The 144,179-nt window shown below is 39.7% G+C and overlaps 3 protein-coding genes across 4 annotated transcripts in view; 2 read left to right on the top strand and 1 right to left on the bottom strand.

The window, feature by feature from the left end:
* LOC134537109 (fibronectin-like) overlaps nt 1–44,178 on the top strand; it is a 44,784-nt gene extending 606 nt beyond the window's left edge. The window contains exons 2-21 of one of the 2 annotated variants that reach the window (XM_063377400.1): nt 2,238–2,311; nt 5,732–5,983; nt 7,197–7,469; nt 10,846–11,130; nt 13,585–13,854; nt 15,491–15,784; nt 17,029–17,301; nt 18,133–18,390; nt 19,029–19,307; nt 19,946–20,215; nt 21,147–21,446; nt 25,564–25,842; nt 29,168–29,452; nt 33,008–33,286; nt 33,806–34,072; nt 34,792–35,106; nt 37,453–37,740; nt 38,423–38,707; nt 40,581–40,844; nt 43,942–44,178. In XM_063377400.1, coding sequence (XP_063233470.1) covers nt 2,238–2,311; nt 5,732–5,983; nt 7,197–7,469; nt 10,846–11,130; nt 13,585–13,854; nt 15,491–15,784; nt 17,029–17,301; nt 18,133–18,390; nt 19,029–19,307; nt 19,946–20,215; nt 21,147–21,446; nt 25,564–25,842; nt 29,168–29,452; nt 33,008–33,286; nt 33,806–34,072; nt 34,792–35,106; nt 37,453–37,740; nt 38,423–38,707; nt 40,581–40,844; nt 43,942–44,045 — 5,194 coding nt within the window. In that variant the 3' untranslated portion in view covers nt 44,046–44,178. Of the gene's footprint in view, nt 1–2,237; nt 2,312–5,731; nt 5,984–7,196; nt 7,470–10,845; nt 11,131–13,584; nt 13,855–15,490; nt 15,785–17,028; nt 17,302–18,132; nt 18,391–19,028; nt 19,308–19,945; nt 20,216–21,146; nt 21,447–25,563; nt 25,843–29,167; nt 29,453–33,007; nt 33,287–33,805; nt 34,073–34,791; nt 35,107–37,452; nt 37,741–38,422; nt 38,708–40,580; nt 40,845–43,938 lie in introns of both variants that reach the window. The other variant, XM_063377399.1, reaches the window with a different exon arrangement.
* A 4,087-nt stretch (nt 44,179–48,265) lies between these two features.
* On the top strand, nt 48,266–63,181 carry LOC134537108 (receptor-type tyrosine-protein phosphatase H-like). The gene is made up of 7 exons (XM_063377397.1): nt 48,266–48,768; nt 49,654–49,733; nt 51,934–52,209; nt 56,247–56,522; nt 58,601–58,870; nt 60,266–60,547; nt 61,849–63,181. The coding sequence occupies exons 1-7, from the start codon at nt 48,647–48,649 to the stop codon at nt 62,115–62,117; spliced, it is 1,575 nt and encodes a 524-aa protein (XP_063233467.1). The 5' UTR covers nt 48,266–48,646; the 3' UTR covers nt 62,118–63,181.
* A 196-nt stretch (nt 63,182–63,377) lies between these two features.
* LOC134537107 (MFS-type efflux pump MSMEG_3705) lies at nt 63,378–114,490 on the bottom strand. The gene is made up of 11 exons (XM_063377396.1): nt 114,381–114,490; nt 84,355–84,463; nt 82,407–82,530; nt 80,814–80,966; nt 79,596–79,706; nt 78,954–79,116; nt 76,780–77,002; nt 74,320–74,513; nt 73,459–73,543; nt 72,370–72,567; nt 63,378–70,614 (listed from the first exon to the last, which is right to left on the bottom strand). Exons 2-11 carry the CDS (start codon nt 84,455–84,457, stop codon nt 70,466–70,468), a joined length of 1,503 nt encoding a protein of 500 aa, XP_063233466.1. The 5' UTR covers nt 84,458–84,463; nt 114,381–114,490; the 3' UTR covers nt 63,378–70,465.
* Nucleotides 114,491–144,179: the final 29,689 nt, after the last annotated feature.

The raw sequence follows: 144,179 nt of genomic DNA, 5'->3' as shown, positions 1-144,179 counted from the left end.
TTACTTCCTCCCTCCCACGCTCCTACCTTCTCTTCCACAGCGAGATCGCAAGGTGGTAGAGGGCAGGGTGACTAGCCTTCACACAGCGAGGGTCCATTACTACATTACTAAATATGACTTAAACGTGTGTTTTCACAGTAATCTTTAGGCATGAAACATCCTGTAGGTATTCTTATAATCACTTAAGAGAATAGCAATACACCCTCATCTTCATTTCTAAAGTGTTAGTTAATTATTGTCCTGTTACTTTTTGTCAGTACACTATACGTTTAAGCACACACTTATGCGGTCGTAAAACTGCAAATTATTTGTCAGAAGTTATAACAACCAAGGAGCTGCAAAACAAAAACAATGTAATTTGAAATTTATACCGACAAAATTTCACTTAATTTACATGTGGTTATGAAAGTGGTATAGCTAATAGTTATACATTTTTTAGTGTGCACGATTAACAGGAGATTATGACGATAGATTCGATATTTACTCCGCTAAGTCACGAGGATTGTTAAAAGTTATTATTTAAATAATTAAATTGATAAAATTAAAATAGCTCCGAATTACACATTTTTAATTAACAGCTATAAGATAAAAATAAATATAATGTATATTTAGAAGTGGTACAATATTGTCGTGTTCGTTGTAAATTTACATGCAGTAAAATTAACTTACTGTTGTGGTAAATATACAATGCATGTGTAAATTTATATATTAAAGAAAAATACACCAAAAACTATGACATATTGTACGTTTACAATTGTTATAGTGTTTTAACTCGAACACGAGAGTATAAATACATCAACATATGTATGTGTAAAATTACACTAACTTAGGTTAAGATACTGTTGCCACATATATTTTGTGTTCAATTACGTAATACATTTTAAAGTGTAAACGTTAGCCATGAAATAGCAACCTGTTAAATTTCTACAGGTATGTGAAATTAGCAGTAGTATCATGATTAGAGATACCGAACATAAGAGTTATTGTGAAACAACGCAATAAAACTGCGGTTTTCCCTCTCATATCTATTATCTATGTCGTGAAATAGCAAGTATCAGTATGTCGTTAACAGTTATTTAGTGCCAATTTCTCGTTATCGTGTGAGTAACCTAAAAGTTCTTTATTACCTATAGTAATGTCGACCATACAGTAGTTGTAACTGGTAGCCTGCCAATGGAATTAACAGTGATTTTCTTTTTAAATTTCATTGATAGGCTCAGAAATCTGAGTCAAAACCAGGTATACATTTATAATACGAGCAATTCGTTAACTAGTAGCCTAAATTCCTTCTTGAACACAGTACAAACGATTTTATTAAAACTACAGGATTGCCAAATTCGGGCTTGAAAAATATATCTACATAGTTTCTAAAAACAAAGGTACATTTTTCTGTCCATTATTTAATCCAATAATAAATGATTTGATAATATTTTTTTTATGAAAAATATATTACAACACTCATTAGCACCTGTTCCCTTATTCCACCACAGTCATTATCGTTAGTTCTGCACATAGCCTTTCGAGCGCTGATAACAGGGTATATCAGCAGGCACCGATAGAAAATAGATGCGCAAAGCATCTAGATACATACTCGAAGATTTAAATTTAATTGCGTCCCTTCCACAGTTGTAACTCTTACAGAGGTACCTAATATAAAACGGACATAACAAACACCGTACATTTATGTTCAAGGTTTTTGTAAATAACAGCCTAAGATTATATTTAAGAGTTATTTAAGACTAAACAAGTATTTTCTGAAGTATAACCTAAAACATGGTAGACATTTTTTAAGGTGTTCATTTTGGAGGCATTAAAAATTAACTTAGTATGTTTTCTCCTAAATCATTTTTCTGAAATTTAAGTAGCAATTTAGTGTATTTTCTTCCGTGTTACAAAGTTGCCTAAATGCTAGGCATTATCCCCGATTTACGCATCATGTTATATGCTGTACCACTTTTACCAATCCAGATGTTCAGCATTATCAATTCTCCTACTTTGTCACGATGGATCATTTTAGATATTTAGTAACATAAATTTTTGATACACGTGTTTGATGCAGTAGGTAGTTATTGGAAAAGTATAAATTCTACAGAAAATATGTTACAACAAGAAGTTACATATCAAATCTATTCGGATAAAATTAATTTATGAACTACCGTACATTTTTGTAGACAATTCAAGTTGTATACTGGGATTAAAAGTTATAGTAATCAGTGTCGTTTTGTTTTATTTTGCAGGTTAATAACAGTCTGGGCCCTACTGCTGTTACAAATTTATGGAGTCACGTGTACTGCAGATGAAGTTACTCCAGGTTTGTTGCTAACAAATTAATTGATTGGTGTCTGACCTAAAATATATTTAATAGTTATTGGCTGTCGGTTTCAAAAGGTGCTAAATTTGATACAACTTACCCATAATTTGCTAACATTTCAATATGTACTGTGGGTACTTAATTTAAACAAATCTACAGGTATACGTTTATGTCAACCTCGATTAAAGGACAGCTTACGGAGTTAGTATTTCTTTCGGATTTTCTGAAAACACATGTTTTTGGAAATAACGGCATGTAAAGTAATGACTTAAAAGATTATCATACCCCGCTATATTGGAATATCAATAAAGTTTATAATTTATACTTCAGTTGCTGTTTTAACTCTTCATTTTTTAAACTATTCGAATGAAAAATAATAAATAAAAACTTTATAGTATAGTTTTCATTTAGTCTGACATAAATCAACATGCAGCATCAAGTAACTGCCGACGCACCGGTAGGAAATATATTAATAATCTATGTAGGCGTTTGTACCATACGTAATAGTTATAGTGCAGGCTAAAGGTTTTGCGAGTCGCACTTACCCCTCTCGCTTCTCGTCTCCGCGGTGACGACTAGCAAGACTTTTGGCCCGCACTATACACTATGCCATGAATGTTCGCATTAAAATATGACCAACCCAAGGTTCTGCGAATTGTCTGGATAAAAGAATCATGAAACAAAATCGTTTCTACTGCAAATTGCGGCTAGTTTATTAAGAGGTCCACCTAGTCAGAGGTGTATTTGTGTTTGTGAGGTGGTAACTTGTGCTTCTAGTGCGGTATCGCCTCTTTTAACGGCGTACTGCAAGTCTCTCGAATACTTCCAAGAATCTGCGCAGGGAGTTTGAAACCTAAACATTATTCTGAAAACACACGGTTTGACCATTTTCACTCTTATAAAAATAGTTTATAAACGAAAAAAAAAAAAAAACTCAACCGCCCTCAGAGTATTCGTAGACGCTTTTCGTAAACAGACCCCACTCTGATATCTTGAGGTTTCTTCTGAAGCTCTGCACACCGTACGTGCGAGCCTTACGATGTAGTTGTTGAGTTTCCACTAATAGCTGTTCGTCTACATGTGAATAAAATAGTTTTTCTAATCCATATGCCACATGTATCCATATGTTTTCCAATGTTTTGATGAAAAACATGACCTTAAGTCGACATATATAAAAAAGAGAGCGAAGGATGAAGGTCAAAATCTTGGATGGCGGTTACCTGGAGATAAGCCACACCGCGGAGCTATTGTTTCATTGTCTTATAACGGGACGGGCGAAGGTTTAACAATTCTGCCAGAAATACCAATTTTATTTTCACAAATAATTTTTTGAACTCCTAGACACATTTTAATTAATTTATAACATAAATACACACGTTATTTTAAGTACATTTTTTTACAAATAAGCTTTTAAATTCAGAAACAACTTTTTAGTTTATAATAATAGAAATACACACATTATCTAATTACCCACTCTCTAATGTTTAGTTACTGGCACCATCTTGAAAATTTTAAAGTAGAAATTATTTTTTTTTCTTCACTATTTTTAAATCTGTCCACAGTCTTGAAAAATACCATAATTTTTATGTTAAAAATAGAAAATAATTTTTATAAAATTTTAATAAAAAATGCCTGTGTCACGGAGACCTCGGTTCGAACCCGGCGAGGGCCAAAAAATTAAACCCCCACCTGTAGTGACAAATGACAGACTGACCCCCCCCCCCCCCTTTTACCACTAATGCCAAGGCAGATATTACATCAGCCAGTATGTCATGGCGACCATCTTGTTTTCGTCTGCTAGAGGGCGCTGCCATCATATTGGTTTAATTTTTACCCGCTAGAGTCTAATAACCAGAAAGTAAATTGACATGATATCCACCATCATGTCGGCCGTCTCTGCCACCATCTTGGAAATCTGTAATTATGTACCTAGAAATTCAAAAAATATAATAATAATTAAAAAAAATTACTTCTTAATATATTGATTGACTCGATCTTTTATAGTCCTTGGTTCGATTTTTAACTAATGCAAAAAAAGTTAATTTTATGTAAACGTTTATTATTTAATTAAAATCGTCGTAAAAGTGACAGGTTCAAGAAATAAAAAAAAAAAATGTATGTCAGAATTTCTACTCTACTGGTGTTCATCGATTTCTACAGTCATCTTAGAAGACAAAGCGAATCATTTAGATGTCTTAACATGTATTTTCATGGCTGTTCCGAATGGCAGTTGATTACCATATATTTCACGCAGCACAGCATTTTCAAATTTGCTAAAAAGAGCAGTGATATATTTCATGATGCACAATTTAATTATGATGGATGCGCAACCAGTCAATCACAATTCCTGATGTGTGTGTGTGTGTTTTTTTTTTAATCTTCCATAGTGTATAAACTGTTATGGGAAAGTCGGAGCACAAAACAGACATGTAGACGACAAGTAACTTTCACCAAGACTGCGTTTAATGCAACATCACTTCTTCTCAGGTAATACACAAATCAGTTCCACCAACTGAGCATTAAACATAAAGACAAATTCCCATACATGCCACAATTGACTAATACCAACATAAACTGCCTACAACACCTGTTGCACCGATATTTAATACATTCAGAGTTATTATAACAATCGTGTATTACATATTCACGAAAATTTTCAGTTTTTGATGTCACAGTACATACAGTTGGATGATGGAACACCGTTAGTTGCTGCATCCTTTATCGATGTCACTGGCACTGTTGACACCCATTGTCCTGCTGCTGAAGACATTGCACATGTAAACATCTCCGAGGTTTCTGTCAACACCGGAGGAACTTCAACCATGGAAGTGTCCAAGGCCTGCTCTGCTGGCACAGTGGGTGCAGCAGTTGCCAACAGGATCGGTGGCCATCGGGATCTAGGGAGCTGTGAGAATTGAGAAATGTTGGCAGGCCTTCCATCCAGGTCAACGTTAACGATTATAATGATGCCAGATACCACACTAACATGTGTGATGACTCAAACTGGCCGATCCGCATTGCACCACAGCCAGAGGTGCACTTAGACTCGCGTTGTCCAGTCCTCACTTAATACTCGCGGCGACTGGCACTAGACAAAACAGTACCCAGTTTAATTCTTACAAACTGGTTCTTGCTTGCACCTAACTGTCCCAGTCAATATTTCATAATGTCGATTTAGACTAGTCGTGAAATTAGTTTACTACATTTGATGCACTGAAACAGTATTCTTTGTTAATTATTCCGGTATCAGCCTCTTATATGCCTGAGAGTGTTTTAATTGGAAGTGAATGACGTAACACAGTCTTTGCACTGATGCGATGAGGTTTAGTCTTTCACTGAAGTCTCCGGGGTTGCTGACGGATGGAACAGCAGCTGCTGGTTTATCCTGTGCAGTACAGTGTGACCTTGTTGGTGCGACAGACGCCGGCCTGAGGGTAAGCAACTACACCGCACACACGGTGACGGTGGCCTGGGCCCGCCCCGGCGCCGTGCAGCTGTGCTGGCAGCGCCTGCCTCCGGGGGACTCGGCCCCCGTGTGCGAGCGCCCAGCCCCGGGAGCCACCAGCCACGAGCTGCGACTGGGCGATGCCTGCCTCGACTACAACATCACCCTCGCCGCGGCTGGCGGACCCACTCTGTCCCTCGAGTTCTCCGCAGCGCGCGGCGGTAAAGGTATCCGCGCAACATCAGTGTTCCAGACTCATGCCAATGTTGTGTTGCAGAAACATTATATTGTTTACATTTTCAAATGCACCTAAAACATTGTGTGCGGGACACTTGATCTGCTTCTGCCTTTAGATAGCAGGGATGATCAGAGGCAGGGGTTTTATCATGAATAGTTTTAGGCTGGATAGTTTCAAGCTAAGTAATTTTAAATGGAATATTTTATGCTAAACATTGTTGGCACTGATATATATATATATATATATATATATATATATATATTAGTCTGAGTGATTGGTTATCTGAGTTTAGTGAGTTCCTTTTTAATTTTGTGGCTACAGTTGTGGACATAACAGTAAAACACAGCTAAGAAATAATAACAATACAATTTTTTGAAATACATTACACGCCTTTCTAAATAGCTATGATTCAAAGCATCTGACACAATAGGTTGTATAATGTTTTGTGTTAGATCCTGGGAATTATCAAATTATTCACTAGATCAGTTTTATAGAAGCCTCTACACACATACATACCCTGCCTACAGTAATGTGTGCAGTTTTTCCATACCGAAACACACCCATGAAAACTACTTAAGTACCTACCTGTTTTAACATTTTTGTGATTCAAACCATATATTTTAGAAACGAAACCCCAAAACCAAATTACCATAGGAAATTGCAATGACATGTAAATGCATTAGACAATTTTTAAGAATCTTGAATGGTCAGTTTATTGTACATTACTAACCAGAGCTCAGCATTACACTTTGCAGGAACATAGGTACTTTTTAGGTTAGAGAATTATTAAATAGTGCAAAGTAGTTTTAGTAAGTGTAGTTTAAATATATGTTCAGATGACTTCTTCAATGTAGTAAATATTGCAGATGCATTCTATTAGAAATTTAACTTGAAACATTTGCATTCTTCATTTTGTAGCAACTTTAGGAAGGTCTTCTGTTACTCTGTCAACAGCAAACACAAAGGGGAAACGTGGCCTCCACTTGTAAGTCATGCAGTAACTAAGCTGTGTCATGTGTATTTACAAGAGTGCGTATGTCTCGGAGAGATGGCACTGTGTCCCAGAAGAGTGTGGGGGGTGGGAGGGCAGCGGGAGCTAAATCTCCGGCATCCTGGTTAAGTTTCCAAGTATTTTTTTAAAGCTTGGGTTTACAAGTCTATTGTTAATAACCTTGAAAGCGGATCTGGGCGTGGGTCCACAGGTCCCGGCATGCCGCGCGCCCTCGAGGGCCGCTGGTCGTCTGGCGGCGTGGCGGCGGTCCAGTGGGCCCCGGGCAGCCTCTGCGTGGCGCTATACTCGCTGCGGCTCTCCGGCGGCGAGGTGGTGGTCGAGGACCGGGTGCTCGGCTCAATGAGAAGCTACGAGAAGTCTGGGCTGCCGGCCTGCGCTGGGCTCAACGTGTCCGTGAGGGCGCTCGACGCCACTGGCCGCGCCTCGCTCCCTGCCAGCATAGCCCTGCTGCCGCTGGAAACAGGTACCACCCTCACAGCCCTTTACACAGTGGGACCTCCGCCTCACAGAAATACTGAGCTATAATACAAAAATATCATCCCCACCAGGAAAAAGAAAGACCGAAAACAAATACCAGGCAAAAAAGGTTGCAAAAAATGTGAGCGAGTCGTTCAGTACTCGCCAGTGATGTGTAAACATCTACTAACCTCGGTAACGAACAAATTCATGTGTCCTCATGTTGCAAATAATCCTATAATACAAAACTCGGACACAACATTTAATGTGGAATTCTTTAAAATAATGCCGGGAGTGATTAATTTAAGAAAAGTATTTTTTTTTTTTAGGGACAAAAGGGACATTTTTCTGTCTTTAAAAACCTAACTATAGTTCTGTTTAGCAAGATGGTAACAAAACCAAACCAAACCCAACCTAGGTAGGTTAGCATTAAGTTTTAATTATTTCCTACAATTTTTCTCAAAGTCAGTGCATTTGATACACTTCGGGTAGTTTCGGATCAGTTATGATGAAATTTGTGCACTGGTGTAGGCATGGGGGCTTAAAAGAACATAAAGTAAATTAAATGCTCTTGATGCATTCCAGGATGTTTCGGAACAGCTATGGTGCTTTGGTACACATGTTGTGGACAAGTTGGTAAACACAGTTGGCTTTACTCTCTTATTCCATGCCATGCACAACTGTCTTCAATCATGTCCTATTGGTCAGCAAAAAAAAAAAAAAAGGATGATATTGCTGTCGCTCGGGTTCTCGCGTTCGAGATCCGGTGGGGTTCCTAGCGGGAAGGCTTTTTTAATACGTGAAACGTGTCCGGGAGGGCACCAGGCTAACTCGGTGGTTAACCACGAGGTGGGTCGTTGGGTACGAATGCCCCTGCGTGGCACACTAGGAACGGCGGCGGTGGTCGTGATGTTAGGGATCCCGACTTACTGCTGCACTACTGGCCCTACACAGCATAGCACGCTGATCCATAACTGGGTTGGGGAGGTTCCACAAATAACGTACACTGTTTTGCACTGTTGTATACACGTCGCGCACAGAGTGTGTAGAGTGGACGTTTAATTAACGTTGGCAATTACACTTGTGGTTACAGTTACACTATTTCCCTATACAAAGTACACTATGATTACACTGGCGCTCTGACGCGCCGTCACTAAAATTAAGCCCTCACACCAGTCGTGGATGAGGGGGGGGGGGGGGAGTTTGATTGGAGTCGGCCAATCCCGTAATTGGCGAACGGTGACGCGCGGGCCCACCTGTATGGACCGCGGCTCGCTATTAAATTAATCAAAGTCTTCGATTAGATGTGGCCAGTGCCTGTGCACTTCGGCAGTTAACTGAAAGTCTGTTATTGCGGGAGTCGGCCCGTGCCGTATATTGCACTGCCCCGTGTAATACGTTGTGCGGGGAGTGTTATGTTTACGCGGCTGGGATAGGCCCTACACCGTAAAAGGACCGGGCGCACACGGGGAGTTGATTAAAAAAGGTTTTGGTGCGTGACTATATTTACCAGAATGAATTCAGTGTCGACTGTGGTTGATGGCTCCCCGTGGGACGCACGTCCGTCCCGGTCCGCGAGTCGCTCGGTACTGGCGTCTGGCCCTGGCGCGAGGGGAGGGCTCCGCGTCCTCTCGCACCAAGGTTTCTAAAGTTCTGTTATTCGTAAAATATTATATTAATAACAAAATGTAAGTGGCTCTAAATTCACACATTAAAAATTAGCAATTAACCTAATACATATATATGTTTTGGAAATTAGATTTAACAAGTTTATATGAAATAAGTTTGAATAATCTGAGTCACACTGGAGACTGTTCGTCGCTTGATGACTGCTCCAGTGGCGAATGATACACGGAAATTTGGGGCGGTTTTAATTAAGTTACACACTAAGTTATTGAAATTAGGCTGAAGGCCGCAAGGGGAGCACTCACAGCTGTATTACTAAAAAACCACACGTGAGTGACCCGGGCACTCCTACATCGCACTTCCCTTGCACGGGGTTGTTAATTAAAAGTGATGTGATCATTAATTTGTGTTGAATTTACAATGTACGAGACTCGGGTTGTCTGGTCGATTAGGTCATGGGCGTTGATTCTACCTTTGTTCCGCGGCGCTCGCCTGACTCGGGTGGGCCATGGCTAGGGGCGCGTTCTGTTAGCGGGGCAGGATACTGGCGGTTGCAGGTCGGGCTTTAGGGTGGCCTTCGGTCGAATGACGTCAATATAATATTTTTATAGCGAAAATGATGAAAGCAGAGTTATTTACATGAAAATAATTGTGAAGCAAGTATGAAATAATAAATTTAAAACATGCAAATGATTGTCCGAGTGGAAAAGAAGAAATACAATTGACTTGTGACATAAAATAAAATAAAGGAAGGATGTATTTGAAATCAGGTTAGGCCTGCCTAGTATATCTTGGTATACACATAAAACAGTATTGTTACAGACAATACCATGTTATTGGCCGGTATTGGCTATGGGGGCTGGGTGAGGTACTAGTGCCGATGTCCGCCATCTTGGATTGTGACTTCACAATGACCATCTTGGATGACCTTGACATTTGACTTCGAACTTTTACCTTTCCCTTGAATTCTACATTTTACTTTGACCTTGACCTTTCACCTCATTCACCATCTTGGATTATGCCTGATGATCATCCCGCTCTCATAATATTGCAATTTTCGTTATGGTCTCCATAACGATTCTAATAACTTTCTAATAACGATTCTAATAACGCCATAACGATTCTAATAACATTATAACAACATGTCCGCCATCTTGGATCTGATGTCTCAGCCAATTTTTTAGATTATGCTAATTAAATTAAAAATAAAATGTAACATTTTATTTCTATAAAGACCACGAAAAAATTGGCAGGTAATAGAATATTGATCTTATGTGCATAAGACAGTTTGATGCTGGTGCTCTCTAGGAACAAGCACCAAAAACAAAGAATACTGAATCCAAGATGGCGGCCTCCAGTAGAAAAGAAAAACCAAGATGGCCACTGTAACATCATCCAAGATGATGGTCTCCTTTTGACAACAAGATGGCGGCTATGTCGTCAGAATTTTAAAAAGTGGCTGAGATATCAGATCCAAGATGGTGGATAAGTTATTAGAATTCAAGATGGTGACTATAAAGAAAATTGCAACGTTTGGAGAGTGGGAGATTTTATTTAGATGTGGTGGAATTCAATATGGCGACTGAGGTCAATTATCAAGGTCAAGTTCAAAGTTGAAGGACAAAGTACAAGGTCAAAGTTCAGAGTCAAGGTCATCCATGATGGCCGGCTGGACGTTACATCGGCATCAGTACCTCACCGAGCACCCATAGCCAATATGGTATTGTCATAGTATTGTCTGGATGTATTGCTCGCAGCGCCCGGGGCGGTGAGCGACCTGGCGGTGGTGGGGTCGCGGACCCGCCGTGTGGACCTCGCCTGGACACGGCCGCAGAGACCTGACTGCCTGCGCGGGTACTCGGTGTGCTGGCGGCCGAGCGAGCACCACAACGAGAATTGCACAAAACTTGCCGAAACGCATCGCAGTCACTTGTGGCACCGCATCGAGCCCCTGCAAGCTAGCGCCGAGTACATGGTGCACGTGGCCTCGTTGGGCGCCGGTGACCTGCAAGCCATCAGCCCCCCACTGGAGCTCCACACAGGTTCGCCGTCACACACAGCTTATACGTTCTCAGCTATAGAGAGCCCCTGTAAGCTATCACTGAGTACATGGTTCAAATGGCCTCTCTAGGCGTTGGCGACCTGCAAGCCATCAGCCCCCCACTGGAGCTCCACACAGGTTTGTGCATCACACACAGCTTATATGTTCTTATCTATAGCGAGTCAACGAGGAGTAAGGGAAACAGAAATACGCCAACTTGGATTCAACCATCTTTTTAAGTTAGAATTTTTATAGTTCAATTTAAAAAAAATGGTTTCGTTAAGGCATTATGCATAAATTAACAGGTTTTGTGTGGTTGTTAAATGCATGGCTATTAAAAAATATAATAAAATTGCATTCCTTCTTCAACAGGACCAATTTTCTCACAGAGGAAAATATTTTATTTAGTTTACCATATTATTTCTCAGTTTGCATTATACCAATGCAGCAAAAAAAATAATATGCCATTAATAATTCATAGGATATGCTTTGGCCAAAAAGTAATTTATTGCGATGGTTTTATTCGGTTTCAGTCTCAGTTACAGAAAGAGCATGAACAAAAGGATTGTTAACAACTGGACATTCAGGAGGGCAAGAACCTTTGTAATTTAAAAATAAAATTAAAAAGGCCCCAATTGTTATTTATAAATAATAAATAAAATTCTACTATTTGTCATTTCGGCTCTGTACATGTGTCATTCTGAGGGTTCATTTAGTTAACTCCATTAAATGGGCTAAAGGTTAATGGCTATGATAGATCCAGATTTATTACACGGTTAGTAAGATTTTTAGATCGTTATAATTTCCCAAACTATAAAGTTTTTCACTGCTTACTTTGTAATTTTTTTTGTAAAGTTTAGAGTTTGTATAGTTGATTTCTAGCCACCTTGCCGAGATGATGTGGTGATAATGAGGGCACCGGCTAGCACTGCTTGGAGACTCTGGGCTCTCGGGCGTCATGTCACCTGTAGATGCAAGGCATTTAGTGGAGACAGTAGTAAAATTACCTCAGGGTGTTTAAGCCCCCCAGGATGATATTTTAATATAAAAAAACACAATAAAATATCTCTTCCACTGAATGCAACTTTAATATCTCGACTCACACAAACACGTCCAGTCCCAGCGATGGGGACAAGGGCACTGCTGTGACTCGGAGCGGTTTCGGCCACCAGGGCCCCTTCCTGAGAAGAGACCCACGCACGCGCGGGCGACAATCGACTCTGTGGTGGCGTCCATCCGCTCGCCGCACTTCGTTGCACTCTCGCGCACTATGTTCGTGGTTCGCTCATAAGTGCACACGTTTCGGGAGGCAACGACCGACCATAACGGCCTGTGCGAGCAGAGGGAGCACCAAAGAGTGTTGCCATAGGAAGTGTAAATTAATATTTAATATAAGTTGGTACTAGCTCTTAGTTACGACTTTATCAACTTTATATTTGTTTACTTAACATCTTCATTTTTTTCGACATGCCGTTGGTTTGAGAACGAGGTAGTACTTGTGTAATTTTGAGTAATTGGTAAAGTTTAATTTGGATTTGAAACACTTACTGATGCTTCCAGTGGGGTGTCGATGTTATGGTTTCTGACTTGTGAAGCGAGTGTTTTCTACACCTTGAGCCCCTACGATTAGTCTACACCTTGACTGGACAACATCCTGGGACACGTAACAATTTCCGTTTAATTCTGAATTAATTTTTGGGAATTACCTACACTTGTAATAATACTGTCAATCGACACTTTGTAATGACATTTGAAAATCTGTTAATGTGTTTTTGACCTCAAAGAAAACAATTTTTCAATATTAAATGTTAAAAACTTATAATGGCATTAAAAACTGTTGAAACTAATGTTGCATCTTTCGGTTCCCATCTCTACCCTTTAGGGGTGTACTAGGCCTCGCAACAGAGAGAAAACCACACTCTAGGGGAATTGAGTCTTACTATCTTGGATCTCTATTACATAATGTGGCTGTACATATCACAGACGCTAGCATTGGATACTGTTGGAATCCATATTAGGGCCTAGTGTTTCTATTACATCATATAAAGTTGGCAATGTTAGATAATCAGTTATTATTCAGGCACTGGAGACTGTTAAAGATATAACATTTTTCGTAAGATTTTTTAAAAAAATTATCATGGATTGTTAGTATTTCCATGGCCTGCGACATGATCAGGCCTTCTTGGAATCAAGCAACATGCTGAAATATAGAGAATTTGAAAGGACAGGATTTTGAATCCTGATTTATTGAGCCCGATTTCAGTTTCCCAGTGTTTCCCAAAATCACTCGAGGCAAATGCCGTGCTGCTTCTGTACTGTTTTATGAAGTCGATTACTTCTCCTACATTTACTCGCAGTGTGTTGAGCGTACACGTTCATCTCTAGTTCCTTGTAAGAAATAATAAAAAACGACTCCCTGGTGATTGTTGGCCAATGAGGTATTATTTCTGTGCAGGTCCTGAGCCGGTAGCGAACTTGACTGTGAACGACCTTGGCACCCACGAGGCCAGCGTGAGTTGGAAGGCCCCTGCACGCGCCAAGCTGTACTCGGTGTGCTGGGGCCCGTGGTCCGGCCGGGGGCGCCACTACTGCCTCAACACCTCTGAGACAGCCGCCACCTTGACGGACCTGCGCGGAGTCGGTGGTGGCGAGAACTACACGGTGTTGGTGTGGGCGGTCGGTCCTGGCGGCGGTGCCTCCGACACGACAGTCCTCACCCTGCGGAGTGAGCACTCACACAGTCATAGCCCTGGGGAGTTCTTCTTCCTTAGATCGTACTAGGGGAGTCGTTTGTAGCTATACTATGTATAATATTGACAGACAAACTTTGTGTGCAGGTTCATCACGACTAAATAAGTTTAAACCAAGGCTGACAGATGTCTTTGGTTGGATATGAACATCATTTTTATTGTAAATAATAAAGAAAATATTTGAGGTGGAATACTGAGCGTAGGGATTATGTTTCATTCGATGAAGTTCTACAACCCAGCGAATTTTGTTACTGTCGTCAAATGATTTAATTAAAATAATTGAGAGTAGTAACACATCACAATAATACGTGGAAATCAATTCGAATTTTCTCCAGGCCTCAATACTTCTCTCTCCTCTCAGCTACCACAGGTGTCAACTCGTGCAACCTTGGACACACGCACGGAGAGCCCGCACCAGAATTCCTCGCATAACGTTGGCCCGGGCATTTCACCTTATCGCATTGTGCTCTGCACGGCCGCTAGGACCAGCGCGTCTAACAGTGCCGTCTCGTCTTGCGTTGAGAGATGGCGTATTGTCGATTCCTGCGGTGACAGAATGCCTCTCTGCATTCTCTTACCCTCCCACCTAGACATAAGTCACGAATAAGGGTTTCCCCCCCTTTTCTTTGATAACCCAGCGCTCTTAGCCATCAGCCCTACCGCCCTGGGGGCCCAAACGGGCGTGGATGCGGATACGCCGCATACGCAACCGGGAAGAACGTTAGAGCTTTTGGCTATGCAAAGGGACTGAGGCTACCCATCTCAGTTTATGCACCACCTCCGGCCCCCTACTCCACTCAGCTCACCTAGACAGTGTCATGTTTCCCCTCTTCTCCCTGGGTGCCCTAACTTGGTCCACCTCTGCATGCGAGATCTGCAGCCCAGTTGTATTCTTCCGCTGGCCAGTATTCATCCCCCACCCAACACACTCAGCTCTTGAAGCCACTAGACTCCTGCTGATGGAGCCCCCAATGACCTCTTGTGGCATGTGCTAAGAACTAACCCCCCCCCCCTCATACTTGATCCCTTCCCGGCAAGTTTAACTATGCATTGTTTCCGCAGGAGAGAGCCAATCGTTCTCCGGCCGGTCTCCACTACATTTCGTTGGTGTACGAGTTAAGTTTTTCGTGAACGGTGAATTTTTTTTCAGGATGTAGTTCTGAAAAGAATGGGAGAGAATTCCCAGACTTTAAAGGACAAGGTCAAAGGTCAACTAATGGCCTGCAGTATTTTCAACCATAGATAAGGATACATCTTCTTGAGCAGGAACAAAGGTCAAGGTCAAAGATAATCCAAGATGGCTGCCATGATGTCACAATTTCAAAAATACACACTAATACTGATAATTATTTCCTTTACTTTTTAATAAATAATGATTTATTTAAAAACCTTTCTGCTTTCTTGCAAAATAAATAAAATGTAAATTTTGTAAAATTTTTAATGTAGTTAACTCTTTAAGAGTTAGCTGTCTTTTAGAAAGGTTATCACAGTCCATGATGGCAGACTTTGGCACCACCACAGCCTGAAGACCGTTCCAAAATACCCATTCACATACTACTAAAAATATTTCCTTTTAATCAGCAATGCAACAGTTCTGTTAAAATGCCACAGAGCCCAGGCCCTTGGAGAGCTTGGCGCTCGCCGGTGACACGCACGACTCCATGAGCGCGAGCTGGAGCCGCCCCCTGGCTGGCCTGGAGGCCGTGGAGGTGTGCTGGGCTCGGCTGGGCAGCAACAGCAGCGGCGAGGAGTGTGCCAGGGTGTCCCCCCGCGCGGCACCACACAACATCACCGGTCTCTGGCCGTGCCACTGGTACAACGTGACAGCGCGCGGCGTGCTGTCAGACGGGACCAGGTCCGAGCCAGTCAGCGCCCAGCACTACACCGCTCCCGACGGTTACATGCGTGAGTCGAATCACAGCTCCACACTATTCCCACACTATCCTCTTCAGGTGAATCACTGTTCAAGATTCTTATTGGTTGAGAGAACTGGCGCACGAAGCTTCGATTTGTTTCGAAAGCGGTGGGTGGGATAATCTAAAGTTAATTGGTTATGTGGAATATGTTACTCCCAGTTAAAGAGGCATCTCTAAGTTTGAAAAATTAAAGCCCCTTAAATATCTATTTTAAAGAATTTCTCACATTTTTAAAATATATCATAGAATCTATAGTTTCATAGCTTTACACACAGTAGTGTAGCAATAAAAATGAAAATTTCTTTTAAAAAATCGATAGATACCACAGGTTATATGTTACCAACACCAATATTTTATTTTTTATCTACGGATTACGGGTTTATGGGGAGGGGGTGACCAGCCCTCCCTCAGGACTGACCCTGGGTCTGTGGAGAATGTGCGTTGCAGCCAATGAAGAAAGTACTGTTGCAAACTTTTACAAACTGTCGAAGTCAAACCAGCAAACAAACAGCCCTGGAAAACACAGTTGTTATCTTTAATAATTAGGTTTAATGGAGCGAAATAGATGATGATGAAGGCATACCAATTTTATGAACATTTGCGTTAAAGTGAATATTATGCTGATTGGAAATCTCGTTCTTCGATTACATATCTTTATTATTCAGGCCTGAATCATTACTTCGCCTCTGTGAGCACTGACTGGTGAATAATGAACAGGAGGCGAGTCATACCGCTGGCAAGCGAGGACATTTTCCTATTTGATGGGACCAGAGTTCAACTCAAATAGAAATTTAGCTTCTATATTCCAATATAATTGTAACCTTGTCAATCCATTTCTTGAGAAAAACCTAGTCCATTAGTTATAATGTTACAAAGCTCAATTATATAGATGTATTAGTTGTCTTTTATGAATTTTTTTTGGTAGTGGAGGGATGCATTTGTATTCTAATACAGCATTAATGTGGCTTCTGTATGAAAGTATTTTAGTTGGATATTGTCTACATTTCTATTTTGTTTGTTCTCTCTTGAATAATTTAAAACTCTGATTGGATAGATTAATTACATAACACAGAACCAGTGATAATGTAAATAAATACCTAATATTTAATTACATGTATTGTGACTTGCTCTTTTTTATAATTTTAAACACCAAAGCCTATTAAAAATTATGATCGCCGTGGGTTTCTACTCGTGAGGACACGGCCGGCAGTTTGGACGGAGTGCTGCTTGCAGCCGACGGAGGGCTGGAGGACCTGGACTCGGGCTTCGAGGGGTCCCAGATGGCAGTGCGATGGCAGCTCCAGGAAGGCTGCACCGCGTATGTGGAGGTGTGCTGGGGGGTGGTCGACGACCTAGAGCACGGCGTCAACTGCTCCACTGTGCCCGGCCACCGGTCCAAGACGTCACTCGACGGTCTCAAGCTTTGTTCCAACTACTCCATCATCGGCACCGCCCTGTCGCCCAACGGCACCCGCATCAACTCAATCACCGCCTACAAGTCCTCAGGTCAGCGCAACTCTGCTGAATGACAGCTCCACACTAGGCCAGTGTATGTGCCATCCCCTTGTATTTATCCAAAAACTTCCAAACTCAACCTTGACAGAAAATCTCTGCCCATTACTGAGACTAAAAAATGTTAGCACTGCCTGGTATAAAGCATGTTATGTTAAAGGCGAGCTGGGGAAAAAAATCATGTTTACAAGACATAAAAAGAGTAAATATATGACATGATGGTGACTGAAGCTGGCTATGTTTATTTTGAAGCAATGTATAAACAATTATTGCATATTTTTGTTTTTAAGAAAATCTCAACTGCAGGATTTTTTCAATGAACTTCAAAAAAATTTGTGTGTTTGTGTGTGTGTGTGTGAGTGAGAGAGTTTGGGGGGGGGAGGAGGGATGGCCCATCATAATTCATAGCCTTCATCTGTATTGTATTGGTTGACACCAGTCTCCTGAGAATGGAACCAGCCATCACAATTATTCGGATATATTTCACTTCAGGCAAATAAATATTGCATGATAAATATAGCTGGATATTAATTTATTTAATGGTAGCATAGGAATACACATTTCTTGATGAAGTACTCGATTCTAAAAGAAATATATTTTGATGGTGATATATTTTTATTTTTACATCTGACAGAAGAAAAAAAGGTGTGGCAGTAGAGATAGTGGTCAGATGATTTCAAAGCAACATTTATCGTAACAAAAAGATCTGTATATTTCAAGATGGTTGGCTTCATACATGCGAGCAGTGCCTGATGGCATGTGATGTCCTGGACCACCACCAAATGAAGCGAGAGGAGGGCGAAGGTTAGTCGTGTCTCGCCCCAGGTAGCGGCGCACCCCGCGACGTGACAGCAGTCATAGAGAGCCCGGGCACTCTCCGAGTCACGTGGCGGCCGCCCGCGCCCGAGGAGGACTGTGTCCTCAAGTACCAGCTGGAGAATACGGAGCTGCCCGCCAATGCCACGGAGCATGTGCTGACGGACCAGCCTCTCTGCGTGTACAGCCTCTACCCGCTGCTGACCTACGCCCCCGATGTCACGGAACCGCGGTTCACACCCGTGTACGCGCAGTCCGGCATCAGCGGTGAGTCGCCGCTTCGGGAATTGCATTTCCCATTCTTACTACAACCACCTTATCATTATCCTAGGCCTTATTTTAGAGTGTTCAAATAAAATATAAACCTTACAGTACAAACATACCAGACACATTTATATTATATTTTCGAAGGATCATAATGTTCTGGTGAGTAAATTTGCATTTCTGAACTGTATCTGGGACATTGTGTTCAATGTGGGTCATTTCACACTTCATTAATGAATTCGCCATCTATAATTGTTATAAGTAGGGACACCTGTATTTCGCGATTTAATTTCATGTCAAGGTATTTCACAAAACACTGTAGCTTTTTCTAAGAGTCATGGCAAATTGTGAGGGTGCAGCAGTATGGTGACCACATTCTCATTGGCCCCGTCAAGAGCGGGACGACACCTCTCACCGACCTCAGCCAATAACCACAGGAGAAAAGCTATAGTACCTATTTTGTGAAATACCTTGACACGAAATGTATTCGCGAAATACAGGTGTCCATAGTTATAAGTCACACTGAAGCAATGAAGTATGAGTTTTTTTAGATATAAATCTTTAAAAAGTTCGAAAATATTGCAAAATTATTTTTTTCTTCGAAGCACCATATGTAATGCAAATGGCTTACCTTCCTACAGCTCCAGGGCCAGTGAGAAGTGTCACCGTCTTAGTTGCCCGATCTCACTATATCCACATCGGCTGGGAGAACCCGAAAAAGCGCGAACAGTGCCTGAAGAAATACTCTGTAAGCTGGCGGGATGCCAACTCGACCATTCAGCAGAGTGACTCAGTAGGGATGATGTTGTACCCGAGGTACACAATCTCAGGGCTGGAGTCGTGTACCGAGTACACCATTGAGGTGACGTCAGTCGGCGGCAATGCCACATCAAATGCCACCAGCATAACTGCACTCACTGGTAAGTAACCATCAGAGGTGTGAGTTTGCATCCGACTGATGTACAGAGCTTTAGTAGAATTTAGTTTTAAAATTATTTTCTACAAATTTATGAATGATGTCTTATAATGAACAACATTAAAGGAACTCATTATATATATCAACTTCATATTGAAAGGTAGTTTTTAATTTTAAAAAGTTAAAATAGCTGGCTGATGCATAGGCCAGTGTAGTTTTTTTAATAGGTAATAGCTAATAAACATGAGAGGTCCAAAAAAATATAGCAGATCAAGTTAGTTCCTACCATGAGTAATGCTTTTTGTAGAAAGCTGATAATATCTTTCTTTATATATTTCACTTTTCGTCGGTTGCACAAGAACAATTATGATTGATATTGTTAACAAAAATGATGAAAGACCCTTCAGACTATGTTTTTCATAAAAAGTAATCTGATTTATTTGACAAAGACGGCCATGGGAGGAAGCCACACTGTGGAATATATTTAGCAGATTGCATGGGAAAATGACAGTACAACAAGAAAATCCACCAATTGACAACTGTCTCCGAAATCTCCTAAACAACTAAGCATTAGTAGATGGGAGTGCTCTGATCACTGAAGCACAGAGGCATCATCATACAAAATAATGAAGTATATTGCAGGTCCCGAGGCGGTGGGTGGCATGAAGGCACGGCAGCTGGACCCGGAAACTGTCGACGTGACGTGGAGCGGGACCCCCTGCACCTCGCTGTACTCTGTGTGCTGGGGGGCCTGGGAAGGCAACGGCTCGCACAGCTGCGTGAATGTCAGCGCGAGCGGGGCCCAAGTGTTCGGCCTGGTGAATCTACGCCGAGGCGGGAGGTACACCGTCATCGTGAATGCCATCGGCCAGACGGGCAGTGTCTCCGATGCGACTATCTTGATCCTCGAAAGTAAGTGGTGCATGGACTAATGATGGACACATCAAATGTGGCCCCTACATCGGACAGTTTAATTGCTAACAGAGCTGTCGTAAATGTATGTCATGGCAGATGTAGCTGACATGTTTCCGAGGTTATAAAACCCACAGTACTTTGTACACTGATGCACAAGTAGCCAGTAAGTAATGAAAAACTTTTCCTCTAAGCAATCACAAATGTTTGGTAAGCTATCAAAATAAAAAATAATTTTTTTGGTTGGTCACTGTATCAATAGGTATATGATGGCTTTTAGAAGTGTTAATTTTGAAAACCTTACAAGGGATAAACATTTTTTAATTTTATATCTTATCGTATTTTCACCATTGGCCATGCCAGTTTCACATTATTTACACTTTTTTTTGGACCGGAAAGTAGCAGATAAGCTTAATTTTGGGTCAGGTCATATTCAACATATTCTTGCTACTCACACCAAGAGTACGTTGTTCTTTACACAGAGCATACAATTTCATGCATGAAGGTGTTTACAGACTAGACATCACATATGTATATGTAATTTCACAAGTGACATTAGTTCTCCCATAAGTCCAGGTATCCTGTAACGTTCTATAATGGTGCGAGTAATTCAACATTACACAGTAAGGTTGAAAGGAAATTGAATGATTTCAAATGAAGCTGTTCATTGGCACTTTAAACTCCGAATACATGAATAGTCGCAGAATGTGCTGTTATTCAAAATGGTAGTACACTTACCATCCCAGTGGTGGACTTCGTTAGTTGTGAGTGCAGAATCACAACACCAAGACAAATAAATATTTTTTTCTATCCCATCTCTTGGAATGGCTCACATTGATTATCCCAAGATAATTGAAGGTTCCTTCTCATTGGTGTGTCCGTATCTATCCATGCAACCTTAAAACTTTTGAGTGACTGCTTTGGTGTGCAGATAGCTGCCCCGTGAGCAACCTAACTGTGGCCAGCCACAACCGGGACTCGCTTTCACTGCGTTGGGACGACCTGAAGACCAGCTGCCAAAGGCGTGTCCACCGCTACGAGATCTGTTGGCTCGACGTGTCCGAAGGCGCGAAGGAATGCACCCATGCCGCCCCAGGTTCCAGTGGATACGACCTGCTGCACTTGGAACCCTGCAAGTGGTACAACATCACGGTCACTATCGATTATATTGATGGTGTGACATCGGAGACATCGAGCATCTTGAAGTTTACTGGCATCGAGTCCAAGGAAGGTGAATGCTGGGGGCTTTGTATAGTATTTCATTAAAAAGTGTGATTTATTTTAATGTTTTCAGTGTGTCATCTAAATGTGATAGTTTTAAAGCACAAAGGGTAGTGGCACTGGATAAATTTCACAATACCTTTTAGTTAGCAAATTTATTTAATATTTTAGGGAGACAAAAACTACATGGTTTTAACGACCTATAATTTGAAGTTCATATTGATGTGTGTAATCTAGAAACGAATTATTTGCTTTGCATATGCAGACATAGTCTAAAGTTTATGTAATTAAGTCTGAGTTGAGTTTTCTTTGGCTATATTTTCTGTTACTTATGGGTGTTGTATCTATTTATTTCACACTACTGTTACAAACACATGTACATCCCATGCTTACAGTATTCTTTGTTCCACTGTTCCACACGATCTGCCTTGGTCCAATCTGTTCCTTCGTTACCACACTACACTAGTCAGTTCACCAGTTACTACACTCCCCCTTCCATTTCTTTATAAATCTAGTCTCCTTGGCACCTTGACGCATCTACCAGAGCGCCTGGGGTAGGGAGCGGATACTGGCGTTGAAGGCGGAAATCCCCGAAAACATTCATCCTCGAGACTGCCATCCCCTCCACTAGTCACTCGGGACGGATGCCTCCCTTCCGGAGTCTGACCTGAGGCCTCCCCCACGTGTGACTCCTCGGGCGCTGATGTAACTGTCTCTGCTTCTGGTTCTGTCACCCTTCCTTCTTCACCCAGCTGCCCGCCTGCGTATTTACCCACCAAGTGCTTCCCTGGACGTAGAGTTACATTGTTTCTTGTCTCTCTCAGCTACAAGTGGTCCGCATGAACATATCTGACATGCGAACCCTCTTGCACTCGGTAAGTGACCGCACTCACTACCTCCTTCACTGATCCTGGCACCCAGTTGAACTCCTCTCCCCACACAGTTTTTATCCAGACCAAATCTCCTTGGGCAAAAACTCTCGGAGGCCCTCGTTTGTGATCCAGCCTACGCTTCATTTGTTCCTGGCGTGGTGACATGTCGTGCGAAAATGATGGCTTTAACAGCGACAACCGAGTGCGAGGCTGTTGCTGTAAAAACAATTCCGCGGGGGTTTTCTTAGTCAAGGAATGTGGAGTATTCCTATAAGCAAACAAAAATACGTTGACCATATGTTGTAGCGTGCGAGTGTGGGCCTTGCTGCGGCCCTCTTGAAATTGACGCCTCAGAGCTATCTTGACAGTCTGTACTTGTCGTTCCGCCGCACCATTTGATTGCGGATGATAAGGTGGAGTTTGGACATGTTTCACACCATTTGCGGACAGAAATTGCCCAAACTTGTCCGAATGAAAAGGCGGACCATTGTCCATCACCACCACCTCTGGCAACCCGAATGCTGCATAAAGAGTTCTAAGCTTCCCCACCGTGTGAAACGCCGTGGTAGCAGTCATTGGAATGACGTCTAACCACTTAGAGTACGCGTCTACCACTATGAGAAACTTTTGATGGTGTTCTTCTGCGAAGTCCAGGTGCACTCGTTGCCACCTCCGAGCTGGCCAACTCCACGGGTGTAAGGGTACGGCTTGCTCCGTTGTTTGAGATTGCTGACAAAGGCTGCATTGATGGACCACACCTTCTATCTGCATGTCCATGCCAGGCCACCACACATAGCTTCTGGCCAACATTTTCATTCTTGTAACCCCCGGGTGCTCTTCGTGCAACAACTTCAATACCTGCTGTTGCAGTCGCTCCGGTATGACCACCCTGGACCCCCATAGTACACAGTCTTGTTCCAACAACAGCTCTAACTTCCGGGATGCAAAACACTTCAATTCTGCTGGAACTGTGGCTGACCACCCTCGTAACACCATGTCAGACACCCTCGACAGAACCAGCCGCGGCTCCACTCATTTTTTTTTAGCTCGGATGACAAATGCACTATCCCCCTCGCGGTCCAATTCCTCTTGCTTGAACTGTTCCTTTTCCAGCCGTAACTCTTTGGACTGTTTCAACGCTGCCTCCATTATTAATGCTTTTCCAGCGCTGACTGAAAAGTCAGTTTATCTTCCACCAGCAGTTTCTGCACTATTTCTTCATTACCTAACCCACTTACAAACGCATCTCTGAGAGCTTCCTCCAGAAACTGACCGTACTCACACGACATGGATAACTTTTGCAGGGTTACCGCATATTCCGCTATACTTTCTGTCGTCCCTTGTCGCCTCCATAAAAGCTTTACACGCTCCGCAATTATAATCTTCCTGGGCGCATAGTGCGTGGTGAGTATTTCAACTAGTTCTTCGAATGACTTTGTTCCTGGCTTGGCTGGCACACACAAGTTTTTCAACACCGCATATGATTTAGGACCTAACAGTGTCAAAAACACACTGCGTTTTTCTTCATCCTTAATTTTATTCGCCTTAAAATAGTGTTCCAGCCGCTCGATCTAGTACTTGAAATCCCCTTCCACTCCATTAAATTCTTCAATTTTTCCTAACGCCATTTTGGTTTACTCACTTCTCAAGTTCCGCACTGCGTACTGTAATGCCGCCTACGTCCGTATGTAATCGCTACCACTATAAACGAAACACCGCTCGATTACGCCACTCTTAATCCCATCCTCGTCGCCAGTGTTGTATCTCTTCATTTCACACTACTGTTACAAACACATGTACATCCCATGCTTACAGTATCCATTGTTCCACACGATCTGCCTTGGTCCAATCCGTTCATTCGTTACCACACTACACTAGTCAGTTCACCAGTTACTACAATGGGCATGGAAGGAGCTAACATTGATTCACATGAATCCTCTCTTTCATGTCTTAGATGTTGAGTCGACCTTTTATGGATTTGGAAACTTGCAATTACTTATCTGATGTGTCATAGATCAACAAAATTAGCATATGAAGTTGCAAATACATAAGAGATTTATTTTCATATAACATTAAGCTAAAGCCTTGAAAAAAAGTGTAGTGTTTGAGGAACTCTATGACCAACAAACCTTTTACCTTGAGCTTGATTATGACATATTTCATTGGTCAATGAGCAATGTGATATTATAATTATAATATTTATGTTTTATTTGATTTGAGTAGCTATGAGAGTATAAATGGTTTTTCTCAACAGTCATTTTCGTATCTGGGATGCACCTGATAAATAAACTCATCTAACATGTTCAGGGTGTTGAAGCTGTTCCACCTGTGTACTTGGTTTTGAAATTGGTGAAGAGGTCTTTCATTATTAGAAGCCTTCACATTTGATTTATTCATTCGACTGCAGGGAAAGTGCTAAATTATCCATTAGCGATCTACATTTGTTTGGTTTTTGATGCCACATTGAATAGATTTTTTACTGCTGAGATTTTCTAATAAATTTTGGTCAAATGATAGTAGTAAAAATATCTGCAATTCTAAATAGGTGAAAAAAGTTCTGCTTCATTTTATAGATAATTTAAGATTACTATTAAAAGAAATTTCGCGAAATGTTAAAATACCTAATAATAGGTTGTATACTTCACCTTTTTTTTTGCTGCTAAAGAGAAAATAGTTACATCTTGAACAGTAATCATCACAACTTGGCGGGTTTATTGTTGGCTCACATATGAAATCAAGCCAAATGTAAAAATTCAAAAACCTCAATAATATTTTTATTTATATTTCTTAAATACTGAAAAAAATTCAAAGAAAGTACAAATAATAATTCTGGAACAGTTTGCAACTTAGCAGTAAAGAAAATTTAGGACCAGCAACAGAATTATCTGTACACACACACACACATCATTCTAAACCATACTCGATAACCATTTCATATGATGTATGGACAGTTATTTAGTCCCAACAGAAAACTGTTTTATTTTTATTTTAACAGTCTAGATAGTTGTGATTTTTACAACTATACTTTTATTTCCTTTCATATTATTTGGAATAATGATTTATCTGCAAAGTAGTTTATATTATTCACACACCCTTCTACAGCTTTTGTTTTGATTTCAGCTGATTGTCTCCAAAAGAAGTCATTCCTGTACACGACTAAATCACCCACAAATTAACCAACGATAGTGAAAGTTAAGTTTTTGTTGGGAAATTAATGATCAGTTCCTCATTTCTCAGGCTTTTCTTATTTTCCAGATCCCGACCCACCAACGTATTTAGTGGCCTACGGAAACAAAGGAGTGGTGGTGCTGAGGTATGAGGTCACCAACCAGACGGACAACTGTGTGGAGTACACGTCTGTGTGCTGGATTGTGTCGACAAGTCCCACATCGGAGCAGTGCAAGATGGTCCCCAGTTACGAGAATCAGCTCATCATCCAGAACGCACAGCCCTGTGCTTCGTATTCCTTGAGCGCTTCGACGCAGACCGCAGATGGTCGTCACTCTCCTGAAGAGAAGACCAACGTCACAATGGGTTTGTACCAGCAACATCATCTCTCTAAAGCTTGTGCCAGTGGTGGCTTTGGACTCTTGCAGGAGACCTGGACTCTTGCAGGAGACCTGGACTCTTGCAGGGGCCCTGGGTTCTTGCAGAGGCCCTGGACTATTGCAGGAGCCCTGGGTTCTTGCAGGAGCCCTGGACTTTTACAGGGGCCCTGGACTCTTGCAGAGGTTCAATTGTTGGGAGAGGGACCTGGGTGAATGAAAAAGGAACCCAGATAGTATTTGGGACCCTCCCGTGAAAAATTATCTTTTTAAAACAATATTTTAAGCCAAACTGGAACTAAAAATTTGTTAACGGTTTCACTAATTTATTTGAAGAAATTTTTATATTCCTTCTTGGTAAATAATATTCACGTTAGTTTTAAATGGTAACGATCAAAATCTGGCAAAATCGCGTTATTGAATGAGGCAATAAAATATTTGAAAGTTTTTCTAATACAAAATAATGTAAACTCAATCTGCTGCGGGACAATTACGGTAATTTTAGCTTAAGGCCTCATAACTATGACGTCTTATTGTTTTAACAGTTGCCTTATGACGAGGAGCGAAAAAATAGTTTACGGTTCGGCTCGTCATAAGTATCGCGCCTTACATCGGGCATCCTATCTAAGATTCTAGAACCTCATATAATTCGCAGCATTTAGCATTAATGACGCTTCGATTTTGTTAACTCTTGGAAGCCTTATGGTAATAGCTACACACTAGTCCGCTGATCAAAACCAAAAAAAAATTAATGTTTTGAATTTGAATGACTTGTAAACATAATCAACGTAGCATTTTCAGTTTTGAAAAATATCGCATTTGCGAAAACACAGACATTGCTCTTAGAATATTCAGTCATGTATCTGTATTTACTGTTTGTTTTTTCTCCATTTATCTACATAATGTTAATACTGTTATATTCCTGCACAAACTGATTTAAAAATCCTTAGTACATAAATTTTAAGCCTACGTGATATTTATTGATGGTTTATTTATTTGACTTATAATGTTACGCACCATTTAATTACTAGTAATTTTAACATATATGCAAATGTAATTTTGTCTTATTTTTAACTTTAAATTTTTATTAGTAGTTAAAAATGACTAATATTTGGTAATTTTTCTTGAAACACAAAATATTTATTTTAATAGATTGTTTTACAGATTTGTCACCAAAAAATATAATTATCTCTCCATAACAGATGACTTATAAAATCAAAGTAGATTTGTAAGGCATTCTCCTCATTAGTATGAATTTTAAAATGACATTTTTCCTTATATTATTTATACATAATCGCTTTTCTGTTGCGCATGACAACTATGGTGTGCCATACAGGAATTATGGTACTCTGAAGTGGTACTTACAGTACACTGGCAGGGATTTAGGGAAGAATTATTGTACGTAATATAATTAATAGACATAAATTATGATGTGTTCTCTTAGTCACATACACCTTTTCTCCCCTCACCCATTTTTGCTGCAGCGATCGTCAGCTGTCGACGATCATGTTCGACATTATGACTACCAGAGAGAGAGAGTAAGTGAGAACGGGGGAGGGAGGGGGAGAGAGGATTCCACCATTTGGAAGCAGGAATACTATACTTATCGTCTTCATTATTTTGCAAAATAAAATTGAATACATGACTAATGTAAACCTAACATGCAACAAATCCGAAAATATAGTGCATAGAACAGGGTAAGATGGAAACTGCTATTATTACAATATAATTCTAGATGGCAACCAAATTATTTATTAAGATAGAAAAATAAATAACTATGAGATGGTTTACCACTCTTTTTAGTCAATTAAAAAAAGTCAAATAAACTTCCTTCACGCGAGGGAAGGTGAAATGTCATTAGTTTTTTGGTTAGCATTGAACTCAAATTCGTCAGAACAGAACACTGGGACCTCACCGGAAAAAAAAAAACTCCCCTCTCAGCTGCATTGAAAATTTACGTAGCTTTACATTTATTTATTAACGCTTTCACGGGAACAACGTACATATTGGCTATTTGTGGGGGGGGGGGGGGGGGGGGGCGAGACCTCTACCAAGTATCGAACCAATTGCCACAATTCGAAAGTCCCACACCTCATGAACACAATAAAGCATTATAGATGACTAATATAGCCAAAGCGCTAAACATCGGCTACAAATGTAGCCAATCTGCTACAAATGAACGCTCAAACCGACTGCAAATGTAGCCATTCGGCTACAAATGTAGCATTGAATTGAGTACAAATGGTTTATGGCTGTGACCGCTGATACATAATCCCGGGCAAAGCAGATTACAGGTTATAGTTATATATAAAGTACAGTTACTGTAACGCAATAAGCAATTAAAATCACAGAAGATAAAGGATGAATGATTCTTATTAACTGTTCAATTATAACCTATTATCACATGGGAGCCTAATGCTGATATGAATGAACAAAGAGACTTGTTACACTAGTCGTCTTCTTAATCTTGATACAGATGAGTCAGGACATAGACATACCTTCGTGACATCGTCACTTCACGACGGGAGGGGAGTCATGCTGCAGGTTCACAATACAAACAAGCCGTACTTCTTTGGCGTTTGAAAACTGTTATTAAAAAAGACAAATCAACCATTGAGTTAGGAATTCTTATGAGATGGCATGTTGTGACGTAATTGAAGTCACATTTTTGCTTCACCATCGCAATATTGTCATGCTTAAAACATTAATGCTTGACCATGTCTAATGATGGTTTGAAAGTATTAACTAGAATATCCACCATTAAAACCAGTTACTTTCATGAAATAATCATTTAAAACAATTTCCAATATGCAAACAATCCAGTTCTGCAATGTTTTGGGCATCTAACCAACATGGAACAGACCAAATCAAAATGACTTCAACTGGCTACCTTGTAATCATGCAGATATGGCCACCCTTTGCAAAAAAAAAAAAAACACTTGTGATATTTTCTTAATTTGTGATCACTATCATAATGAAGACAAAATTTAAATAATAAAAGATAAAAACATAATGTTATGGCTTAAAAGCTGTTTAAACCAATATGGTGGGTGTGTGTTGTTATCTCTACCGGTAAGCAAAACATAAAATAAGTTAAACTGCTAATTAAGCTTATATTACCTAACCATGAGCACTTTTCCATAAAAGCTTGAAGGAGAATAAAGAAGGGGTGATAGTGTTAGCAAACCCACTCTAGTTTTGCCACTGTACGTATAACCTAAAAACTGAATGTAATATGTAATTAATAGCTACTAATTTGCTTTTATTGTATTTGTGGATAGTGAATGGAATGAAGTCCGGAGGACACATTGCAGGTCCTGTACCGCCCAGGAACGTCGTGGCACGAGCTCCCTCCCCGGGGACGCTGCTCATCACATGGGACCCACCGCTGCCAGGAAACGACTGTGTCGACCACTACGTCCTCGAGTCAGGCATGTGGTGGAGTCAGTCTCTCTCCGACAACATATCGGCCGATGCCACCGAGTACTTGGTCTCAGACCAGCCACTCTGCGAGTACATCTTCTACCAGCTGTATGCCGTCTCGGAGGTCGGAGAGGCCTCCGTGCACAGCCAGGTGTATGCCTCGGCCGGGATGGGAGGTACGTAGCATCGACGAGGGGAGCTATAGGGGACTTTGAGTATAACTAATGGAGCATGTGAGTAACGAGAACAAAGCGCTTCTAATTACTTGGAAAGTCCAAGTGGTTCAAGGTAACCAGGCAAAGTTCAGTTGAGGGAAGTGGGAAAATGTTCTGGGTACTCGGAAAACCTCTCTTATATTGTGCAGAGAATTTCAATATTTAAGACCCAAATGTGGGATGAATGAAGAAGTTCTATCTCAGCCGACACCATTTTTATATTGTAAGCTGCAGACATATTTGTAGCAGCAAACATGTTACTTTTTTGCCATTAATCTTTGGATGATATAGTAGTGAACTCGCTTCGGTCGTGGGATACTTCGACCCCAAACACTCAGTCCCAGATGACTTCATAAACAAGGAGGATACAGGGGCTTTGACTTTAAACCTCCAATAGGGGGTCACACTATCTGATTAGTATTATTACACTGAGACTTTACCCAGGGTAGCTTTGCTCCCCAATGATAGTTTTGTTACCAAATAACCCTTCAGAAGTATTTTCTCCCAAAATTCTCTATATTGAGGGCTTCGCCCACAAAACATCTCTAAGAGAGAATTGCCTCGAGAATTGCATTGCCTCCAATATCTCACATGGTTTTTTTATACATATTTACATGGATAAAAAAAAATACATTGTTTTCTAAGGATAGCTAAAGTCATTAAATTTGGAAACACATTGGGACTTTATATGCATGCCAATTTTGATGATTATAGCTGCCCTATAAATATAGAAAATTATAAAAGAATATATAAAGATATATGGAATCAAAATCTTTGAAAATGATGAGACACTTTCGAGTTTGAAAATTGTAGATGTCCATTAAGTGTGTAAAAGAATTGAATTATTATGTGAAAAAAGCACAAAATTTTCCTTGATGAAAAAATTTAGTTCTAAAGTTAGTTCACGTAAGAAATAGCTTGAAATCAGGGAATTGAGAAATACAACAAAACATAAATGCAAAATAAATACATTATTAACATTTGATATGCTGAATACAACATTGTAACAGTATTTTTGTTAGTTTGTAGTAAAACAGACAGTTATAATAAACGATGCAAGTGTACTTCCTCACAGAACAAAAGTCAAAAATGTTCGTTCGGTTACCAAGAGTTGATGTTACTTATGGCGGATAACCGTCGTAACATGGGCAAAACTAAACGGCTTAATGTGCCTGTAGGAATTTTTTCCCATTCCTGCCGCAGATAATCATGAAATTGTTGTATATTGTGGGGATGAAGGTAGGCGTTTTTCCTCTTAAGAATTCTCCAAATATTCTGTATAGGAGATAGATCGGGACTTGTGTTGGCCACTCTAAAACAGAGACACGTTTCGTACATAGCCACGTATGTGTTATCTTCGCAGTATGTGGCCATGCGTTATCTTGTCGGAAAATATATTGTTTTCTGCCAAAAAATCGCTGCAATGATGGGCGCAGATTCATATCAAGAAAACATATAGTACCCGTACAAAAATGAAAATTGCCAACCCCATTCACTGCCATGCAACCCCACACCATCACAGAGCTTGGTTTAAGAACCATGCGCTTGTAAAAAATTGTATAATTTGCTTCATCCGTCTTCCTAATAACCTTTTGACCAATATTTCCATATAAAACCTGAAAAATGGATTCATCTGTCCACAATACCTTGTTCCACTGAGATGGAGTCCAGCTGAGGTGAGATTTGGCGCACGCAACATGCCGACGTTTATTCAATGAAGTGAGAAATGGTTTAGGTCTCATTTTGTAGAATGTGTAGCCACACCTTTTGATATATCGAAATGTAGATGCTTCGGAAATAGTCTTTCCAAAACTTTGTCTTGCCCATGTGATTAGGTCTGCGACTGTCTAGTGCCTATTGTTACGAATATTTTGACGAAATAGGCGTACTTTCCGATCCGTCAACATTTGCTTCCAACTGGGAGCCTTTCCCGGACAGATTGTGTCAAGAGGAACGTTCGGCTAATTTGGTGCTGCAAAATACAATTTTGGGGCTTTTGTTCGATTTGATTGCGTACCGCAAGATCCGTAGCTCGTCCCCTTACCAAGCTTCCACTTAGCACTTATAACGATCGCGAATTGCTCGCCATTATATGCTATTTACTTTCTCTGACATCACTGCCTCAGAATTGTGTGAAACGGCTGGAATATTCTTGTTCTTTCTACTGAACAAACTTCATTGCGAAACTTTGGGATTCAGAATGCATCTTTTAGACCAACTTTAAGTTCTTTCTTTGTTTTTTCAGTTGTGACACTTGTAAATTGTCTACAACTACATATAACTATGCACTTTAAAACTTTTAATGATTCTGAATTTTTTTTACAGAAATATTGACATTCACTACTTATTGACGTTGACGTATAATCGATGGAGATACGACAGAAATTCAATGGACATAAATTGCAGTCGTAGCAAAAATCTGATGCGATGCGGTAATCCGTATTTTCATTGTCCTCAGTTTGGCAACTGTGAACCTCAGAAGAGAGGTCTTTAAAAGTGTTGGAATTTTAATATTTTTGGGGAATTAAAAATTAAAAATATCACTTTTTTGGAATTAACCTGTCGTTTACAGACCGAGATCAACGAAACATACAAATATCAAGTTTTAAGCTAATTATTAAGATGGTTAGAATTTGTGTGGATCAGTCAATGGGCAAGTGAGTGAGAAGTGAGTGAGTGAGTGAGAAGTGAGTTGCAAATAATGCTGTATATATTATTAGATTAGAATTAGGGTTTAATACATTCATTATAGACAATAAATGAATAAAATTAATGGGTGTAAATCAGTGAGAGAGCAGTGATAGAATGATTTGGTGGGAGAGGGGGAATTGAACTGAAGTATTTCGAGAATACGCACCAGCTTACAGTCTGGAAATTAACTTGTATAAGATTATATGTGAATGAATGGTATGATCTCTCATCATGTGCAGACATTTATGTAGAGGGTAAAATATGCTTTGGTTTATTTGCACAGTAATGTAATTTAATTATGGGAAGACAAGTTATCCTGATTTATTATAATCATTATAATAAATTAAGTGCTCATCAAGTGCTTTGAAAGTTAAGTTCTATCACAACACTAACAAAGATCTGGGTTCATATCCGAAGATAAACCACGGACTTGTGTATAATTCTTATTGTTAGCATTAGCATTAGTTAATTTTGCGAATAAGCAACTAATTTTCTGATTAGCCTCTTTTGCATGAAATCTTGGCATGAGAAAAAGCAAAAAGATTAATTTTCCATAGGCACCTATGAAAAATAAAATTAATTATCCACAAATTGTAATGATTTGTTTGGCATGCTTGGTTTTTAAATATATATTTACTACCAAACCTAGAGCTCATGGTAGTAGTTTACAAAAAAGTTAAAAAAAAAAACAGTTTAATATTTTAGAAACAAACATTGAATTAGAGTAACATAGATATTTATTTTTGGTATTTCTGTAATGAAAATATTTCTACACATTTTTTAGTCCATACAAGAAACCTCAACGAATCCGATATTTTGTTTTAGCTCCAGGAGAGATAAATAACCTGACTGCTGTACATGTGGCATCCCACTCCATACATCTAGGATGGTCCACCCCCGAGAGGTATTACGATTGTTTGAAGAAATATTCTGTCTGCTGGACTGAAAAATCCCAAGTAAATAAAACATGCAGTGAACAGAAGGTGGTACCATATCCTCATTACAGCATTACAGGGCTTAAGTCCTGTACAGAATACCACATAAATGTATCTTCGCAAGGAGAAGAAATACGGGGCAATGTTTCCCAGTTACTTGTAAGCACAGGTGAGTAGATAAAAAAAATATTCTTGCTGATAAACACTCTTTAAAAACATGCTGCTTTTAAATTCTGGATAAAATTACATTATGTCTGGTACATATACAGTCAAGAAAAGTAGTAACATGTATTAACACCATACTGAAAGTTTAATTTACTGTTTGTAACTAGTATTCTTCATAATGATTTGCACAAACTACAAGAGTCAATTAAAAATGTTATACCTGAAACAATCCACAGTTTTGCATGATTCTCACACACATATTCACAAATACAGTAAATAATAAATTTTCCCTGTGGCATGAGTATACAAATTAAATATTAAATAGGGCACTTATAATAAACTATATAAACCATAATACCATATATTTTGCATAAATCCTTAAACTGTATTTTATTCTTAAGCAATAGTGTTTAGCAGTTTTTTCCCCATATAATTGGGCCTTAAGGTAATCTGAACCAAAAGTACATGTTTACATCAAAGGGACTGCAAGGGTAAGGATGCTGTAACTTGTTCACATCTGCAGGACCCGAACCAGTCAGAAACGTGACAGTTAAGGCCACTACTGAACTGGTGGCTGTGGAGTGGATTCCTTCGCCATGTGCATCCACTTACTCGGTATGCTGGGGCGAATGGTCGGACATGGGCAATCATAGCTGCCTGACAACCTCTGACAACTCTACCACCATCACTGCCTTGGAGATCCTGCACCCGCATGACAAGTACACGGTCATAGTACGTGCTGTCAGTGATGTTGGGAGCACTTCTTCACCGTACATATTAGAACTCGTCAGTGAGTACAATTCCTCAGCTTAACAGCTTGTGGGTCAAACCCGTTGATCCATTTAGTAACAGGTTTTACTAGTTACTTTGCTTTGTATCTTGCCTGAAGACCAATAATTGGTTAGCATCAATAAGATTATTTGAGAATTGGTACAAATGAGTGGTGTGGTAAGGTTACTAAATTAAAATACTTGTGAGCTTTTCGGGACGAATAATAGGTTGTGAAAAATGTCATTTTCGGATTTTTCTTTACAGAAGAGCACCTACCGGTACTCTATAAAATTATATAATCTTCTAGTATTCAGGTATGCATTAGACCTAAGTAAGTTTTTTAAATGAAATTTCTTTATGGCCGGTAGGGTAAGTTAAGACGTTGACATAATCAAAGCATAATGAGAGTGTGGTCAAGGTTGTAATCTTGCTCGCTTGCATACATACACACATTCTTATACATTCTCATATCTCTATCTTGTGAAGTTTCACTTCGAACACACATACCGGCTATGCACTTAAGTGTTTTTTTTTGGTATTGAATATTTAACAAAACAAACATTTTTTTTTGGATTCAGTGACAAAAGCTAATTCAGTAACTTTAAAGTAATTTACTTTTTTTTAAAATAGAATTTGCCGAGGGATAGCGGTAACCAACCATAAAAGAATGGATGCAACCATGGTAGCATGCAATATCTTGGTGCTGTTAACTCCCGCCCCGTGAACTCGTGTTGGCAGAGAGTTCCCTGGAGCTGACCTTGAAAGAGGTGAACGCCACGGAAGTGGTGGTGGCGTGGAACTACTCGCTCGCCGGGTCGCACCCGCTGCACTACGTCGAGGTCTGCACGAAGCTGGTGGGCGCCGGGGACCGGACGTGCGTGCGGCAGAACGCCTCGCTCGTGGGAGACGACGGCGGAGACGACGGGGAGGTGACCCTGTCTGGTCTGCAGCCTTGCAGCGCCTACGAGGTCCACGCCACGGCCATGAGCTCCGATGGCACGGAGCTGGACACAGCAATCCTCGATCTCTTCACGGGCCAGGCGGGCGAACAAGGTGCGCTCCTGAAACCAATCACTGTCCGCAGAAGTTACGGACGAGTCCACAATTATTTTGTCAGTGAATGCACCAAGGTCATCTTGGTTGAAATCCTTGGGGTTGAACACCAAAAAGTTTCAAAACTTGTAAATGAATCCGCAATGCTTTAAAAGAAAAACAAGAAAAAAAAACGAGATTAGACTTGGCTCAAGACAAACAAATATGTCATTTATAATTTATTTGAAATTTTTCTCAGTCCTTTTGACAATTTGAAATTGTTACATTTATGTAATTACTATACAACAGAATACGTAAGAAACTATCTCCACTGAAATTTGTTTTAACACTTTGCAATACTAAAAACTCAAGAGTAATTTTTATTTTAAGTAACTTACGTGTGTGCATGCTTCTTCACCAATTTACAAGTGGGGTTAACAGAGAATTTGATAGCTTGCTGGTATCGCCTTTTGCTGTATATAGTTATTATCATCTTATTGACTGTTGAAGATAAAATATTTCTTGTATAAATTATTATTAATATTAAAAAATTATTTAGAAATATTAATGAATAAATATTAATATATTTAAATAATAAATATTATTTACCTTTGTGATATAAAAATATTTACTGAACATTTTTAAAACTTCCTGATTTTTATTTTCTTGCAAACAGCTAGTTTGTTAAAAAAAATTGTCATGAGGTACGTTTTTTCAGTTTTACTAACCTTATTTTACTAACTTGTGGTACATATTTTAATTTTTACTAACGCGTCGTGATGGACCACCAACTCAGTAAAGTCAACGTGTACCAAGATTGCCAGGAGTGCGGGATAGGCTAGGAGGTAGGAGCGTGTCCTGAAGAACGCTACAGAAGGGAAGGAGTTTTAATAAATGGATACTTTATACTAGCCATATATAAGAGGGAAATATTACACGCAACGATAAGACAGTTTCTCAATACTACTGATAGTTACTAAGTTAACATATATGTATGCACTTGAAAATACAGACTTCAATTACAATGCATTATGCTTTCATTGTCTTGATAGAATTTAACCAAAGTGCAGTCTATTGGTGTATATTGAACCCTCTCGACTGCATATATAATATCGCTTGGTTAGTCTTTGGTATGGCAATCACATGGGCTAATTGTGGTTATGGCTTGGGTCAAAATAGCGAACGTGTCAAAGTGTTTATTATACTAAACGAAGGATTATATTTGGAAATGATTTCTTTATGATTTTCAGCTGTTTTTGTCACTGTATAATGAGTGCTTCAGTGTGAACAAAAGAAGTTGCAACCCAACAAATAAGCAGGTCTTGAAAAAAATTATAGTTAAAGATGTTTAAAACGCTGCTTTTATCGTAAAATTAACAAAAAATTACAAAATAAAATTTAAATTTAAGTTTTTTGTCCAAATAATGCACCACAACTCTGTATACATAACTAAAAGCTTGGGGTGCTTCCTACTTTCATTTTCATAAAGACAAATTCCTAAAATTTTAGAAATGACTATATCCTAAAATTACTAAATTAGTGATATAAAATTTAAGTAAAATTATAACCAGAACCCAATGACTAATTTTATGTTCATTATTATAATTATATTCATTATTATTATTACGTTCATATAGTCATTTTCATAATGACTTTATCCAAAAATGTTCTTATTAAATATAACATAAAATTTTTGTATTGACTATATCATAGAATTGACCGTCTTTCTAGTATATGTCCACAGACTTGAAACTCGGCAGGGATGTTCTTTATATCACATACACATTAACTGAGTACGTGGTTTTACAAAAATAAGCCTCCAAGGCGGGTTACAGGAGCGTTAAAGATTCTGGGGCTTGAACCCCTCTCCCGGCACATTTTCCTGGCCTATTGGATCGGAAACACTCCAAATAGTGAAAAACATCCATTTTTAAAATTTTTGAAATTTTTGGTCTTTAACCCCTCTTCCTCCTTAGGGGTACAGTCAACCCTGGGGCAAATTCCCACCATGTCCAGACCTCATTGATACACAAAATCATGGTTATTACCAGAAGCTGGAAATTAGTGGTTTTTCGACCCTCTGACCCCCCCATCCTAACATCCATGCATTATCAAACTATTGTATTGTCAGAGAGAGGTTCTTCATATGTATGAAATATATCAACACATTCGGACGTCGAAAAGTGGGTAAAAATTGAATGGAAATATTGTATTACATAATCCATTCATACATACATGCCAAGCTAATAAAATCATGGTAAAATAAGTGTTATCATAGAACATATCTAATTACTCCTTTCTCTGAAGGGAAGACATTCCCTAGTATAAAAATTATGAATATATATATATATATATATATTTCTACAGAAAATGATACGGATAACAAGATCACTGGCTTCGTGGTCACGGAAATCACGTCGAGCACTGTGAAACTGGAATGGGACGGGCTTGCGCGCAAGAGGTGCATCCGGGGATACATGTTGGAGTTTGTGAACAATGGAGAATTAGTCACCGAAGAACTCAGCAACGACACCAACTCGTATGTCCTTGAAGACGTTCCACCATGCATCCTGCTGGAATTCATGATCTTCGCCGTTCTGCCCAACTTACAATTCACCACGACGTCGAAGTTGAAAACCGACTCGGGGACTGCAGGTAAGTGTGCAAGGTCTGCGACTGTAATTCTTTGCTCATTGCTATGTTCGTACTTTTTGAAGTGACTTTGGAAGGATGTAAGACACTAAATATCATGTTCACTTTATTGCACGTTTTGTTAGGAATTTACCACACCAGGGTCCCTTCCCAGACCCGTTAAATCTCAAGATTAGTCAATTACATAAGTTTTGATATTTTATATTGAAATTTTATGATCACATTTACAAATCAAGAAATACACTAAATGACTTCATTAACTGATTGACTGATAACTAATTAATTTTTATTAAAGCTGAATAAGGAATGAGAAACCATAGAAAAAATCATAATCAGTAGTTCTTTGGTATCCATGTTTTTAAATTCCAGGAGTGATGAGGTCTAAGACCTAAAGGAAATGCAACTGTGAGTGTTTTTATTGCAAAATATTTTCCCGTTATAATTATTTATCTATTCATTTCATGTATAATCAAATATATATGTGGTATAAATAACAAATTAGTGGGAAATTTATTCCCACATAAAAAGTCTTGGTATTTTTGTTTTGTTTTAGCATAGTGAAAAAATTACTGATAAAGAGAATTGCTTCTATTTCTAAGTACAACTTTGATTTTTTACTAGTAAATTTTATCATTCTAGATTTGATAATGTTTTAGCTAAAAAAAATGTACTGTTCATTTGACAGCACCCGGAGAAGTAGAAAATGTAAAAGTATACCACACGACTTCCACGTCCATCCACCTGCAGTGGGACCCACCGAGGTACAACGACGACTGCCTGGTGAGGTACTTGGTGTGCTGGCGCGCGGAAGGTGATGCGCAGGTGCAGAACTGTTCCGAGCAACCGCACACTTCCTACAACTCCTACAGCATCGTGGGCCTCAAACCTTGCACCAACTACAGCTTTTCCGTGGCGGGAATTGGCAGTGAGAAGGATATTGGGAATGCCTCTTCCATTGTGTGGTCCACAGGTAAGATTCCTGCAACGCAGTAAAATTTTGTCTCAAAATGTGTTTTAAACCAATTTGAGGGGCAATATTGATAGTAACATAACTTCAATATTTTCCGCCAAATAAAATTGTACAGATGTACTAAACATGGTAAATTATGTCAAACACTAAAACTTGTCGCCATAATGCCCTCTCTAAGCCAGCTCGTTTCCTGAACCCCCGATCAGTTACTGGCCCTAGACAGCTATGGCTACACCTTTGTCGAGGGTGGGGAGAAATAACTCCTTTGTCCGGCAGTTTTTACTCCCACCAGGTGTTGGTCAGAGGCAGATGTGTGCGTGTGCTCGGGAGTTATAGTGTTTTCACATCAGTGCTAGTTAGGATAAACATACTTGAGGAGTCAAACTGTTGGCTGTGCTCAAACAACTGTCGGCGAAGGTTGAGGTGACACACCAGAAGGACATCACTACCCCTGAGAGGAATCTTTGTGCATGTCCACTGAGGCTCGTACTCGACAAATGGAAAAAGGCTCTAGGCTGCTGTGCTATGCCTTACTTCACCGAACACTCTTAGGGATGGAGATGATATATGTTAAGATGGGCCGTGTTCCTGAAGTCATTTCCTTTCCAAGTGGAGGATGTGAGAGGGAACCAAAGCCAACTCCCAGGATTGCTGACTCAGGACCCTACTCTGATGGCGGGGAGAGAATACAGCCGAACAAAGTTGCTGCCCCCCTCTCTAAGACAAAAGGGGTGGCCTCCAACATTCGGAGCCAGTACTGGCCAGGGCTCAGGAAATGGGCGAGGTACAGCAGTGCGGTGACACCTCCAAGACTGTTCACATAGGGACAACTGTTATTCAGGTGGGAAGTTCTTGCAACACACCATATCATAGTCAGGGGGGGGGGGAGAGTAAATCGAAAATTCTACATATTAAATTTACAGTACTTTTCTTTTTGAAGTTTAATTTAAAACTTTTATTTTGTCATTTATTTTATTTGTCCTAGCATATAAAATGTGAATTAGTATTTTTTGTTTAGATTGCCAAAATAAAACATTAAAATTGTAAAGAGCTAATATAAATGTTTAGTAAGCAATGCCAAAAATACTTCTGCTTCTTAAAAACTATAATACAGGCTACAAACATGTAAGAAAAAAATTCCAAAACATTTTTCTTTTACTCACGCTGAAGTTTGGCTGCTTTCCTATTGAAACCTTGAAAATGTAACTGTTACATAACTGTCGTGTCCCAGGCGGCGGCCAGAGAGAAGTGTGTGTTCGAGAGGCAGAGAAGTAGCTTTGATGATGATGTCCACAGGCGATGTTATAGGCCTGCAGATCCATCCACCTGCCATCTTTGGGCGGGTGGTGACACTACCTCTCCCACAGATAGGGAGGCAGGTGTGGTGCACTCTGTCCTAGTGATGTGTCGGTTGAGGTCAAAATTGTGGCCATGACAACATTTGGTACTAAAAAAGTCCGCAAACGCTTATTTTTTAAAGGGAAAAGAATAGTAACATAAACATGCTATATTTTAAAATCAATTAATATCATAAATGTTCCTTCTTTCTACCAGTAAGTATACAATAATATTTCATTTTTTAAAACTATAAAAGCGTTACTAAAAGTATGTTACTTCAGTTATAATTATTCTCAAATATAATGTAAACAATTTCGCAGATGATTTAGCAGCCGATCACTTTACACAACAGTAACTTCATTAAATTATGTGTTTTGTCTTATAAAAGTCACATTTTCAAAAACATGCTATACATTTTGGTCAGATCAGATCTTATAACTACTGTATCCAAGATGTCGTCCTCGGTTTATATCACTACAATAAGAGTTTGCTGGTGCCGTGACGACTGTAGGAAATGTTGGTGTGTGGCCCCCAGGCCCGGACCAGGTGCAGTCCCTGGTGGCCGACGTGATCAAGCCACACCAGATGAACCTGACCTGGGGTGCCCCGGAGTGCGCGCACGGCTACAGGGTGTGCTGGGGCGCCTGGGCGGACCGGGGAGTCCACACGTGCCACGACGTCGCCGGCACGTCCCACGCTGTGGCCGGACCGAGCGACGGTGGCGCCTACACTGTCATCGTGGAAGCCGTGGCCGAGCAGGGGCAGCTCTCCGACATGTCGATCGTCTCACTGAATGGCAGTCAGTAGCCACACACCACAGACAATATTTTTTACTGTTTGATCTGTTTTACCCGAATGCATTTCAGAGATTTTCTGAGATACAAATGGAAAACATTACTGATGTTTGACTTTCCGGGATGCGTAATGTCCAATTTCTTTTCCAAATACCAAAAAAATAATAAATACTTTAGTGTTTGTAAAGAAGTTTTGGCTTGGGAACAGTTCGGTGGTCTGGCATATCGAGCAGACTCAAAACAAAGTAGGAATGTGACGTCCTGTCGCCTTGTGCCATCGGATGACGATGCTGATGGCGAAGTCTAGAGCGCCAATTACCTTAGCTTACCGCCCTGCGAGATAGTCCACAAGTAGAGCAGAGACATGACCTCAGGGCATGACGTAGACACTTGGCCAGCAGACGACGAGCAAGGTACCCCCGGCTCTTACAGCCACCGGGGACGCTATGTTATTAGTACTGATTCTGATTGGAAATGCAGTAATTCTGGTATGGTTACTTTTATTGATGCACCGTCCTCGTACATGGCACTACTGTTACCACAACTTGTGTTGTTGTGGAGCGGAGGTTCGACGCGGCACACTTTGATGGGGGTGTGAATTAACAGACTTTAATAAAGGGCCGTCTGTCCTTTAGTCTCAACACAAAGTGCACAGGTGCTACTGCCTTGCAGTTCCTAATGGCGGTACATGAAGCACTCAAAATACACGGCAAAATTACATACATAAGTCCATACATAAGCAGCGACTACTCCACCGAGTAGTTGTACCACATACAAACAAGAACACAAACACTTGGACACACTTGCGCACAACAAAGGATCACTAGCGTGATGAACACTTATAAAACCGTAGCAAGGTGACGTTGGGTCAGAACACACAGACGCCTCTTGGGTGAGGTTACAAGTGGGCCCCGAAAGTCCTCTGGCTTGAACTAAAAAATGATGGTACACGTTGTGCCTAACTGGTGCACATTTGCGGGAAATGCTGAGGAAGTTTGTTGACTAGAGTCCCTTACATGAGGTCGAGGTCGCAACCCACGCCCCAACAAAGAAAGCACAAAGAATTACGTAGTATATGAAACCGTTCCTCGCGCTGGCACACATTAATAAGTTACGTGACAGGTGAGTTCATGCCATTTGTATAAAGTAACCGCGAGACCGATGAGAAAGGATTTAGTAAAACTTGCGCTATTACTGTGAAGTGGTCGATGTTGAACAACGGTTGTTGGATCCCGCGGCACAGACGACTAGCCGGACAAGGGGTGAAGGCGAACCGACCCGAGACTGAGAAGCGCGCGCACTACCAGCACAATCCCGAAACTCCGCAGGATCACACGATTTGGTGCGTCCGCCGCAGTTCTCCCACCCTGCACTTGCACAATCCTGCTTCAGAACCTGGTCGATCTTTCTGGGTTGGCGAAGTAAAAAAACAACCATCTGTGCGCTTGATTGTCTGTTATAAATTAAACTCTGCGTGCTCAAAAGTATCAGGCAAATCTTTCAACACTTCAGATGTACCTAAGGGCGCTATATGCCTGTTCGTGATAATTAAGATGCGGCGGACATCTGCTTGCTTCCCCTGTATCTGCACACCACATTACATAGAAAATCTAATTTTTTTTTTGTGTAATGGAAAATTTTAACTCTGAAAATTACGACTTAATTTAATATGCCTGGCCATTTAGTTCCGTGTGTCATTTTACCCCACAGTGAGGATAAAATGACATACTAAGTAAGTTTTACTTAACTTCTTGTTTTTTTAACTACAATATATTATATCCATTATTTTGTGCAGACTAAATAAACAATGTTATTTGATTTGAGGCACATTTCCCCTATGTTATTCCATGTCAGTTGACAACCAGCCTGTAAACACTATTATTCAACTCATTAATTGGTAGGTCCAAATATTTAGTGAAACGTATATAAAGTATCTGTCTTGGTAATTATGATGAATAATTTTTAAAGTAAGAAATACTTAAGAATTGTACTAGCTTGGCTATGTTTGCTATTACATGATAGATATGTGTAAATAATCTCAACTACTGCCAAAATGCCATCCAACTCTGCTTGTATGGGCACGAACTATCTCCCAGGCTCATGACCATAGGCTATGACCTAAGTTACTGTTAATTTTGAAATTATACTTCTTTAGACATGTTTTGAAAAATTGAAGAGTAAATTTTTACAATGAGCACGCACCAGACAATGAAATTTTCCAAGATGAAAAAAGCTACAAACAAATTAAAATTATAAACGTGCTTTTAAACTTTATTCTTTATGGTTGAAATTCAATACTGATCTAATTTATTTATTATGAATATTAGTGATAGAAATTTTTTTATAAACTTTTCCAAGTGTATTTATATAAATGTTCCCGCATGTATAACAATGTCAGGTTGCTTGTAAGCTTCTATTGTCGTTGGCAGGGAGTGTGTGGAAGGTTTAGTAGTCGGGTATGTATAATTTATTTGCATTATAAATTTTACATTATTATTTAATAAATAATAAAATTAATAAATGAGAATAAGTATTCAGCATGTTTATTGATTTTGGTTATTAATTAAAAATTATCTCGATTATTTAACTAAAATAAATAAACAATTAATTTAAATTTTACCATACAAATTTATATCTCTTCAGTCCTTTTATTATTTTATTTCTATTTATTATTTTCATGTAAAATTAAAGTTAGTTTTTGATTACGCCAAGTAAGTCTAACTTCTAACGCGCGTACATAAGTACACGCACCCAATTTTGTTTTAATTGTGAATCCACCTTTTCGGAGCAAGGGTTTTTTTAAGGTGAGGGGTGGCACAAGTGGTCCATGTTCCTCCCTTCCAAACAAAATCAAACAAAATTATAAATTCATGTAAATTTTACATTAAAGCAATGCAAGCAAAAACTTTACAGCAACAATTGTATACGCTTAAAGTTTCAAAACAATATTTGAGTAACAAAATAAGCAAACGTTAATGATCTAAAATGGCGAATTACAAGAATCCAGAAAATATGTAATTTTGAGTGGGTAGGTTATTTGATTAATTATTTTTTTTTTAAATTCAATATTTTAATCTTTACGAACGGCATTTGTTTCAGCAGCAATGACCACGTCGAACTTGGCCCAAGCTTCCGGCGCTGTGAACAAGACAGTGAGCGCGGTGGTAGAAGCTGCCACGAACTTGTCGCGGAGTCTTAGGCTGTGAATACACTGAGAAGAATCCCACGTTTCAAAAACAGCGATCTCCCGAACTGATCATGAAGATTCAATTTTTGACAACTGTAATAAATGGCTTATGCGAAATATTTGTCTACAAATAAATTTACTCTAAACTATAAGATGTGTGAATCTATTGGATGCTAAAATTCTTTTTTTCGTGTAAAATACTACAAACTTTAGTCTGATTTCGCTTTTACATTGAATGGTTCATTCAACTGCAAAGGTAACTTCTTTATTCGGTGCTTCCTTTGAGATGACTTATTTATATGCAACGTGACTAGAAACCAAATAATTTGCTGGTTGATTTGGCCACTTGAGAATGTCAGTGGCAGAATACAAAAATTACCACCATTGGAATGAGCGAAAGACAAGCCACAGTTGGTTCAGGATTAAATTAACGCCAGTGGCAAGCCAAGTGCGACTGGACCGAGGCGAGTCTCAGCACACGGTCTCGACACACGAATCTGAAAGTTAAAGAGCCACAGACAAATGGTAATCTGAGTGCAGTCTGTGATATGCCTTTGTGCTGCTGGCAAGCTCATCAAGTCTTATGGGTGTCATAACCTTGACCTTCAAGTTCATGATCAAGGTACTAATCCCCCACACGCACTCTACTGAGAGGGTTATGCACTCAGCTGCCCGAAACAAACCTATCTATACTCGGTTCCGCAAAGACTGAGTCCTCCCTTGAGCATGATAATTTTACACCCACAATGTCCTTGTAAAAGTATACCAACATGAAGTGAAATAACACATTGTGTTGTGATAGTAATGCACAGACATGGTTTGCGTTATTTTACACAAACAGTGCACATTTAAACAAGTGAAAATTGTATTCAGAGTGCCTTGAGCATTTTTCCATCTATATCGTGTAATTTTATACCTAATGTAGGTATAAAAAAATTGAGTTGCAGTGTTTGTCAACAACTCTTCTGATAGCTTTACACCCCAAATGTTCTAATAAAATTACATTCACATGAACTAAAAAATATTTTGTTTTGATAGAAATACAGCAACATGGTGTGTGTAGTTTTACACAAGCCATATGCAATTTCAAACACTATCAAGAAATGTTAATTCAATTACTTGTATCCCCGTGTGCCTACACTGTAAAATAATTGATTTTTTGCATTTTAAATAGGTTTATTTTTACACTAGTATGGGTAATATTTTTTTTTTTAAAATATACTTTATGTAATTCAATAATTTATAATTTATTATGTAGCCTAATGGTGAAGGTTGTTGTTTCGGATCACGAGACGCGCATTTCCAACCATGGTTTGAGCCAGCGCACCGCATACGGGGTTACATAAACTACAAGAAGGCACACTAACGACACGTATCAATCTTCAGTCTCCTCCATGATGACACACAAAATGTAAAATTGATTAAAAAATAAAAATACTAAGCTCAGTCAAAAAGGGTGTATAAATGAGTAACAAAATAATCAATGAACTAAATTGGCTAATTCAGAATAAATCGGAAAACAATGTAATTTAGAGTGAGTAGTTAACCTGATTAATTGAAGTTTTAAAAGTTTAACATATTCAAAAGGAAAAAAAAAATGGAAGCTAAACTTATTAGGCTCCAATTTTAAATTCTGAATATCGCATTTGTCTTTCACACTAAAAAAACAAATCTGACAAATATAGACGCAGCTGAAGACCAATGGACTTTTGAATCAGGGTCCTAAATTACTGATCTAGTTGAAAAAAATTTTAATCATTATGTTCCTTGAATAGTCACTCCTCCGAGTCCCTGCTTGTGTGCCCCTTTCTGCACGGCTCAAACACGCCACTGGACTTCGAACGCAGTACCGCAGCATATCTGACATATGGTGACGATTTAATGCCAGAAAATGTTGGTTCACGTTAGTGTTTTTCTCTAGAATAACTAAGGTACTTCAAGCATCTAAAAAAATTAACTTTTCAAAACTAAGGGCCCGGCATATCTGGACACACATGGTGTGCAGAGCTTCAGAAAATACCACTGATTTAAAAACTGCTAAAGATGTCCGAGTGGGGTGTGGGGTCTGTTAACGATAAGCCCTTAAAAATACATTGAGGGCGAATGAGAAGTTGTATTTTATAATTTAGTTGTTAAACTGTATTTTTAGAGGAATAAAAATGGCTAAAACGAGTGTTTTAGAATAATTTTAGGCATGAAACAACCTGTAATGATTCTTGAAAGCACTAAAGGGAGTTGCATTACACCTTTATCTCAATTTCTTCGCCATATAAGGTTATGGTCACCACTAAAATTTCATAGTTGCTCTACACACTAAGAAAAGACTGTGCATCAGTTCATAGCCTTATGCTTAAAGACGATACTTCGCTATAAACACCAGCGAGCGTCGCACTTATCATCTCTCCTCACTAACAAATACACTCCTGACTCGGCGGGCTCCTTAAAGGTGGTCAGGGCGGTTTCTTAGTTCCCCGAATTTCCATATGTACTGTGCCTACTTATCACCGTTGACGAATGGCAATTGCACCTGTGCCAGCAACTGCATCTTACAAAGCCTTGCGCTGACATATTTTTTTTTACTTTGATGGCTCTAATCGCTTGGCCATGACCCCCAAATAGTGATATTGAGGTTTCATTAAAAAAATATTATTACATTTAAATGGGAGGGAGAATAACTGAAACATGGTGTCATGGTGTCAACACGTTAAATGCCTGGTCTCACTCTCCATGTTGAGGAATAATTTATTCTATTATATTTATTTGTATGTGTATGTATCAAGAATGTGAGACTTAAAATCTTAACTATGATTGTACTAAATCCATGATTATATTTTTTCTCTCCATATTTTCAATGAAGTAATTCGACCTAAAAGTTTGTCGAGAACAAATATTTTTTAATAAATGTATAATTTACATTATTTAGTTGTAACATCTATATAACTATAAAAGCTTTGTGATTTCATACATTTGAAGTAAGTTATTCTGGAATCGTTTAAGTTCAAAATATGTACAAATTTAATTATTCAAACTAATTATTAGAATTTAACAGTATCACCATACTTGAACTGAAAATACTATTGAAATTCACTCATTCCGAATAGTTTATCCAAAACACCTCACTACCTTTACACATAAATTATCACTAAACAAAAACTATTAAAAATTTTAAAATCGAAGAAACTTTAACACTTAGTTCACTAATTTACACAAAATATACTACTCAAAGTAGTGTCCAATTGGCTATAGCTTCTGCATGAATATGTCTCAATGACATATATAATTATAAGAATTACTATAATCAGTTCAACGAAATATCGTATATTCAAAGCAAATGTAATATACGTTGGAACAATAAAATACTACGCCTATTTAATCAAAATTTCAAATTACTTTATCATCAAAGCTAAAATAGCTTATTTTAAAAAACCTGTAATTGTTCACTGTAAGTAATTAATGTAGACTACTTTTCAGCTTCACCTCCGGGTATGTCAAAATTAACACAAAAATTATATTCGCGTGGATGCAGAAACTATTAAAGATAAATGTTAAAATCATAAATAAGCTTAACCAAATGCAGACTACACAAGTCATTAAACTGACAATAATGTTTAACACTTGTACATACCGTGTAGTCGAATTTTACATTCCAAACTGGAATTTTAAAAAAAATCACCTATTCGTCTGTTTCCCTACGTCACACTGATTGGCTCACGTCACTGCAGCGATTGTTATGGTTTTTATGGCGCTGCAACGAATACACTGGACCAACGCAAAACTGGACTGCGGTAGTGAACTTCCTCGATGAGCTGTCTTCCTCTCCGACTTGTAACTTGAACTCACTGTTAAAGGAAACAGTCTATGAAGTAGATTAGCCTAAATATGTGCCTACAATTCCACTTAAAACTCCTCAGCCAATCAAAGTTCTTGTTGCAAATTTCCAACAAATCTACAAACGTATTATTAAAACGTAATGCACAGTTCATTTTTAATTAAAAGAGGCCTTTGTGAAGAATATTATACCTTTATATTATTTAATTTATTTGTAATATTAATACAAAATTTAGAAAATTACAAAGATTACTTTCTATTGCCTGTAAAAAAAATTGAAAATCAAATAAGTTAAAAAAATTACTTAAATTCATAGAGATAGTATTCAGAATTGCAAAGATTAATTTACAATGGATATTAAAACATTAATTAAGCAATTACCACCATATAGTCACATGACTCAAGGAAGAATATTTCTCGCTATGATGATTTTTCAATTTCTCATTATTGCTTTTATTTAAGGGCTATGGCTGAATTCATAACGTGATACCTCAATTGCATAAGGGATGATAAATGTTGTCAAGTGTTGGTAATTTTTTTTGCTATTTTTTTACAAGCATTGTATTACATTTGGCGAACATTTGTTGAAAATATTTGTGACAGAACCACAAATACAAGGGAGTTATAGCGGTGAGAGTTCAGAAAAAGACTAGCATAGCGTGTGAGATGGAGCCTCGAGCTGACGGATGACGAGTCTCTGCGGGTCACCCGGTGATGAGAGGTCACCGCCCACCTCGTCCCGCACCGCGGGTCATCAATTGGCCTCTCTAACCCCCCCCCCCCCTCCTCGTGATGGGTGACGAGACGATGACGCGCGCGTCGCGGTCTCCTCTGTGCCGAGTGTGGGCAGCGAGCTCCATTCACAGCCTCCGGTCCTCCTGCGCGCGTCAGTGGCAATCTCCAGGCGTCGAGAGGTGAGTGCGATACCTCTGAACAGAGTTCCTGTACCTGCGACTCGCCTAGGCTGCTAGTCAAATCTGTATGTAAAACTGATAATTTTAAAAAAAAGTAACGGAAGTTACTAACCTCTAGATTGTACGAAACATTTACTAGACATGCATTATATAGAGCGGGCCAGACATTTTGCGAACCGGGCTCCATAGTTGAACGGCAACTTGTTAGGAACGGACCGGCAGAGTCAATAACAGGTGTAGCAGTGCGGAACCACATATGCCAAGTCGGCATGGCCCGGTTATATACCAGCTGATGTAGTGAATGATACATTATGAATATTTCTATAGCAAAAGTTTGCAATAATGAACAAATAATTACCAGGTATACACTACCGAAAACCTATTTCATTATCAAAAACCGTCTTGTACAGTGTTTTTTTTCTTGTAGAAAAGTATTTATGTTATTTAATGTAAATGTGGGGATCAAATGTGGTTTAAATATTAGGTAGGGTTGGGGGTAGCGGCCGCCTGTAGGTATGTCCCTGGTCATTCTTAAAGTCATAGTCACTCTTGTCTGCGATTGTTTAGCAAAACTAGCAAATCATAAGTTTGTTTTACAGCTTAAAAATAACACTCTAAGAATAATGTAAGTATTTTTAAACAAAGATTTTGACAATATATCAGCAAAAAATAATAGTTAAATTTAACTATAATCAAAAATATAGTTCGCTATACATATAGCAAAGGGGGTTGGGGTGATTATGATTTTCACTTTAATTATTAATATGGCAAAAATTAAACACAACTCTATAGCTTTTTACCTTATTGGTTAAACCTACAAAAATTTTAGGTCTCTGTTAAAATTACATACCAAAGTTTTGTAAGAGGAATTTTTTCATGTTTCAGAATGCCAGCATACTTATTCACAACGTTGGTGATACTTCTATCTTGCGCTGCAACTAATTTGGCTGGAAGCAAGTGCAAATGTGAGTTCAAAGTTTATAATTTTTAAGTTATATTTTTGGTTAAGCCATATCAACCAAAAAAAGTGTAGCTTTTTCTTTGATGCAATCGTGTCGGAGTGGTTCTTTGGCAATGCAATAATCTGTAAACGGAAATTGTTTCAGGCTCGTTAATGTATGTTGTGCAGATGTGCAATTCTAACCTGTAACATATTTTTGAATGCCGAAAAAATATTTCCTTTTGTATATACGCTTCCTTCAAGTCGTCCTGGTGCCGTGCGATTGAATCACACTCCACGCTTGAACGACGCGGACCGCAGTTCGAACCTGTCTACTTACATCAGGGGGTTGTATTCGTTTAAAAAGTAGCACGGTCATACACCTGTTTGAAGTTCAAGCTGACATCCGATTAATGCCCCGATTTTCCAGGCCACCACTTTTATTTAAATCGACGTGATAATATGTGTACCAGTGGCATAGTTGGGTCTTGTTTTAGGCAGGGTCACATAATTTTCATTCCATCTCATTCTCGTCCTATATTTAGATGCTAAAGATGCTATTGTTAAACGTGAGGATACAGGCATGGAAAATATACCCCTATTAATTGTTTGCAGTTTTATGAACTAGAAAATGTTTATATTATAATTTATATTAAAACAATTATAATATGTGTTTCATTAACTCTTCCCTCTGCAGCTCTGCTCCACAGTGGCTCCCCTACTGCTCGTCTCTCACTGCGTGCCTCCCTCGGTTGGGAGGGAGGTCCGTGCCCCTGGAATTATGAGAGGGCCGCTTGCACTTGCTAAATACTAACTGTGAAACGGGGTTGATAAATGTACACGTAAAAAACTATGTTTTATGGAAAAACTTTCAGTATATTTTAAAGTTTACTGGTTATTGCATGTATATAGGCAAGCATATGGGCAGTATACATCGTACAAGCATCCTATCCAGAGATAACTTTTGACGGTTAACCCCACGCTCGCAAATCCAGGCCGCGCGCTACCTCCAGTTAATTCACCCCCCCCCCCGCCTTCCTTGAGAAACTTACAGATTTGCACCCTTACCGCCAAGCCCCACTCTGGGAAGGTCTCGTAGCCCTTAGAAGTGTCTTGTCATCAGAATTCCCGACTTAAAATTCGTTGCTCCGAGAACAATGGCGTCCTAGTAATGCCACTTCACGCACTCGACGCTCTGGTAACCCTCGAGAGAAGGGGAGGGAGGGCAGTGTCTGACGCTACCTGCATCGCACCCCTGCTGCGGGAGGCTGGCCAGCCTCGTCACTAGCTTTAGGAACACTCACAATTACATTGTTGATCAATTTTGTAGGTCCTTTAAAATTGTGGCCCTGGTTAACAGTGCGCATTGGCCTGTAATTGTATTTGAGTAACTAGATAATATTCTTTTTATTTATTACTTTTAATTAATAGTATATAAATATTTTATCATACATTTGTTACATATATTTCAGTTATTATTAGTTTAATTAAGGTTATACTTTTAAGTTAGATTATTTTAGTATTGTAAAGTTAGTAAACTGAACTGAGCCTGTAATAAGTAATGTGTATATACATCTAACTTAGTAAGAAATTCTGGTAAATAAAAATTTAATTTAAGTGATATGTAAAATTTAGGCAGTACAAGGTACTAAAGCTGATTTCTTTTTGTTTTGTTTGTGGGAGCCGCGTGTATAATGAACAGTTTCTGGTTATAAACTGTCGAAGCGATGCATGCATTAGATAGTTACTGGTAGTTTTTAATATGCAGCATAAATTTGGCAACAGAACATGCTACAATACATAATGCGATGCTTATATAGTGGAACATCGAATTCAAATAAGTGTCCTAAAAATTAAATAATCTAACATGACCTTTGAAGCCGAGCTTCAAGACTTAGACTTACATTCCGTGTTGACTATTTAATTTTACCATCGTTTCAGTGGTTTTCCAGTCAATTCATCTCCAGAGTACTCTTGAATTTTTAGGTACATCGCAAACTTTCTCAACAAAAATTTACTTAACATTATTTAACAACGTTTAAAGCCACGAATGTTTTCTAATGATTTTCAGCTCGGAAAAAGTCTTTGGTAAATATCTGGAAAGAAATTTGTGACACAACGAAAAGTGCAGGATTGCTAAAGGAATGTCTTGACAGGAAAAGTCTCCTAATTAAAAGTAGTGTGAAGACAATGAAGTGGCATGTGAGAAATACGCCATTGTGCAGATGGCGCCAGGGTGAGCCGCCTGCAGGTGACAGCCGAGGGGCTGGTCTCGTGGAGCGCGCCCAAGGCCCCGGCCGCGTGCGCCGAAGCTGGTTGGCGGGTGTGCGCGGGCCTCGTTGGGCCGGCGCCCCACTGCTCCGTGGTCCCGATGTCCTCCAGAAGCCTGCAACTCGAAGGACTGCTCCCCTGCCGCTGGCACAACATATCCGTGGCTGCCGTCGGCACCCTGGGTCAGGCAGCGGCCATCTTGTTCTTCATGCCGGGGTTGCCGGCAACGGGTGAGTCTTTCCTTGCTGCAGTATAAACTACAGCATGGACCAAAAGTCTTGCGAGCTGCCTGGAACTATGAGGTTGTAAGTTGCCTAAGGCACCCGTTGAAAAAAAATGTATAATTAAATATACACTTAATTTTTTTATATAAGAAAATTTAATTGAAAATGTTATTTCTTTTAATATTGTGCCAAATATATATATGCATATATACAAAGTATGTCTGTGCTACTAACCGATCATTTTAGTAGCAAAAAATTATGTGACCACTGAAGAAGAAAATAATATAAAAATTCAAAAGGGAATTTTTAAAAAGAAGTAAATTTGCCATTTTATTTTCGGGCCCAAAATCATATATTATATACATAAAAGACAAAAATACCATCATTTTTAAAAATAAAATTATAATCTTCAAAGATAAGCATATTTAAAAATTAAAAAATAATGAATTTTGAAAGGGCGTAAGTACAAAATTCAAAAAATCATCTAAAGATTCCATTGATGCAAACTTACATTTACAAAAAAGGAAAAAAAAATATTTAAAAATTCTATGTTTTTCGTTTAGAGCTACACATTCTGAAATATGAGGGTTTTTATTAGTTATGAATATAGTTAGCTGTAAGGCACCTTAGGACTATGTTATTGACCGTAATAAAGTGACCACAAAATAAATTTATAATATAAAAATTCTAAAGGGCTTAACTTCAAAAAGTAAATGTACTAAAAATACCTGTCGGGCATACAAACACACACGCACATATACACACATAAAATAAAAATATATCAACGGATTTTGATTAAAATTTTAAACTTAAAATATAACCATTTTTAAAAGTAATATGCATGCGTGGAGTCTACATGTAACACAAGTGAAACTTCTTGCTTATTATATAATTAGGCGTAGGAAAAATTATTTTCTTTGGCTGAGGTTGCAGATAAAAAAATATATGCTAGTATGCTAGCGCTCAATTGTGCTATTGCGAAAGTTTACAAGTGTAAAAGTATGCAAGTATTTAAGTGTGAAAGTATGCAAGTGTGCAACTATGCAATTATGTAAGTGTGCAATTGTGAAAGCATGTAAGTGTGCAAGCATGAAAGTGTGCAAGTATGCTGCGTCATTTATACCCCTCCCCTGTCGTCTCCACAACTACCGATTACCCCACCACATACCTTACTATTCCCCTCATGCGATCAGAATTTTCGTTATGCTCGAAAATTGTAGCCCCACCAGCAAAGAAATTTCACTCCAAAAATAAAAACAAAGATTTTCGAAAGGGCATAAGTACAATATTTAAAATACCATAAAAAGATTCCCAGTGACGGAAACTTAGATTTCCAAAAAAAGAAAATTTTTCACCATTTTTCGATTAGAAATAAACTTTCTGAGATATAAGACTTTTCAGTAATTGTAAGCATAGTTATTCGTAATGCTCAAACTGATGAATATAACAAAAACTTTAATTTAATAATTAAGAAATGTTAAACTCATGTAGTGAAAGCCAAAAAAGTGTTTAGTCAGTTACGTTACATGCATCATTGCCTTTGTGGTTTGTGATTCCAGGTGTTGTAACAGCTCACATTCGTTCCCTCAAAATAACATACTGCCTTAACCGAAATTTCCCATATATATTTCATGTCTTCGAGGGAGGGGGGGGGGGGGAGGAATACTCCCCATTGTTGCCCCTTCCCCGTGAATGTATAAGATATGAATCGTTATGTTTATGACTAACCTACGAGTCATTCCCTGCGGGATAATTAATAATAAACATACGCTGGGTAGATTTGAGACGAAACATATGCTAGAGATCTGCTGGGGTTGACGAAAAGACACTGAAGCAGTCGGCTGACGCGTGTGACCGAGGGCGAGGGTGACTCGGCCGCGGTGTTCCCGGAGGCGTCCATTGCCCGCGGCTCATCACGTCTCATCACGTCTCGTCACGTCTCGTCACGTCTCGTCACGTCTCGTCACGTCTCGTCACGTCTCGTCAGGACGCACAACGAGACCCGCGCGCAGACGCCAACCGCGGCGAGTCTTCCCAGGAACCGTGCAACCCGCGACGAGTGCTCGATGTTGGCGAGGGGGAGGGGAATGATAATAAAGAAGAGAGACATTAAACTGCAAGACTCTTTGAAGGTTTCTGGTCGCCATGTTTGTTACACAATTCATGATTACATTACAATTGTGAACCTACAGCGTGAACCTAAATCAGTTAAATTTGACGTAACTGTAACCATGATTACAAGTAAGAAATTATGGCTATGAATCAATTTTTAGCAGTACCAAATAACTGCTAAATAATTATATTTGCCTCAGTGAGCTTTGTAACTTTTTTTTATCTCAAAATTAATTTATGTAAAGTTAAAAAGCTCTCTGACTCAAGAGCACTTGAACCATGTAGTATAGGTTGTAATGACAGAAGTTCCCTGGTAAGATTCCGGGATAACTTACCGGTCCATGGCTGCTGGTTTATTTGTATTACTAGTTTATGCACTTATGCTTTGCTACAACATGACACTCTCGCACTTCTCATTGTACATGACCCTCCTCGTGGGTACGCTACTGCTGCGTCTCGAACAAAAAAAAATAACAACCAAACAGAACTTTGAAAACGACGTTAAAATACACATTTATTTAACCAATACTGTGTCAGTTTGAGGGAAAAATAATTAAATAAAGTCTCGATTAAGATATAAAAGTGAATAAGGCATTGATATGAGATCAGGCGGGTGATAGTTTCGCTTTCCTGTGTGCCGACACTAGGCTGATATTTTTCTCCCCCCCCCCCCCCCCCTCCCCCGGCTGCCAGGCTGCGTTCAAGACCTGCCCAATTACAGAACACGCTGCCCAGCATTTTGACCGGGGCTCCCGTGGCCAGAAGACCGCCACCTTCTGACATAAACTTCCTTTAAATGACCAAGCTTAGATCTCTTTCCTGCAACATCAGCGGCTCGCGACAGACGTTACCAGGAGACGAAGAAAATGTTTGTGATACAACATTTTATAAATCTAATCAACTATAAACAATACTAAAACATGGTACAATAATAATTTACACATATTATCACATCTGCAACCACGCACAATAATAATACCACGGCTAAACCTGAGCCCGAGAGGTAAGCAAATACTTGAATAATTTATTTTTTATACCCTTCATTGGTCGCTTGTTACAAAGTTATATAATTGATCGCGAGTGTAAATTTTCCTCACATTTGCTTTTTTAGTTATAATATTAATTATTACTTTTTTATTTACTGTATACATTCTGTGCCCTAAAATTATTTTTATGTTGCATGACATGAGCATAAGTTCTTAAAACAACAATACTTCTTTAAAATTAAATTGTTTTATTTTCACTTTTCAGAAAAAAATGGCTTAGTATTGAATTAAGCCTGTAAAACACTTAAAAATAAACAAAATGAAGTATAACTGTAACTGAGGTTTGTAATCACATAAAATTTCTATCTTCGCAGGTTAGGCCATTATAAGTATAGTCTTATGAACAGGTAGTGCTTGAAATGTTGCGAAAATATTTGTAGTTTTTTTTTAGATTAAATGAACAAATATCATTTCCAGGAAATATGTTTCAGCATCACTGAAAAAAACCCAACAAAATTTGCAGTGTAACCTAATATTCTCAACCATCTCCTCGTTTTCACTAGGTCAAATTCTCATGTATTACATAGAACTGTCTCAAGGTCAACAATAAAGCATTCGTCGCAACCAAATTGGATGTTGGCCAATGAAAGTTCAAAAGTCGCCTAGGAGAAAGGATAAGGATTTACTAACTAGTCTTCAAAAATAAAGGCATATTATGTTTTAGTATGAGAAAAAAGTTCATAGCTCGACCAATGATAGGTCTAAAGGGAATTTTGAAGTAGTTCATTCCGGGTACATACAGTAGCCACAAAAATATTTTTCGCGTTTACAGCTGTCTAGTGTTCTGGGATGAGCAAATGAGTCAACTCTAAAGATGTCCATTGCAATGCAGAGCGACCTCGACAGTCAAGGTAGCTCGAAAAGTAAGTGTTCGTGTTGTCGCAGATGTGCCTCTGGTCGCGGAGCCGAAGATGCTGCTGGTGCAGCCCAACCGGGTGGTGGTGACCTTCAACGAGACAGGGTCGTCCCAAGAGACGTGCTTCTCCCACTACACCGCGTGCTGGTCAGCCAATGGCTCGGCGGAGACCTGCAAGAGGAAGAGGGGCTACGAGGCGCTGGAAACTGGCCGGCTTCAGCTGTGCTCCAACTACACTTTCAGGTTCTGGACCTCGGTGCTGGACAGTGTCAACTCCAGCTACCGGAGCCTTGCCCAGTTCACAGGTACAAGTGTCTCACCGCTGACTGGATACTCCCGGTCGTGGTCCTCTCTACTTCCTCGGTGTGAGAAACGTAAAACATTTACTGGTCTTTACATCTTTCATCTACCCGTAAATCTGTTTGAACATTTACAAATTATTGAATGAATATTATGTGTGTTGCCATAAATTTGAACTTAGCAATTCTATTAAGATGGATAGCACTGAAACGATTTTCAAGTGATTCGTTTACAACTTGTATACTTCAAGTTAAATAATACCTATGTATGGCCGGGGCACATTTTGTTTATACTTATAGGCTACCAGTCAATGACATTGATACAATTGGCTTTCGGATTAATGTTTGCCACATTAAGGTACTACCCGCAAAGTAGTATTAATTTTTCCACACTTCGGTTAAAACAGGTTGTCTGCAAAATCAAAAACTTATCTTTGGGTTTCCCTTTTAATTTTTATAGGCGATTCACGATTAAAATTAAACTTGGAGTAGTGCTCATAATATTTAAATCCACCTTTAAAAACATTAGAACTAAGAATGAAAAAATTATATACTATGACCAGAAGAAACCAAATTGACAACAGAAAGCACATTTGTGCTTTAGTAGTTTCAGGTTCTGTGTGTCAGACTATGTAGTTGATCATCTAAGCAGAGATTGGAGCATGTGGCAAAGTTATTTATTTATTTATTTATTTGTGTTCCATTGAGCCTTCTTTTGGTAGAAACCATAAGGCTATGGAACATGTCATTTACATATTTACAGTTATATCTATACATATAGTTTTACATACACAGTTTTAAATACATATGCATATTAGTTTTACATACATATACCTTTGAAGTAAAACAAACATTGATACAATTTTTTCAGATAATAATTAAGACTTTTAAAAGCAGTATTTACAACAAAAAAACATGTACGGGATGGAAAAACACTGCGTTAAGGGGCGCTGAACAAATTTAAATTACATTTTAATTATTGTTTGGTATTACAAATACCTTTAAGAGCCCACCAAGACAAATTTACTGAGTTTATTATTGGACAACTATTAAACATTAACTTCCTGTAAACACAGGCTATTAATAAGTTACAGCAATCATGTCAGGCATATCTTCAAATCAAACTTGTAATGGAACGATCTCCTCGAGTGAAACGAGGCCAGCCGCGTGGCGCGGGGAGAGAAGCGAGTGGCCTGCCACCAGACGCCGGCTCCAAAGTCCAGTTTGCGAGCCCAAACGAGAAAGTTGCAGCGGACAAATTACGATCGTAACAACGAGCTTCCTGCCAACATTTCACTTAGCTCGTTCCGTACATGAAAAATTAAAATTCTATTGAGATCTATACATGAGACTACTTTGAGATCTCAAGTTTATCTTACTTTATCTACGAACTCCTAAACATTTTACAGTTGTGAGTCTGCTAAGATAGGCAAATTATTAAATAACGGATAAAGTAAATATTCCGCCACATATGGTCTCGAACTACTGGCCTGACATTCTACACTACTTGAGCGATCTACTTGACTATCAGTCTTAGTCGCACACTTACGAGTTAGCTGACAGAGTTGGTCTATCGTCACTGGTTCTGGGTCGAAGTCCCCGATTTTCAAGTCGGTTAACAACTGCATTCGCCTTCGGAAGCTCCTGTATCCACACCGTCCTTTTAAGTGACATGATGGCACAGTATGGCACAAAACTAAAGTTCACAAATTTGCCAAAACACTCTGTTACAAACAGAAACATTAAATCAACCTATGTCGGTACTGACATTTGGACATATAGTGCCGCTGGCACTGTTTACGCACCTGCGTAAGCGGAGTTGCACACTTATTTTGGTCGTGGTTGGACAAAAAAAATATTATTGAACGCAGGGAAACAGTACCAGCTACACAGCAACCTAGTTTTTTTAATCAGTATAATTATTTTCCAAAACCAAAGAATACTCATTACAATCATTACAAAGCTGCATAAACTATCTTCATCTGAAGGGCGTATCGTTTCCACTGTCCGTCAATCTGTAAACGAAATACACATACGCCATTAAACATTAAGTTCTAAATTACGTTTGGGTTGATGCCTCACAGGCGCAGGGGATGTCCGGGACATGACGATAACGACGGTGAGCTCAAACTCCATCGGGATCCGCTGGCAGCCTCCGTCTCCAGAAGGCGACTGCGTGGACCACTACTGGGTCGAGCACGACTCGGGCATCGCCAAGGTCGCCGCCAACACCACGGAACACCTGGTGACGGACCTGCTGCCGTGCAAGCACTACTTCGTGCAGGTGCACGCCGTGTCAGCCCACGGCACGTTGTCCAACGCCGTGCGGCGGAGAGCCATCACTCGCCCCAGTTGTAAGGATAACCCTCACCTCTAGTCATTCTAATCATCCAACCATTCTCACCTCCAAATATCTACTCAGACTGTTCTCTACTCCAACCGTTCTCTCGTTCGGTGAGTCTCACCTCCGACCATTCTCAACTCCCACTGGTCTCATCTCCGACCATTTACAACTCCCACTGGTCTCACCTCCATCCATTCTCAACTCCCACTGGTCTCACCTCCATCCATTCTCACCTCCGAAGGGTCTCACCTCTGGTAATTCTCACCTTCTATCACTCTCGCTCCCACAGTTCTCACCTCTGACTATTGTATACGCTGACTGTTGTCACATCCATTAGTTCTCACCTCCAACCATTTTCATCTTCATACATGTTCACCTTCGACCATTATCAAATACCACCTTTCTCACCTCCAATCGTTCTCAACTCCAACCGTTCTTACCTCCGACTGTTCTTACCTCAGATCGTTCTCACAACCAAAGCATCTGTGGAATATTTACCTTTAGAGAAACAAGGCAAATATGGGTTGGTTGGAATATGCAGTGACATCAAAATGAAGAGATTGTATCTTTCACAAATTTCTGGTAGTCACCGAAAAAGCAATAAACCAATTCAACTGAAGAAAGTTAAAAATAAAAGATTAATATACTAGATAGTATGATGTGTAATAATAAAAATATACATAAAACCAAATCGTTTGGCTGAGAGCTGTATATTTAGGAATGCTAGTAGTACATGAATCAAGAGCAGATATTTTGTGTTGTATTTACCATCATAAATAAATATTTAAGATAAAATAATAGTATAAAAAACTTTCACGTCATTGTTTTGAAAGTTCATTAAGAATTCAAGGCAGGGATGCAGAAATGTTTTTAACGAACTAAACTGTCCACACATGGATCAAAATTATCAGAGAATTGACTACAGAACATTCTTGTTGTAGGTTTACAAGGTATCATGACATTTCAGTACCGCCTGTGTTGCAAAACCAGTTCTATGGTACTCGGCTCACCTCTGACCCTATTATGACAGTCTTGAAGTGTACCGATAGTGTCAAGGCTAACCATTTGAGTACATAATTGTTGGTGTCTACTCTGTCTGATGGAATTATGTTCGCACAGCTAGGGGAAATAGCAAACTGTGTTTTACATAAAATATATTAAAATTAATGCACAGTTTAATTCATTTACCAAATTCTACTTTAGAACCAGTAAGAACTTTTATACCCGACACTTAAATCCATCATCTGCTGGAAGAATACCCTGCAAGTGAGATGCTGTGGCATAATTCCTCAGCAGCCATCAGTAGTGTCGATGACGAGATGTAAAGGAAACCTCGTCAGTGCTGACACTAGACGGCGCCATGTTCGTTCCTCTCACTGCTCGGGCGCATGTTGTCCGCCCTCAGTGCCTGGCGTGGTGACGGACATGCGCGTGGAGTGGACATCGTCTCGCCGCGTGCTGGTGCGGTGGGTGGCGCCCGCCGACACGCGGTTCTGTCACGTGCGGTACTCGGTGTGCTGGCGCAAGAGCGGCGTGGACAACGAGCGCTGCGCCCGCCGCAAGCTGTCGCCCTACCCGTCCCACGTCATCGGCAAGCTGAAGCCGTGCACCGAGTACACGGTCAAGGTGGCGGTGCTGGGAGCCGAGAAGGTCCTGGGTGACGCCGCGTCCATCAGGGCAGTGACAGGTCTGTGCTGGGCCGAGCCGAGTCCATCAGGGCAGTGACAGGTACTGTGCTGGGGCGAGCCGAGTCCATCAGGGCAGTGACAGGTCTGTGCTGGGCCGAGCCAAGTCCATCAGGGCAGTGACAGGTCTGTGCTGGGCCGAGCCGAGTCCATCAGGGCAGTGACAGGTACTGTGCTGGGGCGAGCCGAGTCCATCAGGGCAGTGACAGGTCTGTGCTGGGCCGAGCCGAGTCCAACTACAACATGCATCAGCACCCAACATCCCAACGTTTCAAATACATGTTAAAGCGGTAATGTTATAACATTGAAATGTAATCTTCCTGCAATGTTACAGGGATGCATCTGAATATATATTTTTTAAAAGCCATTGTTGCCTGCATTTAACAAGCTAATGAATACTTGTTGACAGTTTTTAACAATGCAACCATTCTTTTAACAATAAAATTTTTCAGAGTTTTTTTAATTAGCTGCAGAATGTTTAGTCCTTGCACAGTATGTGCTATAGTTAGTCATGCTGTGAAATGGGAAAGGGTTTTACCTGCAGAAAAGAAATGGAAATTGTGATAAGTTCATACATGTATCAATAATCAATAATTTACATAACTTGAATAATGGTGGTCATTTTTCATGTTAAAATATTCGTGGGTGATATAAGTAACCTCATGAGGATTTGTTCCTCATGTTAACAGTGAATGCAGCTACAATAGATTACTCTGCCTACCACATAAATGATTTACATCTGAATCGACAAAAAATAGCATAGATTGGCAATCGATTGCCACTTTTTTATTCAGCAGAGTGTTTGTGCACGTGACTTAGTAGTTGATCAGTGATCAAGTTTTGTTGTCCTATCTTGTATTGTAGCTAACCCTAGACTATAGTTCTATCGCACAGTCTGAATAGAGTTGTATATAGCTTGGCCAGGGCAGTTATGTCCAGTATTAAGAAAATTACATCCTGGTCAACTTTGGAAACTTTTTGAATAAAATGGTAGTGGTGCTATCTCGAACAATAAATTGAGCATGAAAATGTTTTGAGAAAAATCTGAAATAACACTAAGGGACAAATAAAAGAGCTATATTGCAAAATGCTTTTAAAGCAGATGGAATAGAAACAGGTTTCTGGGCTGCTGGAAAATCAAGCTGAGAGAAGTCAATTTACTAATAATAGATTCCTTAAAACTTAGTGCGTATATTAAAGTTTGCTTTTTTTTATGTATAACTGTTCTGCATGACATGGCTAACCGTCATAACCCTCAGGGAGGTAACGGACCAGGAGTGAGGGCAGTGTCTGCTTCGGGCAGGTCCCGAGCCAGTCGCCGGTCTGAGGACGGAGCGGCTGCCCGCCGGCCCGAAGGTGCTGCGCTGGGAGGCGCCCCCTTGCGCCGTGTCCTACCAGGTGTGCTGGGGAGCCTGGGGCGGCGCTGGCAGTCACCACTGTGCCAACACCACGAGCACCAGCTTCGCCCTGGCAGAGGGAGACCCCCGCCTCGACACCTTCACCTACAGCGTGGTCGCACTGGGCCCCAGCGGCGCGTCGTCCGACCGGGCTCTGGCGCACGTGGCCTTCTGAAGTGGGACTCTACACCCGACTGTTTCACCACGAGGCCACGGACTACATGATCTACATGAGTTTGAGATCTCCGTGTTTGGAAAGTACAGTGCCTCGCTAGTGCAAACTGCACTCTGAGAGCTGATTACATAAAGTGAGAATGAAGGCCTCACTGCCTCACCAGGAAGTGGTTAGGACTTCCAACTGTGAATATACCTACTAGGTCAATTCATTACTGACCTTAGCCACTCGAGGTTTAGTTTAGTGCCTTGCTGGTACTTGTGGCGTACTGACAGCTGCTTTCTTCACCTTGTACTAAATGCCTCACTGCTTCACCAGGAAGCAGATTGACTCTAAACTGTGGATAGACGTTAAGTCTTTATAATGTTAGGTGATTTCTGGTCTTAGTCATTTCGGAGTTCAAACTAACCTTTATAATGCCACGCTGGTGCATGTATAATTCTGACTTCCACTGACTTTACTTCGGACGAAATAATTTACTGTTTCACTAGTAAGAAAATGGACTCTCAGTTGCGAAGAGACTTGGCATATTTCCTTATAATGTGACATCATTACTGATCTCAGCCATTTGGAAGTTCTGTAGGCCAGGGCTTATACTGTGCTTCCTCTCACTTTCGGAAAAACTTCTTAGTCTCCCAACATTTTTTTAAAGAAGCTTTCATCTGAAATAAAAAAATGTTTACTGATGAATTTCTACTGGTCGGTTTATGTAGCTTAAATTACAATTTAGGAAAATGTTTCTTAAATCAAATAACATGCATCGCAGTGAAGAAGGCAAAGTTTTATGGGGCCACTTGACAGTTTTTATTTCTGCTAAATCAAAGAGCCATGCAATACTTTTAAATTTATGTAATCTAATGCACATGGCAATGCAATATTTTTGGTAACTGTGATTTCTTTTTATGTATTATAATTAAATAGATATAATAGTTTGTGTACTAATTAATGATGTCGGTTTGACTTATATCTTTAGATTTAAGTATTTTTTAGAAGTATATTATAGAATTTGCAAGGTGTAAGAGTTTTTAATAAATATTCACAAAATAAAAATATTTTCCATCATACTTTGTTTATTCTTCTAGTCATCGTTAACCCATACTGTAAAGAAACTGAATGGAAAACGTTAGCTTTAACATTTCCTCGCAATTAAATATATATATATATATATATATATATATATATACTAGATAATGCCCGGCATGCGTTGCAATGCCTCATTCAATTTTTTTTTGTAATTTTTTAAACGTATACTAAGCATCTCTCTTCATCTCTCTAATTCTCTATCTCTCTATGTATATCTCTATAACTCTCTCTATCTTTCTATTTATATCTCTATCTCTCTATATATCTTTCTAGCGGACCCGACAGACATTGTCCTGCCCAAATGTACTTTTTGTGAGATATGGATATGGCGGTAAGTATTTCTACGCTGGACATTTTGTATCTTCTCATTATACATACCCCTCCTCTTGTGCACGCCACTGCCTTTACCAAAAATCTTTCCCATGGTTACGCAGAAGGCAACAACAATGCAAAAGCCCGTTGCCATGGAGGCTAATTATCAACAATGCTTAGTTTTTTTGCTTTTAAAGCGTGTTTTTTTTTTTTAGTTTTTCTTAACTCAGAATCGAGATAAAATATCCAATTGTGAATTTAAACCATCCTCGAATCCCCGTGAACTCACACAAAAAATTTCATCAAAATCGGTCCAGCCGTCTAGGAGGAGTTCAGTGACATACACACGCACACAAGAAATATATATATATAAAGATAATTGAGATTATACCAAAGTATTTTAATTGTCTAATTAAATCCCACATGAATTATGTTACTGGTGAACTATTCAGCCACTGATGCTTTAGCGATAACTTGTCTCCAGACTGTTAGCATCGGAATAACAGAACTCTTCCTGAAGAACCCTTAGCAAAAAATCTCGCTTTCTGCACACAATCTTGCTTGGTTTTAATACTTACCTGGCATCAAAAGCTTTTGTTCCTGGTGCCAAAATGACTGGTATCCATACTTCACATTATTCAAGAGCATGCATTTTATTTGGGATGTCTTCTTACCATCCCCAGTATGTAAGCAATATATTGAGACATTTAATAGTAATTTCGAGTAATAGGATGATGAAGCGTCGAACGCAGGCTTCAGGGTGTGGAGAAAAGAACAGGTCAATGACCGGCCGCCATCTTGGATGACCTTGAACTTTGACTTTTTGAATTTAGGTTTGAACTTGACCTTTGACCTTGAACTTAACCCCGGTGGTATTTTTTGATTCAGCCATATTTACATCGAGCGTCCCACTCCCTAACTTAGAACTTTACGTTGCGGTCGCCATCTTGGTTATACTTTTCGTTAGTTTCCTTATTGGATTTTATAATGTTGCAATTTGTTTTTACGGTCTCCATCTATAAAATCCGTATTTATTATGCTAGAAAAACTGTAAAAAATCAAAATTTATAAAAAATATATTTAAACAATATTTTACCCCAATTTTAATAAAAAAGGAACTCATGTCTTAGAGTCCTTGATTAGAACCCAGTGGAGGCAAAAAAATGGCGATGCATATTTCATCCACGGAAGTCACCTGCAGACTGACTCCCACCACTAATGCCAAGGCAGATATTACATTAGCCAGTGTGACATCATGGTGGCCATCTCAGATCCGCCATTTTCTTTCCGTCTGCTATAGGAAGCTGTCATCATGTTAGTTTAATTTTTCCCCGCTAGAGTGCAGTAATTATTTATTACCTTGATATACGCCAATTGTCGACCGTCCTGGACACCATCTTAAAAATCAGTATTTTGAAGTATTAAATTTGGAGGAAAATTTAAAAATTTATAAAAAAATCACTTGTTATATTAATGATTGACTCGATCGATTACAGTGCTTGGTTTTATACTTGATAAATTACAAATAAAATATTTATTACATAATTTATATTAATGCAAAAACAAGCAAACTACTAGTGTTTCTCGATTATTTCAGACGTTATGGAGTGCGAAGCAAGTCCTTTACATGTCTTGGCATGTGTTTTCAGGTCCTCTCTACATTACAGTCGATTGACCAGCCACGTCCAGTTTGTGGTCAGGCTAACACGACCAGTTGGTGATTACGTACATCCAGTCTTTGGTCAGGCACGTATTGATGCTAGGTATTCATGTCAAGCAACATGCAACCAACACCAAAAATCACAGTCGTTTACGAAGCACGAAAATCGCAGAAGTCACCAATCCTGCAACTGCAAATCGTCAAACAGTAGAAAACAATTTTCTTCCCAGGACTTGGACGCTATGTCCGCTTTCATATTTTAATCGCTTCTGGTTTTTGTAACCAGGGGCACAAGCGCCCATGGTGGTGGGTGACTACACTCATCTCTCTCCCGTACGTTTCTTGCGTAGTTTATAAACCCAGCCTAACTGTTCTTGACGTTACGTCATTAGCGACTACTTACGTCACTTCATCTCCGTTAGCCTGTCCTTCACAGAGTGTAAACCAAGGTCACGCCAACAGACGTGGAAACGCAGAGCCGGAAATTCGTGAACAAGGTTCTAACCCGGTCACAAAGCTACGACGTAATGACTAGAATTCTCTCGATTAGTGTCTTAATAGTTTATGGTCAGTGTTATGCAACTTTTCTTAAATTTTACAGTTTTTAATAGGCATCTGAATGGTCATTATAGTCATTCTTCCACTGCTGTTATGTAAGAAGTGTTTACAAACAACTTCATGTGGTTTTCACTATTCATAAACAATCATCATGTGTTCCTTCGTAAGTGACATTAATTAAGTGGGTATTTCCGCTGATCCTTCTTATAAGAAGCATAAACTTTTGAAATACTACACTAGAGTTAAAAAAAAAAAAAAAAAAAACATTCTCTCTCCTTCAAATCGTTATTGGCATAAAAAAACATACAATTTCCATATGGACAAGTTAAGTCGGATTTCCCAATTTCATTTATTAATTTGAAATATATTAGAAAAGTTTCAGTTTATGCACTGAAAGAATGTAACAATCATGAAATGAAAAATAAATGAAAGAATCTAATAATTATTTTTTTCATGATTAGCTATCTAGATCATATTTTAAATTATTTAGGGACCCATAACGGAAACTGAATTTGGTTGCGGTATCACAACTGTGTCATTTAAAATTATCAATATTTTTTAACGGATACAAACACTAGCAGTTGTTACTTTATGGTTTTTCAAAAACCTGACCTACTGTTAGTAATATTTATTCTTCAAGCAATGTATATTTCTGCCTAAATAGACTGTATTATTGACATTAAACTTTGACATAAACTTTGTTTTGTATATGTACATAAGTTTAACTTTTTGGCCTCAAAAGCATTTTACAGTCTCATTCAATGCCACAGTATAAATATTTGGCCAATTTCAATTTGTTCCCAAAACAAGTGTTATTTCAATAAGCTAAGAACTTGAGGCATTATGACCATATTAACAGCGAATCTAAGGTATCTGCTTGGAAAGAAGTAGTAAAATAAATGTATTATATTGAAAAACATTTAATTATATTATTACAGAATTAGACAACTTATAAACATACACGTCATCTTTTGCATTAGAAGTAAAGTAAACAAACAAAAATAATAATAAACTCATACGAAAATTTCTAACCAGTTTGCAGTGCTTCGTTTTACATGTAAGTAACTAAGAGCTTAAAACAAACATTTCAAAGTGCCATATTGTAAAACATATCACAATAGTTTAATATTCTAGTAATCTGCGTTCTAAAACAGAGAGTAAAAGGTAAAATAAATTAGTTCATAATCATAGCGTTCCCATTTTTGCTTACAATTTAAGGGAAAAACACAGAAATCATATATGTAATATATTTAATGGATATTATTTATACAAGCTGCGTATTTTCCGATTTAACATAACAAATTTATTTTTTAAAATCATATTTTAAATTATTTTCGCGGTTCGTTATCATCCTCTCTCAAATGCAACAATCAGAAATAGCAATAATCAATTTAAATAAATTAAGAAACAATTGTGATAAGTTTAAAAATAATAGCTGCATTTCTAACTATTTATCCTTAATTTGTAATTTTTAAAAGACACACTTTTTATATATTATAAAAATGCTTAAATATATAAATTGTCCTTATTATCAATAATGAATAATTTATTTGTTATTTCAATGTGTATTTTTTATGAACTTGGGCAAAGATTAAAACCACAAAACAGGAAGAATTTTGTTTAATTTATTTAACTTAACTAAGGTATCAGTTGCAGAAAAACCATCACCTTTCACCGGAAATAAATATATTTTTATAACTTAATCATTTATCTTCACATACCTAATACGTACAAGCACAATCCAATGTTAAAAAAATACCTAAAATTGATTGAAAGCAAATTCAGAGAGGATAAACTAAAAGTATATACAAACTAAACTTTTAATGATTAAATCCGTTGTTTGTACTTGATATTTTCCGTGTAAGAAAAATCGTTCTTTTAAAATCCCATTAATAGTTAGATGTTATTATATCTTGAAGGAAATAATTTTAGTGAACTCAAGTTAACAGATTGTTAAGCAACAATCCAAAGGCAATGTAAATATTTACAAAATTTATTCTTTAAAAAGGTTTTTATTAATTTTTTACTTTTAAACATCTAAATATGCGTGTAAATGTTGATCTAAAACATTTAATTGAAATTTGAGGAAATAGTGCGCGAGACACATGATTTACCAAATATATGTAATGTCCAAACAAAAAATTGTAATATTCTAGTTCAAAAAGTGCTACATTAATAACAGATGATATCTGCTTGGTACCCTGTTTCAGTAAAACACCGAGAATTTTTTGGCATTAAATGATTAGAAATGCAAAAATTGACCATAATTTCACACAGAAGAAATTGTCAACTGTACTTCGATGTTTAATTTTTGCATAACAAATGAAAAATTAACAGCACTATCGTGGCTTATAAAACACACAATACATTACACTTCGTTAAAATAACAGGACAGACACATAAAATATTACATCTAAATATGCATGAAAGACTAGAACTTTAGTCAGGAAACGCCGACCACAGTCTTAAGATGGGCTTGGACACTCGCATAGCGATTTGAGCTAAAATGTTGTATAATTTATTTTGCTGCCATCATCTTTTAATATAATTGCACCAATGTATTAAAAGTTTTTTATTAATCACTAAAAATAATTTACAATTCACAACAGGTATATAAATCTAACAATTTAATTTTAGAAAGCTATGTTCATGATGAGAGATTTTTGTTACAAAAAAAAACTATGAATGCTAGTTTTTTTTTAAAACACAATAACAATTTAATAAGTAAGTGATGTGATGTACAGGTCTCACATGGTACAAGCAAGAAAGAGTGTTTTCAAGGCTGCATCGTAGCAGACCTGACTCAGGTGCTTATTCGCTTGTTGCCAGCCAAGCGGAGAAGTATCAAAGGCTTTGATCGCACAGGCTGTACCTTCCACGACTTCTGCAGCCAAACAGTAACAGGGCGTCCTAGCCGCCGACAGTCACTGCAACCAACCCGTTCTAATGGGGTAAATGCAACTCCTGCACCCAGGGTCATCGAAAGAGGATTAGTGAGTAGGGGCGGGGGGGGGGGGGTGGGGATTGTTTAGATTAGTGATATTTTTAACGTTTAATTTTACACTGATAAATAGAAGTCTTTCGAAACCTTAAAAATTATGCAATACGCTCAGATCACAATAATATTTGGAGTATTAAACCGTGGAAGTTTGTAAAGTTGTGCATTAGACCTTCCCCAACCGCTCGGGTGTGGAGTGGAAGGGGCAGAAGTGGCTAGTGGGCGGGAATTCGGAATTTCATAACGTAGCATCCCGACTTAGGTTCTGCATAACCAAGTAATGCGATTCTCAAACAAAATTGCATATTATCTAGCAAAAACAGAAGACACATAGGTACAATGAATTTAGATTGAAAACCGAACAAATATATTTCTTGGCTTGTAGTTTCGAGCCATTTCGAATGCAAAGAGTTCACCTTTGTTACGGATGACTTGGAAAACGCCATATTTAATGTATTATTCTCCTAAGATTGCATCTGTAATGTTGACCTAAAACAGTGTAGCCTTCGCTAAGTGACCACGGACAATAGTTGTGTAGGCCTGCTACTCTTATAATAATATTTTTTTCTGAAAAATTAATTGAAAGCTTATAAATTATATTTAATGTACACTTTTTCAAAAAACTATAGACATTGTACTTATTCGTTGGGGTGGTACATAATATTTACCACCTTTGTAATGTCTGTACCCACGACAATTTTCATATACATCCACTGCACATTTCAGTTCAGAAGTTACATTACGTAAGGCCTACGCGAACAAAGCCTAAGACATATTACCGTGAAAGGAAGCGGAAAGTTTAATTTGGAAAACGGGATGTTCCAAAGAAAAAAAACTGATAATAAGTACACGTTGCTTATATTAACAACCTTTATAAAGTGATCAAAGAATGGCATTTTTAAAACATTTTAAGACCTAAGATAAAAGGACTTTTATAAACATCTATAAGTAATGACCACATATTGATAGTCTCAGTGGTGGATACAGGAATTTATTTTGGAAGGGGATTAAATAAAATAAGAATTTGTATTCAAAAACCTTACGTCAACAACAAGCAGTTTAGTGAGTTACATTATCATTATCAACATGCATAACTGCCTTTGTGGTTTGTGATTTCAGGTGACATAACAGCTCGCCTTGCCATTAAAAATAACTTTCTGCCTTCACCAGGAAACCGCCTCCTCATATACCCCCTCATACTTTCTGCGTCCGCCACTGGATATTATAGATTCTTAACGAATACATCTTGAAATTCATTGGAATGTAACTTTGATTCGTCATATTTGTTCATTTTTTTACGATTGGTAAAAGTCCATTCTGATCAACACGTAAGCTAACATCCTTAGACCATGAAGTTAAAATTTCGGCTATGGCATGCTGGGACATAGTCACATTTTATCTCACCATCGTCAAGTCTAAACACCCTAAAACTTTGCTAGGGTACGCCTGATCATGGTTCATAAGTATGAGTTAGATTTGCCCCGTACAACAGTATCACATCCATATAATACAGACCTTTAAGGCTGTTTCCACATACAAACACTGCACTTGAGCCGCTGTTTGGGTGTAAAGCAGACAAGGCGCAGACCATCGGCAGGACAAACAACATGCCTGGCCATCCCCTGTCCCCTCTCCTGACCCATCCTCACGACACGATGTAGGAACAGACTCCAGTTGAAATTCGCAACTGTTCGGTTCGTGTCGGTACGTGTTGGCGCATGTCATAACATCGTGTTCTCAGTGCTTGCTCCTCTCGGCGACATTCTGCCCGCTAGCTATCCTCTCCATGGAGAAAGCTGCGTTGTCGAATCCCGTCTCGGCGGACTTCTCTTTGCTCGCTGGCGCCGGGTCCATCAGAAACACGGTCCCGAGGAACATGACGGAGCCTGCAAATAAATCACGAAATGCCAGAATAAAAAAAAAAACAACAGTTTTTTACACGAAATGTTCGGCATGTGTTTTATCACAAGTAACTCATTTTGGAAACATAAAATTAGGACAAGGTGACATTATCTCCACCTTATGAGCATATCCCGAACACAGACTCGCTTCTTATTATTAAGGGAATGGTGAAAATCACGTAACAGAATTAATATATCACATTTTGTTTCTATTGTATTGTAACAGATTTGTTGAAAAAAAGTTCAAATATTTATCTGTAACCGCACACATTTCGTCTTAATTTTCACTCGCAAACAGACGCAATACTTTACGTTTAATCTAGTAAATAATATGTGTAATTTCATTACCAAAAATAAGTGCTATAAACATACCTAACATTACAAGTTTCTGGTGGTTATATTGACGAATAAGTCATTAAAATGGGACCATAAATTGGGTCATTTGTATAAAATATGAGTATTACCTCATATTAATACTACGATTTAATACAATTTTTTCAGTGTACACCATAACTGGTTTAAGTCAGTTTAGACCAGCAATGACGTACGTCCACATATTATGTTGAAAAAATCATTTAAATAATGTTTTCCTACTATGTTTGAAACATGAAGAGATAGATGTTTCCGTAAATCGGAACAAAAGACGTGCATATGTAAATAACATTATTACTGAGCCAGCGAGAACGCAGCAAGAGTGTTTAAGGACGTCCGTTATTTTGTAAGAAATAACTACGCCAAGTAATGTATACATGTATGCTACCATGTTTAGTAAATGATTGCCACCATTTTATGATTTTTTTTTACTATATCTTTTCGTTGTAATTTCACTTAATCATCTAAACGAAGTACAAAACTTGAGTTTCAATTTTTCTGAAACGTTTAACACCAAGTACGCAAGCTAGAGACCAGCAAAATACGCGTTATTGCCTTGTGGTTCAGTAATATTTCATTGGTCTCTATTCCTTGAGGGTGTGTCAAATAACATGTGCGCCAACGATAAGGGGTATTCCGTGTACGAACTTTAACAAGCTTAGAAAATTTAAAATACAGACGAGCACTGTGGGCAGACTGAAGAGACAGTTACAAAAAATACAGTAAATACAGAATAGCATCTAACTATGGACAGCACAGCAACGACATGTTCTCAGACAACGACAGGAATCATGGGTCCGGGGGCACACAAGTTTTAAAAACACCAAGATTAAAAAAATAATGTACACGTTACTTTGGCCATAACTGTAACATGAATAATGGGTATCGCATTACTTGTATTCTTTCCTATGAATAATATTAACAACAGACTTGCAATTGTCATCATTGGGCAAACCCAAGCATTAAAATGATCTCGAAACTGGAGCTTGGAACTCAGAAAGGACCTCGGGGATTCCCTCCCTCACTCCTCTCCCCCAGCGTTTGACAGCCCTGCTTGTTCTCTGCGTGTGTGCATCTTTGTGGTCAATTCTTGTAAAAAAAATAGCAATGGTTAGAGAACGGAAAAATTCGCGGGTTCTTTGTTCGTGTTACCTCTGTACTATTTTATGTTGGCTCATTGTTTCTGCGCAGGATTCTGGGCCAGCTGCGCAGTTACGACGTCTCAAAAGTCAGTAGCCAATTAACAGGTAACATTTTCCTGAGTATACAGAGTATGAAGGAGTATATCTTAGCGGTAAACGGAAACGTGAAATTTTGAGTCCGTCCGTGGGATCAGTGCTGAGCAGTACTGGTTGAAGTGTAACTCACTGAGGAGGTAGGCGCCGACGTAGAAGATGTAGAGCGACTCGCGGAAGCTCAGCGCCTTGGACACAGGGTCGACCAGGATGGGAAGGTTGCCGCCGATGTTGTTCATGACGAACAGGAACACTCCGATGGTCGTGGAGCGCATCGACAGCGGGATGATCTCCACGAGCACGGCGAACACGATGCCGAACCACATCTCGGCTGCAACACCACGGGGTCCCAGCATCTTTCCATCAGTGCCACTGTTTACACTGTTTAAGGCTGGAACTACCATTCAAACGCTATACCGCCCTGAATTTCTCCTTCTCTCACAAATATTTTCAACACACGTTCTCTTAGGGTTATATCATGGGCGTAAAGATTCACGCAAGTGACGATAATTACAAAGACTTTTGGCCTTTTTTTACACCAACTGCGAAAATAAACAATTAGGACTATAATGTACGTTAATTAGAGGTAGCCAGCTGCTGTGGACTGCAGGTTTGTTATTCCTACTGACAATTACATCTAGTACTGCTGCCTTATGTGTAAAGATGTACATTTGAATTAAATATTTGATTTATTGTGTTAATTTTCAATACAATAAAACTAAACAGACTCCGAAAAAGTAGAATATTACTTGAAAGTGGTCAAAAGTGAATAGGTATAATAATTTTCCAAATGATTTTAAAAATTAAACAGAAAATAAATTACACAAAAATATATATAATGGAGAGAAAACAAGTATGTATTTAACTGCACAAAAATGACAGCGCAAAGTAAAAAAATGTAATGGTTCTCAAGAGAAGTACCAGTGGAATCCAATAATTCTTTTGAAAACATTACTCATTGCAAAGACACTGGTATACTGAATGGGTGTAGTACTTGAAGGAAAATGGCATGCCCAAGGATTTTTCCAACCTCCTTGGCCACGCCCCACTGATGGTATTCCCTTCCCTCATGCTTACCCCTCTCGTTATTCGTACCGCGTTGACAGCACGCCAGACGTTCGGCACGCACTATTGACCATTGGTTTGCCCTTTTCAGAGTTTTCAGATTTGAGGCAAGTTACACGAAGCATTTATAGTAATTCCAGCGTTCGGGAAGACTTACCGAAGAAGTAGGAGATGGCGAGAGTGATCATAGCCCACAGAGGATCAGCATACACGCTGCCGAACGCGCCGGGGGTAGCGATCAGCTGTTGAAACGTCATTATAAGTCAACGTTGGAATCCTCATCAAGAAACCACACAATTATTTATGTACACTGTTAAAAACTCAATAATTTAATTAATATATTTAGAAAAAAATCATTATAAAAATAATTAGGGGGCGGGGTTACAATTGTACTTAAAACCAGTTGTGACAAACTGTTCTATTTGGAAAAAAAATTCAACAAATCATTACATAGAGGAATAGACACAAATAAGTGGGGGGGTTAAAAAAATATTTAGTAACATATATTTGAATACATTACATTACTATTCACACTAACAGACCGACATATTGGCCTGCAGTAGTATCAGTGAGCGACATGGCTTCTCCATAGTGACACACTGTCTCCATTGATATTTAGCAAATTTTTTTCATAACATATCTCCCAAACAATCTCCCATCTGCTTCCACCACTAATTACGGAAATGTCCCTGTGAGATGTAAAACGTAACCCGCCAGAAAAAAGGAAATACTGAACTGAATGAACGATAAACTCTGAGTGAACTAAGATGGCGACAGCGCAGTGCTGCGACCTGGCGGCCGGAATCCACAAGAAAATGACCAGAACACAAGCGGCTCGGTTAGTGCCGGGTCGGGGTGAAGGCGCACACACGCACGGCACGCTGCGTCAAACAACACTGCGCTGACTTATCCACATCGCACATGTCGGATGTCAGCAATGGCGAAAGGGCGGGAAATACGACAGCTGGATGAATAGCGCACGGACTCGTGTGATCCGACGGGCAGTGCGGATGCAGACCTGGCTGAGAGCGAGCACGGCCACCCGTGACTTGATGCCCATCCGGGCGACGAACTTGTCGGAGATGACTCCGCCCACGATGACGCCGATGCTGCCGATGCCGAAGGTGACGATGAACAGCCACCAGCCCAGGTCCTCCGTGGGGAAGTAGTTCTGGTAGTACAGGTCGCAGTTGTAGGCGAAGCACAGCCCACCTGGGGAACAAACTGCCGTCAATTATGAGGCACGCACTCCCCTAGCGAGGACCAAGCCCAGAACTGGGGCCGATATTATTCACAAAGCCGCAATAAATGCAATATTGAACAATTAAAATACTACTATGTTTTCAAATATTTATCTTTAAAGTATCCAAAACGTAACATTGCATCACAAGCTTTGGCAAATTTTAAAATTTTCGTGTTGCCAACCCTCCATATTTTAAGTAATATAATTAAGTAAAGTGTTTCTGAAACTTTTAAACATGCAGGCAATATGGTTATAAAATTTTCTTTTCATTATATGCATCATAGTAGTATATAATATTATTTACTGGCGCTGGTTCCAGTGTGTACTGGTGGTGTCAGTGTCAGCCATTTTGTATTGTGACGTCACTACGGCCATCTTGGACTCAAAATTCCTAATATTTCCCTATTTTGAGGAAAAAAGTTCCCGTTTTCAGGGAAAATGTTCCGATTTTTTTTTAATTTGGAGAGGCCAAAATTCTTCGGAAAGGAGCAATATTCCTCAGAAGCCTCATCAGAGGTCATGACCTTGACCTTGACCTTGACCGTAATCTTGAAATCTTTAATTTTCGACAGAATATTTCCGAAAAAAATCCAAAAAATTAATTAAAAAATTGTTTACTTTAAATGTTTGGTTACCCAATCCATCCTGGATCTTATTTCGATGCACAGAGAGAGTAAACATGTTATTTATGTATAAACAATTCTTAATTACTAATTAAATAAACATTTAATAAAAGATGCTTGCGCCTCACTCGTGAAGAAAAAGGTTTTTACAGACAGTTTTAGTTTACTACATATATACTTCATTTTTAAACAAAATCAGCATTCAGTTCTAAGCACTTTTCGCCGCCTGGGAATCAACAGTTGACAACGACAGTCTTGAGTTAGCTTAGCGACAGACCGTTCGTAGTAGGCCACAAAGCGACCGCGACAACATCTCCAAAGATAGTCCAGCAAATAGCAATCATCAGCAAAAGCAGCCAGTTTCTCGGATCGCTAAAGCGAGCAGGCGAGTCACGCGCCTGGCAGGTCTGGCTACGCGCAGTGCAGACGAGTGAAGCGGGAAGCCCGCACACAGGGGCACCCCAGGCGACTATCATGCAGATGGCATCTCCGTGAGTCACGCGCCTGGCAGGCCTGGCTACGCGCAGTGCAGACGAGTGAAGCGGGAAGCCCGCACACAGGGGCACCCCAGGCGCCGCGACTATCAGGCAGGTGGCATCTCCGCGAGTCACGCGCCTGGCAGGCCTGGCTACGCGCAGTGCAGACGAGTGAAGCGGGAAGCCCGCACACAGGGGCACCCCAGGCGCCGCGACTATCATGCAGATGGCATCTCCGTGAGTCACGCGCCTGGCAGGCCTGGCTACGCGCAGTGCAGACGAGTGAAGAGGGAAGCCCGCGCACAGGGGCACCCCAGGCGCCGCGACTATCATGCAGATAGCATCTCCGCGAGTCACGCGCCTGGCAGGTCTGGCTACGCGCAGTGCAGACGAGTGAAGCGGGAAGCCCGCGCACAGGGGCACCCCAGGCGCCGCGACTATCATGCAGATGGCATCTCCGCGAGTCACGCGCCTGGCAGGCCTGGCTACGCGCAGTGCAGACGAGTGAAGCGGGAAGCCCGCACACAGGGGCACCCCAGGCGCCGCGACTATCATGCAGATGGCATCTCCGTGAGTCACGCGCCTGGCAGGCCTGGCTACGCGCAGTGCAGACGAGTGAAGCGGGAAGCCCGCGCACAGGGGCACCCCAGGCGCCGCGACTATCATGCAGATGGCATCTCCGCGAGTCACGCGCCTGGCAGGCCTGGCTACGCGCAGTGCAGACGAGTGAAGCGGGAAGCCCGCACACAGGGGCACCCCAGGCGCCGCGACTATCATGCAGGTGGCATCTCCGTGAGTCACGCGCCTGGCAGGTCTGGCTACGCGCAGTGCAGACGAGTGAAGCGGGAAGCCCGCACACAGGGGCACCCCAGGCGACTATCATGCAGGTGGCATCTCCGTGAGTCACGCGCCTGGCAGGCCTGGCTACGCGCAGTGCAGACGAGTGAAGCGGGAAGCCCGCGCACAGGGGCACCCCAGGCGACTATCAGGCAGGTGGCATCTCCGCGAGTCACGCGCCTGGCAGGTCTGGCTACGCGCAGTGCAGACGAGTGAAGCGGGAAGCCCGCACACAGGGGCACCCCAGGCGACTATCATGCAGGTGGCATCTCCGCGGGTTGTAAGAGGTTATCACGCACCTGTGTGCCGGATGGAGGCGGCGAGGCAGAGCGCCACGACGCGCGGCTGCAGCAGCACGCGCCAGTCGGCCGGGGCGCGGGTCTGGCTCGGGGTCTGGTCGCCGCCCGCGCGCGCGCTCTCCTCGCCGATGGCCTTGCGCTCTGGCTCCCGCACCGTGAAGGCCAGCAGCAACATGACGATGAAGCCCGCGATGCCGGCGCCGTAGTAGCACACGCGCCAGCCCTGCGCCCAACACAGCCACTACTACACTGCAGGCGTAACTCGTGGATTCTCACATGGATACAGTGGCGTAGCCAGGATTTGTGTATGGGGGGGGGGGTGTTAAGAAGCATGGGCCCCCCCCCCCATATTAAAGCGGGGGGTCCGGGGGTGCTCCCCCGGGAAAATTTGGATTTTAAGGTGTAATTAATGCTATTTTAGCAGTTTTCGGTTCTTAAATTTAAATATTGTAATGATAAAAAAATATTAATTTTAATATGAAATTTGTTTGAGTGATGAATAAGAAATTAATTAAAGATTAGCTGCTAAGGGGGGGGTGGGGTTTAACCCCTAAAACCTCCCCTGGCTACGCCCCTGCATGAATACGGTCATATTTGTTCATTACCAGTCTTAGTAATTATTGGTTTTATCAAAGAAAACTTTAGAGTTCTAGAAAATCTTTACTACAGTAAAATTACGTATCTTAATGGACTTAAAATGAAGGACTGTGTATAAATGGCTGTACTTTGGTTTTTACAGGCCTGTGCCATACCTATAAATATATACCTCTCGCAAAATGTGATAATATTTTAAAAATCATGATTAGAAGATAGTGAAAGTTACATAAATGACTAGCATTTCTCAGAAAAGATTTGATCATAATTATGTGGAAATATTCTATTTTGTAATGGTCTTTAACTATTATATTAATTATATATGTCCGCTATAAATTGATTTTTAGACTACAATGTTCTTGACACACTATTCTGAGAAGGTAATAAACAAAAAAGTAATTACCCAATTACGTATAACCCACCAGAGGATGTGATCTTGGTACTGACTAATGAGACCACTGAAAGGCTAAGGCAAGTAGAGTGTTGCCTGGAGATAACTGCGACTCCTAATAGTCGTCCTGCCACATTCACGCTATTATTTAGTACCAGGCTAGATTGCAATATTTAATACATATACACGTGATAATTGAACAAGTAAAAAAAATTTTTTCAATAAATCTATTGAAAATTTACATTTATCCATTGGCCTATAGCAGCCACAAGACAACATAGATCCCAAACATCGTGGTACATCGTATACACAGAAGCTGTGAAGGTTCTCCAATTATTGGAGAGGGGAATACCAACCAGGTGGAAGACCCAACCAATGCACAGCGTGGAATGGCCAATCAGTGCCATTTATCTCCTGAGAGATTTATTTTATGACCTAGAATGCGCTTCTCCATTGATCAACTTGGTTGTGAGAACTTGTGGTTTTAGTGAACTGTACGAGATTGGCTTGATTTATTACAGTAGACTGTTAAAGATCGTAGAGGGATGCGTCTAAATAACTGCAGATCATTCAATAACTCAACATGAAATTATACAATTTTGATCTAAATTGCGACCAAATAAATCTATGAAATTTCCAGATCTTTAAACACATGTAGAGACCAGAAAATTTTTGGTTATAATTTAAACGCCATTTGACGCTTGACTGAAATTTTCATTGGTTCATTGGTAGGACAATGTTCGCGAAAAGATTTCCAGACCAGCTGTGTGTTAAAGCTGTAGCTTTGTCTGTGTTACATGGTTGGCCGGGTTTATTTCAGGTGCATGTATGCTGTCAGCACACCAATCACAGCCATCCAGTGTGAAAGCAAACGCGCCAAACACGGCAATGGTTTCTTGCAGACGGCTGCCAATTACAAGGAAACAATCGCTAGCATGAGCAGAACTTATTTCAGTCTAATGAGACATCAAATTATTTCTCAAAAAATACGTGCCTCTATTCATTTACAGTTTTCCATCCCGAAGGACGATAAACTAACATGAAAATACCTAAATTCATATTATACAACCATATTCAATCCAAAAAGAAGGGGAAATCTACCAGCCACTAATGACTGGTTTATATATACGTAAGTGCGCGCAGCCTTGTTTATTTACTTATGTTTTTAAAACGGTGACCGAAAACTTACCAGCCCCCAGAGGTCGAGCTTGGGGATGTAACGGCCAATAGGGAAGTCGATTCCGTATCCACCGTAGATTCCCCAGTTGAAGATGGACAGGACGAGTCCTCGCTTGTTTTCAGGGAAGATGTCTGAGAGAAGACCCGTAGCCATCGGATTACAACCAGCTTCCCTGGAGAGAAAAATAAATTTGAAACTGCTATCATTGGGCGGTGTAATTAATACAGATGTGCTGATGAAAACTACAGAAGCTTGCACATCAGGATAAATGGATAGAGTAGGAAAGATTCGTGGATTCATTCTGCGATAGTTAGAATTCAAATACATATACTTTTTAGATTATTTTGTTGGCTTACTGTTCATCTGGACGAATCTTAACCAATTATAAACGCTCAACCAAAGAATTATCGAATCATAAACAAACCAGCTGAGACGACTTACAAGTCAGCAGCCAATGAACTTGCGTTATTTGCCCAAGTGTACAGGGAAATGTGTAGTCTATCCTGAAGACCATCGAAACCGCCATTATTTCCGGTTTATATAAATGGATAAATGATACAAATCTTTCAAATAAAATTAAAACACATTTGAATCAAAAATGGTAAAAAATAATAAAATATTTTTTTAATATCTAGAGAAATTTACACTCACCCAACGGCCAATAGCAACCTCAGGATAACAAGCTGCCAGTAGCTTTGTACAGCTCCGGATAGCAAGATGGCGATGCTGAATATGAAAGTACATATCGCAAGGCTGCGTACCCTACAAAAAATAAAACATATCATTTCAGTTTCACTGTGTCTTATGAATAATTAAAGACCTGATAAATTCGTGTTGTTATTTGGTGAAAGTCTAGAGTGCAATAAATTTTCATACAATGATTGACCCTTATCATGAGAGCAAATGTTATTTTCAATGCTTGAAGAATATCTAAAAAAAACTTTCCGAATCATGGGCGAAAGTGAAATCTGACAGCAGTTACTCGGTCCATTGTAGTTCTTTCAAATGCGTTTTGCATGATTTAGACAGCTTGTAACTGGCTTACGGTCTTTCAGGGTATGTCAAAAGAATTGCGAGTCAGTCAATAAAGTAAACTAGATGTACATATATGTGATCACAATCTATGATTAAAGTCCCTCCTGGCACCAAAATTACTCTCATGTTTAAAGCTATAACCTGTACCTACTTCGAATTTCGCTGGTTTTGCTATTGGACTATGTTAACTTGACGCTAGAAGTAATTACGTACCAAAAAAAAAAAACACCCGTAGCACCAGAACCACTGAATCACGTTCAACAATTTGATGAAATTTTAATCTAACACAACTATCTGCACCAAACAAATTAGCGTAATATGTATAATGCTGTTAAATATAATAAATAAACGAAAGCGGTTTTTCTATTGTAACAGATATCTTATTTTTCAGGTTCAATTACGAACTAATATATTTCACAGAAAACTAATAGCAAAATTCAAACTTTTCCTGTCTGGTGATAAAAAAATATAATTTTGCCAACAATTGACAAATAATGGTTTTGCAGAAAAGTACTAAGAGTTCATTAATTTGTAACTCTTCAACAAATAAATAAATAAAAATTGTTGGTCCATGGCCATCTGAAAAGAGTTCAGAAAATGACAAATATCTCAGTTCCCGTACAGCATAACATTCCATACAGCATAAAATGATAAAGATATGTTCGGTAAAACTATAGCTCTGCCTTAAATACTGAATAATTTGAATCGTTTCTGAAAAGTTACAGAAATAGTTCAGAAATGGCATAACAATAGCTTACTGTAACTTTTCCACATGCCCGAAACAGTTCAGAAATGATGTATCTCTGTGAAGCAACATAGGAGGCTCGCACGCACCTGTTGTAGCGATCGGCGAGTACGCCCAGCACGACTCCCATGACGGTGTACACGGCGATGAAGCTGGGGCCCGCCAGGATCTGGTAGTCGATGCCCAGGCCGTTGTACGTCCACTCGCAGTAGCTGCTGCCGTTCAGCGTCAGGTTGGCGCAGCTGCGGACACGACACGCCGCACTCATGCACGGTCCTTCCCAAGGTTGCGGATATCCTGCTCATTTTTATTGACCTGATAACGTCTTAAGAATCGATGAACGCCGGCTGCACGCACGAAAAATTGTCACGTTCCGCCTGAGCCAAGCGTGCAAGAACCGGCCAACCACCGTGCGAGAAAATCTTCTATAATATCAAACAGGTTAAGGCGGGCTTTTTTACTAATTGTTCTTGATTATATTCAAACAAATTATTTAAATTAAATTTGCGAAAACTGTAAATAATATCTGAAAATAAAAAAGTATGCAATTATTCATCAATGTTTTCTTATGACGTTATCACGTATGATTATCGTCCGTAAACATTTCCGTTTAACATTTGGTAAGTAACAAAAAATCTTTAACTAATAATACATACCGTAACTAAATATTATTATTATAAAACAAATTATTTAAATATTTTATGTATTTATTTACTATATCTGACAAAATTCAACCATTGATTGTTTTAACATGTACCCGACAATAAACCTTTCACTAGAATATTTAAATATCAGCTTGATTTAATGCAAATACAGCAATACACTACAGTTAAGAAAATCATAACAGTTATTACAATAGCTATATCATTACTTTGAAATGGCCTTATATTAAAGTGGTAAGGTATTATTTCTCCCTGAGTGAATCGAGTGGAAAAGGTTTCGGCTCTCCGACAGGTTATTCTACGACTCACTTGCCACGTGGATGGAAGAGTGCTTGCAAACTGATGAAATAAATTTGATACGTGAAATTAGTTATTATTTTCGAGTTGTAGCGAAGAATGAAATCGAAGCTTACAAGCTTATCTGTTAGATATTGTGGATCATTTTTAGTATATTACTGTTTTCAGACGAATTGTGAAATTATTTGGCCTAAAGATTTCTAATTTTAATTTTTTATGTTTACGTGTACAGAGGTTTACTCACTTCGAACATGAACTCGCATTGATCATCACTGAATGCTATAAAAAATAATAATAATTTTAAAATGATTGCTAAAAAAAATATTTTTTTAAATAAAATTATAGCCTATCATGAAGTAGCAAGAAGTATTACCTTTTAACCTAAAATGTTTTAATTTTGTAATCCTTTGGTTATTCTTATTTATACGCTGAAAATAACGTAAAAAATGTAAGTTCCGCAGCTAATTATGCAAAAATATACTCTCCATGCTAATCTAATATTGTGAAAGGTAAGCCATTTGACGTAAATATAACATAATGACAAAAAGGGACGCACCCCCTTAAGAAACTCGCTTAAAAATGAAGTTGTGTAAGTTATCTGCATGCCTGCGACAAAAGAACACGCTCTAATTCTCTATGCAATGTGCGCAGGGATATAAATGGCCTCCTGGAATCACTGTCGAGGGCTGAGAAAGACTCGGAGAGAAGGGAAGGAGAACTTACGTTTCAGGGCTGGTGGCGTTGTCGCACCTGACGGGGATCTCGGCCGCAGTCAGCTCGGTGTTGTTGAGCTGACAGCTGATGTCTCCGTAGTGGATGTCTGTGGCCGTGGCCTTGCTCGTCACGCCTGCGACAGTCAAGTCGATCCTCTCGTCAGAAGCTATTTCAAACATCATTCGTACTTACGCAGGACCATGTCTACAGACAGGAAAATTTCGCGAATTCATTTCGCGATAGGCTTAAGTTAAAAACGTTATTCTTAGTGCTGATTATGCTATTGGCTCACAACTCATCTGGAGGTCTCTGGCCCAATGAAAAAATTCCAAGCGAAGCTGTATCGAATCACGGGATGCTACGTTGGGACGTCTCGAAGGTTTAGCGGCCAATGAGTAGGTGACATTTTCCCGAGTAAATCGTACGAACTGTCGGGGTCTCTACACGGAATCACTGACCCCAAAAGATTTTCTAGTCCTTAGCCCTGCATTTTATGCGAAAAAATTTCAAGACAAGATGTGTGTTAAAATACTGTAACATTGCGTTACATGATTGGCTGAGATTCTTTCAAGCACATGTTCTGTCGGCATATGGATCACAGCCATTCATTGCGGAAGCAAACACATCCTCAATGACTCAGTCAAACAAGGGAATGGCTTCTCTTGAAGACGGTCTTTAATCACAAGGAAGAAACCGTTGGTGGGAGTTTACTTAATTTTTCTTATAAGGGTTCAATTTTTATTTATTTGTTTCGAAAAATGTTGAATCATACGCGAAGACTGAAAACAGTGTTCATTCCGCGAAAGGCTGAACTTCAACCATTGTTTATTTTGTCTACATCTTTGATTGGTCCACTGTTCACATGGGGACCCAAACAGACCTGACACTAATGAAGTGTCGAATCACAACCAATTAAGCAGCAAATTAGTATGTGTAAACAATTTGACCGTTTAGTTTGTATGGTAGCAAGTAATAACTATTTAAAAGATAAATCCATGTCAAGCCAATTTATTTTTGTAAATATTTTGTGTAAAGCATATTTGTCTTTTCAAATATATATATATATAATTTTTATACCCCATTATGTCATCTTCAGATTTTGGCTTTGCTGTTGATTTATTTTATTTGGGTGGTACTACCGTAGGGAGTTTGGTAAATTATTATGCTGATTTCTTTATTTGATGATAATTAATATATATATATATATATATATATATATTGTAATCCCGTCTAGGTACCACAGATCTTCGCCCTTCTTGGTATTTGGTTTAGGACCAACAGCGGTGGTAACAAGCTGGTTAGAATTTACACCGTGTTACGAAATTGCACTGCTTATTTCTTTATTGACTATGAACGATGATATGAGCTCATTCTTCAATCGGCTGAGTCCAGTCAGAAAAAGATTACCGCGCTTCTCAGCCGCTGTAATTCGCCTGTAAGTATAGCAGCTCCTTATTGTACCACAACAGTGAGAATGAGCTACCGTGTTTTGAATTATATGTTGCCCGGAAACATCTTAGCCAAAATGCACCTGTCTCTCTACGACATACGTTGCTTTGGTTAATTTATGTGTGCCATTTATTTCATGCCGTTTAAGTTAGTTTTTCATCAATAAATAATTTATAATTTTTATGCGTCGTAGGGGCAATTGTTTAATTATACTGTTTTGCGCGATAGCAGAATCTGTGTGCTGGTTATAACAAATGAAATTTTCCTTCGTAATGATATCTAAATTTAAAAAAAAAGTTATTTTATTGGGTCGGGAAAAAGTTCTAAGTCTTGTTGTGATCAAGTAGAAAACATTTGCCAAATATATTTCTCAACACGTGAACAGCTAGCTATCTGTCAGATGCTGGGGTGTTACTAAGGTCACCTACTTAAGCGACCTTTGATCTGCAAGCCAGCGGTGAATTCTGTCTATGAGTGGATATTGGTTACTTGAACTAGGCGTACTTACCAATCAGGAAATGGCCGACCTCGGCTACCATGTAGCTGAGCGACACCACGGCCAACACGTAGGGCTTGTACAGGAACCTGGCTTTCTCCATGAGGGCCCTCATCTTCAGCTTGAACAACAACACAATATAATAGTTAGACGATTTCTGCCGTAAATATCTGGAAATAATAAAAATCCTCTAACAGAACACTCACATATATTATGCCAATCTACATCGTGAGATTGTTGGGAAATGTCCGTAAGTCCAGTTTGAAATCTTGTGTTTTGTACTAAGCAAGGAGAAGAGAATATTCTCTGTTTTCAGACGTCAGGAAGTGAGAAGCAAATATATACTATCAATATTTAAAGTTTCAGACACAAACCAATAGGGGCAAGTACATCTTTGACTCATTTTATATGGCATTGTTGTTTATCAACTATTTCCTGTAGCATCACGTTATGATCTTATTACTATAAAATAATCCCTGTTATTACAAATTATGTGTTAGAGCTGTATTTTAATTTATTTATTCAAATATTTGCATAACTTTACAACTTAGGTTTTTACGTTGATTTTCTTAAGCTTTTATTGTTAGGGTGTTAGATCATGATATAAATAATGTTACAGATTATAACCGCCGGAAAGAAGCATTCAGTTTATTATTTCATGCAACAAATATTAATTACAATAATTACAGTGGTCCGGGAAATTTGACTTGAAGAACAAGTGTCCTAAATTAGAACCTTTGTCCTGCCTAGTCGTTGAAAATGTCAGGAATTTGTACCGAAACTGTATCTAAACGTCCCTCACCCAATAACAAATAGTTTTTAATGATTAAACTAGATCAGGCATTCTTAACTTGCAAAACTATTGTAAAGGAAATTCTCATACCTCTTAGATTTCCGTAGAAAGCTCCGTCTAAACGACGAACTACAAACACATTTTTTATGGCAAAATCAGCAATTTGATAATTTATTTAACACGGTATGTTTTACTTTGAACGAACAGAAAAAAACTCAGTAAAAATTGAATTATTTTTAGTTTGATAAGATATTATTTATTCAGTAGCGTTATCACCGTAGTTATTAATTATTATACATAATAAGTACGCTGGTGTATTTTTGTCTAGGGCCTGTGACACAGATATTCTGATTAAACTACTATAGATACTGGGAAGTTATGTGGATATTGAGACACTTAAGTAATGTAGATATAAAGACACGGAGGTTGTGTGGATATGAAGACCAGAAAGTAAAGTTGGTTTTATGGTAATAGTAATTTATTCACTTTGCTACTTTAGCTTTTTTATTTAATCTTTCTAACTGAGATTTGTTTTTAATTTTCTTTACATACATAATTTTATATACCTAATTCTATCTATGGATTTCGGGTGGTTGTATTTTAGCATAGCGTATTACTGGTCATATGAATGATATATTTCCATTGGCAACAGAAACACAGCTACGAAAATGTTTGAAGTTTAGAGTAGCTATATATAAATTCACGGAATTTTCTGATCTTTAAAGAGGATGTATGAAATATAGTTTTGTGGGCTTTCTGGGAATTCCAATATCCCATACCCACAGCCACCTTGCTTTCCACAAACATTTTTAATCTTCTTAGTTTCCGAAAGACATTCGAAGAAACGAGCAGTGTAAACCAAATGCTTTGCGTAATTACATTACGTAGCCAATATCCAAAGAAACTTCCTGACTCCATATCACATCTACTGGCTCCAACACATTGATGGGTACCTAGCCAATGTCAATGAAGGTCACACTACTGTGGAGAAGAAAAGAAGAAGCAACTTTTCTAGGTCCCCAACTTAATTTTTCTGCGTTCGATGAAGGTCAACAACATTTGTCCCTCCTTGACATCTGTAATGCCACGTTACGTAACACTTGATACGCGAGCACATGTTTTGAAACGTGGGGTGTCGTGGTCTTGCTACATTGCAGAAGGCTATTTTAAATATCAAGGTGGAGAGATAGGACTCGAAGGACACAACATTGCTTTAAAATATTTTTAGGTCGTAATAATTTTATTTAATTCAATTCAATTTGAACTGTTGATTGACAAAGATTCCACCTTAACGAAATTTGCTTCTAGAAATTAAATAAAGTCAAGTTTACAGAACAAATTGTAGTGGGAAGAGCAAGCCAGTGGAGGTCGTATCTTGACACGCAAACCTGCTTGCAGTTGCATTGAACAGTTGCTGGTAGCCTTGAGAGGCAAAAATGCGTTGTTTGGGTAAAGGCTGCGCGCGTCCCTGGGCGTGGGAACAATAAAAAAAAAGACGCCGTGTTTTGCCGTGTCGACGCCTCCCACCGACGGCCGTCATAATTAAGGCCGGGCTATCATCCTAATTAACGGCCGACAGCACGCATCTCGGAAGGCCACTGGAACATCGACCACGCTTCGATGCTCTCTGATGCCCGCCGAGTGCGCGCTGTTTCGCGCGGGCGACGCATGGAATCAGTGGAGCGCTGAGGTCGACTGTCCGGTGGCAGCTCTCGTGGGCTCTCTATCCTTGACGCATTATATCTACTGCTTACTAGTTTATCATTGAAGTTTAGTTTTTATAGGTTATAAAATGCAGTACAGGTTAAAAAAAATCCATATAGAATCGCTGTTCAAATTTTTTTTTCTTCTCGTTTTGAACTTATATCTCCTTTATCAGCTGTTTTGTTTTAAATTCTATGAAAATATTTGGTAGAGTTTTGTTTTAAGTCAATGATAATTTTTGTGTTCTGTGGTTTATTTTCTCATTAATACTTGATTGTAAAGTGTAAATTTACTAATTTATAATTGACAAAGACCGTAACATAATTATATGTTCCGTTGGCTGATAATAAAAAGAAATTAAAGAATCTAGGCCTATTAAAATATAAATACATCGTTAGTCAGAACAAGGGTGTAAGCAAGGAGAGGGGGTTATAGAGGACATATTTCATCCCCCTCCCCCCGCCAAAATCCTAAAAAAATTATCATTCTCACCAAAAAAGAATGAATTTGATTGCAAATAGAGGGGAAAGTTATTTTATCTTCAACCCCTCCCCCCTTTTTTCCCCAATTCCTTCCAGAATGGAAATATATTGTTTGACTTCCGATTTTATCTTTAATTAACTTCAATAGAGTAAAAATCAAGAACCCAAATACAAAAAAAGTTGGAGTATTATGACATGTGGTAGACCAAGATTCGACTTAATTTTTTTGAAACATTCAGATACATTTTTTTAAAAATCTAATATGACAGGGTTTCTGATAAAGTTATTTAGTTGGTCCTATAATCAAAAAGTATTTAATTTTTAACTCAGTTTTTTCGCCACCCACAGTTTCCCAATATAATAATTAATTTCGCATTATACACATGCAAAAAGTTTGTAGCTATTCAAAAAAGTTAGCTTTGTTTAAAACTTACAAATGTTACAGTGTTTGTTTTATCGATACGCGACCACAACTCCCGTTTAGCAAAGATAAAAATACGATGAAACTATTAGCAGTGTTTCCCTTGGCAATAACGGTATTTCATGCAGTTTTTTTTTATCTAGTTGCGATCGTATCCTAGTAAACCTGTTCGTAACAGGAGTACCTGTTTATGGTTACCGCCCGGTGTAAATTCCCTTAGTCATTATATAATGGTTTCTGCGGCTGTTTTGTAGTTAACTAAAAACGAAACATTCTCAGTAGTTTCCCCTCGAAACTGTTCGTACATCTCTACCTAAATTTCAACCAGTTAAGTACTGCAGATGTAATTTCATCACAAAAAAGAAATTGAAAACACAATATACGATGTATAGTCTACAGTTGGAGCTCAACGTTTTTGTATGCAATTAATAAATAAGTGTTGAAGATTTATTAAGTATGTTTAACCGAACAAACCTCTACAACCCCAGCGAAACTTGTCGCTATCGTCAATTTTTTTTATGTTTGAGGTAACATCACGTCATAAAACTGTACAGAAAATAAAGGAGTTGTCTCCCATTATTTCACTGCAATTACTTTACTACAGCAACAAGTTTTGCTGTAGTTTTGCGGTAGTTGTAAAGTTTTGTGTAGTTAAATATAAATCAGACGCTTTGGATAGTATTATAAGACACAAAAATAAGTGTTCACGTCACAGAGAGGAGTGTCCAAATAATTGTGAGTGGCCACTGGTCGATATCAAATTCACGTCCTTTGGTTGGCTGTGCGTGATTGGGTGACCACTTATTCTCCTTACTTATAACTGGCTCAGAGTTGTCAAGAGCGTGTCAAGAGCACTCTAGTCCAATAATTAACATAAACCAGCAGTATTTTTGCTTCAATTCTACTTTCACACCCAATGAATCCGCTCTATCCATAACTAATTCCACCTGTTCACTTTTCTTCCAACGTGGAATTGAAACAAAACAGATCACGAGAGTATGAAGGACGAGTCGATCAATAGCAAGGCGGAGGAAAAGTGGACGCGGAACTGAGCCTAACTGTCCTTGCGGCATTATGTCCGGACTTGTCTGGAGGCTACAGGAGGGGGGAATTGTGAAAGCGGGACCTTCGTGACTGCTTCGTACCAATCATGGCCAACCGTAAAACCGCTCACAACGGCCGAGTCACTAGCGAAAATGATAACTTGGGGAAATTTAGTCGGTTAAGGTAAGGCCAGTCCCACCTGAACTCTCACTGCAAGCAAAACCCTGGTTACCAAAGATTCAACACTCACTGTAAAACATGTTTGATCAGATGCTGCCTATACTGCATATTCATACCAAAACAGAAAAGCAATAATATAACTGACACTACAGATATAGTGTTTATATATGTCTTAAAACATTTTAGGTGTGTATGATTTGTTTTCATTACACACACACACACAAGTATATTTTATTGAACAGAGAATGCTAAACTAAAGTCTGTGATAGCAATACACTAAATTCAAGAAATATTTGTCACTATATTGTATACAAACATTATTGAAGAAAAACAATCTCATTTAAACATATACTTTAAGGGAAAATGTTAAGGTATTTGGAAAACTAAAGTAGGTATTTGCCTGAAACTAAGATGGATATCAAAACAACTTGCAATTTTTATCGCAAAAGGTACAGAAAAGTGCAGTAAGTGCACCATGGAAAACTAACTTTATGAGTATCCATAACTGTCTCTCTATTATTTTTAACAGGTGCATCACACAAGTGAAAATCTATAGAAAACTTTATCATTGCAACAAAACAAGAAAAACACTTTGAAAAACTATTGGCCATTACAGAAAAAGAAATATAAACTACTATACTTAGCTCTACAAACCTCCATCATGACGGTATCTCTGACTCAATGCTGTTATGTTGTGACTGCATCATAATTCTACATCCCGGGTTTGACCTTTCCGGGACTCAAACCACGGACGCCTTGAAGGAGACGAGTGATATGATCACTCATTCACCGCCCTTTAGGAAGTGAGATTATAGAAGCAATTTTGAATGTGTCAGCCATATGGATATTCATAAAATAAATGAATTTCCATTGATTTATGAAGAGGAAATCAGTCAAACATTTTAATTGTAAACATTTGCCTGAATTATTTTCAAGTAATTTATGAAGGATGAATCTTACCTATAACAGGATTAATTTAATATTTCTATAAGATCCCCTTTTTATTCAAGATTTTAACAAACTCTCAATATTACTACGAGAAAAGGTTTACAAATAATACTTCGACAAACCTCGGCTGCATGTTCATCACCACAAAATAAGTTTAAAACATCTATACGACTCATTGTCTGAAGTGGTTCCCAAGTCTGGCATGTGTTTTTGAAGTTGGGGCTGAACACCAATTTTACTGTAAATAAGAGAGAAAGTATTTTAGATGGAACACTGGGAGTTTGATTGAGTGAAGTTCTACAAACAACGCGAGTTTTTTTCGCTGTTGCTAAATTACTTCATTAAACCCGAGGGGTTGTAGCATTACACAAAAAAAATGTAGAAAAGGAAGATATTATATGAAAATAAAGGTGTTACTTTGTGAAGCACTTTAGACCATAAGTCGTATAAAGGTTTAGAAACCTATTCCGTCGTGGTGAGCATGCAGCCGAAGTTTATGGGTCGAATTTAGACACATTCTATAATATGTAGACTCATCCTATATTATGTGGATAGATCCTATATATTATAGATAAATTTTGCTACAGAAGTTTCGCAGACTTTCGCGTTCATTGTCTGAAGCTGCTTGTCCTGTGCGTTTTAGCGGCGTCGAAGGGTGAAAATTTCACCGACGTTTCAACCGACCTTGCAGTCACCATCTCCAGAGTAGTGGTTACCTGCTGCTACTGCTAGGTTTCTGCTACCCAGAATATGGCGACTGCAAGTTTGGCCGAAACGTTGAAAATTTTTCCTTCGACGTGGCTAGAACTCACAAGACAAGCAACTTCACAGAACGTTATGCTTAAGCAGAAGGACACCAGAAGAAATTGTCAGGAATGAAAAAGTGATGGTATGAAAATGTAAGAACCCATCACAACGGGTGAACAGTTTACAAAACCATGAGATAGGGCAGTTTAAACTGCGTGAGTGTAACCATGCCCTTGACTGAAAATATTCTGAAAATACTTAAACACTCAAAAAACTCAATTATCCGTGGAAATATTACATAATAATATTATGTTATGGTTTAGTTAATGTTTCTCTCTTACCTCCTTTTATTTACAGTTTTCTCCAGCTACACAGTAAGCCAGACGATGTTATAGCACGTCGAATAATATTTTTAATTCTGTCTTTCCGCGCCATACCTCAACATGGTATTGTACTTATTTATTTAAATATGACTTTTTATGATAAGATATTGCTTTGCCTTGAGCAAAGTTTATTTTTGACAAGCGCGTTAGTTCTCCCCTCCTCCTCTCCACTATTTGTTAGTCAATGTTTACGCGTGTAACGTCACAAAGCCACGATAAAGCTGTTTCGCAAAGAACGCCAAACCTCGTTAGGAAGAGGTAATGTGACCTTGAATAGAGACAGCTGTGTACGTGGCTGTGACGAGACGTATTACCTTGACCTGCCGAGACGCGAGGTCTTGGTGCTTCTGGCGCCTCCGCGTGGAGAAAAAAAGAATATGGCTATTCAGCATCACATCAATGGGCGATCAGAACTGAAAGTTTTCTTGATAGAGCGTGGTGTACTTACAAATGACAGAGAGAGAAAGAAAGAGAGAGAGTGTGTGTGTGTTTGTCCGTATGGGCGGGTCTTTTTTGACCTCAAAGTGATTTCATCAAAATATCTTTATTTGTTTTATAAATTTTGTACTTTTTTATTTGAGATTTTGACAGAATTTTTCTCATTATCACGATAATCTCCATTACAACGGCTATTGCATTGGTGTTGATGCTTTATTTATCTCCTGGCTACGGCTATTGCATTGATAATGCTTTATTCACTTTCACCTGTGTTGTACTTTTTAGTTTCATCGCTGGGTGTGTGTCTGTGGGTTACCGTATTGCCATTGAGTTATTCAGATTATATCTTTGGTTTCATCTTTGGGTTTGTCTCCACATCACTATGTTGTCTAAGGTTTTTTGTTGGCGTATACTGTTCTTGTTATAACTATCTCACCGTTGTTAGCACAATGTGTTTATTTGTGATGTATTTGTTTTATAAATTCTTTACACGGAATTTCTTGTTCCATCTAGGCACGTAAAATTTGACTTCAACTGATTTTAGCTTGTGCTTCGTGTGATTTGTTTTTATATCTGTTGTCCTTTCTTGAAGTTTTTCTGTCAACCAGTGCAAATCAGCAGTGACGCATGCCCATGAAAGTAATTTAAATCAAATTAAAATAAGTTTCGAATAATGAAATTAAGTAACCGATTATCTAAATAAGATCCAATGATGCAAAATAGCATGAGCAGATTTTGAGTTAAATTATTTAGTTCAGGCGGCAGAAAAAGTTTTAACGTTTAATTTAGTTCAGGTTGCTAATTTGTCAACATGAAAATATTTTACATTTACTAATTCAAAAATCACAGACGTAGTTTTATTTTAGTTAAATTTAGTGTAGGTGAGATAAAGTGATAACATGAATATGCTGTACATATAATAAATAATTCAAAAACAAGTCACAAACTTGTATTATATTTATATTTATTATTTTCAGATAGTGTTTAAAGGGAAATTGTTGATAAAGTTAAGAGAAGATTCGGCGTAATAAAACACAATAAGAAGAAATTAAAAATATTTACTATGAAGACTCGTTATGAAATCTATTACTGAGGAAAGTTTATAATCTATCATTTTCGGTTAGAGTATTCTACAACCAGCTGGGCTCGCGCCTTGTAACTCTTATGTATAAGTCATGTAAACTAAACAACGTTCAAGAAGAGTATCAACGAATACGAACACAAATTGATGACTCTGCCAATATAGAAAAAGAGGACATAGAACAAACTGAAAAATTAATTCACCCTAAGAGTCATAAAATGGCATCTTAATGAGTCGAGCATTAAGATAAAATCAAAGAATAGGTTTTCTTTTTTGCATCCAAGACGATTTCCATAATATCACGTCTTGCAAAGGTTCGTAACGAAGCCGATCGTCTTTATAGTCATTGTTAGACCTTCAGTTTAACGAGTGGTGGTGGAAATTTATCTCTGCTAACGAACCTTTGTTTAGGACCAATTTCCCCGAGAACTGAACCTGCAGTTCCGTGTCGAGTTGCGATGCGAGACTCACGCCCCTCGAGTTCCCCGGGGCGAGTCCAGGCTGGGGTGTCAGGAGCGCGTTGAAGGTCACACATGTATGTAGTTCATTAGTGTAGTTGACCTGGATCATACGTAAAATAGTATTTTATAAACTGCGAAGAAAAATTATATAAAGCATCAATGACAAACAAACTATCGTCCCCTGTTGATGTTCCTGCAAATTTTCTCGTAAAATTATTTTGTTTATGAAGTACAGAATCACCGGAATTTAGATAAAGAAAAAGATAATTTTATCAAATATCTCTTGAAAACCAGTGGCATTACTAAATATTGCTACGTTCTTGGAGGTCTCTGAGCCGCCATGAGGTATAACGCTTTATCTTCTCGGTTACTTCATTTTGTAATCTCATTATGATCTTTTCATTTGGGCTCAGGTCGCGTTGACCTGAAGGTCATCAGAGGCGACGGCTCAGCTGCATGGAGCCGGGCATCAGCTGTGGCCTTCTGAAGGAAGAGTATCCCAGAATGACCCCGGAGGGAATCTGAGAAGCTTTGTGCCAGGGACAGGTCTTAGCGGCCAGGACCCTCCCTTCCAGAATTAAAATAAAAAACCGAAAAAATTAAAGCATTCTGGCTACATAAGGTCAGAGATATTGTTTTGAAAGGATTAATTGTTGAAATTCTTAGAGGGCTACAATAATTTATTTCCTCCCTGTTGTATCCCAATTTGCCTCATAAAGATAAGCGTCAGGAACTGTTTTTCCATGTAGTCTACGTCATATAATGCCAGTTTGCACGCGTGTTTTTTGCAAGCATGTCTTTCATACAAACTTGACATGTGGATTTCATGTATGTAATAACATTGTGTATGTATGATGTGTTTTAACGGAATCATCAAAAAAATTTCTTAAAAACAATCAAATAAAAATAAAATAAAAAATTTCCGTGTATTTTTCTTAAACCAAATGTGTAAACGGTGATGGTCTAAAAATCTACCGATACACGAAATAAAGTGACCATTAAATTTCTTTAAAAATTTCGATTCTAAACATAACTTGCACATACACAATGTATCGGGGGGAACTCCTGGCTACGGCCCTGCTTCAGTGAGCGGAAGTAGCGCCGGTCCTCTGGCCTCAGCTCTGCACCTCCAGCTCGCCGCAGACACAGACACAGCGCCTGCCAGGGGTTCGAGGGCGCAGCGCAAAGTGCCTTCGCACAGTGGTTCACGTGTCCGCTGCATACAGAGGAGTAGGGAGGGGGGGAAGAGCATAGACGACCGACCGCTCAGACCTGTTTCTCTCATCTTGACCTTGGTCCACTTGCATTCAGGTTCCTCTCGAGCCGACGACTTCTCCGGCGCGAGTGAGCAAACCGCACACTGACCTCTACTCTCCTCCGTCTTTTCCTCCGCTTCCCTCCTTGCGGCCACGTTTCTTAGGGAAAAAAAAATTGGTTGTCAGTAAAGTCGGTTTACGGACGATATTTTAACGTGACAACGTCATAACAATACATTGATGAAATGATTGCATACTTTTATTAATAAAATTGAATCATTTTTATTGAATTATCACTATTTTGTATGGATACAAAGAAGGAGTGAAATTAAATCTACAATGTAATTGATAAATTTACTTTTATTTGCACTCATTAATTCAAATATGTTTATTACTTTAACGAAGAGATTATTTTAACTATAACTTTTATACATGTTTGCTATTTAACTTCTTCCAATCTGTGTTATTCTGTTAAGGATAGGACGATGATAGGAAAAGTAGGAAACGAATGGGAGTGTTTCAAGTTTAATGTGCCTCCAAAAAGTCAAATCGATGGTTCCAATCGAGTGGAAGAGAGGTAGATGCGGCGCAAGCGTACAATGAGCGTAACGGGACACAGCGTAACGGGACAATGTGCGAAACGGGATACTTTTCCGTGCGTGCAGCCGGCGTTCATCGATTTATTAGACGTTGTCACGTCAAAACCACATAGTTATTTTCCGATCTACGAGTTGCTTACGGCAGCACGTGCTCGTAGTGAGACGGGTGGAAGCGCGGGGGGGGGGGGGGGGGGGGGGGGTAAGAGCGACGCTCGCGGGTGCTTCTCGCGCAGTGTCGCCACTGTGTTTACTCCCAGAGACCCTGGAGTGCGCCACTGGAGCCCGGGGAGTCGCCTGGCCGAGTGCTTGCGCGCCGCTTGCACAACCTCGGGACTTGCTTCCCGACTGCAGTGTTGCCGACGGCAGAGAAAATCCCTGACTGAAAACGTATTCTAGTTCAAAAATAATAATAATTTTGCATAATTGTCTTACGAATGCAGTTAAATATGACGTACTAATTACAGTTGTCTAATTACTTATCTTAGCGATAATTTACTGAAAATATTATCTCCATTGTCATCACTAACGTAATCAAATTATTAAGCTAAATAGATACGCCATTTTAAAAAGCAAAAAAAAATTATAAGTTTTACAAGAAAATTCTTTGAAACAGAAGTTTCAAAATATTATATTGCAATGCTACAAGAAATTTTTGTACACCCAATAACACTTGGGTAGGACACACAAAATGTATGATATAATTTCAGGTTCATTTTAATTTGGGAGAATACAATACATGCTTGTTCAGATACATTGAAAATTATTGTACGCTTTAGTTTGTTGTACTTATTTATTTACGAGAAGATATTTTTGTGATTAGTTTCCAATATTTTTTTTTTTCAAAATAACTAATCTGGTAACTTATCATAATTATGAATCATTAAAATTAATGAAAATACTATTTCACTGCTTTGCTGGAACACTACCACTTCATAAACCAGTGTTGTTAGCTTTCTCATAACGTAATTCACAGAAATAAAAATGTTTACAAACTATATGTTTTATTAAGACTGGATAATGAAGAATATCATGTTCCTCACCAGCAAATAAGAGGTAGTTTATCGGACTCGGCTGCTGTCTCTCTAGACAGACAGACGTAGACAGACGCATTTGGCAACGCTGTATATCGAATGTTTGTTCGGGCCACACCCGGTTACGCTCCACTGAGTCTTCGGCGCCTTCGACTTCTTGCGCTAACGCAACTCGGGGCGACGGCTGGGTTTGCCAGTCTCAGTCTCGAGCCTTCATTGCGCAGCCAAGCAAGGAGATCGAGTGTGGACTCTTAACTGAAAACTGGACTCACAATGATCCGTCGCGTCCGTTCGTTTCCCATTCGTACGTCAACCACGTGACTTCAAGACAAACAGAAGGCTCGGAAAATGCCATCCGTTCGTTCGTCAAAAGCTTCCCAAGTTTTTACCTTCGATGAAATTGTCCTTCAAAATGTTTGCAAGGTATTGCCAGCAAACTTCTCTATCATCAAAGGTTCAGAAGTTTGCATATTTGTTTAGCTGTGTCTCCAACTCTGAGCCAGTGATACTAGGTTTCCCCTCTCCATCAAGCCTTGGAGTACGCAACAAGACTTGGCCAGGCTCCACCTCTTGGAGAGCAGGAGTTGCCACTGCGCTGATTGGCCGAGGACATGCCTACAGCCCGTGGTTGGCTAGCCATACCTGCCCCCATGCCTCGCGGGAGCCTATGGGCTCGAGCCTGTAACAAGTGGTTCCGTTGACTACTTGTCCGAAAAGAACTGATCTTTAGGAGTCGTAAATTTGTTTACAGCCGATAAACTGTGCAGACGACTTCCTCCATTATTTTTAACGTCCAAATTTTCACCTGCGTTCATAACTGGGGAGAATCCAAAATACTTCATTTTCCGAATCTTACAACAACTGCCGCATCTTCACCCAAGTTACAGTAGCCGCGGTGCATCTGAAAGCTCTCAAAAAATTGCAAGGTTTTACCTTTTTACTTGCAGATATTTAATTTTTTTTAAAGTTTTAAGTTTCATAGCCGTTATGCAGAAAGTACAGCCCTGGACTATTACTTGATGTCCTTATACGTCCTTGTTCAGAAATGAATTTAACTTGCGCCAGACTTTCAGATATCCCGACCAAAAAGGAGCTAAATGACGAACCTTTATTCTTCCTTATTGTAAGTGCTGCAAGGCAAAACGCGCTGTCGGACCGAGGATAGAGCATGGGTCAGCCCCACGCTGACGTCATGAGGGCGTTACGCCCTCCGGCGACGTGGCGAGCGGCGCGTGGTTCAAGGTCGTACGATCAGAGGAATGTCCCCCCCTTCCCTACACTCAAACCCGGACACGCGCCCGCAGCTTAAGATTCGGACTGGAAATCATTTTCTCGATTGCGTATTCCATGGGTGAAAATCCGCTTCCTTTGTGTGGAATGGCATGCTCGATTATCGTACGTCAGTATAGTTTTCACGGGAATACCAAAGAAAACATTTATGTACAGTACAATTATACCTAAACCAGTTGTTATACACTGCTAAATGGGAAGAAAAATATCGGCCTCAACAATCAAGGTCACCAGACGCCCTTAATCCACCAATAAAACATCCGGTTGCGGGCGCCTCGATCGGTGCCGGGTCACGGAATGAGCCTAAACGAATAATGCCGGATTAAGGAGCGCCGACTGTGTCCGCAGGTCGGAGCGCGCTTCTCTCAGTACAGGTGAGGACAAACAACACGATCTCGAGTGGAAAAATAAACGTAAGTTATTCCGGCTTCACTCGCACTGAACGACTACATCTTTCTTTCCCCCATCCTGGACAAAAACTTTTCATTGCATTCATAAATTGCTTTGCAAAAATTCACCACGTTGAATGTTTATGGCAAAAGAAATACGTAATAATAGTGACCACAAAATATTTTTTTAGGGACTGTAAAATTTTGCCTTCAAAAACAAACAAATTGCATGACTTTTAGAAGAATTAATTGGTGTACTAACATAAATAAAAAATTCTACTTTTGTGGGATTTCCACCGAAACGCAGCCGAAAACACGTTAAATACCGAGGGCAGTTTTCCAATGAATTATAAATATATGGCTGCTGTTTAAAAATAGTAAGGATGTATCCTTTGCCTGTAGAACCTTAAGCAAAGGATTCAAAGGCTGCATTCAGTGATAAAATAGCCGTGAAAGGTCATCCGAATTTTTTTGACAAATTTTCAAGCTATTTTCAGTTTTTACATTGTCGAGTAATTACCTTACAGTAATAAAAAGAAACGTGACCTGATGTCGACAGCAGTTGCTTGTCATAGAACAAGGTTATCGCCACTGAAAGACAGAGTTACGAGCACCTCGAAGGTCACGAGTGTGCACAGGACGCGAGGCTGCTCGGAGATTATGTAAGGATCCTCGCAGCTTTCAGGGCGTCTTGAGGTCCCCTGGGTCAGTGAAGGACAGTTTGTATCGTTTTTCAGATTTTTCTGAAGGCCAGACACATCACAATTTATTTGGCATTTTTTCAACGATTTTTGTGTCTCAGTTTATATTATTTACAGTCATTACTAAATAATATTTGTGGACGGAAAATAAGTCCGTGATTTATGAAATGGGAACGTCATAACTGTTTGTCTTGGGAAGCTTGCTGTGATCATATATTCCGTCGTCGTGATGTTATTGAGACTAAGTGTTTAGTTTCATCGCTGGGTTCACCAGTAGATCACTGTTTTTTTACCTGCCTTGTATAATCGTTAGGTTCTTCTGTTTGTCGCTTTTTTGTCCATGATTGTTATTTCTCTGCTTGTTCTGTTCTTGTTACAACTGTCTCATCGTTGTGAGCCCACTGGGTTCATCTGTGCCGTGATATTTTTTCGAATTGCTTCCAAGCAATTCTCTGTGCTGTATATTCATTTAAATTTTGATCTCATCTGATTTTGGCTTGTTTTCATGTGTGTTTGTGTGTCTATCTTTCTTGTCCATTTTAGTGGTTTTTCTATGACATATTTACAGTGGAAAAATAGCAATGGTGTATGTCCATAAAAATGTTTTAAATCAAACCGACCCATGGCAAGAATTATTCAGGGAATGTTTTTAAAAAAATGTTTACAAAAATGTAAAAATAATTATCATTGAACTAGCACCCACATCAACAAAAAGCAATATGTTCCAGTAGTTGTTTGGGCTGAGCAGTGCAAACCTGGACGGTGATACAGGATCATAGCGGGCCGTGTTACACGCCGAGGGCCGCTGCTCCGGTGACGGGTCCTCTGAGGGGTTCGGAAGCTGCATGATCGCACGACCTCGCGCCACGCTTGTTCCGTATCGCACTCGGCGGGAGTCGTGACGGGCCTTCGAGGCAGGGCCGCTCAGGCGCGGCGACCTACCACTCCTCGACCTCCGAAAGTTGGAAAGTCACCTCCGCACTCGCTTTTCCCGCCGCTCAGTCGGCACTGCGCTTGCGCATGCGCGCAGACAGCTTGCACTCGTGCGGCGACTAACGGGGGTTTCAGGCGCTCTTGAAACCCTCACAGTTACATGTAGAGTCAGAAATTACAGCGTGGGATTTTAAAGAAAAAAACGCATAATAAGACCTCTTAAATGGCTGGTTAAACGTATTCCCGATGTCTGAGAAAGTCATTATCAAAACTGAGCTAACTTCAAAGTTCAGTTTCAGCTTTGAGTAAATATATTTATTAATTCCTCCAGTTCTTACTGTTCCAGGGGGTTGGAACTGGATGACCATATTCCTATCAAAGCCACTGGCTTCTCTACAGGCAGGAGAGGTCGAGGCGATGATTCGGAACAGCGCAAAGTGCAACACTCAGGAGTGGGAAACTCAATAGCCGCGAGTCAGGTGATAGTATAATAATACTCTTTGTAAGAATTTCTTCTCCGTTTTTATAACAATGTGAGGCTTTGTTCTGTACTTCATTGCTAGTTATTGAAGTGCGAAACTCTCACTCCTAGCGCGCGTGGCAGCCACGGGACTTGATTTTGTGAGAGGGCACTCTTCGACTGCGGCATTCTTTGGTTCGGCACGTTATGTAGTCCGGCATCCATAGTGCCGCTCGCGTTTCATTTTACCGGATGGATTCAGGCTTTCTGTTGACTGATGCAACGTCACAGAGGAATTTTATTAATATTTTTATAGTTCCATTCTTTTACAAAAATTAATTCAACACTAAACGCCAATGACTTCAAAAGAAACTATTTGTAGCAACCAGTCACTACTAACTTCAGCGATACCATTTAATTAAAAACTATGATTAAAAAATAATAATAAATAAATAAGAAAACAAATGTTACCACCGATAAATTGTTCATATCTTTCCTCGTCGTCAGGACTACTCGAGAGTTAATTGAGGGAATTAAGGAAATATCGCACGTTAATATTCATTGTGATCACATTTTCATAAAAAGATATTTCTTAAAATAAGAATGATATAAAATTATAACAGAACCGGTTTGAAAACAATTTTTTAATATTCAGTAATATGGGTGAAATATAGTTCCTGTATAAAGAAATATGGACTTCCTGGGCCGCGTGGCCTGAGAGTCATGAAGGATAAGGTTTACGTAACTCGTGGATAGCGGTCGTGGTCTCTCCAAGGCCCCCCGGGGCTCGGTTCGGTCGACTGGTTTGGGACCTCCAAGGTCCCCGCGGCTATTGCTCCTTTCTTTCCAAGCTCCTGGTCGGGCTTCCGCTAGGCGCTCCGTGACCCGGGCTCTCCTTCCGGTCGTCCAGCGAGCGAACAGCGGACTTGCGACCTCGTGTCCATGGAAGGTCGCAGCCCACGGAGACCACAGCGTCCCTGGACCGCGACCCCTGGCACGACTCTGGTGGGTCTGGGCTCAGCACCGGTGGTATCCAGACGTTTCCAGCCTGGGTGTGCCCTGGTGGTGGGCCACTGAACAGAAGTCCATTGCTTATGGAGTCGATTGGAAACCTTACAAATGATGCGATACGCGCAGATCACGTCTACATTAAGACCACGGCAACGTTTACAGTTTTTTATGAAAAGAGAATCGTGAGGTTTGTAAATATGGGCATTAAGTAAGGGGGAGACGCCGATGAATTATTTGCCCCCCGGTCTGTGGTCCTGTCGACGGGCATGCACGAGCCTCGAGGCGGCAGGCGAGCCCACATCTCCGAGGTCTTGCCCCTGAGCCGTGTGCGCATGGCTCTTCGAAACGAATGCGAAACGAATCTAGAAGAAAAAAAAACCTTTATGGTTGGTCAGCTACCTCGTTTGTAAACGGCCGGACAGTACCTCACACCGAGAAAATAAAATACGGCTGCAGGTTCCAGTTTCGATTGACACAGCTGATTTAGGCCAGGCTTGTAAACTCACGCAAGAACCAAAAACACAACGCAAGACCGACCAACTTCCAAATGCTGAGTAAAAAAAAAACTTTTAAATCAAATTATTGACAATTTCGTTTGTTTTCATTATAAACATGAGTGTAGTCCGGGGACGAAATTTGTTTTCTACTGTTTTACAATTTGAAGTTGATGACGTTTTGCGACGTTCTTGCTTTATAAAGGATCGTGATTTTTCCCGATTATAGCATGTTCCGTTTTTTCTATATTGCGTCCCTTCTGTAGTTTACCAACATGGCCTTAGGGGTGGTTAGGGGTTGATATTACCATATAACCATGTTCCTGAAACAAATGGAACTGTTAAACTGCCATTAATTATAATATAGAATGTTATGTATTGGATACGGGCCATTATGTTTGCTGGTACTAAATAACTTACTGTTACTACTACTTTCCTAGCTTATTACAGGACTGTACTTTTGGTCTTTCCCTGCTCATTCTTCTCAGTGCGTCATGCTAGCACGTTGGGCGCTTGATTGCTAAGGAAGAAAGTCAGAGTGCAAGCGCTAGATTCAAGAGTAATTATACGATAGAAGACTCTCGAGATAAACTTTTTTTTGCCATTTAGCATGATAGCAATTTTGCCCCTTGGGAAAGCTACTTTCCCCAGAGCCAAACAGACTTTATATTTTCCTTTTTTTTATTGGTTCTACTGTAACTTGTGACAGTGTAGGATCCAAGATGGTTTGACGGACTAAGTCCTTTCCTTTTGATCTCAGCTGAAAGTCTGAGACTGGACAAATTTATATTTTATGGCGAAAATTGCGAAAAGAAAACATTCTTTTCTGAATACGAGCTCCTCTTTTACGAGCTTTTAGGATCGCCACTGATTTGTAAACAGCTTTTTTTTTTAAATAGAAGCCAATTAAAAACAAATAAAGCCCAAAGTTAAAAGGTTTCAAGTTACGTTATTAAATACAAATTGGCCGTAATGTACTTAAAATACATCGCTGGAAATAATTTGCATGGTCATAAAATTAATGTGCGTTTTCTTTTATGATCTATAATTTTTTTTCAATATTAAACTATAAAAGAACGTTAAGACGTAAAAGTGGTTGAAACCAATATAGCGTTTTATCGCCCTCTTTTATGAAACAAGTGTCAAAGATTATTCAACTCAGGTTAGTAAGAAAACGGAGTTTCTTATATGCATTTTTGAGCGAGAAAAAATTAAGACTAAGTGCGCATTTTTTCTGTGAGCATGACACTTTTTCTCACTTTTTTCTATATGTAAATGGGAAAATCATAAATTATGATAAAGAGCTCAGGGTAAATGTTCATTTCCTATCATGCGTCTCTAAGCAAGCTGTATATATTTGTGTTTATTTATTTTTTTACCTATTGACTTTATTGGTGGCTAAGTTAAGGCGATACTCCCTTTCTTACACTTAACCACATTGCACATTTACATCATCTACATTAACATCGCATATTAAAAATAAAATAATAAATTATAGCAAAATAATACTTGGTATAAAACAAACTTGAATATAAACAAAATATACAAAGATAAACAAAAAAATAATTTGTATTTAATTCGAAATCGGCATACACACTGAAATGTAATTAAATGTTAACAATCATTAGTTGACAATATAAGATAGTATTAAATTAATACCATTCACTCATACATTCACACACATTCTTCCAGTAGGTAAGCCGCGCAGTGACCATGCTGAGTAGGTGTTCCAAAGATGTTTCTTCAGCATGTGATTGAAGGTTGATAGGTTTTTAGATGGCCTTGTCGTCTGGTCCAGTTCGTTCAGAGTCTGATAAACATTTGGTTGAATGTACGATGATTGCCAGCATAGAGTTGCTTGCAGATCGCGTCTCGTGGCTATGGTAGCTGTGAAGGTAATTAAAACTGCCGAAGGTGATCCCGGCTGCGATGCAATATAAGAATCACTTTCACCTTTGAGTGAGTTTCAACGATTTTAACTGGTGATGGTGCTCAGTTAGAAAGTCTCGTGATTTAGGGTTAAAAATGAATCTTACACAGCAGTTTCAAAACTGCTGAAGCCACTTTGCCAGTCTGTCTGTCATATCAGGAAACAAAACATCGCAGTCTCAGTTGTGTTTCTGTAGGTAACGTGTGACCTTAGCCGCGCCACGTGACCGGCAGTGGTGGGCGGGGCTCCGAGGAGAGAGGCTGGCTGCAGGCCAAGTGCAGCGACTGCAGTCCGCGGCGACTCTCGCATTCCTCTGGCGACCACATGACGCCACGTCCTCGTTCTTATTCCCTCGAGGGACTTGCGGCTCCGCACTTGTGGCTTCGGACATTTGGCTCGGGACTTGTGGCTTCGGACATGTGGCTTCGGACATGTGGCTTCGAACATTTGGCTTGGCACTTGTGTCTCAAGACTTGTGGCTTCTCACTTGTGGCTTAGGACTTGTTGCTTGGGACTTGTGATTTACTACCTGTGACTTGGGACTTTTAAGTTAGAAATGTTGACTATATTTCTGACTTGTGACTCGTGACTGCAGTCAGAGGCGGACCCAGTCTCGGATATATTGGGGGTTTGGGCCAAGATGGGAAGGGGGTGGAGGTGGCTGATAACCTAAGGGTTTTGGCTGCATGGAGTACCTCCCAGTTATATGGATGTTGTAAATCCCTTAAGGTACTATCTATATACGCGTATACCTTCCTTTTCAGTTGGACTTGGAGACGGAAGACTCAAGGTACAGTTAGTTAAAATTATACCAAACCTGAAATACGGGAATGAAAGCAATTATAACAGATGCTTTTGTATTTTTTTGGTAAGAATACCCATTTTAAAAATCTAGAATTAATACTCCCCTAAAACTGTTTAGCTAGAATCACACACAGATTTTTCACAAATTTCTTTGAAGAGTTTTCACTAATTTAAAGTAGGATTTGAGAGATTTTAATTAGTAGCTTGGAATTGTTTTTCACGCGCCTTCGAGTCGTGTAACACAGTCCAGTTGTCGTCTTCAACCATATTTTACAACAATGTTTGAAAGCTAAAGTTGAACGAAACATAGCGTTCAGTGTTCTTCATAAAATAAACATGAACCGATACCTCGCAACACGTTTTAAAACTGGTAAATCCATCAAATGTTCATATTATACTGAACTTACTTAAACTATTCACTATTCACTATTCACTATTAATAACGCAAAATAATGCTGGATATAAAATTTAAACTTAAGAATTTTAAGCGTTTATTAAGTTTTACAGCAACTGTAAATATAAATCCTATTAGTTGTTGCATAAATAAGTGCGTGAATCTCTCAGTACTCGATAGTGATGTCTAAAATCTAACCTCGGTTACGAACTATATTTTTAAAAGGTTTATTTAACATGGCATTGAAATGAATAAACATCAAATTTTAAAACGAAATTATATCAATTATAGAATTTGTTTAGTAATACTCACTTTGTACAAATAATTTCCAGGAATGAATTCGTATCACCAACTATATATTAACACAACACGTATACAACACTTAAAAAAGTATTTGATTTATATTATATTTTATTACTTCACAACGTATTTCTAATGTATTAGGAAAGTCATATGGCTTTATGTCGCGCTGTTGAAGACTACTGTTAGTGGAACGAACGGTAAACAACTGTCTCTCTCTTTTCAAACGCCATGGAAGTGCACTCGCTGACTCGCTGCAGCTCAAAGCCAACTGCAGGCCGCACCGCCTCTCCCTGCTTCCTGTTACACACTTCCATTGCATTCACGAAATTACTCCCATCAAATTCCTCATACTGATAGCTAAAATTTTACACAACAGAAATATTACAGACATGTAATTTTTTCCTCAGTAAATTACTATACATACGACATTCATGTAAACATTATTTTAGCGTTATAGTCTCCTTAATCACTGATGTGTTCTTTGTTATTTAAAAGATTCGTTGCTACGAAAACAAACGCCATTTGTCTTTTCGCTAAGCATGATTCAGATTTATTATTTCTGACAAACAGTCAACATATTTTAGAGTCAATTCTATATAGAAATATTTTATGGACATTCAAGTCAACCAGATCATAAAAAGAAACTAGACGAAAGGAAGTCTGTGATTGGCCCACAGTTACAGCCAATCGGGGAACACTCCTCTCATGTAGGTAACTCTACCCTGATGATGGCTACTGCAATATCGACCGAAACGTAGGTTATATATTCGCCTTGGACGCTGCTACAACCAAGAAGCCAAGCTACTTCAGACAACGGCCGCAAAAGCCTGCGATATTTATTATAAAGAGAAAACATGGTTGAACTACGTACATAGTAACGGTTTGAGAAATTTTATCGGCAGGTGTTGGAGGCGGATGTTTGACAGTGTGGCAGAGACTTAACCATTGATAACATAGTTGTGGCCAGGCATTCTTGTTTCAGTTTCCTTCGAGGAATATTCCTCGCTCCAGTACAAACCCTCTGACGCACTCCGCCGGCTTGCGGCACTTCTCAGAAGCAGGAGCTACGGGGTTTCCCCCGTGCGCGAAGAATACCGAGAACCTCACAAAATAAATGTCTTGAGGTTGGATGCGATTAGTGGACCGCTCACTGGTCTTAACTTTCAGCTTCTTTTATCAAAACTACCTCTAACTTGGTATCCTTTAAGCACCGTTGTTAAAGAAATAAATGTTGAGGTTCGGGCATTTGGTAAAACAGCATTGGACACTTAACTTTTCTATGGAAACAGCCATAGGTTTTAAAAAAGAAAATCATGAAGGAAATAACAAATTAGTTTCTTTATTTTTTAGCCACATTTCGTTTTACACTTTGATTCATTGCTTAATTTTTAATTCGAAAATAGCCCGGATTGTTTTGAAACAATATTAGTATTGACAATCTTACGTTAAAACACCACCAACAAAATTCGATTTAGCTCTCATAATTAGTGGCATGATATTGGGTATTTCCAAAGCAGTTTCACCTTCAGATAAATCTTAATTTGCAATTGTATTTTTCGGGACATCTGCTCTTGTGAGCGAGTCTTCCAATACTAGCCAAAGATGTGTGACATATAACCTCAGTTAACGAGCAAATACATTTGTTCTCATTTTGCAAATACACTTATAATACCGAACTCGTAAACAAAATTATTTAAAGAGAATTCTTTAAAAAAATGTCGAGCGTGATAAAAAAAACCTGTTTTATTAAAATAATGCCCAAATTGTTAAAATTCGTTAAACTGTTTCCTTTCAGCTATGTGAACTTTGGTTCCCGCCATCCACCATAGATGGCAGTACCGAGGTTACACGTTTCCGTTCCATGCGACTTCCGTTACATTCACGAAATTACTCCTACTAAATGCCTTATACCGAGAGTTAAGATGTGAACACATAAAAATCTTTAAAAATAAACCTCAAGTCTTTCTCTTCGCCTAAATGAGAATTAACAACTCATTTTTACCTAGGTTCATTTGCTCCTAACTGTTACATCTCCTAGGGAGCAAACGAGACTGCGAGTAAAGCAAACCTTATGTATATAAGCAAGTTGATTCTTGCCTGGAATTAAATGAATTCACGAAAAAATTGAGGCGCTGCGCACAGAGCATGTATTAAAAAAGTATCTGTTGCTATGTTAGACGCTAATTAATACTCCTGATAAGACCGAGTCGTTAATCCATGTCTATACAACTGGGTACTGCCCTTGTATACATACGTACGTGTAAGAGTCTTACAAAAAAGTAATGAAAATTTGAACAAGCGTGCAAATGATGCCGTTTCTTTCTTCAAGGTTTTTTTTTTCTTCTAACGTGCTGGCCTTCGTCGCGTCATGTGACGCTAGACATGAAATCACCAAACATAATCACTGACGGCGCGAGGTTGGAACAACGGGCGCCGCCGCTGCTCATTGGCTGAGCGCTCGACTCGTCACGAACACGAGCCGCGCTATCGCAGTCCTAGCGAGTCCACGCAGAGCCGACTCACCGAGGGACACACTTTCCTTGTCTCTGACCTACTTGCGCGCTTTCCACAATCCTCTTCGCGGACAGCGACGAGGCGGTTGTGCGCGGGAAGCCTTCTTTCCACAGACGAGAGAGAGAGTCAAAACCCGAAGTTCCCCGAAGTTCATGTTATTTTTCCGTATCTTTAACGTAGCTATCCTTACCAAATCAACCGTCCACAATGTTTTAAAGTATTTATAATGTAGGTAACCTAACCTAATTGACCATTAGTATCCTTTTATCGACACCGCCATATTTATTTACAATGAACAAAAAAAAACCGAAGATGCACGATCGGGCGTTTGGCTCTCTCGTCTGTGAAAAAGGCTTCCCGTTGCGCGTCGGCCCGTGGAGCCGGGACTTCCCCTCCCTTCAACACGTCGTCACCGCCGGCGAAGTGCGGACGACCTCCGACAGGGGCGCCCTGGGCGTGTCTGTGTCTCTCTCGCCTCGTGCCGTGCGGCGCGCATGCTCGGCTTGTCCAGTTGAAACTTGTTTAGACGTGTTGAAGGTTACATTTCAGCATGCATCAGAAATGCAATGAAAAAAGTGCGCATGACACAACGGAAATTCAACAGTTTGAAAGTCCAGTGCCCGGACATTCAGAAACTCCTATAACCACGAGCTGAAGTCGTCAGGAAAGCGGATTCAGTTGTGGCAACATACACCTGTATATATTAACTTACATGAACATCGGGGGATGTACTAAGCGTATTGGTGTGCCAATGTAAACCTTTACGGTAGTGAAACTATCATCCTGCAATACATTAAGGAAAATTGAACTGTCATTATTAGGTATAATAGCAACTTAATAAATATAAATAATTTATTAGCCAGGCAATAGGTGTTAGAACAAACATTGCGTCAAAGAATTTAAACATTTGATTGGTTTTCTGAAGCATTACGATTGCGGCATTATTTTTTTAAGTATTTTTTAAACTAAAAGTTGCCGTTAGATACACTAAAACAAAACAAAACTGAAACATTTTAAGAAATATATTATAACACTAAGTATATTATGTACATTTTCCTAAAAACGAACATTAACCTTATTGAAGTGAGTCAAAATTTAAGATTTAAAAGTAAATTTTAACCACGAAATTATTTTATTCCACATGACGTCTAATATATGAATCCTAACAATTTATTGTGTCTTTACAGTATGACGAACGCAAGGCTATCTCATTTTAATGTTAACTAAGGATTGTCATTATTGCAATGCGTTTTTTAGTTGTCATTGTTTAAGTTTTATTTTTAATACCTATGCAAGGTGTAAATTCTGCAATGTTCACGAGAAAAAAAAAATTACGGGCGAATCACTCGGGTCCAACTTATTTTCGAGATTTCTGATGGCATCGCCGTGTTTACATATTTGGCAGCAGCGTGTTTACACATTTACGTTCCAATAACTTCCGTTCCTTTCACGAAATTATTCCTACCAAATGCCGTATACCGATAATGACAAATCAAAAAAGGTAAAACCGGATGAAATTGCATATTGATACAAGTGGTTAGAATTTTGTTGTGTTTAAAATCCAGCTGTAAAAACACTGCAACAACTTTAGAGATAAAAACGTGAACTAACTTGGACCTCAACGAAGAAAGAATCCATTGGTATTCGATACAAGGTGAGAACGATATACATTTTAACAGCCTGTGTGTAAATCTTTTGACAGCGAAAAAACAAGCGCTAGAAGTTGAAAGGTATTAGTTATTCATTCACATCATGACAGAGCTAAAAATATACACTTTCAACATCATGCTTCGGCCAGGGAGTGAAACTGTTCTGAAGGAAAACATTAGTCCCTATAAAATTTTTGAATGAATAAAAAAATTTTTACAAGATTACCTATTTATGAGTTTCGTTAGTATGAGTATGACTCCAAGACAGTGCGATAGTCGAGAGATATTTGCATATGTATATAATTTAAGAATGAAATATTTTAAACAAAGTTTGTTTCTAAAGTTTGTACCATGGCGTGGGTGTGGAGTTTGGATAGCAATTGTTTCACAAAACTAACGATTAGCCGATTTACGGTTTAAATCTGGTACCCGACACAGCAATGTGGAAATAAAACCTGATTCACACGCATACCTCTCTCCGCCTTAAGCTATGTCTCACTCGCCAAGTCATATAGGTATATATGCATGTACAAAAATTATGAAATCATTTTAACAGGTTGGTTGTTGGTATAATTTCAACAATTTGAAATAAACTAATTACGAAATGGAGACGCTACGTCACTTTGAGAAATCATGAGAACTACGAGCTCAGGGTGTCTTTATTGCATGGCGCCAGGAGGTTGAACTCCGAGCTAGTTACGGCCTTGGCTCAAGTGGGTTATTGAAGTGTGAAGTTTCGCTCGCAAGCGCGAGGCGGCCGCATTGTTCGTGAGTCAGGGAGGCTGGTGGCTCGCAGTGTCTCCGTGGGCCGTGGCTGGCGTCGCCTGCAGCGGAGGAACGCGCCGCGGAAGAAAGGACGCAGCGCGAGTCAGCGACCCAGATGCCCGCGGGTCCTGGCGACAGGACGAGGCCTTGACCCGGTCTCTGCAGTCCTCGTGTAGCTGTCGCAGCAAGGACACCGCAACCCGTCAGCTGTTGCAAGTTGTGGCGTCGTGCGGTTTCAAGTTACGTGTTTCTCAGTTGTGGCAGTTATGTGTGCGAGTGCTTATAATCAGGTGGGAAAAAGTAAGGCGGAGACCTTCGGGCGCGTTAAAAGCGCAACATCGCGGCCACTTAAAAATCAGTGAATAACTGCCATCTTGTTTTCTGTACTGACTGTTAATCCAATACACACAGAGTCACATAACTTTTCGTCAAGCCAAGAACAGTTAACAGTGTCCGTTCTGAATAAAAAAAAATAATTCGTAGGTTCTTGAGCTATAGGCAATTTCCCCCCGAAAGTGCACCACATTATTACATACTTTGAACACAAATTTCCTTAATTTTCTGTTTTTAAATTTGTTGCTGCGGATTTCGAACTAAATCTACCATTTATAACAATTCAAAATAAAATTAAACATGCTATATGTTTGGAAAATAAATTATTTGCACGAATCACGTGGCAAAAAAAAATTAGTCGGTTAATGTTTTACTATTCACACTGTAAAAAACAAATGGCGCTACGCTAACTTGGAAAGTTATTTTAAAAAAATGACTTTTCTGAGTAAGATTTTACAATATAACAATACCGACCACTTTTTGAATAAAAGCATTTTTTTTTTCCTTCAGCAAAATTACCACATTACAAACCCCGCGTACGACTCACTCGCCTATGTGTTTAGATTCTAGCCGACTCCCCGATGAGCTAAAAACTTGAATTTGTATCTTACACCTTTTACGTTCTTTGAATGATTCTTGCAATGGGTCAGGGACTTCGACGTTCAACCACTCTCGAACAAAGAGATTCCAATGGGGAGGGGCTCCATCCTGTTGCCAAATAAAGTTTAGATACAGGTTCACCTTCTGCTAATTGGGAGAAGAGTCGTTCATTCGTGCAGCAAGCGAGAAAATAACAAAGCAGTATTCGCGCATGCACTTGTATAAAACTGTTTGTGTTACTCTTTAATTGTAACCTTGAACTAACACACTACGACGCTTATAGTTGATACTATTATATTTTATAACTGAGAGCTTCTTTTGTGATCATGCTGTATAATAGTTAGTTTTTGTTTGTCGCTCTGAAAAAAAAAATGCATATTCCAAATAAATAAATATGTTGGTCGGTCCGGCATGACGGTGGCTCTGCTGCGCCGGGAATCCCCGCGCTGCGCCAGTTGGCGGGCCGCGGTCTGGCGGGAATACCGCGCGGACCGGTCCAACAGAGCAGAGTGTCCACAGCGCATCTCTCTCTGTGCCACTGACGCCAGACTAAACCAAACAAGTGTTGTGGACAACACGACGACGACAGCGTGGACAAAAAATACTCAACCTCTAAATATCAGACAGCACAAGATTTCCGTTTGAAGGAACTGTCATAAAAAAATAATACAACAACACAGACGAACACAGTGGGCTAACAACGACGAGAAAGATCAAACGCAGGAAGACAATAAACCTGGACAACGCAGCAAACATATAAACACAGAAGGTTTCCAATGACAACACTTGCGACGTTTCGAGAACTAACATACGTTCCCGTCATTAATATATATATAGATGAATCACGCGGGTCTGTAATTTTTTTCAAATATTATGAGACTTGCATAGATGGTAACACCGTGTTAACACATTTCCGTTCCAATCAAATCCCGTTCAATTCACGAATTTACTCCTACCAAATGCTGTATACCGAGATCTACGATGTTTTTACACCAAAAATAAACTAACTTGCCCCTTGACGCAACATGGCAGTCAGGCGGAGGGCCTCCCTATAGCGATGATGATCTCCCTGTACGACGGCCATAACCCGGTCGCCTGGGGTTGCGTCATTACGCAATGTATCTGAGCTCTGTCTAGTTCCCGCACCACAGAGTTACTGTCTCTCTCCAGAGGAAACATAGAACAACGTCAACCACGTGTCTTGACTTGCACGAAGCAGCAATGGCAATAATAATTAAGACAGAGACCTCGTAAATGTGAGGTTAACGATACGCCTCGTGTTTATTCTTTTGATGAGCCGCGTTCTCTTCCACGGGTGAGGAGTTCTTGTGGAGACCTTGACAGAAATTCCGCGCTGTTACTTAAGTCTCGGTATCTTGCGCCATGTTGGTTATTTCATTTTCTGGTCATTATAGTTCATTAATTCGCAACTAACCGCGAGTGCTTTCTTGCATTTCGTGTTTACTCGCAAACTACGTCCCCAGATGTTTACAAAGCATGCCAAAATATAATAATATAGCTGTAAAACTTTATAAAAATTTTCATAATATCACTTGAGAGACATTTCCTAGTTCTCAAATAACGTTAATGAAGTATCTGGTGATGGAATATGCAACCACGCAGAAATTGACAAAAACAAACGTAATGAATTTGCAGGAATAGCCTTTAGAGCGAAGTACAGTTTTAAAAATGAAACAACCAACTGGCAGAGACAGTTTCTCAGCGGGGCGGCATAGTTGGAACATAGCCAGTGTGCTGTTTTACAAGCTATGTTTTCAAATACATGCTGTATGCAATTCAATGTTGGTGCCAAAAATTCGATACTACTCAGCCTGTTCTATATTTCCTATGTTATTGTGGATTGAGTAAATTATTCGGGCGTCAATAGTGATAACCCTCAAAAGAATGAAATTTACCGTTTCAAGTGTTGATCGTGATCGTGTACATCATCCTATGGTTTATATTATCTGAAAATGAATTAATGGTTATATGTTCAACGAAAAATGAAAAATAAGTCTTCGTAAGAAATTTTTGTTCTAAATTATTTCCTTAACACAATAATTCACACGAATGTTGGTTACCACCAAGGTTAGTGGAGAGGGGTTTCCTCGGTCGCTTGCGCGTAGTTCTGCGCAACACGTCACTTGCAGCCCTGGCTCGGCTACATCCCCGTCCGCGCCTAATATTAATACTGCGTATTTCGTTTCCTACGTGTTAGCACATTCATCGTTTGAAGTTTCTTATGGCTTTCTTATGTCCACAAAAAATATCTTAAATCAACCTCCCCCTTTGCAAGAGCCATTTCAAGAACGTACACTTAATTTTCGTTTTGGTAACTTTACTTCTTGTGTCACACAAGAGTCGTGACACTTGGACAAGTAAGTACAAATGCACACCCGCGCCTTACCCGGGACTCGAAGCCGGCGCACATGAAAAGGTGGCTAAGCCCTGGAGTATCGACTGCTAGCGCCGTTAATTCGCAGCCCACCACGAGCTTCACTAAGAATAGAAGGAAAGGAAGTGGCCAGACCCTATTATCTACACGATAGTGATCTATTTCGACAAGGATTTTTTTTGCAGTTAATTATGGGTGTCTGTATCTAACGACCTAGAGCAACAAGACTTATACAGAGCAATATGGCACAGTGGTAGACCATTCGACTTTATAGTTGGTAAAAGTTTTCATTTCACCCAGCATTTTTATAACCATAAAAATTCTGTGGATTTCGTCAGATAATTAAAAAAATTAATAAAAATTTCGAAAAGTAATTCAAACCATACCGTGAGCAGAAGTAGCGTTTATTTGCAACCAAAAATATTTTGTTCTTAAAAATATTTAATCTTATTGTTACGTCACAAAATCTTTAATAATGTAACATTTAAAAGTAATTATGTGACAAACATACCATTTATTTGTTTCATTTCTCATTTTATAAAAGCTTAACTACTTAAATGTCTATATTTTTTACAGTAATTAACGCAAATTAATATCAATGAACTGAAACTGATCATTAATTCAAATGCAGATTGGAAAGTAGTATACTATCTAGAAATGATGTTTTACAATAATTTTAACTAATAATTTATTAGTAGGTACATATGTATGCTGATACAATAACCTTAACACTGACTGATTATAGATTAATTGAATGTTGGTAAACCTTTTACCTGCCATTGTTAGTTAATATATTATTTTCTAGCGCTATTTTTTTTTTTAGTATTTTCATTATTTTGGGTATTTTTTTACTGTATAAATTTGCTGATTAAAATTAATTATATAATTATTTTACTTGTAAAAATACTAGCCAATGTTACATCTGAGGGGTTCCCCGTGGAAACCGACCATCCAAGTTTCCGAGAGGACCGGGCTAAACACCGCTCTCCGTCCAGGATGGACCACCTTCAGGTTTCCAGGGCAATTTCCAAGCCCCACACGTAAATATAAGAATTTCTGGCAGTTTATAACATATGGTTCTAGAAAGAAAAAAAAAAGGGGGTTGTCTGTAAAGTCGGTTTACGAACGATAATTTTACGTAATGACGTCATAAGAAAACATTGATGAAAAATTGCATACTTTTTAATTTTAAAATATTATTTACAGTTTTTGCAAATTTTATTTAAATAATTTGTTTAGATATAACCACTATCAATTAGTTAAAAGCCCGCCTTAACCTGTTTGATATTATAGAAGATTTTCTCGCACGGTGGTTGGCCGGTTTATTGCACGCTCGGCTCAGGCGGACCGTGACAATTAGTCATGCATTTTCGTGCGTGCAGCCGGCGTTCATCGATTTATAAGACGTTATCACGTCAAAAAAAAATATTTTTCTTAAATTTGAATGGTAGTGAAATGACGAAGACAACCGCGCGGAAGGGCCTCAGCGCTAGAGCGGCTCTCACCGGGTGTCCGGGGTGCTGTCCGCGGGGAGACTCTGCGACGGCCGCTGGTACGTCTGCCCGTCGACCAGGCGGCGCGCGGTGTCTTCTGGCGCGGCGCGGCGCGCGAGTGCTTATACGCGCGGCGGTCGAGGCGCCTGTCCCAGGGTCGGGTCAGGCCGGGGAGGGGGCACCCGCCCCCTCCCGCTCTCCGGAGAAAGGCACCTCTCAGAGATAGAGCAGAGAGGGGGCAGGGGCGACCTTGCGACCGCACCCAAAACACACGGGCAAGGACGCTTTTTGATTATTTTCTGCTTATTCTCCATTTATTTGTAATTTTTAAATGGCACTACAAAACTTTAAGTGTACAAAGTATAAAAAAACGTTTCAGAGCCTCCAGCAGACAAAAAACAAGATGGTGGACATGACGTCATACTAGCTGCTGATTTATGTCTGGGCATTAGTGGTGTGAGGTTCGTTAGTGGCTTCCGTGGAAGAAGGTTTCTGTTGCCAATTTTTTTTTATTTTGCCGTCACCGGATTATTACCAAGGACTCAAAGCTCCATGACGTAGGTATAATTAAAATTAAAATTGGATTAACAAAATTTTTTGATTTAATTTAAAATTTTCCCCGATTTTCTAGCTAAATAATTACGATTTTCCAAAATGGCGGACGTGACATAATCCAAGATACCGGAATTTTTTTTAATAAAAACATTATTAATTAATTTTCTTATTAATTAAAAAAATCCTGATTTCCTAGCATTAAAAATGGATTTTCAAGATAACGGCCATAATGAAAATAACAAAGGTTATGGAACAATTCAAAATGTCGGCCATGGCATCCTAATTGTGAAGGTCATGACCTAAGCAGCTTATGGCGACTTGTTGAATAGGACTTTAAGCCACTTTGAGGACTTTCCAATCCTCTGGCATTTATGTGTATTAAAACTGAAAACTTTCCTTAAATCGAAAATTTTTCCCTCGCAATAAAGATATATTTTTTTATTTTACTATTTTTTAAGGGTTTTTGGCGGTATATGTTTCCAAAAACTGGACATTTTGGTTGATTTGGGTGAATTTTTGGCAAATTTTGATTCATTTTTGGAAAATGTTGGTCAATTTTGAAGGTCAAGGTCTAGGTCATCTAAGATGGCTGCCGTGAAGTCACAATCCAGATGGCGGACACAAACCTCAATTCTCGCACCGGCAACATGCGCAGCACATACAAATATATACTGCTCTCATTCACGTTAGAATCTTAATTCAGTTTTTCTGTAACTTTTTCCCCATCATATTGTTGCGGTAACGTTGGTTACAGAAGAGCGAATTTGGAGACCGTTATAAACTGTTGAATCCCAATTGGGTCTCTGATTAATTTTTATTCTTGTTATCTATGTTCTTAAGATTTTTTAATGAGTTGAGTTACAAATTTTGATTTTTTTTTTCCCCTTTCGAGGTGCGGCATTTGCGAACTCACTAAGAGGCATGTATAATGAGAAGTGCGAGTGTGTTCTGTATATAGACTGCCGCAGTGAAGTATGGGTACTTATATCAACATACATGTGCATGTATATGCACCCAAATGTGAAGTAGGTACATGCCCATTTTTATGTGAAACCGAGTTGGCAAGTCAACGTCAAACCATTATCTTCTCTATAGTATTGCTCCTTAATGCAATTCCTATTTCTAATGAAGAAACCTAAAAATAAAGTTGAGTGAGACGAATCGAAAAACGTTCTCGCCTGTAAAATAAACAAGAAAATGTTAATATTTTATAGCCAACGTAATAGTTTGTTAGTAGTTGCGAAATTATAATAATAAACTGTTCAGTGAACACTACAAAATTATTTTGTCTACTCCAAAAAAAAAAAAAATATTTTAGCGAGTTGATACTTACAAAATATGGTTTTATGTTTTTGCATCCACAAAGACTAACTTGTGCATCTAGTTATAGATGAGTTAACCAAGGCCTTGATTGACGTCTCATGAACGTGGAGTGAACAGAGACAGACGTGAGACGTATCGGCAAGATGCGACAGTGAAGGAATGCTGTTGTTTCAGGGGAAGTGGGAGGTAGCATCACAAGGAAAAACAACTTCTGCTCCCGGCAACGTCGGCCATGTTTCCCAAGTCGCGCTCTCACCAGGACTCGACCCGGCCCCTAGGCGAGGGGGGGAGGGGTAGGGGGAGAATATGACTGTTTCCTGTTCCTCTCCCCCCCCCCCCTCCCGGCAAAGCAGCAAGCAAGGACATCCAGGACTTCGCCTTCATCCTGCCCGCGAGGAATAAATACGTACATAAATAAAAACAAGGAAATACCGTTCGTCCTGTTCATTTTTCCTCAATCCGAAGGCGAGAACAGGGCGTCATTGAAAGGCGAAGAACGAAGGACTTATTTTTTTCACGTTGGCTGCACCGTTTACAAAATCCACAACAAAAAACAACCAAACAACAACGTCACAAGACTCGCAGGATTCTAACAGTCGTTGTCAGATGTTGCTGGGCTTGTTGGTTCTAGCCGCAGTCGAAGGGCAAAGGCTTCACCGACGTTTTGGTCGTCACTGCAGTCGCCATCTTTAGGGCAGCAGTTTCCTACTGAGAGTCTTGGCAGTTCTCGAGCCTTAAAACACTCTCGCCTGAGAATTGGGCATTTACTGATGGGCCCACATCTGACGAATAAAAAATTCTTTCCGTGAGGTGTAAACCAGATACGCTGCGTTTTGTCGACATCCACTTCCATTCTTATGATGTAAACGTAAACAAACAGTCAAGTCTGTCTGATGTGTCTGATGTGGCTGGTCAGACAGCATCATCTGACATCTCAAATCTGTTGTACAAACTGTAAAATTATGTAAAAATAATGTTTCCTTAAAAAATATTTGATTTTGGATTTTTTATTGGTTCGTCATGGGCACAGTATGTAATTTTTTTTATTTGTAATGTGTTTGTTTATTTTAAACTGAAACAAAGTACGTACCCGTAAACAAATGTGTGTTTGCATGAAAATAACAGGTTCAGCCTAAATTCATACAAAGTCTCATAGCAGGCGAATGTGGCACACTGCTGTAGAAAACGAGTCGAACAGCATGGTCAGAAAGCAAGGTCAGGCAGATAAGACAGACACAAACACCACTTTGGCAGGACCTAAAAGGGTCTGCCTGTTTGGGGGTGCACGTGTGTTAGTGAGGTGGCATGATAGTGCTTCTAGCGGAATATCGCTTCAAAACACAAGGCTGTGAACTGGCGCGCAGTCTACTCTTCGTGCACAACACAACCATAACATTATATGGCGGGGAAATGAAGATAAAGGTGTAGTACAAGTCTCTTTAGTGCTTCCAAGAATCATTACCATGTGCTTAATGTCTAAAAACAATAATAAAAAACACCTTTATTTTAGCCATTAACGCGCTACTAAAAGTACAACTAAAAAATCAATAATGTAAAAAAGAACTACTCATCCGCCCTCAGCGTATTATTAATTTTTTTTTTCGTAAACAGGCCCTACTGTAATATCTCGAGTGGTTTTCAAATCGTCTGGTTTTCTGGCGCTCTGCACACCGTGCGTATGTCCGGGCGGGGCACCGTTTCTTATCTAGCACCAGGCAACGTTTATCAAAACGGTGGCCAATCCTGACACACAGAAAACAAGTCAAAATCAGCTGATCACAAAAAATTAAAAATGAAAAAATCCATGGAAGGAATTAGTCAGAAAACTATAACAGCACAAATGATGACAGTAGCATACAATGACAGTAAATATACACAAAAAAACGATCTTGGACAACACAGTCACAATCAAATGAATCCAGCAATGATAATAATCAGATAATGTGGTCACAAAACAACACAAAACAGATATTCCCATCCTCAGGCACAAACTGTCTACCAGTTCAGGCTTAGATTGCTAGGTAAACATATTTTCAAGTGTAATAGGCTCACACAAGCCCACAAAGAGAGCTTAAGATGTGTACTCTTGCCTATTACAGTATCATTAAATATAAGAAGGTGGCTGATAGCAAGTTAACGAGGGATTCCATCACTGACTCACTGACTGTTTCTGTGACGCTGTAAGATTTCACAGCAAAGAGGTTATTTTCATATTAAGATATATATAATATATTATATATATGCTCATTTTCATACTTGCTCACTAGCATGCTTTTGAACAATATTAAAAGAAATATAATTTTAATAAATGTTTTGTGTATATTAAATGAAGGTATTTGTTGTATTAATAATTTTTCAACGGGCGCCTTACTTACTAGTAAACAATAACGACGAACAAGTATGGAAATAGTTGAAACGCCGTTAACCCGGCTGGGAGGCGCCGGCAACTGCTGTTGGACTTCCACAGTCGCCATCCCTCCACACCTGGGGGCGTCACACTCGTCTGGCTTTCGAACTTCTCGTTCGCTCCATTGCGAGTCTGAGTTCTGTGCTAGAACTTTACAGTAGCGTAATTTTTATCCATACTCAATTTGTAACTTATAGTAATTTTTTTATGCTTGTTACCGTTACGTAGCCCCATTTGACTCAGATTTACAGTGCACTTAAAATGCGTGTCAATGTATAACATTTAGTTCAGCTACTAAAATTATATTTCAAATTTATTTGGTCTTGCTAAGGACCTGCTAAGATACGTGAGACGAGACTTTGGTTTATTTCAGGTATGCTGAAAACTACGCGCATTTAGCTAATAAACTTCGTTATGCGTGTAACTGCCAAAAGAAGAGTCACTTGGTAACAAACGCGAGAATATTGCACAAACGTCTTGTATAGAAACTTTCCAGCAGGTTTTGTGTTGGTTGGCATCTGTGCCTTGGCGAAGATGAATAATGGATGTTTACTTAAATCCGCCGCCCCACTGACTTTGCTAACAACTTGCTTCTTCCGTTTGTGGTTAGATTCCTTGACATTCGGGGCTGGACATCTACATTTCTGCTTCTCAACGCAATTGATTGTAACACTATAGCGCGTAAGCTTGCTACGTGCCACAGCCTTGCGCTAACTGCTTACAATTTTTGCCCCAGAAAGTTTGTGTGTTACTCTTTCGAACACTCGAAGGTGGACAAATGCAGAAGTTGAAGTCATTTGTTAAATTTATAATTAACCCTTAATATTTCCAATATAAACGCTATTTATGGGACTGGGTCAGTTAATTTCATACATTTGATGAAACTCTTTTTTAATCACATATATGTTTGCATATTAACGTCTTTTTAAAATTATTTACGCCTTTTACGTAACTTTAACTTTTCTTAAAACATATTTTGTTAAACAGTGAATTATGTGATTTCTTATTTGTATTAAAAATTTGTAGTCACCTTTAAGTTCCTTATTTGCGCAACTCATTTTAATTGCAACGTCTGGCTTATACTTAATACTTTGAGAGTTTAAAAGGATTTTGAGAATGTTTTCCAGCTGGCTACCAGGGCTGTCAACGTTTGTTATTTTCTGAAAACTGTGAAATACCTTTTGACCTTAGCCTTAACAGCCATCACGTCTTTAATTTTGAAAGTCCGCTATGTACAAGCATTTGTTTCTACTGTATACTTAAAGACACAGTAACTAAGAGATCATCTCAAGTATTACTTGCATTCAAATCATAAACATCCGTTTACACTATGCACCTGTTTTCCCTCTATGAAAAAAACTCTTTTGTTGTCAATATTTAAAAAACTAAAAATTAAATTTCATTCACACTATTTTTTTTTTTTTTTTGTACTTTAACAAGGCGATTCCTTGGAAAACTCTGTTGCCAAATATAACACTTTTAAAATTGCAAGGCAAGGCTTTGTACTATGCAATTTTACAAAGATCTGCCTTGTAAAAAGTACAACAATTGTTTACAGTGTAGCAGCTTTATGGTTTAAACAAAACCAAAATATTCTAAACACAAAACAGCTGACCAACATGTTGAAAAAAAAAGAACTATTTGAAATGTTGGAGATGGTTTCTTCAAACGACAGGCTAAGACCAGCGAACTAAGCCAGAAAAACCTGCGAACATAATTTACCTTTGATGATTCTAATGTAAGTGCGAGTTTGTTCTTGCACAATTTGTAACAAAAACACGCGTTATTAATACACTATCTTGGCTGACGAGTTTGAAGTGGTGGGTTGTACTGACACTGATTTCTCGACCCTGAAGATGCCTACTGTAACGCAGAGAGAAACGTCGGTAAACACCAACCTTGGGTAAACACTACTACCACGCCATGGCGCAACCTTTCAAGGCCAAGATAGCTTATCGGTCAATGGCCACAAAAGCTTGCACTCTACTTTACACGCGTCATTGCTTGGGTCAGCTAATTTTGTACAGTTTGGTTGGAACATTCGTACGCTAATGATGGAGCCTTTGCGTGGGAGACAAATATTTTCTACGTCACTATTAGTGACCATCATGATTAAAAATATTATCATGGACATACGACATCGCTGGCTCACAGTGGTTCTCATCGAGCACCAATACCAGCCAACGTCAAGTGTTATACCCTTGGACAGCATAGAGAATTTCGTAGAAGGAATTGAGTCAGAAAAAAATCCTTTCGGTATCATATGTGCTGTCCAGGAACGCAACATTCGGCATCATTGGCTTGTCCTCCATATGTGTGTGTATTCATCTCTGTTGTCTATTACTAAGGGTTTATTTATTAAATGAAAACTGGTGTAAACTAGCAACGGCGTGAGACCATTATGCTAATTAATTGTATCAAGCCTCCCCATTGCAAGAATCATTAGTAGTCGATGAGCTCCTTCTTACTCGGAAACCCAGGGGGGAGGGGGAGAGAGTGCGTGTGTTGGTGAACGAGATCCCGCAAACAAGAGGCGAGGCTCCTGTTAGTGGGCGCGATGTGACGTCACGCAGGAATACCTGTTTCCTGTTCGAAGCACGCGGGTGTCAGCACGGAAACTCCGCCAGAGACAGCCACAGACTCCGGACCTGTGAGCGGGTGTATATGTGTATGTATAGGTATAGGCTGCTTCCGAATACCTGCACCATGTTCGGTCTTACTCGCCAAGTTGTTATTTTATTTCGTTATCATTGGTAGAATTATTTTAAGGTTTTGCTTCCAGTTTGTCGCTATATGCATGTTACGATTCTACTCAAATTTTCACAACTGACATTTATTAAATATTCTATATTAGCGGTAAAAAATAAACGCACATGTGTGTATCTACCATAAAAAAGCGTGATTTTAAAACAACTGTTGATAAATATGTGTTGAGAAAATCTGTGACCCAAGAAAATGGAACAACGTTATTATGGGCGTCTGAGACCGAAGCTTAAAGGTCACTTCCGCCTGAATGGATGTGCGCCATTTTTGTTGACCTTGAAGTAGTTGCAGGATCCTTACATGATTGCTGACGCAGTCTCTCGCGAGAGGACAGGGCACTCGGCTCCAGTGGCCCTTCAGAGACCACAGGTAGCAATATGACGGTCGCTAGTTGAACAAGCCAACTATCCACATTCTCTGTGGTTATTTTCAACTACGATTACAACAATTATAATTTATATAAATCATTTATAAATATAACGTAAAGTGCAGACACAGACAAATGAACGAAGAAAATATATTTAATTTTTTCTTGTACTTGAGGCCGTGTTAGCGTTCAGAGAGTACAGACATATTTTCAATACTAGTTTGTCACTAAAAGCCGACATTATTTTTAAGGCTGAGTCAGTAAAAGAGGTATCCTTTCTATTCGGAAACAGTGATATACCTTTTTCAGCCTTAGAAAAAATTTTGTGCGTGACCATACTCGTTTTTGAAAGGGTTTTTATTCGGAAAACTATTTCATAATCTGAAATGACATTATTTTCAATAACAACATTCTTAAAGCTAGTTTTTTTTTGCGTCATGTATATACAGAGTGAGTCTGAATTCTACCAACAAACTTTGCTACAGGATCATCACGACACAAGTCGGCAGCCTCTGTACGACTTGTGGTACATGGTGCTTCCGAAGGCTCTGAAGTTGGGACTGGACGTTTTTATTGCAGCAATAGAAAACGTGTTTCAGACTGAACACTGAGCGTCTGTATCTGCTTAATTGAATGATGTTCTACAACCACCGCGATTTTTGTTGTTTTCGTAAAAGTATTTAATTGAAATGATTCAGGGTAGTTACACATCATAAAAATACGTAAACATTTAAGGTGTTACCCCAATTATTTCATTGAAAAATTTTACGACAGGACGACATTTGCGGTGGTTGTAGAATTCATTAAAATAAAATAAAACATTATTATTTACAAAAGTAATGTGTTTCAGCCCCAACTTCAAAGACGTATTACAGCCTTGGGAAACACTTTCAACCATAAGTCATAAAAGGTTTTCAACTTATTTTGTTGCGATGAACATTCAGCTGAAATTTGTCGATCGAATCCAGTTTGATTCTGTACATATAGCATTATCGTAAAAAAAATAACCATTAAATAGCTGTTGTGCGGGGGAAAAAATGTTACACAGGCACAATAGTACTCCAGTCATTGTATAAAAAGATTATCGTATTTTTCTCATTGAGATAGAACTCTAGAAAACGAAAACTCTGAAACGTTTATTTTCCGAAAATTAACAACACAGTATATGCTTATAGGTCTCTAATGTTGACAGTAATGAACGAAAAAAATATAATTGGAAGGAAAAATTTTTATGGAAAGGAATTAAAAGATGCATTATTGGTTTCAGCATTTGTAATGTCATAATGATTTTATATCATTTCATATAGAAATTGTATACCTTCGTCCAGGCAGATCATACAGTAAGAGATGTTCAAAGGCCATGGCATAGTCTACACTGACAGTATTATTTCAGTTGTAGGTATTCGCAAAGAATTGAATTCAGTATCTAAAGCCAATGAATTCACGTGGGAGACTAATTGTAGCAGCCATCACTTTCAAATACAGAAATTTCTTCACATTACTTTAAAATTAACATATCGAATACATTCATAGAATAAAAGCTGCCGTCTCTAGGTTTTATCTCGCTCCTCTGACTCAAGGCATGCCAAATTGTTGTGAGCAAATATTGCTGTAAAAATAATTAATATTATTTTGTTTTAAAGAACAATGAACATGTGTCCTTGCGTTCAATACAGTGACCTTAACCAACTTTCCACGCCTGTAGTATTCTTTAGAGACTTAATGCACACTAGACAATGACCTTGAGTTATCAGCGCAAACCTTTCTTTTGAGTCGTGTTCATTCTGCAGTCACTAACGTCGTGCCTTGGTAGTTTCTTTTACCACCCGTCAGAAAATAAGATTTGTTTGAACTTGTAGTGAGCGTAATTAAACGTTCTGTGAATCCAAACGACTGTGCATTAAACTATCCGTCACTGACTGTACAGCAATATGCAAGGGCGCCCATACCCGGGGGCAGGGGGGGGGGGGCCGTGGCCCCCCCCCCTAGCTTTCAGGGAAGGAAAAATATATAGTAGTCAGGTGTTTTACTTTAAAGAAAATTATTTAAATTCGGTATTATGTAGAAATGGTTCAACACGAAGATATTATTGTATATCGTTTTTTACACGTCTACTTCATTTTTTATGTTAGTTCAAGCATTAGTTTCTGCTGCTGCGATATAAGGTGTTGTGAACAGGGAGAAAACGCTGTTCAAGCGCAACGCCCGTGGCGAGTCATTCCCCTTCGTAATCCCGCCCAAGCTCACGCGATAACACAACACAACAGATTTAGACAAGTCAGAGTTAGACGACGCGACAGTTGACATGTACTTGTAGACGGCGAAATGTTTTGCTACTTTTTCGTCATAATAATGTGTATGTTCACAAATAACATCTCAAAACAGAGATTTTTCAATAGTCTTTAGGTCTAAATTTTTATGCATCTGGTCTAGATTTAGTTTAGTGTATTCAGTCAGTATAAATAACTTAAGTGTAAATAAATCAGTGAAAAGTGTAAAGATAAAAACGATTGTTATTATGTAGTGTTTCTTAGTTTTCCTCATTCGTCACATCCGCTCAGAATATTCACAATTTTTAAGGTAAGCTAACACCTTTAAAGTTACTCAAATAAGAATTATTGTTCAGAAAAGTCTACAACGTAAAATTTATTTTGGAACTATGAATTTAGAGGAAAACCAATTTTTCCCTTCAAAAGTGTTTAAAGGAATAAGGATTCCGCTACCTTCAGTAGACTCGGAAGCAATTTACACTGGAATCTCGATTTTACGTACGCTCACGGTCGCTTGGATTGCATTCGTAAAATCGTTATCTTCATAAAATTTTAAACACCCCATCCCGTGAAGATACATGTTATAATTTATTGAACGGAGTATATATAATATTAAATAGTAAAAACAATGACTGCCGTCTGCCCTCTGCCCTACCCTGCGTTCCCCTTATTGTTTTTAACATTCCACAACTTGCCTCATTGCACGAGTGATATAAAAGTGACATCACAGCGACTAAACACAGTTGCACCACGCATTGCATCATGTTAACTTTTGTGTGGTGACAGTAGGTTGTCCGACATGCCTTTCTTGGATATCTTTCCTTTTCGTAAGACGCGTGTTACTAAAATAAATTTATATTTGAGTTTGCAAACTTGTCCACTCCTTGCCAGAGACGACTGAATACAGACGAGACTATCCAGGGTAGAGTTGATGAGCTGGAAGAATTCCCTGCCTTGCATTTTTATGGACTTTACCTTATCATATTTATCAGTTAATCTTTAACAGATCGGCTTGAAAAATATTAATGAACGCATTTTTAGTAACATAATCGAGGAGAACAAGCACACAGTTCAGTGTACACCTGTACTGTTTCATAAAAGTGATCATAGGTAGGGATTGGAAAAATTCGCGGTTTCAATGACCACTAGGATAGACTCCACGATTCTCTATGTACTCGGGCAAATATCACCTGGCTATTGGCTACCGACTCGGGACACCTGTTTATTGCGATTCTTATGATTCGATACTTCTTTTGTTGAGTGTTTGCCATTGGCTCAGAGTCCTTCAGGTAAATTGCGGTCCAATCACTGACGCAGCATTAAGCTAAACGAGTTTGGATTCCAGCCTGTCTCGAAAGGAATCCGCGAATTTTTACGGTCTCTAATCATAGGCTTATTTGGTGAAGAAAAACGCTGCTCTGTAACGACAGACATTCATTAAAAACACAGTACATTTTAGTGCGAGCATCCCTTGAATTTGTGATAGCCTTAGGGAATTATTTGTTTGTATAGTAAGTTAAAAAAAGCTTAGTTAAAAAACCGCTCGTCACGTCTACTTGCTGCGTCACTTATACCATTTTTGAGCGTTTTTACTGGCAAACCGATGCAGCGAAGGTAATGAATGCGACACATGTTAAGATAATGCCTAATGGCATGGGTTGCTGGATATTAGCGGAAAGGAGAGGAAGTAGCTACTCAATATCGTTTCTTTCTCTCACGCTTCACAAGGTTTCAAGCTCAGTTGCTATGCTCAGGAGCTGGAAATGTTGTAATGGGTAAGGAATGTTGAGTATAGTTCATTTGCGGTAAAATAAATATTTTTACGGCCTTGACATAATTTTTCAATATAAGAAATTTCGAACTATGCGACCAATAGTGTACCTAGTCCATTTTTTCTTTTCGATTTTGAGTTTGATGACGCAACAACGTATACAATATTCACTAACGGTAAATGGATGTTGTATTAGCTTAAAAATAGGAATACGCTGTGCATTAAAATTAATATTTTTATATGTTTTCATAGTGTTTTTTAATTTTTTATTAAATAAATTTTGGTGTCAAATTTTCCGAATTTTAGATGGTTCCTGAAAAATGTATTCGTAAAATCGCGGCTTCGTTGAGTCCGGGCTCCGTAAAATCGAGGTTCTAATGTACTCTTAATTCTGAATTTAAGTAATGAACATGTTATTTAAGGGTTTATCAGGGCCGTATTTACGCGCAGGCTATCTAGGCTGTAGCCTATGGGCCCGCACCACAAATGGGGGCCCGCACCACACGACACGAAAAAAAAAATTATTCTGTGACGTGGATCTTCTTATATTCTTAAAATACGCGTCGACATAGTGTCCAGTTGTTTTGTGTGGATTAATTGCGCCGAACTAAACTCTTCTGTGGAAAGCTGACATGAGTTATGTCAGCATTTAGAAATTTTCGATTATTTTCATTGGTTTTGGTGTCACTTAATTCCTTAACCTCTAAATACTGTTTGGTTAAATTGTCTAGTTAAATAATAAACTAATTTTTTCTGCGCTTTTCTATCACTAAATAAACTTATAGTCCTCGACTACTGAATCCATCTGTGCTAATTCTAAATGATAAGCAATTATTATTCATATCGAAACATAGTAATATTCATTTAATTGTGAAACAATTATTGACTATAATTATAAGCGTAGTTCAGGTGTTACATTTAAAAACAACTGTTTTCTGACTGTGATAACATATTTAAATCGTTTCTCTCCCAAAGTTGAATCTTTTGACCAACACGTTTTAAACTTTATAATTATTTTAATTTAATTTGTACGCTATATTTATTTATGGGTAAAGAGAGCAATTAGTTGAAGGACTGTATTCTTGATATCCGTGTACCCAAGACGCTGTAAAAATATAAGGACTGTATTCCTGCATTTTTGTTGCTAAAAATTCATATGTTTCAATAAAATAGTTAATAATTAATTAATAAAGTAGCCAATATAGATTTTTTTTTATGGCGAATGAGTACTGTGGTCTAGTATTTTAGTAACAGGACAAAAAATTTTAACAGGGTCAGAACTGGAACTATTTTATGGCTAGTAACAAGCCGCAGTTAAGTCTTCCAAAATATTAAAAATACTTCATACCCCTAAGGGGTCGTCCATTAATCACGTGATGTTTTTTTTAAGCAAATTTTAACCCCCCTCCCCCCTAGTGATTTGTGGCGAGGTTTCAGACTACCCCCCCCCCCCCCCCCAACCCACAATAAATCACGTGTATTTTTTTGGTACAAAATATTTTTCAAAAATTCAGAATATTATCTTCTTCCTAGTGTGTTAAAATTTAGCACAGTGATAAAAATGTCCAGACACACATTAAGGTTGCAGGTTTATTCTCACTGGCATAAAAATAATAAAGGAAAGGCTTATATGTGATTTACGCATGTATTCGGCGCCAAAATCACAGTCTTACTGGCGACTGGCAAGCCGAGCCGGGTGGTTCATGTTGCGGCGGGCGGGGATATTGTTGCCTGGCTACGGCGAGTCAAGGTCACGCGTCGCTTTTCAGTTTAGTAGAAATCGCGCGAAAAAATAAATACACGTGATATCTCTCTACACCCCCCCCCCCCTCCCACATTGTGATATTTCGTGATTTTTCCCGACACCCCCCCACCCCCCCTTTCGAGCGTCAGTGATTAATGGACGATCCCTTAGTCTGGCCCCCCCCCCCCCCATACAAATTATCATATGGGCGCCCTTGGCAATATGCAAAACCTACTGAGTTTCAGTGAAAATGTCAATGTTTAATTGTGCTATAATATTCAAGTCCCTGTCCACTAAAGTGATTAGTTGTGATGTAGTGTTACTAACGTTTTGAGATTGTGAAAACAAAAGAAACGAAAACGAATCATATAATATATTAAAATAAAATAAAATCAGAAAATTTGTAAAACGTACAGATAACGTTCTTGTAAATCAAAAGACATCATGCTTTCGACAGTATTTCGTGCATAACATTAATTATCAAAAAACTTGGCTGCGTTAAAACATAGTAAGTAAGTATATATATAATTTAGCGGAATACATGAAGTTAATAATAACTGGCTTCTACGAGTGGTTTCTCCTGTGAAGTCATTGACGTTTGTTATATAATTCATTTTTGGAATGAGTACAACCATGGGCGTGGATCCAGGGAGGGCCAGCCCCCCCCCCCCCCTCTACACACACACGCCCTCCAAGCCAGTCATTGATGAGGCCCACTTACGCTTACAAAATCTCGATAGACGTAAACGTCTAAACTACGTTTAATGAAAAAAAAATTCTGTAAATTTAAAGTTTCCAGTTTATTGCAAGTATATAGGCCAAACAATGGAAAGAATACCTACAACTTACAAGATCCCTGTCCAAAGATGGCTGTGTCGGCTAACAACACGCGCAAAACTCTCGGGTCGCGCGGCCCCTATGAGAATCCTACATTTTGGCGCCCCTGACTACAACTGTAATAATACTGCCAATCGCCACTGTGTATGGACTTTAACTTTCTTTAATGGGTTATATTATTTGCCGTAACGAATGCCCAATTACAATATTAATCGATAAAAAATATTTTTTGCATAAAATCTGTTTAAAAAAATGATATGGCGTATTTAGGTTCCTACCTCTCCGCTCTCCCCTTAAAAAAGAGGGAAAACTACGATTCACACATTTCGTTCGTACTAGCGGGTGGCTACGTCTGCATGATTACATGGTGTGTGAAGCCGTTTCTTTTTCTCCAGTTTATTGTTGCGCCATATTGGTTAGACGCCATAAACATAGGTTGACCGGGTCAGGAATTATTTTTAGATTTTGGAAAAAAATTTTCTTTCCGGGATACGGACTGGAAGTTTGTGGTGTCTCTTCAACCCCGTTCTGCGGAAGGCGATGGTGAACCATTTTGATTCATCTCGTTGTACGTCTATCCGAGGAATGGTTGTAAGTTCTCAGCCTCCCTGGGGAGAATACCACGACGACACACACACACAGAGTACGTCCTATAACTCAATGTCAAGCCAAGAACAGTTGTTAAGCCAATTAATTACGGTTCTAATTAAACAATAAATTTAAGAATTGTCGTAGTTTTTGAGTTGTAGGGATTTGTTTAGTAAGTTTTTAAGTACCCCGCATCAAATTATTAGGTACCGTGACTACAAATTATTTTTTAATGAATAACTCTACTATTGATAACAAACCAAAATCAAATCAAATCAAACGTGCTATAAATTTATACTTAGGAGGAATGGGGACGAATTTCGTCGCACGACTTATGCGGCAAAAATTTCTAATCGGGTCAATTTGAATATTCAGGCTGTAAATAAATGTAATTTGCTTGCTAGGTTAGCTGGTAATTTATTTGAATGAGTCATATTTTCAAATAACTTGCTAATTTAGCGTAGTATAATTATCTGCTTGACGTTCAGTTCTGGGACATTCCGTATACAGAATGTACTCAGAGTACATAATCAAAGTACTTGTTTGCCGACAGAACTCGTATTTAAAACCTCACAACGCACTGCAGTTAAGCCTGACTGAGGTGACATAATCGCTTGACACTCTGGCATGCTCGTGTGCCAATACAGAGAGAACATTCTTTGAATGAATGATTATTGCGACGGGTAAGATTGTTTCAAAAAATTATTCTGGATGTACGCCATTGCTGGGTTACACTGTTATGTCACAGAGAAAATCTGAATAATGTATCGCCAGGACATCAATTGAATTTCATCGCTGGGTTCGCCTTGCGTAGCTGTATTGTCGCTGTGTTGTTGCTAGCATGTATTTACTGTCCTTGTTGCGACTGTCTAGTCGTTGTCAGCCCTCTGTGATCGTCTGTGCTGTGATGTTGTTTTGAGTCATTCCTTCCACATTACTTGATATCTGCTGAGTTTGGCTTGTTTTCTGTGTGTTTGTGTATTCGTTTTTCTTTTTTGATTATTCAGGTTTTATGAATGGAAAACAGTGTAATCCAGAAATGGATTATATCCAAAATAATGTTTTTAATCAATACAGTAAGTGTTTAGTATTTCATTATTAGTGCATTTAAATGTGTTCTGTGTCAAATCACTACTTTTCCATTCAATAAATTTCAACAAAAACACATCTACATCGGCCTGCCATTTGTAAAGCTATCCACATGGCTTTTTTCCTTCACATAAGCAGAAACTGGCGACTCTGCTGGAAAATCGTATATCGGTGATGCCCTCGCGTGGAGGACAACAATCGGTGTATGTTATACATTTATTCTGAGTGAAAGGAGAAGACTTATAGAATATTTTGTTGCAGCCTAAGATAAAAGTTATTTAGTGTGTGGTTAATTAAGGCTCGGTCTCCCACGCAGTGTTGGTTTTTTTCATTTTCTCGTCTTTACTATCATTTAGGGCTGAACTTTTAACACGATACATACTTCTCTTTCATTTGTTGTTTTCTCATAAATTATTTCAACAGATATCCACTAAGTGTAGTATAATGGGTGTAACAATTCGCGCAACTGTTCGTGATTATTATCGATTGCACAACCTTTTGCACACAATATATTACACTTAGTATAGGTATGTTTAAATATTGGGTATAGAACAACAAATGCATGGATTGTGTTAAATTTACAGAAATAGCTCTTGAATAATAGTAATTACAAAAAAATATTAAAAAAATCAACATGGCGTTTGAGACCACCTAACAGCAGCATTATTTTGAACCCGAACACAAATCGGTACAATGAAAACTTGCTACCTTTGTAACTGCTACGAAATCACAGTAGCCTACCTTTCGAGCTGCGAACACAATGTTTCCGCCTTGAAAGAGGACACGTAACCTCAAATTGCTCACTGAAACAAAAAGGCACCAACGACCAGATACGGGAGTTAGCGGGGTACTGTGTAGTCACTTCGATGATACAAGTGGCCGAAAATACGTTTTGTCACCAGAGACAAGGATCAGCTGCCTTTTCTTGGTCGCGTGACAACCATGATGTGTTCTCCAAAAACAAATTAATGGAATAAAAAGTAGGGAAGATATGTATCGTTGGCCTACATGTTGAATCAGACTTCGCCGTCTTCAAAGACAAAGACTCCGTTTACGATGAGATCCAATCACACACATACACACACATCGCTGGTGGTGAATATATGTGACATTTACACTCTAACTCTAAACTTGGTTCTAACTGTCATGATTTAAAACAATTTCATTGACATATGCCATTGCTGATTTACACTGTGTAACGTAGAAAACAAATCTTCAAGAATGGACAGAAAATATGTATACACAAACAGACGGAAAACAAACCAAAATCAAGCCGATGTCAAAAGTTGAATGTCTAAACAGTACAGAGATTTCTGAGCAAGGAACTCAAGTCAGAAAATATATTACAGTAGATACGAACCAGTATGCTGACAGCGACGAAACAGTAGCAACCTGTACACTAAATACAGACAAACAACAACCTGGACAACACAGCGGTGAACAGACAAACCCAGGGATGAAACTAAACTGATAACCTGGACCCAACAGCGACGACGGCACTGCGTGTGTACCTGCCGCAGGAAAAAGACGTGACCTCCTGAGGTGGCGATGGCAATACGAACCAGACTGTCCCTTTCTCCTTTCCTTCACCCTGAAAGGCGGCAACAAAAGAACAAGTGACTTCGAGTCCCCCCCCCCCCCCCCAGCCCACAAAACCCTCCCTAGTCAAGAGCCATGACCTTGGCTGCGGCGAGACTTCCCAGCTCGCTGCCCGCGGTGCAGAGAGAAGAGCTGGCGTGTACCGGTGACCATTTTCTTGACGCTGTCGGAATAATTCCGCTAGCGGAATTGCTTGTTTCCGACAGAGATTTGCTAAACACTATTCTTGAACACTCGCTAGCGGAATTATATATCGCAATTACATCACAAACTGTCAGAATTATTCTGCCACCTTCTATGCTGGCGGAATCACAACGACGATAGAGATTTGAGAGTTTGTTGTTTTTTTGGAACTTTGATTTGTACAAAATGGAGGCTCTGTTGTGGTTCTGAAATACTTCAAAATCGTATAGATGGTTGGTTAAATTAGGTTAGCTAGTTTTAAATTTTATAAAATTGTGTGGACAGCTAGTTATATTATGTTAGCTACATTTAAAACCAGTAATGATTTAGTATATCCGAATAAAAATACGTGACGTGATACTGTAGGTAGGCCTCATCACCGAGTCGTTTAGTTATTTGATTGAAGTTTTAATTTTTCTTTAAATTAAACAAAAATGCGATGGTTTTAAGAATACGTCCAATTTACTGCATTTAACAATTGCAACACGAGTGACATTCCAACCTTTAAAATTAGTCTGTTCGTGAGAAATAGCTTGTAATTAAACTAAAATTTAAAGTCTAAGAATTTAATTTGTTTCTGTGATTGGCAATTTCGGTTTCATAAATATTAACGAAAGTTATGTTTACAATTGTTCGTTACTTAAAATTTTACCTAACGTACATGAAAAATATGGACATTTTCGCTGTGTAAAAATTTGATACGTATTTGTTGTGTTTTGTGATAACTACTATTACAAAAATGTGTAATGTTTTTATTAGATCAGAACTGGAGTGGTAGCCTTATATACGCTATGCTCATTTTATTCTTAAAAAAATTGGTTGTCTGTAAAGTCGGTTAGCGAACGATAGTTTAACGTGACAATGTCATAACAAAACATTTATGAAATGATTGCATACTTTTATGAATAAAATTGAATCACTTTTATTTTAATAATAAAAGAATAAATACTTGAAATTATACTAGAAATCAGATTTTTAAAATGCAAGAATAATTAACCTTTATTGCCGAAATTGTTGATGTAATAAGCAATGAAAACCACATTAACTTTTCACTTCACTGTATAAACAGTCGACGAAACAGTTCACGTGTAGATGACTTGTAATTAATTTTAAAAACTGGCGTTTAACTATAAAGTTTAAATCTAATAATGAACAAGTTTTCATACAAATAAAAATAAACTGTAATCAAATATCTATCATCAATTATATGAATCACCATAATTTTTTTAGTCAATTGTAACATAACCTATTATTACTGCACTCGCCGACAGCGTAACGGAACACAGCGTAACAGAACAATGAGCGTAACGGGACACAGCGTAACGGAACAATGTGCGTAACGGGACACTTTTTCGTGCGTGCAGCCGGCGTTCATCGATTTATTAGACGTTGTCACTTCAAAAAGTACCTCTATTCCGGAATCGAAATGCACTCGCAATGAGTCCATTTATACAATAATTTCGCACAGTTACAATTGATTGTAAATGTAAAAGTTATATTTTTTTACCCTTCCTTATTTTTCAGTCATAGCCAAAATTTTTACCATGCAGGTATACACATGTAGAAAATATCCTTGAAAACATACACCAATAAAACCCACACAATTATTATTACATAAATAATGTCAGAAATTATAGTTACTGAAAGATTTTCTGATGATTACATAGACTGTTTCCAAGAAACCCCTACTCCATAAAATTACAAAAATTCTCCCCAAAATAAGTGCCAAGTAATTGTCCATAAAAGCTAACATTTTGTAATGACTTACAGTGATTATAAAAATCTTAATGTGCACATTCATAAATGATTTGCTGAACCAAAAAACTCTGCTTAAAATTTATCTTCACCTCAAAGTATACACAAAGATATATGATACGAGTCGTAGCCAATTTAGCAGAAAATATAGACCAAAAATTGTGTCTATTTAAATTATAATAATTTTTTTAACTACTAAAAACACATGAATCTGTAAACATTTTTCCTAAATATTTGTTATGCATTACTTTTGCACACATGAAATAAAGCAGACATTTGCATTTCACAATAATTGTTTTTCCTGGGTAAAACATTTTTTTCCATATAAGTCATAGAATTTTCCTTTTCTTAGGCGTAACTTTACAACTCATTTTTAATTATTATTTATATATTCATACCTATTACTTCCACATCCATCGAAAAAAGACAGAAATGAATAACCGAGAAAATTGTGTTGTAGACAGTAAAATAAATTATGATGAATAGAATGGAAAAAACTTACTTTCATAAGAAACGCTGCTTTCCTAATTGTGATTGGTCGTCTACCAGTGACGTCAACACTAAAAGCAATGTTTCCACGCTTCCATAGAGACCTTTCGTCAACCTGACAATGTTGATTTCGATAGCTGCTATAGCTATTTCAAGAATGGAAATTTAGCTGTCTGTTAGAATGAAACTTGCGGATCATTCCATTAGCGGAATTATTCCGACAGTGTCATGAATAGGGCCCCATGTCCAGCGAATGCTGCGAAAAGGCACGCTTTGAACCATAACTGCAGTGGTAGCAGAGTGGTGACAAATGGATGGATGCTGCCGCCGCCCCCCCCCCCCCCCCCGCCACCACCCACGTAAGTATACATGATGTGAAAGGCATGTCTCTCGCCCCTCCCCCTCCTTTGTTCCACGCATTTATATTTATATTAAAATATGTAAATTAAATATCATCTTAAAAATCAAATTACTCTTTACATTAAGAAAACATTACACAAGATATTTGATTTAAAAAAAAGTCCAGTTTATTTTCATGATTAATTTCTATTGTTTTACATAATATCAAATCTTTGCTAAAGCAATATCCATATTATATCAATCAACATCTCACCCCACTATAAACGTCATTCGAAGATATCAAAATTTATCAAACCCCCCCCCCCCCTTACTTACATAGTTGGCTCGTCCTCCTTGGTGGTAACCCTAGGCTTTGCAGAGCCAAGGGTCTTTTCCTTTCACTTGTCTTTAAGGGTTGAAAGGTCCCGCCTACCTGGGCACACATATAGTGTGTACAGCTTTAGGAAAAAAAACCTTGTGATCTGAAAACTGCTGAAGGTATCCGAGTGAGGTCCAACCACAGTAAAAATGTCTAGGGTAACTACCATGGATGCACTGCACACAAATCGGCCATCAACATGGGCCAAATAGGACCGCCTGTAATGCATTGCTTCTTATTGCATGGTTAACAGTTAATCCCAAACGCAGATGCGTACTTACTATCAGAGCGTGTACTTGCTGAGTTAATAAAGATTGTTTGTGTCTTGTACCTCCCTTCCCTGTCCAGGTTAGGGGTGATCTGCTAGCAGGTAGGCTGTTATATGTACCTAGTTTATTGTTTTCTTTATGTATTGAATTGCTCATTTTTTGTGTCACCATGTCGCTTGTTGTCGCTGATGTTTTTAATAATGTTCCCTAGTTATGTTTACTGAAACCAATATGGCAACCATTTCAGTATATTGAATTCCTGTGGTCCCTTTATATGCCCCCTTTTTGTTTCCACATTTTTGAGGAGCTCTTAGCTTTAGTTTAAGAAAATAATTATAGGAAGGGTTCAGGCCTTGGGCCACTGATCATCATGTATCGATCTTTGTGGTGGTTTGATTCGCCACCATAGTTTCGGTGAATGTTTATTTGTAATTACCCGCTAATGTTGTTCCTGGTGCTGAACGTTTTACGCTTTTCTTTCCTATTCTTTGTTTCCTTTTTAAACTTGTTACTGTGATTTTCGTTGTATTTCCCATGTTTTTATATTATTATATCTTCACTTATATAGTGTTATTTTCTTTCAATTTGTTATCATGTAAGAGCGCAAGGCTAAGGCATGTATTGACGCCGACCGCCGGTGCTCCCTCTGGTTCGCACGGGCCGTTATCTCACAAAAACACCTCTTAAGTGCATCGAACACGCCCGAGCATGATGTCTGCCGAGTGTGTAAAAGTGCGCCGCGACGAACACCAAAGCGACGACAGCACCCGGCCGGGTGTGGCAATGCGCCTAATTAAATATGTAACTATTCTGTTCAAATCAAAAACAACCAATTTAATAACAATTAAAAAGATAATTAATTCAAGGGAAATCATGTCTAATTGTTTTATAATTATATATTGTGTAACATGTCTTTTAAGCACAAAACTGGCGGGATCTGTTTTCCCCCGCTCCACGAGTTTAGGCGCGAGGCCGCAGGGCGGTCTCGCGCGCAGTTACAGTCGGGAGCTCGCAGGGTGACTTGTCCCAGGCAGAGAGGAGGAGCGGGAGCGGTCCCCGAACAGGGGTCGCTGCCCAAGAGCAGGGAGAGATCAGGGAGAAGGGGGGGGGGGGGGAGAGAGCGGGAGCGGTCCCCGAGATGGGGTCGCTGCCCAAGAGCAGGGAGAGGTAGGGAGGAGGAGCGGTCCTCTAGAGAGGTCGCTGCCTAAATAATACTGCTCAAGTATTCTTGCCACTTTTATTTACCCAGAATTACTGGGAAGAGCTTTCTTCCCTGGCTTAGCTCAGCCAGAGTAAATATACAATGTATGTACATATTCATCAGGGAGGGCACATCTGTACCCTTCCTGTGCATACATATTCGAATTACAATGCTCTTTACATTAACCTTTATAATTTAAAGGCTTCTTGATACCACTAAATATTTACATATTCGTCCTGAATTAGGCTGGGCAGGTAGACAAAGTTCCCTTAATTTACATTCCCCTTTGACTGCCATCTAGGGGCGGGTGGCGAACTAACTTTCCTCCCCATAGATTGTGTAGGATGGGTGGCGCACTTGGGGCTTGTGCTATTATACCAGCCGAGGCCAAACTGGTGGACATGACAATTCGCCCCCCTCCCTCTGTGGCCTTGGCTGGGATCGTTGCACATGCCAGGAGTCAGCACGCTGGGCTTCAGTCCCAGGCTGGCTCCTCTACACTGGCCACTACACTTCGCGGAGGTTAGTCGGTAGCGGGCTGGTCTGCCCAGCCGTTCCCATGGTCGTAGGGTCCTGGAGGTAGTTGTCCTGGTGGAGAGGGGCTAGTAGGTTCCTGGGGTTCGGGGTTTTTGGACAGATCTGTTTTCCGTCTCCATGGCTGCAGGTGAATCCTGTTCTGGGGAAACCATATTCCTCGGTCTGGAAAAGGCTCTTTCTTCCAGTGGCATCTTGCCTTTGAGAGGGCGTCGCTCAGCGGCTGTCTCCATGACTGCATGGTCGATTTCCCCTTTGGGGTTCCTCCTTTCTGGTACCACTGAAAACTACTGCCCGAGTTATTTTGGCTTAGCTTGGTAGTGGTAGGGCGAAGGGAAGGAGTTTCTTGAGGTCTCTGGTCCCCTTGCGTCAACACAACCATAGGTTGGTCTCTGTGTTGTTCAGTGCAGATTCCAGGATTAGGGTTAACACCACTTTGATTAGGGGCATTCAGGTCACCCATTCCTTTGGTGCCCCAGTCAAGAGTCCGGCGGGACGTTCGTCCGAAGTGTATAGTTTGATCTTCAAAGTCCAATATCGCCTGCTGCTGCGTGAGCCAATCTTGGCCCAGCACAAGTTCTTCTCGAAGGTCCTTTGCGACTAGACATGGGATCTTCATCTCCACATCGGCTATGCAGCATTGTACCACAGCATTGCCCAGTAAGGTCATGGTGGATCCCTGGGTGGCAAGCTGTGCCATTTGGGGTTGAGAATTAATAGGGGTCCCTATTATCTGCACAACACTCTCGCGCACATAATTAGTGGTGGCGGCTGAGTCGATAAGAGCCTGAATGGGCTGTGAGTCCAGTTGCACCTTGACTCTTGGCAGTTCTTGTTGTGGGTGGTGCTGTACGCACATAAGGCTCGGGGTCGGTCTACCTTCGAGCCGAGCTTGGGAGTTGAGGTCTTCTACCTTCGGTGTAGGGGTAGGGCTTGTTGGCACCACTCTTTCCCTCCAGGGGTCTACTGTGTTGAGGCTGTTCCTTTCAGACTGTTTGCAGCGGAGCACTGGGCAGTCTTGGTGAAAGTGTTGTTCAGGGCAGTGCCAACAATTCGGCAACCTTTTGTTGGGGGTAGCATATTCTTGTACCAGGGTTGGTGGTGAACAAGGTTTACTTGTTACAGTGCCCCTAGTTTCGAGACAGTCTCGCTGCACGGCAGTGGCTCGAACCATAAGTTCAGATAAATTCTCGGGAGGCGAATGCCGTAGAAATGGCCGTAGGTTGGGCCGCACCAGCTCCAACAAGGTAGGAAGAAATTCATTTGGGTCTCTCCCGGGGTGTAGCCTCTTATAAAGTTTCCTTTTCTGTAGTACGAAACTTTCGACATCCTCTCCTTCCTTTTGTTTGGTACCATAGAATTGGGCAGTAAGCTTTGCCAGTCTTGATTGGTTTCCAAAATGGTTCAGGAAGCCCCCTGTGAACTCTTCCCAGGTGTCATACAGCCCTTTATGGTTATTCCACCATCTAGAGGCTTCCCCAAGTAGTAATAGACCTATCTGGTCCACCCATTCGGTGGGGTGGATTGCATGTGCCCGTAGGGCTTGCTCCCATTGGTGGACAGATTGCATAGGGTCCTCATGATCCTGCCCTCTAAAGAGCCGAGGTACACTTGAAGATCCTGTACTTGAAGGTAAAGTGGGATTCACTCTACACTGGGCGCAGGTAAACGACATCCCAGCAAGGTCCAGTGGTGTATCTTCCCAGCCTAGACAGGCGAGATGGTAGTCGCGATGGCAGGCCTGGCAGGTGACGATGACTAGGGCTGTCTCCGGGCAGTTCGGCGCGAAGCAGCGCCGGGGAGATGGAACTGTTGGCTTCTTCTCTACCAGAAGTTGTCTGCAGGGCTGGCATATGTGGATATATGCCTGTTCACTGACTTGTTCCACGATACCAAGGCATTGTAGGTGAAACTGGGCATTGCATCATACACAGGGAATGCTGGGTCCATCCGGTGCACTGCAGCGAGGTGCGGCACAGGATCCAGAAGACATCCTTCAGTTGGGTTGGGCGCCACCAGGTGTTTTCTGCACTCCTGGAAGTGGATGTAGCTCTGGCTGTGCTGATAGCTCTCGTAGAGGCAGGGCATGGTCCTCAGGTTATCCAAACTGACTGGCCCCACGTTGGGCGCCAAATTGACTTGTCCCAGGCAGAGAGGAGGAGCGGGAGCGGTCCCCGAACAGGGGTCGCTGCCCAAGAGCAGGGGAAGATCGGGCAGAGGGGAGGAGCGGGAGCGGTCCCCAAGCAGGGGTCGCTGCCCAAGAGCAGGGAGAGATCAGGGAGAGGGGGGGGGGGAGAGAGCGGGAGCGGTCCCCGAGATGGGGTCGCTGCCCAAGAGCAGGGAGAGGTAGGGAGGAGGAGCGGTCCTTTAGAGAGGTCGCTGCCTAAATAATACTGCTCAAGTATTCTTGCCACTTTTATTTACCCAGAATTACTGGGAAGAGCTTTCTTCCCTGGCTTAGCTCAGCCAGAGTAAATATACAATGTATGTACATATTCATTAGGGAGGGCACATCTGTACCCTTCCTGTGCATACATATTCGAATTACAATGCTCTTTACATTAACCTGTATAATTTAAAGGCTTCTTGATACCACTAAATATTTACATATTCGTCCTGAATTAGGCTGGGCAGGTAGACAAAGTTCCCTTAATTTACATTCCCCTTTGACTGCCATCTAGGGGCGGGTGGCGAACTAACTTTCCTCCCCATAGATTGTGTAGGATGGGTGGCGCACTTGGGGCTTGTGCTATTATACCAGCCGAGGCCAAACTGGTGGACATGACAAGGGGTCGGACGCTCCATGAACGCAGAGCCATCAACTTTCGCGCTACATCCACGTCTCAGCAATAGTGTAAGTTCTTAAAATCCTTTTACCAGCTCTGCGCCGACCCCACCCAGTCGCATGATATTTCGTGCGACTCGTCACTAATTAATTTTATCCCAACAGGGAACTTTGCATTTTCTACGTAATTTCGTGTCAAGAGATTAAGGACAGCGTAATTGAGTTACGCAGTTTCGGCTTCACTCGTAGCAACGTGTGTCGAGTTCTTACTCGCTAACTTTCGCCTTTTAACTTTCATTGTCTGTAAATGTGTAACTTGTAACGTGCAATCTAACCGAGTAATTTCTGATTAATAAGTGTATGATTCCAGCGTACCGGGTTACGTACTTTTCGGGACCTCAATATTTCGCCACAGGTTGGATTGCAAATAACTTTGGAACGTCCGTTTGTATGTGCTGTTTTCCATGTTAACGTAACTGCCTGTAGAAGCTCTTGCAGCACAGGAGATCTGTGACTATCCACCGCACCTTTCACATTTATAATCGGCCACTGTATAAGTCCGTGTACACCACTTTGCAACCTATCCTGGTCGCGCGTACCGTTTACGTAGAGAGATACGCGTGTCGCAGCGGTCAGACAACAGACGCGGACAGTACCTGGACCAATAAGTGTATCGGTTCTGAATAAAGTGCAGTGTCGTGTCAAATCGTTTACCAGTTATTTATAAGGCGTCCTGGGTGGCCTGAACTGCCCGGGTAGGTTTCGGCATGTGCAGCATGTGTAGCGCCAAAAAATGGAGGCATCAATGATGCTTGTATTCAGCCAAAACTGGCCGACACAGACCTACCCTCGCTGATATCACCACCTGTGCTTCCCACACCAATCCAACTCATTAAACACATACATTCCTTCACAATACCCATTGTCATGCTGGTAGACCAATCGCCTCCCACCTCTTTCCTAACATCGCATTCAGCCCCAATTCCCTTTATCCGTGTTGAGATCCCTCCCGCTCCTGACTGTCAGCCACCGGTGCCCCATTCCGCAGGCGACATGCCTCGAGACCCAAAGCCGCAGCCCCTATTTGCTATATATATATATATATATATATTGACATCCCTCGGCCTAAGGTCCCTAATTTCCTGTTTGCGAAGATGAGCTGTTTTGCCCATGTAGCTCTCGTCGGTGAGGAGTGAGTTCAGGCCAACGTGGCCGGGACCGGAAAATACGGGACCTGGAGGGAATTTTATGTGGGGAGGAGGAACGGTAGGTAGTTCCAAGGATAACTCGGTGATGTCTGGTTCCAAGAGCCCCTTTTATTTCCGTATAGAGAACCTGCCACAGCCTGGCCAGCACGTCGCGGAACGAGCGCCCACCCGCGGCGACCCGGACTCCCGGAAATAAGTCTCGTCCTTAGAATACGTCCCGACACGAACAGAGGAGGTAACCCCGTAGCTAATGGTTCTGGTTGCGATTGTTCTGTATTGATGCACAACGCGTACGCGGCCCGTCACATAAGAGGAATAAGGTCCTATGAGCATTCGTACTGACTGCGAGATTCGGCGGTCCGGAGATGCACTAACACAGCCTATAACGTAGGCAGGTGAAGTCCCGAAAAAACTCGTAAAACTGAGCATGTTCAGCGATATAACGAATGCAGCTCAGCTGCAGAGACGACCCGTGACGTTTCATTGTCGGCTAACTTCGAGATCTGAAACGCGTCTCTCGAGCAGCGCGGAAAGGAGCGCACGTCTGTTCGCTCTCGCGTCTCGTTCACCACTTTTGTCCCCCGCCCGCTAGCGGGTCGAGGCTGCGGGCCGCGGGGGAGGGGAAGGGAAATCGGCCGGCGTGAGAGAGGCCCGCCTCGAGGTGCGCCAGGCTACGATTACATTACTAACATAGCATAAGCACTTGAAAGAATCACAGAATTATTAAAACATGACAAGTAATTAGTTAATATAACGAAATACACATGAATTAATTAGTTACGAATAAATTACAAGTGAAGTATTTACACAATATTTCAGACGTGAGAGTTTTGTTACATTACAAAATATACGCAATTGTGGAGGCTCGTGACCACTTAAAAGTTGACATCGTACGGCCAAAGGCCACCCCGAAGCCCGACCTGCACCCGCCAGTACTCGGCTCCGCTAACGGAAAGCACCCCTAGCCATGGCCCACCTGAGTCAAGTGAGCGGACCGCAGCCCAAGGTAGAGAATAGCGAACCATTTTAATTAAGAATGCAACGCACTCCCCGTGCCTACAAAATTCCCCACACAATAATAAAGTAATCAGAAACAAACAAAAGCCCCTAATTAATAGAGTGCGACGTAGGAGTGCCCGGGTCACTCACGTGTAGCTTTCTACTAAAACAGCTGTGAGTGCAACCCTTGCGGCCTTCAGCCTAAATTCAGTAGTGAAACGTGTGACGTAACGCAAACCGCCCCAAATTAGCATTATCATTCACCACTGGAGTAGTTATCAAGAAACAGACAGTCTCCAGCTTGACTCTAATATTCAAACTTATTTTAGACAAACTTATTGAATGTCAATTCTAAAACATATATAGATATTAAGTTAATCATTAAGTTTTATTGTATGAATTTAGAGCCACTTGCTTTTTATTATTAATGTAATTTTTAAGAATGACGGAACTTTAGAAACTCTGGCGCGACAGGGAGCTCACCCCTCCCCTCGCGCCATAACCAGACGCCAGTACAGCGCGACTCGTGGACCGGGACGGACGCACGTCCCACGGGGAGCCAGCATTTCTTTGTTTCACCAAACGTCCATCTGGTAATTATAGTCACAACCAAAACCTTTTTTTAATTACTCCCCGTGTGCGCCCGGTCCTTTTCCTGTGTAGGGCCTAACCCAGCCGCGTCAATTTAACACGCCCCACACAAAGCATTACGTGGGGCCGTGCAGTTTACGGTAAGGGCCGTCTCCCGCCACCCCAGAACTTTAGTTAATCGCCCAGTGCACAGGCACAGGCTACATCCAAGCTTAAACGTGTTTTTAATTTAGTAGCGAGCCGCGGTCCACACAGGTGGGCCCGCGCGTCGCGATTTACCGATTACGAGATTAGCCGACGCTAATCGAACGCTCTCCCTCAACTGCGACTGGCGTGAGGACTTAATAAGTAAACACACGTAGAGGCACGCAGGTGTCCCTCTCTGATAACGTGTGGAGTGTAATCCTGTACGTAAGAGCACCACATGGTGCCGTTTTGTCAAGTGTAATTGTAATAATAGTGTAATCAAAACTTCTACGTGTTCCGACGCCTCATTGGCAGTCATGTACCGCCGAGTAGACCTCGCGCCCAATGTAATGAACCAGTGTAAATTGTGAACAATAAAACGTCCACCCCGCACCTTCTGTGCGCGACGTGCGACCCGTAGAACAACCAGAACAGTGTATGTAAATTAACCTAGACAACCCAACCTAATCAGGAAACAACTTCCATCACCGCCGACGGTTCTAGCGGGCCATTCTGGGGCAACGAACCCACGACCATCACACGGTTAGACACCGAGCTAGCCTGGCGCCCTCCCGGAACAGAAATCTCTAAGAAAGCCAGCCACCCCGCTAGGACCTGCGCTCGACCTCGAACACGAGACCGCGGCGGACGGCAAGTAGATAAAAAGCATAATTATTTACAACACAAAAAGAAGTCCACTGGCATGCTAGGGCGCACGGGGGTGCGTCCCTGACCATAGCACAGCACAGACGGTGCACTGGGGGGACAAACCTCCCTTAGGACCACGTCGGTGGACAGGTACGGCCTCTGCATCTGGGAGGGTACGACGACTGTCGTCAATATATATATATATATTTCACTGATCGTTCAGTCTGTAGTCACTTTAATATCTAAAGCTTTTCTTTTACTTCATAGCTGCTCACAACGACTCGGCATGTATTTTGCGGACCAGGGCTTATGCCGACCGTTTTCATTAGTGGTTCCGCACCGCGTTGCAGACCACGCCACTTATGGCACTGGCCGACTCCAGCCAACATGCTTTTGCTAGACCGCCACGCGTACGCCTGCCGGCTGCAACCACAAGTAAGTGTAAGGTGTAATTTAAGGTCACGCTCACTGAGCCACCCTAAGACAGTTAACTTTCGGCACTGGCCATCTCCAGAACTCTCGTAACCACGCCCCGCGAGACTGCAGCGGCAAATTCATTGTGTTATATTTGTGTCATGTTTGTTCTGTAATCAGCATGTGTTAATATAACAGTACAACGGCTCAGATGCCGCATAGCGCATTCGCATAGTGTTTGTAGCAGTTCTGCCACCGTGTAGAGTACGCATAGGGAGTACCGAGTACCCATGCGTACCACTGGAGAAGTCTGTTAATTAAACGCAAATCAACATAACCAGTGTCGCTTACGATTATTTCGCGCCACCCCGTCCTCCACACGGCCGAGCGGCCTCAGGGAATTTCAGGTTAGACTTCAAGCCGGGTACCTGGCGGGGCACGCAAGGCAGGCAGAGTACCCACGACCCATCACCAACGACCTAGTGTTCCACTAGCCTGGCGCCTCCCGACAACATCAG

This window comes from Bacillus rossius, chromosome 11 (genome assembly GCF_032445375.1).
Source record: "Bacillus rossius redtenbacheri isolate Brsri chromosome 11, Brsri_v3, whole genome shotgun sequence".
Classification (NCBI taxonomy): Eukaryota; Metazoa; Arthropoda; class Insecta; order Phasmatodea; family Bacillidae; genus Bacillus; species Bacillus rossius.
This window is presented reverse-complemented; position numbering and strand designations above follow the sequence as displayed.

Bases quoted from the DNA above. Each gene is read 5' to 3' on its own strand.
- LOC134537108 (XM_063377397.1), top strand. From the start codon at position 48,647: ATGGGTGACGAGACGATGACGCGCGCGTCGCGGTCTCCTCTGTGCCGA. The intron at 48,769-49,653 runs GTGAGTGCGATA...TTCATGTTTCAG, and splicing joins CAATCTCCAGGCGTCGAGAG to AATGCCAGCATACTTATTCA. The intron at 60,548-61,848 runs GTCTGTGCTGGG...TGCTTCGGGCAG, and splicing joins GTCCATCAGGGCAGTGACAG to GTCCCGAGCCAGTCGCCGGT.
- LOC134537107 (XM_063377396.1), bottom strand. From the start codon at position 84,457: ATGAGGGCCCTCATGGAGAAAGCCAGGTTCCTGTACAAGCCCTACGTG. The intron at 79,117-79,595 runs GTGAGTGTAAAT...TTTTCTCTCCAG, and splicing joins AGGTTGCTATTGGCCGTTGG to GGAAGCTGGTTGTAATCCGA. The intron at 77,003-78,953 runs GTAAGTTTTCGG...TGTTGGGCGCAG, and splicing joins AGCTCGACCTCTGGGGGCTG to GGCTGGCGCGTGTGCTACTA.